Source organism: Thermobia domestica, chromosome 1, assembly GCF_964235325.1.
Source record: "Thermobia domestica chromosome 1, izTheDome1.hap1.1, whole genome shotgun sequence".
Taxonomy (NCBI): domain Eukaryota; kingdom Metazoa; phylum Arthropoda; class Insecta; order Zygentoma; family Lepismatidae; genus Thermobia; species Thermobia domestica.
In genome coordinates, this window is record NC_137454.1 from 319,984,628 (window position 1) to 320,128,806 (window position 144,179).

The 144,179-nt window shown below is 35.8% G+C and overlaps 1 long non-coding RNA gene across 1 annotated transcript; it reads left to right on the forward strand.

Annotated features, from left to right (window-relative positions):
- Positions 1 to 14,763: 14,763 nt before the first annotated feature.
- On the forward strand, positions 14,764 to 92,309 carry LOC145667924 (uncharacterized). The gene is made up of 4 exons (XR_014127927.1): positions 14,764 to 15,238; positions 44,921 to 44,993; positions 85,312 to 85,470; positions 89,133 to 92,309. It is a non-coding gene; the product is annotated as an uncharacterized LOC145667924 (long non-coding RNA).
- The last annotated feature ends 51,870 nt before the right edge of the window (positions 92,310 to 144,179 follow it).

Sequence of the window (144,179 nt, forward strand, 5' to 3'; positions counted from 1 at the left end):
TTGCTTAATGTATAAATGGAGGATGAAGGACTATTATTGGATCAAAAGATCCAATATATTTCAGACAATAAATTTCTTGTAGGCTTTATATTTGGAGAACAACATATAGTGTACCCAAACCTAAACTATGACTGAACTCAGTATGATGTGCTTAGTGCCTGAATAAAACGAAAGCTCGATTTAGGGGCCATTCAAAAATTCTGTTGCCCTTGATCCAAAAAATCTAATATATTTCATTCAATAAAAAAAAATCTTGTACGTCTTATATCTGAAGAACTACATATAGTGCAGCCAAACCAAAACTATCACTTAACTCAGCATGATGTGCTTATTCCGAAAGTAATACGAAACCTTGATTTAGGGACCGTCCAAACGTTTGTAGCCCCTGATCCAAAAAGTCCAATATATTTCATTCAATCAATAATTTTATTGTATGTCTTATATATGGAGAACTACATATAGTGTAACCCAACCCAAGATATCACTTAACTCAGTGTGATATGCTTATTGCGTAAAAAATATGAAAAGTCGATTTAGGGACCGTCCAAAAATTTTGTGGCCCGTTATAAAAAAAATCCAAAATATTTAATTAATCGAAATTTTTCTTGTACTCCTTATACCTGGAGAACTACATATCTGGAGAAAACTCGATTTAGAGACCGTTCGAATATTTTATGGTAACTGATCCAAAAATTAATATTAGCCAAGATCATAATACTTTGATCCATTTTTTAGATCATTCCTAAAATTCTTGTTTTTATCCAATCTTTCTTTTAAACAGTATCACTCTCTTTGTTCTCAATTTGAAATTTATCAAGCAATTATAAAGCATTGCTTATTATCCAATTTGTATTCGGTGTAGAGCTTCAATTTTCTCAAAGTTTCAAATAAGATAATAAAATATGATTTACTATCGGAATTCGTGTCAGGTATTATTATTACTTTTATTGGTGTTTTCCTTTCTTTCAATTGTTAAAACAAGAAACTTCCTTGCACTGTCATAAAATATGTGCTCTTTTCCAATAGCATAATAAGTGCTCATATAATTTTGAACTTAAAATTAAGGATTGAATCAGTACAAGAAGTACAATTTGGATAACAAATGACTTATAATTGATGTTTAGTGGCGTACTGAAGTAAAGGGATTAAGGACTTTGAAACCCCCCTTGAGCAAGGTATTATGCAAAATTAAGCACGTTTATCATATTAGCACGTTTATATATATAAACACTTGATATTATCTAAACTTGTGTTCCTAAAGCTCCTGAACCCCCTAAACATTTGCGTAGAGTACTGATTGTGTTTCTCTTATTATTTTAACCGTTTTATGCTTTGAACGAAATTTGAAGTGCAGGAACCCTGTGAAGGTGACCACCTTTACTATAAAAATTTCTTTAATGGTTCTTAATTTTTCTTCAAAACAATCAATAACGAACGAAAAATAAATGATTGAGTTTGATTTTAAATCGAAATTTGAAATACCACCAAAAAGTTGGCCCACCCAACCTTATTTTGTAAATGACTCTTAATAATTTTCAAAACAAACTATTTCCTCTTCAAACCAATCAATAAGAAAGGAAAACATGTTATTAGCTTGAGTATTGAATCAATATTTAAAAGCAGAAAAAACAGTATGAAGTTGACCACCAAATGTATCCTGGAAATAGATACATTTTACTGGTTGTTTTGAAACAAGTGATTTTTTCTTCAAAATAAGCAAACCGCCCCGAAACAAATCACCTTCATCAACATTATTTCTTAATTATATTCTTATGTTTTTCGAATCAAATTACTTTTCTTCCAAACAAGCAACAACAAATCCATATCAAACGATTGATTTTGGTCTTGAATCGAAATTTGTAAGTAAAGGAATCAGATTGAATTTGATCACATTCTAAATTTATTTTGTAAATCTCTTTCTCTATTTTTTCGAAACAAGCGATTTGCTCTTAAAAACAACCAATAAGAAACGCTTGGCTTCGGTTTTGATTCGAGACTTTAAAGTGGAGCCAATATGAAATTCCATCACCCATTTCTCTTGAAAAGACTCTTTATGTTTTTCGAAACAGACTATTCTTTTTCAAAATAATTAGTAGCATACGCATATCAAACAATTGATTTTGATTTTCAATCAAAATGTTAAGTGGAGGAACAAGGGTAAATTTGGCCATATACCAACTTTATTTTGTAAACATCTCTTTATGTTTTAAGAAAGATACGATTTTTAATATTTTTCTTCAAAAAAGTCAATAACAAACGAAAAACAAACGATTGGCTTCCGATTTCAATTCGAAATTTGAAAGGAGGCAATTTAACATAGGTGCATTGCTTCGCTTAAAAAAAAGAAAAATCCAAACGCAAATTCTAAGCCTACAGTTTTAAAATTGCAGTTACATGTACATACTTCAACTTAGTATACATAAAAAATTACAGCATTATAAAAATATCAGACAAATAATATTATTTATTCGGTATTGAAAACCTCGAATCAACTATTGGAGTTATTTAGCGTATTTTTTTTTAATATCACAAAATTAAAGGTGTATTTATTACGGCATGGATATATTACGCACAATATTTTTATACAATTTGTATATATATATATATATATATATATATATATATATATATATATATATATATATATATATATATAATTTTTTTAAAAAATAGACCATTTAGAATTATTTATCCTTACAATTTTTTATATCCACAAATTCAAGGTGAGGGATATGCGATATTGATATTTTCAGAAAGTGTTGACCACCCTACAGAATGTCGATCCTGTGCCGTGTCGATCCTGTGCCGTGTCGATCCTATGCCGTTTCGGTCCTGTGCCGTGTCGATCCTGTGCCGTGTCGATCCTGTGCCGTGTCGGCCCTGTGCCGTTTCGGTCCTATGCCGTGTCGATCCTACGCCGTTTCGTTCCTATGCCGTTTCGATCGTATGACGGTTCTCTCCTATATATCCTTGAGAAAATAATTGTTACTTAATATTGCGTAATTATAAAATAATGTATTTTTTATTATTTTGATCGTATGAAAGTTCTGCTGTCGATCCTATGCCGTGTCGATCCTGTGCCGTTTCGGTTCTGTGCCGTGTCGATCCTATGCCGTGTCGATCCTACGCCGTGTCGATCCTATGCCGTGTCGATCCTACGCCGTGTCGATCCTATGCCGTGTCGATCCTACGCCGTGTCGGTCCTGTGCATGTAACCCGAATAGGCAACATTAGGCACTAAAGCAATTATTTAGGCAGTAAAGGTCAAAATAGGCGAAACAGGCAAAATAAAATTTGCTTAAATCGAAACTATAACTCCCTATATAAACTTTAAAACGTTATTTTTGATCATGTCTTTAATATTAAAGAATAGGCATTTTGCCTAACATCCGGTCTCTACTTATAACCTAGTTAACTTCTTGGGTAATGTTCATTAAGGTGTAGTTATTATTGGTTTCGTTTCCAACATACCATTTTACTTTTGAAATCAGATCTTAATTCCTAAAATTAAGAAACTCTAACGTTAATAAACTGCAACTACAAGATGCATCAAGTTCATTTCTTCCAAATTTCCCATCAATCTATTTTTAAAACGATTTATACATTCTAACTTACTATAGTCTGATCACAGGTAATGAAATATATTCACATACTGTTACTCTTAATGATTATCCACACGTATATTCTCTTTATGTGTTTATCTGTCCCCTAGAACTACTTCAGATAATAATACCCGAGATGTGTGCGCGATTACTTTGTAAACTTAAAAGTACAATTTTCAGAAAAATTCAGAAAAATAGTTACTTGTACCATTCACATCCAATTTATCTCAGCACAAGTAGAAATGGAAAAAATATTTATATCGCAACAAGGTTTAAATTATGTTAGTATGCGGGTTATTTTGTTAAATTATGAGGGTTATTGTGAACTTCTTTTTTGTGATAATATGGATGAATTTATTTTAAAAGAAATAGCTCTAGTATATCATGACAAAGCTAGATATTTACATCACAATATCCTTAACTATCTGAGCTAATCATAAATACGAACAAATATTTAAACGATTACACGTATAGTATTGCCTTGCACAAGGATGACGTAAAGTATTAAAGTCTTAATGATATACTTAAAAATATTGTTCAAATACTATTACTGTTTATATCTACATTATTAATAGGAAGTGTTTTCTTCAAGAAATTGTTCAAAGAAATGTTACAAATTTTGAAGAAATATGTGTCTAAAGTACACTTGATTGGATTTCCACGTTTACAAGACTCCAAGTGCGCCCATGGCAAAAATATTTTTTTCCAATCCAGGTGCAATAATTTGATACGATATTTTGAAGATTTGAAAGTGTACGGACATGTGCTACATGTGAATGATAGTGATAATTACATACTTACTACAATTTTAAACGAAAATCTTAAAAAAGGAAAAATAATTTTTAAAAATATTCTTTATTTACAATTTTTAAACATGTTTTGTTTAAAAATTTAATCTTTGTATTTTATTTCACTTACTACAAACAACCAAAAGAAAAGTAATTACAACCTGCATAATGAATTAGTTAATGCTGTTGATCGTTAAAATTGCAAGAAATATTTCAATTATTATGCATTACGATATGGACAATCTGATTTTTTACAATATTAACATGAAAAGGACAATAAACGTTAAATTTATTTCCACATAATTCATTTAATAACAAACAATGTTTTCTTTCTAAATTAAACGTTTTAAACCCAACTTAGTATTGTTTCAGAATGCCGTGATTCTTTCTAAACTTACTGGTTCTGACCTCATTTAATATATTTTCAGGATTTTAGTGGTAGCAGATGGGCTGGTACCAGGTTCTTATTGTAAAAGACGAAATAAATCTATAACAAATAACTCACTAACAAAAATTGATAAAAATGTATTGTTCCCATTTGGGAACAGTGAGCTTAGATGGATTTAAAACATTATGTAATGTAAATATTGTCTTAATCCAAATGAATTTCTCTAAACAATTACAATAAAAGGTTGAATTCTTGATATACAAGGTTGTGTACGTCTGACACAGTATATCCTTTTTTATTGTTCCAAACTTATTTATATAAATTAAAAGTTAACCAATCAATTTGCTTTTGACAACGTATAGTCAATAAATTATATTTTATTGATGATTTTACCAAACGATATAAATTTACTTTATCATCACATGCAGTTATACAACATGCACAAATAATAAATTCATTACCAGATATGTTAAATCCTTGAATATCAATAATGCACTGATTGACACATGCTGAAATTTCACATCAATGGTGTATGATAAAGAGTACAATTTGACAAACATGTTCCGTATTTTTTAAAATTCAAAAGTCTTACGCATTAAAATTGTGAGTGAGGTTTCACTATGTTTTTGTTTAAATACTTCAAATAATTCAACAATAGTTTATCAATGTATAAATACTTCAGAACAAATGCTCCAATATAGGAAGACAAGAGCATTCATGAAAAATATTTAACTGTTAACTTGCACCTATCACAATGCACAGGATTATTAAGTAAGTACACATTTATAGTGTTAATACACCATTCACATTAATCTTTTCTTCAGTACATAAAACAGGAAACACTACCACCATCACTATTAGAATATTTTTAATGCCATGTTAGTTTTTCTTCTGTCTTTCCTCAGTAGAATTTCCACTAGGGCGGGAGATATTCCACATCATTTAGTAATTCCCAATGAGTTTCATAAAATTTTGTTCCTTGTTAATAGTCCAATAATATGTGTATTTGTAAACGCGTAAAACGTATCTTCTTCAATTCTAGGACTTGTAATTTTACTCCAAGTACGGAGTTCCAATGATTTAGGATCTACATACATAGGATCCTCAGCTCAATCATGATAAACACCAAGTCCTACAGCCGTAACATATTAATGGTTCATCAGAATCAGAGTTTTCTTTCCTCCCTTCACACAGTCCGGATCCACATAGTTTGAATCACAACTACAATTTATCCGACGAAGTATTTTTGGAGATTCTGATGATGACCGTGATATTGTATGTGATGCATTTCTGGGTACATATTATCAATTTTATCTCCTGAGGATGTATATATTTCTTTTTCGACTTATAATGTCGATTCTTCGTTAACAACAATCCAGTTAGCACTAGCTTTCAGTTCGTTCTCAAAAGGCTCTATGTCGTCTATATACCTAAAAATTTCCACGTGCGATGTTTTCATCCTAAACACGTTTTACCTCTGCAATTTTAAATACAACAACAATAAAGAGGTTGTTGTCCTATGCCAGTTCAAACAAATTTCACATCCGCAGGGTGACTGCATCAGCGTACAGGGTGCTTGCGAAAACTCAGTCAGCTCAGTGAGACTGTCGAAAGCGGACGTACTAGCACTTTGTTCCTAATCATTCACACGAAAAATTTTCAATATATATACGTCAGTAAAAAATAAGTCCCTTCTGAATAAATATTTTTCCACCACTTTTTACAACACAGTCATGTTGGTAGAGTAAATTAAATAAATTAAACTACCGGTAAAGTTGAAACGATGCCATATTGACAGAATATGTTAAATATGTTAAAAATAAATAAATTTCCCACCATAGAAAGGTTATTCATCCCTAGTATAAGTGTCAATAAAATTCCCGCCATGTACGTATGCATATATGTGTCATTCACCCTTACAGCACATCATCTAAGATACAAAAAAAAAAGATACCCACAGGGCAGAGAGAAGCATGCTAAAAGATCAATGACCTAAACCCCACGTCATTTTATGTTCTTGTCATTAGATACTTTTGATATCCCACATTATCCCTTTTCTATTTGAAAAAAATAACGGGGATTCAATATGGAGGGTTCCAAGATGACAGTAATGATCCGGAAGTCCTATAAAACAGTACTCCTAACCTAATTGATATAGTGGACGCCAGGCACGTAGCCAGGATTTCGTAATAGGGGGGGTCCGTGACGAAATATTGCGGTTATCACGCCAGGCGCTCGATCATTCTGAACTATTTTACTGTAAACATATATTGTTTCGTTTAGCCAGGATTTCGTAATGCTGGGGGGGAGGGATAACATGAAATACTCTGGTTACACACCAGGAGCTCGATCAATCGAAACTATTTTAGTGGCAACATGAATATAGGTTTATTAGGACAGTAAAATGAGGATATGCTAATAAGTATTTCAATAACGAACTATCTCTCGAGTAAAAGAAAAAGAATATTTAAAAAAAGTATTGAAAAAGATATAATATTCCGAGTTTCTTAAGTTCTTCTTAGAGTCTATCTGATCGAACCGGTTTCTCGATCATCATTTGTTGTCCATAGGATTAGCATGGAGCTAGATGGAATTTGGAATGTTTCGTTACAATAATATTCATTTTCAACTTACCCCCCACACACACACACACAGACAGTTTCCTCTACACAAAGCTCCTCATAAGAAAGAGTAACCATATGCTTGCTGTAGCTTCATATTTTTAAGGCTGATTCTTCTTTTTCTCGTTTCTTATTGTTTCATCCTTCCTTAATTTTTTACATTTCTGGTTGCGAAGGGGGGGGGGGGGTCCGGCCCCCCGGGCCCACCCCTTGGCTACGTGCCTGTGGACGCCAGAATTATAGTACTCGTCTTTGTTTCGGAGAAAATTGGGTCTTGTCACTATTGTATATCGCTTTCCCACATCTCTGATTCAACTTGCTTTTCCCTAATTTCTAGTGCTCACTAACATCTACAAGAATGTGTGCGACACACTGTGACAATGCCTGACCGATAAAAATACACAAAGTTCTGCTGGCAGCGTGAGATACCATTTCCCAAACAGACATTCAACTTACGATAGTACGATAAGTTACTTGCCCAAACAGCTGCTTGTATCTCCATTGGAACTGGTTACACATGCAATTAATATGAATACTGTATATTCTGAACATCCTCTGCAACATGTTCGAGGGGGTCAATGATGCCACTTTCTTGTGTATCAACTTTGCGCCAGGTCAATGAATTCCTACTTGGAGTTCTGAAATGCGATTCTGTTAGTGTATATTCTTAGCGACGTAACTCATAGGTGGATCAAGGTACAGTGAAACCTGTATATGTTGGCCACCATCGGCTGCATTAAGAAGTGGCCAACTTACAGAAAATAAGTACGATTGGTGTATTTTCAGAATAGGATTTCTAGTATTACTTGATTGTAAATTTTAAAAAGTAATGGCACGACAATTACTTTTAAATAATGTATATAGAGTAGAGATGCAAGAGCTCGGAAAAAATCGGCTTTTTTTTAAAAAAAAAACTCGGTTTTTTTGCTTTGCTTTTTTGATTGGGATATTTTGGGTTTTTTTTTTGAAAATTTTGCTTTAAACTGATAAAGCAGACTTTGTTTCGCTTCTCCACAACAACAACAACAAAAAAAAACTCATTTAATTAGTGGTTCATGCAGATAATAATATGAAACCTCGAAAATAAACCATGAATTTCAAAAAGATTTTTTTTTTAATTCTTAACATATTTACATTATGAATTCCAAAGGATTAACAAATATATGTGATAATATTTTAACCTCGTATATATAATAAGTACTTTAAAAAATGATACACAAATAATTAGCAAAATTGTATGTAGTATTTTTACTTCAAAATATAACACACCCTCTTTCTGAAGCAAAATAAAGAAAAACATGAGAGAAATCTGCACATCAAGAGTTTCGTTTCGGGTGGTTCTATACATTCTTGAATTTTTTCAGTTAAGTTTTAACTTTCATATACATTGTATGAATATTTCGAACAAATTTTTTACTGATTGATCACATACGTAATAATCTGTTACCACCTATCAGGTGCTTCGGATCTGCAAAATCGGTAAAGCTCCGAATTCTGTAATGCACTGACTGTTTCTTAAGCTTGTTCAGAATCGGGAAAGTATCGAATTTTCTGTTCATGGATCATATACGTAATAGACGGTTCATCTGAGCGTATGGTTTCCTAGGCTGCAGAATATATAACCACCATCACGGTTTACCCAGTACTGAAGGTTTCTGAATTTTTAACAAGAAAATTCAACATATCGTTACGATTTTTTTTTTAACAAAAAAGAAAAACTTTGGAATACATTTAAAAAGAGTGGAAGAATCAATCACTGTTCCAATTCACAAGAAAGAGGACAAAATTGATTGTAATATATATAGAGCATTGCTCTTAACATTCTATTAATAAGATTGACCCCATATGCAGATGAAATTATTGGAGATTATCAGTGTGGATTTAGTCGAAATCGACCAGATATTTACCATTCGACAAATACTCGAAAAGAAATTGGAATATATTACCCAGTACATCAACTGTTTATTGATTTTAGAAAGGCTTACAACTCGGTTAGTAGGGAAACATTGTACAACATTCTTACAGAATTTGGAATACCGAATAGATTTATTAAGTGTTTAAATGAATCCCAGAGTAAAGCCCGAGTATAAAAATGCGAGCTTCCACGTCGAGATTGGCCTGAAACAAGGATATTCGTTATCACCTTTATTATTCAGCTGTATTTCGGAGTACGCTATTAAAAAAATCAAAGATAGGAACCAGGGCCTAGAAAATGAAATGAAAGGAAATCTTTGAGTTTTACGTCCCACGGTTATGCCAGTTAGGCTAAAGGAGACGGTGATGATGAGTAATGAATGAAATGGTGGAATGAAGAAAGTGGGAGAAAACGGGAGAACCCCTTGGAAACCCACGCACACGAACCAGGACCTAGAGTTAAATGGTATTGACCAGGTTATGGTATATGCTGATGATGTAAATCTGATAGGAGAAAAATTGAAAGAAATGCAGAGGCCTTATTAAACGCTTGCAGGGACATGAGTAAATGCAGAGAAATCTAAATACAAGGAAGTTCACAAAGATCGTAATACGGCAAATTTTGAATGCGTTAAAATATCAATTAATACTCTCAACACAGTGAATACTTTCAAATATCTTGAAATAGTATTACCAAACCAAAATAATACCCACAAAGAAATATTATTATTCAGTTCAAAATATGTTTTCGTTGCAAATTGTCAAGGAATTTAAAGCTTAAAATATATAAAATGATATCCATACCTGTTATGCTTTATGGTTGTGAAACATGGTCGCTTACGCTGAGGGAAGAACGCAGACTGAAATTATTTGAGAATAAAATTCTGAGACGAATATTTGGACCCAAGTGGAACGGGAATGGGAAATGGTGGAAACTTATAAGGAGGAACTACATAATTTATACGGTTTACCAAACATCGTTAGAGTCATCAAGTCTAGGAGACTCAGGTGGGCAGGTCATGTAGCCAGAATGGAAGAAAGTAGAAACGCTTTCAAAGTTTTAACTGGAAATCCAATCGGGAAACGTCCATTAGGAAAACCTAGGCCCAGATGGGAGGACAATATTAAGATGGATCTAGCAGAAATAGGAATACAGAGTAGAAACTGGATTGAATTGGATAAGGACAGAAGTCAATGGAGAGCTTTTCTGGCCATAGAGAAAGAGAGAGAAGACATTTAAGTTAAGCACAACTGTCGTCAACAAACATGAGTGAGTGGTTAGCTTTCACGCTTCTATCGTGAAGTCCGGGATTCAACCCCGCGTTCGACCATTTTGACAAAAGTTTTTCTTAATTTCATCTGTGAATGTAGAGATAGGGCGTGTACTGTGAATCCTGGCTGACTTGCTTTCTAATCGTTTTTAAATTTTTGTTATTACTAATTACGAGCAGTGATGGATTTGCGAAGAGGGTTAGAGTGGGGGTATCTTTCGGATTGAAGCTTCTACCCCGAAATTACGGAATTTCTATAACAAACTAAATATTAGTTTTGCCTTTACTCATAAACTTCAAGCTGTCCTTAAATAAAACAAAAATTAGGAATTTTTAGAAAAACTAAGCATTAATAAGAAAAGCCCCTCCCAAAATACTTCTCTAAATCCGCCACTGGTTATCAGTATAAAATGGTCTTCAAGGTTGTATCTGGAAGATTATAGCTGAATATACAAACGAAACGAAATATTTGTTATGCCTGTACTCATAAACTTAAGCTGCTCTTAAATAAAAGTTAGGAATTTTTAGAAAAAACACACATTATTCAGAAAAACCCCTCCCAAATATTTTTCTAAATCCGATACTGATTATTTCTGTCAAATGGTATTCAAGGTTGTGTCCGGAAGATTATTGTTAAATCATTGCACAGCTACAGTATAACGGAAATGTGGAAGTACACTCTGATAGATATATTGAAAAACGTACGCTCTGATGGGTATATTGAAAAACATAAGTTTAATTATGTGCTAGAAGCTAGAGTACTAAGCTCTAAGAAGTGAAACACGGATGACTAAAAAAAAAAAAAAAAAAAAAAATGATCTAGAGAAGAAAAAATGTCGATGATTCAGAAGTTAAAATAAACTTAAATATCTTCTAAAATTGTCCTCAAATACTACTACTTTATGTTTACTTTAATTCATAAACCATGTGCTCCATCCATCATAATGGTGAATTGCAGAGCGAAGTATGGCATTTAGGCCATGGAATCTTATTTAACTTTAGAGTATACTATAAGAAAGCTATTTAAACAGAAAAATCATGAAAATGAAAAAAGCCAAAATTTCCAAAATTCTCGTTTTTTTTTCCAAAAAGCCGGCTTTTATGTGCAAAAAACCATCGATTCAAAAAAGCCGGATTTTTTGTATCTCTAATATAGAGTAATCATAATAATATACAATACTAGAAAAAAAATACTACAGTATGTTTAATACACGCACATACCTTTCTCTTCCTGAAACAAGTCTGGTATATTCAATTATTCGGATTGAAAACACAATAACACGAACAACCATAAAATAGAAACATGTATACGTAGTTTCTGAAACTGATATTATAGCACGCTGGGTTATTCAGATTGAAAACAAGAAAAGCGAAATTATAAATTGAACAATTTATGTGCGGTTTATATGACTTTTTAAAATTGTTACTGTTCTTTTCTATTGCAAAATAGTCCGTTATTTTTGTTTGCTCTCTTTTCATTTTTGAAAAAATCCATTGTGCTTCAATTCTGTTCTACAGAGGAAACACATAATTTGTAAACTAAGGTACATGGGTGGATGTGTACGCAAGAAGTCGTCAGGGGCAATAGTTGACAATTGAGATGGTTAGCTTTAACCTTGAGAATTTTCCTGAATTACTAAAGCTCCCCACTGAAGGAAGGAGCGGATATAGCTAATGGTTTTACCAAAACAGACAGAGTAAACAAATACGTACAACCATTTCCTGAATTCTTGTATGTGCTTTTTCTTATCCATATATTCTTCTTTCATCATCCCTTATCAGGGTAGTGTTCTGGTCATTGACCTCCAAGAACAAATCGTGGGAATACATGCTTCTCTGTCTCTAGTCACAAATACAGAACATCTGCTTCTCATACGGGAATATGAGAGTCAAGAAAATTAACAGAACGATATTTTGCATGACCAAGATAAGCAGGTGAATTTATCACTATCATCATAGGGTGAACATTGCTTCGAAGCGGACAACCTTCTGGGAAAATGTAGGTTGAAGACGAACCAGGCCAAGATGAGCAGGTGGTCAACTTAAAGAGGTGGTCAAATTGACATGTTTTATTGTATTAAAGACGACTGCATGAATCGAAAAATGCTGATTTCGAATTAAAAGAATTGTTTGTCACAAGCTTTTTTTAAATTTTGAGAAATAGAACGTTGCCGATATCATGATGAGCAAACAAAATGAATGTATGATGAACTCCTATACATACTCTTTTCTTTTGTGGAGCCGTTAAAATAATATGCGTATTCCTGTACCCTGTGTGATATTAAAATTAAATTATGATGTGGGTCTACTTTTCTGACAATGCTATTTGAAATGTTAATATACTCTACTAAAAAATCTGGAAAATTTTGCTGTCTATTTGTAATAAATGAGTCATGACATAAAGTGAGAAAACTGATAAATTGACTGTCAAGATAAATTTGAAGTAACTACGAAGAGAGAGAAGAAAACATTCAGGAGACAAAGAGATATCTTTCCGTAGGAGCATGTGAATTCGCAATAAGTGCTTCCAGAGCAAGAATAAACATCGACATTTACTGGGATATAATTTTTCTCCACAATGAAACCATAGCAGGGCGATTTCTTCCATTACTCTTTCTTCATGCTGACCTCTCCCTTGTGCCCAAAGAAATACTTCTTCCATTCGCAAAAACTGAATGACATGTAGCTGTATATGAAGATCGTACTCCTGGCTTATTTGATGTTTTGTCAGCTGAAGCGTAACTTTTCCCACGGATGTTAAGTTGGAAAGTATATCTGCCAGGGGCATAGTAACAGTGGAATTAATATTACAATAAAAGGTAGGAAAACCAACATTAATTTAGAATGGTACAATTGTAAAAGTTTCGTAGGATCACTGTTTATTTATTCTATTGTTATGTAATAAGAATAATATTGGAGATAACTAAGAAATATATTTATTGAAATATTATTATTATTATTATTATTATTGAGGGGCATGTTCGTTGACTCACTGGTACAGCGCTTACCTTGGTGTGTGGGGTCCCTGGTTCGATCTCCGCTCAAGTAAGTTTGTGGTGGACAACACCGTGTCCTTGGGTTTTCTCGGGGTACTCTGTCCATCAGCATTCACCTGCTTTAATCATCGTCTCCCGTAGCCTAAAAGCGGCATAACGTGTTACGTGAAACTGAAAGATTTCATTACATTATTATTATTGATGTCATGGACGGCATAATAAAAGGGTAAAGAAGATTACTTTTTGATCGACGGCACTGGAAACAACAATTCTTACTTTGAAACTTAAAAACTTCGATCTTCGAAACTTCGATGATCCATAGCCTGAGCATATTTTTCTACTTTTAATAGAACACTTACAGTATATAATGATCCAGAGATTGCATGCACTAAGCCCAGATTATACTGTAGCTTGTGTATCTGTGAGTATTGTCCTTGAAATGTGTACCCAGAATCAAACACATATCAACGACCTCCACTACGCCAACATGCATTTACTTTTTAATTAGTAACGAGCGATAGAAAACAATGAACAAGTACTCTGTCCCAAATCACTGTCATCGCCCACGTCAGTTCAACAGGTGTTCCGGCCCTTCCATTTCCCAATTTTTCTTCATAGCAGTGTTTGAACAAAGTACTGTATGTTCTTTTGTTTAAAGTACACATGTGTATTTTTTGTAATAACTTGAAACTGTGATTCTTTTTTCAAATATTGATGATGTTATCTTTTTTTGCTTGTAATTTCTGAAGTTGAGCACATATTATACGCTCCTTTCCCCTCTCTCTTGTGAAGACAAGTGCATCGGCCTTCTCTCACCTTTTCCAACAGGTATTGTCAGTTGTGTCATCTAAGTTAGAAGAACTGGTAATACCTTCTGCTGTCTGGTGGGGGACTATGCCCGAAGAGTTGGACATTGGTTACTCCAATTGCTGAAGTCTTTTGTGACGGCTTTGCTCGATGGATGCTGGGAAGAGTTAACTGGACGTCCAGAGCAAAGGGAGGGGGAAGAGAAACAGCTGTTGAACGTGTGCTGGAGAGAAGTGAAGGGCAGGAGGGGTAAGACATCTCCACAAGTACTCCAAGGCCGTCTTTTGGTTGTTGTAGTAGTTAGTTCTAATGTCCGTCTGTCTGTCGCCAAAGCTAGGACGATGAAACGGGACTCCTCACTTACAAGCTTGGCTAGTGGCTGCTGCTGGTGGTAAAAACCTTTTCTTCCAATCCTCTGAATTGATTTCGGGGGAGGGGTTGAATGGCGGGACCCACACCAACCCAAAGTTGCGGTTTGGTATGGCGGGCGCGAAAAGAGTTTTGCCTCACTGGAAGGTCAAACAGCACAACCCTTCACAAGAAGATACGAAAAAATAAAAGAAAAAAATTATCAGAAGTTCAGGTGAAGTGGAGAGGGAATCAGAAACAAGCAAACACGAAAAAAAAGAGAAGTGTCTGGTATTGCCAAGCATCAGGCAACATGCGGCCCGCGGCCATACAACCGGTTCTTTCCTTCTAGTCGCTTGTTAGACCCTGCAACAGGTTCGAGCAAACCTGTATGTGTTCGTAGTTGGAACAGTGTTCATCTCATAAAGCAGAGGAGACGTTTTTCTGCTTTGCCCCTTGTGAAACAGAGAAGCACAGTGGAAATATTTGGAAGCCTTTGTCAGGTAAGTTCAAAAAAGAACAAAATTCTAAAGAACAGTTATTTTGTATTATTTAATTTTGTTTCCTTTTTTTCTAATGGACAAGTATTACGTAATTTTTGTCAAAATATATTTTAGTTTGTGACTGTTTTAAAAATTCATTTCAGTTGTTATGCATGTCATATGGTGTAGGATGCGCTATTATATATATATATATATATATATATATATATATATATATATATATATATATATATATATATATATATATATATATATATTCATTATCAGTATGAATGTACTATGAATAATAACATAGATTAAGGAACTACTAAAGACAATAGTGAATAGAGCACAATATATGTACTCAGAAAACATAAATTACAAGGGTCGAAGTCATCATTTAAGGCACTATACCAGCATTTATTTTGTTATTGACACTCATCACAATGGTACTTTTCAGATCGTACTTCAACCAGATAGTTTATTCATAATTTTGCTATTGAGTAGGGTCATTAATCTTAATTATGGTGGAGGCAGTGGTGAAAGCTTTACCAGTTCTTCTAGAGTGTATATTCCCCGTGCGAAAGTGGGTTTTGCATTACTTAATCTATGAGACACTTCGGGGGAGTAGATCTGTGACGATAGTTTATGGTTCGATTTCAACTTGTCTCTCTTCAACAATTCTTATCAGATTCATGTTAAAATGATTTTTATTCCCACTCTTTATTTTTCCTAAGGATCTTGGAAGAGACTTTTTTTTTAGATCAAAAGATCCAATATATTTCAGTCAAAATTTTTTTTGTAGGCCTTATATCTGGAGAACTACATATAATGTAGCTAAACCCAAATTATCAGTTAACTCAGTATGACGTGCTTATTCCGTAGAAAACACGAAAACTCGATTTAGGTGTTGTAATTGTATGGCCCCTGATCCTATTGGATCAAAAGATCCAATATATTTCAATTAAAAGTTTTCTTGTAGGTCTTATATCTGGAGAATTACATATAGTGTAGTCAAACCTAAACTATCTCTTAAGTCAGTATGATTTACTTGTCCCGTAAAAAAAAAAAAAAAAAAAAAAAAAAAAAAAAAATACGAAAATTCGATTTAGGGGCCGTTCAAAAATTTTGTGGCTCCTGATCCAAATCTTTTGATCCATTTTTTGAATCATTCCTAAAATTCTTGTTTCCATTTCCTTCAAATTTCGTTAATGCAAAAGCTCGTTTTAAAATATGACTATAAGTAACAGAAAATGAAAACAAGAGGACGCTCTCCATATAACACCTATAATACAAGTAATACCTTTACAGTGGTGTACATAGAATTTCATCAAGAGGGGGAGGGGTTCCATCTTGTAAGTTCATATCATTGCAGGATTTATGTTTTAATATCTTAATATTGTTAATGCATATTTTTACGTAATATATTGTTGAAGGAAAATTAAAACCCGAAACCTTTTTGCGTATACAACTTCAGTGGCGTAACCAGGGGATCATGGGACTCGAAACCTCCAACGATGAAATATTATTCCTGAGTTCTGAATTTCTTGATGATTTCATGCTCTCTTCCTTTCATGGTGCAGACCTCGTCTCCAAAAATTTGGTTATATCGATAAAAAATGTTTATTAATTTCCCTTGTTTTTCTTCTTTTTTTTAAAAAAAAAAAGAAAAAAACAGTTCATAATCAGTCACCAATGTTTAGTGAGAACCTCAACTAATAATCACCAATGTTGTGTTACCTCAGAAAAGAAAAATAATTCTATACTTCACATATTCCATTAAATGCCACACATCATATCCATTCGTCGCACCCAAAGGTTAAAAAGAAAGTCGTATTTCTTTCTCTTTCTCTCTCTTTCTTTTCGTATTTGTATATTTTAAGAATTTGGTTATCATTATCCCAAGTAATTTTTGTGAATCAGTGGTGGTTATCGAAGGTCATATCGGTAAGAGGTAAATTTTTATGGCTTGAATCCAAGAGAAGAGAACTTATCTAATGTTCTTGTATACAAGATTAGTGAGTAAGGTAAGTTTTCTTCCTTTAGATTAGATTAGAATTAGGAATTATATTTCTGGGTTTTATGGCCATGTTAGCCCGTCTCGTATGGGGGATGACGTCCCTCAGCGATCACGCTCCCGAGGAAAGGGAAGGAAGGAAGCGGGCTGGGTCCTATAAATTTGGTACCATCCCGGTGTTTGCTTGGTATAAATAAGGAAAATCTAGTTAAACCTCACTCAGGATAGCTAGCCTGAAAAAGCCTCTACACTTTTTCGACCGAGTGTACCCAGTGGAATTCTTTTAGTTTGAAGCGACAAAAGTTTATTTTTTTTTACCGATATGATTTCCCTCAACAGCCGCCATTGGTATTATTGCTAACTCCTTAAATAAATTACATTTCAGAACTGAATTTTAATTAGAAACAAAAGAAGAAAAGCAGCAGTCCGAATTGACACATAATCTATAAAATCGCAAGAAAGATCATCACACAGATCGCAAACATATCACAGAATACTGATTAAATCTCATTGGATTTATCCACTTTTGCTCTTAACATTCTAATACGGTTACGAGCCTGCTTCTTTATCTCTTGTGAAATCCTAAGCATCAGTAATTCGTTTCTTATTAGAAGAAAATCGAAACTTTGGTTTTTTGTAGACGTCTAATTACAATTCTCTTGTCTTGTTTACATATCGCTGCAGGGACTACGATATAACAATTTTTATCACTGATTACTTCATTTCTTATTGTCTGAGCTGGTGGTGTGGTCCTGTTATTCACCCCACTTGGAGGAGAGTTAGTGCGGTGTGGAACGGCCTATGCTCTGAATATAGATCCTACATTATGATCTGTGCACCCACCTGATGACCAGATTTAAGCCCCGCTCGTAGTTTGGAGACCGCCTTAGACCCTACTCTTCATAACCTCGGCATTGTATACGTGACTCAAATTAACAGTAACAAGTTGTAAATACCTTTTAGAAAGCACTATTTAAGTGAATTGAAATAAATACGTTGAGATTGAAAAAAAAGTGAAATGAGTATTTCATGGTATAGGGCCTACAATATTGTAGAACACGAGTTCAAACACGAACTACATGTCGATTAGCTCAGCACGTAGAGTCAAAAGATAGAGTTTTGTTTGTCAGTCGTCCAGAATTTCCAACATTAGTGGTTTTCCATTAAACTGATATTTAGAGGTCTAAATTAGTCGCCAACTGCTTCACAGGATTCTGAGATTTTAAAGAAATATTATTGAGTAACATTGGACTAGCTGGGGACTTTGCCCCCAGACTCCCGCATTTGCTGGGTCTACTGGTCATATCCCTAACATATCTCTAATGTTAAGGGATTTCGAGATATGACTATCTTATTATAACAGTGGCAACCCCCGCCCTTTTCTCTTCTCACCTACCAGAGACCTCAAACATGCTTAAACATATTTTTAATTAGCATGTTCCTACTCTTAAGGGATTTGGAGATATGGTCATCTTATTTTAAGAATTACAATCGCACCCTTTTACTTCCGAGCTTCCTCCTCCCCTCTTCTAAAGGGAAACTCTAAAAACTCCGAAACACATCTTGAATTGTTTTAAATCAAAAACCTAAATACAAACTTTCAGGCCTCTAACCTTAAGGAATTTCGAGGTATGGTCATGTTATTGTAGCAATTGCAACCCCGAATATTGTTTCTCTTCCCGACTTTTTTTTACTCCATGTAGGGGAAATATTTAAAAATAAAACACTGAAACGTGTCTTTAATTATTTTGAATGTGAAGTTCATATACCAAATTTCCTGGCTCTAACCTTCAGAGATAACGAGATATGAACATCTTATTATAATAATTGTAATTTCCGCCCCTTTTCCCTTCTCATTTGTTTTTCTTCACTTCTAAGCGAAATACCAAAAAACGCTGAAACACGTGTCTAATTATTTTAAATGAGAAATCGATACACCCAATTTCATATATCTAATCTTCAGAGATTTCAAGATATGGGCACTTGAAGACAATGATTTCCATCCCCTCTTGTGCACTAACCCATTGAATTTTCAAAAAAATCCTTCCATAATGGGACCTTACATCACAATACCCTATCCAAATTTTAAGTTTCTAGCTTAAGCAGTTTGATCTGGGTGCTGATCAATCAAGTCAGTCATTTCTTCTTTTATATATATAGATTAGATTTAAATAATAACAATAGAAAAACTTTTAATCGAAGAAAGTAATGGTGGTTAATCAGAGAGAAATGACCGAACTGGTAACTTTATGGGCCCTTTATAGAAACAGACTTTCGGTCTTTTCAGTAGTCACCTCAACCTTGTAGAAATATTAGCATAGCGTAAAGTAGGCTATGTCCGTTTCGATCCTACAGATAACCCAATGTTTTGTCTTCATATCTAGAAGCTCTCTCTCCTTTTGACTACGTAGAAACAAAATGGTACAAAGAAAGACTGGAAAGCCTATGAAAAGGGATTTCTTCTCGTTCCAGCTGCGTCTTAATATCTCTAAATTTTGCGTCAAAAATGAAACAAAATTTTCTTTTTGCTACCTTATTTTCTTCTGTTGAAAATTAATTTGTGTTATTATTTCCATTAGATTGATATGTATACCTATTTCAGTTTATGTTTTGAAATCTCTAGATTTCCTTATAAGTTGCTAGTTACTAATTTAGACTGCTAAATGTCACTGTGAAACCAACAGATTTGGCGGGAAACCGCTAACGTTTGTAACATTGGCTCTCATAGGCCTACAAAACAAAACTTCATCTTTTGACACTGAATAAGTTTGCCCACAACACACAATATTCGTGACGAGATACCTTCGAGATAGAGCTACTACAATAGAAGAGATACACTTTCCGAGACCAGATATTCTCACAACTTTCTTTCGAGACGAGACAGTCTCCAATTTTTCCCCCCTAGACAACCGAACTCTGAGGTATTGTTTGTGAACCAATTAATACGTTTCAAACTCATATTCTACAATACCATAATTCTAATACCATGGAGGGGGACACGACAGTAGTCCTAAAAATATACTGAACCTCATATGCACTAGCTCTAAACTGCCGAAGTCCTAAAAAATAATGTAGTTGTATCCTGAACTGCATAAGTCCTGAAAATCTCTTACGGTACTACCATCGCATCTGTGCCAAGAGGGAGGACGGTGACTCAGTGATAGAGCGCTTACCTCTAGTGCTTGGGGTTCTTGGTTCGATACCCGGCCAAGTAAGTTTGTGGTGAACCATATCGTGTACGTGGTTATTCTCGGGATACTCCCGTTTCCTCCCACTTCCTCATTCCATAGTTTCTTCCATCATTATTCACTTGCCTTAATCATCCTTCTCCCTTAGCCTAAAGAGCATAACAGCGGAACGTTATACTGAAAATTTTCATTTTATCTATGCGAAGAATAAATACCTCTCTACTATAGGACCAGAGCAAACAGGTAGCTTATACTGCCAAATTTTACAGAATATAGAATATTTAAGTTTGTAGGAGGAGTAGGCATAGAAGTGAATGAGTTATATTCCACAGTGTGTCAATTAATGAGAAGCTTAAATTTAAGCAAGACCATATTCAGAGTTGAAGGAGGAGTATATTGAGGACAGACCGATTGGAGTACCTGTGTTTTTGGAAGTGTTTTTTTTTTTTTTTTTTTAAAAAAGTTTCTGTCGAGATTAGGAAACATTGGACCTGTTATTAATATGGCCTCCGACCCACGATCAGAGCTTGGATCCATAGATCCGATATATGGGCCATCATTAAAATCAAGTCAGATCTCCCCCCCCCCCCCGCATTATTTCACCTCCAAGAGAATTGATTATAGCAGCATGGCAGTGGCTCCAACAACAATAGCTGCTGTGTTCGAGGAACTTGTGAGGGGAATTTAGGATGTGCGACATGTACGGTACAACACCAAACTGAATGAATACCACTGGCTTGTAGCACAGCACAGTGGAGCAGAATCAAATTCTAGTGGAAAAAGAAACTTTTCTTTTAAGTTACGAAAGGTGTTTCATTAACTTCAATCCCAAATAATACTTACTAACAGAAGTAGTAAATTTTAAGTTATCAAGAAAACACGTACTGAAAAAAAACGACATATCTATATATATATCTATATATATCTATATATCTATATCTATCATATATATATATATATATATATATATATATATATATATATATATATATATATATATATATATATATATATATATATATATATTTATTTATTTATTTATTTATTTATTTATTTATTTTATTGAGGTAAATTCATTTGCTGCTTTCAAGTGATGTTGGACACTAACAATAGTTTCCATAGAAAAGCCTGAAAGAAAATAATATTGTTGAGATTATTGAGCTTTCATGAAAGCAGAAAACAAAATGTAATATTGTATTTAATCCTACGTTGTAACAAGAAGGCAATTCATCTTAAAATTTGCATTAAAAAAAAAAAAACTATTTTAGTATATGGTATTCTACTTTAAATGACTCTTTAATGTTTCGTATATTTTCAGAAATAATGTATTCCATTAATTCCGAAACGTTTCAAAAGAATCTTTAAGATAATTTTCATCTACACAGAGGCCTGACTTCACTCGGAACAAACAAGTTTTGCGTCATTTCCGACACGACTGAAATGGATTGCGTAGTTTAAACTCCCATTAATTTAAGTTATTATTATTATTCCATCAGGAGTTCAATATGTGTTTCTTTTTATTTATAGATATTTTTCAGTAGTACATTAGGATGAAATCTTCATAATAACCGGCTGAGGTATGCCCAAACTAAGTGAAGCTTTATAGGACTAGTCACAGTTAGTACTTTGCAAAAGTTTATAGAAATTGAGAGAAAATACAGATTTATATCCCAAGGTGAGAATGGTACTCACCTAAAAGATAGTTCCATGATATTCACTGATAACAGTTTTCTTAGTTTAACGTCCTATATTTATGCGCCAAAACTAACGGAGATGGTGATGTTGACAACGAATGAAATGTTGGAATGAAGTAAGTGGGAAGAAACGGAAGAACCCCGAGAAAAACTACGTTCGCGGCATTTGTCTACCACAACACCCAATTGGCACGAGCTAGGTTCGTATCGAGGACTCCATGCATCAGAGTTGATCGCTGTATCACTGCGGCTCCATAATATTTTTATGGCACAGTCCAAGTATAGGTAAAAAAATTTTCTTTTTCTAATAAAGTGTTGCGTATTTCTGATGGCAGAGTGGACTGACAAATAAATCTGACTTATGAAATTAAAAATGAAATATTTCAGTTTAACGTCCCACGATGTCCTTTAGGCTAAGGGGAAGACAGGATTAAGACAAGGGAATGATGTTGGAAGAATTGGTTGAATGAAATTGTGGGAGGACACGAGAGTATCCCGAGAAAACCCACAAACACGATGTTATCCACCAGAAACATACTTGGCCGGGGGATCGAACCAGGGAACCCACGCACTAGAGGGAAGCACTCTACCACTGAACTACTGTATCCCAAAATCTGACTTAACGAAAGATCTATACCCTCTTGATGAGACTTTAACTATCTCTTCACTAAAGATACTGACGAAATTTATATTTTAACATAAACTACAAGTAAAATAATTTCAATTCATTCTTACAATAAATAAATTATTTTAAATTATTCTTGTATAACTGCAGAATATGTAATATAAAATAGTTTTAGTATTACTCTGATAGAGTAGTTACCGTTGAAATTAATTGATTTGATTTGATTTAAAGTTTAGCATCCCTTCGTTCAGCATCGAGGCAATATGAGACATCGACCTACAGTTTACAGTGGGATCCGAACCACATGAGCTCCCGCCGGGAATCAAACCCGGGTCTCACATTCATTGGAATTGACTGCGTTGGTAACAGCACTGAGCGACGACTCCATCGTCGAAGTTTTGTGTGATGGTGGCGAATTTCAGAACGAAAGCAAGTGAATATAACATTCAAGTTCTAACAGAAGTTCTAAAAATCAATAAGGTACACAAGTTCCAAAATGCAGATATTCTTTTTTTTAAAAAAAAAATCTAGGTACAGAGGTTCTAAACTTCTTAAGTTCTAAATTTCATAAGCTCTAAACTGCATAAGTCCAAAAGTACAAAGACCTAAAATTTAGAACTATTCTTATATTTTAGGAGACTTACCCACTTTAGAATTTATGTTACCCTGATGTAATGCTCATTTTTTATTTCTTTTTTCAAGTCCAATGTACTTATTTGAGTGAACTTAATTAGTGTTTTCAAAAAAATGTTTACGTTTAATGTTTACAAACGTTTAACCGTTTCTTATTTGCGAAATTTAGGAAGTATGGAAATATTTTGAATACATATTTTGGCTAAACTTTAACTCGAATGTAGAGTTTGAATATTCGTTGAAAATATTTTTTTGAAAAATATATCTGGCTCATAACTCTTAGGGAGCCATGGCCTACCAGTTAGCTTATGACACTGCCTTTGAGACGACGGTATGTGGTCATCACATCAACTCTTTTTACCGTTAATACTGACTTTTAAGACCGGAATTCAATGCTTCTTTCTTTTTTTTTCTTTTTTTTTAAGTAACTCCCAAATTGTCCTCACAGCGTTGGAAGTTTATCTGACGTGTACTTACGATTGCCTATTTTTCCTCTGATTAATTTTGTCACAACTTGATTTCGCTGCTCCCACGAGAAGCGGCATCCATTTCAACTAGAACGTTGACATATTAAAAACATTTAGTTTATTAGTAATTTTAATAGACGTTTTCGAGATCAAATGTTTAATACGAGAAATGTTCTTGTATCTCAAATTAAACTCAAACGCTAATTATGTGGTCGCGGTAGCTCAGCGGTAGAGCGTTCAACTTTGGTACATGGTGTCCTTGGTTCGATTCCAGCTCGCGCCAATTGAGCTTTGTGTTTGTAGACACTCATTTTATGCGTGGATTTTCTAGGAGTTCTTCCGTTTCCTCCCACTTTTTTCATTCCACCCTTCCACTCATTTCTCATCATCACCATCTCCTTTAGCCTACCCAGTATTAGCGTGGGACGTAAAACTTGCAGATTTATTTTAATTTCATTTCATAGGCTAATTATTAATTCATCAGGAAGCCAATAGTAGCAGAAAAAAGTAAAGGTTTTAGATGTAAAAGCTGCTGAAGAATCTCATTCATAACGGGCAAATTTAGAATCCAAAGTCACAAAATTCGAAATGTGAGATACTAATCATTCACCTATACACATAAAACAGATATTTAAATAACTGTTTTATCTGAACATTCGAATATAAGTTACTCGAGTTCTAGATTATTGCTGGTTCGAATTTTAACATCGCTGGTTTGAATATTAAAGGAGAAGTTGGGAACGAAAAATAAGGCGTCTTCATGTTCTTCTTAATTAGAGAAAGCAAAATTTTGATGAATATCACGTGACCTTGCATGTTTCCCTTTTTAAATGTTGTGAAGGTCAACCAATAGAATTTAGCCTTTTGTTTGCTTCCACACACACACACACACACACGCATGGACACGCAAACACACGCACGTCATAATTGCATTTGGTGTATTTAGGAAAATTAACTGAGATGCATGCGGGCAATGAAAATGTCTACACTTGGGGAACTCAGATGAGAACCAGTCAAGATTATTATTTCTTTTTAACTATGTGCGATGTTTCGCTAATATACTATGCATGCTCCTTAATTAATTAATTAGAGGTAAACAAATTAGAATGAATTGAAATTACTTGAAATCATATTTAACTTAATTTCAATACATTGAACATAAGTAACCAAAGATACTTTTTAAAACTTGTCTGTTGTGCTATAAAGCAGGAACATGAACATTACAAATAGTAATGACGAAGAGAAAAGATAGAAGACGTTTGAATTATACGATGAATGAAAAATTAGCTCAGTGAATCGAAACCCAATGAGGAACTGTTAGAAAAATTTCAGAGAGACGAACTGAAGTTTAAGAAGTGAAGTGGAATAGATTAGAATATTATTTGACAAGAAAATTTTCTTATTAGGAATGTAGTAAAAGAAATGGTAGAAGGAGATCCTGGGAAGATTTAAAATTTTTAGTTATTAAGTACAAGATCGAAAATATGGTACTAGAAGAGAGTGGGAATGATGAAGAAACGTTCTGATTATTGTGAGGCCAAAATGTCTTGAGCCGTGGCAAGAAATGCGAACTAAAGCTCACACACCCACGCGTTGAGCCAATAAGGATTCAGCTGTTGCTAAGCGAGAGAAAGCGAGTGGAATTCCTTCAGCCAATAGCAGCGCTTGCAATGAAAGACTAGGGATCAAGTCATTGTGGTATATCTATAGGTGTGTGATAGAAAGTATAGTTGTAGGAGAAAGTATGAGGGACGAAGAAATTTCTTATCAGATATGTGATAGAAAATGGGAAGGATGAAGAAATTTTCTTGTTAGGAATGGAGTAGAAAATATAGAAGAATTAGAAAGTGGGAAGGATTAAGAATTTTTTGTTAGGAATGAAGTAGAAAGTATAGTAGAAGTAGAAAGTGGGAAGGACGAAGAAATTTTCTTGTTAGGAATGGAATAGAAAGTATGGTAGAAGTAGAAAGTGCGAAGGATAAAGACATTTTCTTGTTAGGAATGGAGTAGAAAATATGGAAGAAGTAGAAAGTGGGAAGGATGAAGAATTTTTTTTGTGTTAGGAATGAAGTAAAAAGTACAGTAGAAATAGAAAGTAGGAAGGATAAAGTAATTTTCTTGATAGAAGTGGAGTAGAAAATATGGTAGAAGTAGAAAGTGGCAAGAATGAAGAAATGTTCTTATTTAATTTGTGATAGTAAATATGATAGAAGAAGAAAGTGGGAAGGATGGAGAAATTTTCTTATTAGGAATGGAATAGAAAATGTTAGAAGTAGAAAGTGGGAAGGGTGAAGAAATGTTCTTGTTAGGAATGGAGTAGAAAATATGGTAGAAGTAGAAAATGGGAAGGATAAAGAAATCTTTTTGTTAGGAATGAAGTAGAAAGTGGGAAGGATAAAGTAATTTTATTGAAAGAAATGGAGTAGAAAATATGTTAGAAGTAGAAAGTAGGAAGGATGGAGAAATTTTCTTGTTAGGAATGGAGTAGAAAATATGGTAGAAGTAGAAAATGGGAAGGGTAAAGAAATCTTTTTGTTAGGAATGAAGTAGAAAGTGGGAAGGATAAAGTAATTTTATTGAAAGAAATGGAGTAGAAAATATGTTAGAAGTAGAAAGTAGGAAGGATTGAGAAATTTTCTTGTTAGGAATGGAGTAGAAAATATGGTAGAAGTAGAAAATGGGAAGGATAAAGAAATCTTTTTGTTAGGAATGAAGTAGAAAGTGGGAAGGATAAAGTAATTTTATTGAAAGAAATGGAGTAAAAAATATGTTAGAAGTAGAAAGTGGGAAGGATGGAGAAATTTTCTTGTTAAGAATGGAATAGAAAATATGGTAGAAGTAGAAAGTGGGAAGGATGAAGAAATTTTCTTGTTAGGAATGGCGTGAGAAAATAAAAGTCAATAGAACTATTATTTGGATGAAAGTAATGTAATAAAATCATGAAAAGCAGAACAAAGATATTACGGTAAATAATTGCAAAATTAGTCGAATATGCCTATCTACTATTTTCTTGTTCCGCATGTGTAAACGAAACTAGAAAAAAAAAAACTGATCTGACCTTAGCGACAGTTCTAAAAGCAAGGCGCTGTAATAATACAAATTCAATTTGATGCAAAGTTTTAATTACGCGCCAGACATGTATCTCCACTTGGCGACTGGGAATTTTTTTAGTCCTATGTATAAATAAACCAATAGACCATGTAAAAGGAAACTAAAAACGTACGTTATAATCCTCTATAAAAACTTCCTTCACGGAGATCCTCTAAACAGTAGATTCTTACGCTTATTGTCTATCAGTTGAAATATTTGTTTTCTCCTTGAGTGATGGTGTCATTGACAACACCCATAAAACTTCTTAGCATAAACCCACACTCGCTGAAGCACCTGCAACAAAAGATGCATAGTGAATGAGTTGCACAAGTGTAATGAATCACTTTAAATACATAATACTCTACTGATTCAATACTAAATTAAAACTTTAAAAAAGCCAAAGTTTCAAGCAAGTGCAGCAATTTCTAGCAACTCCTAAGGGAAATAAAAGTTATTTCGTTCACTTACTTTCTCTTATCAGTTATGGTGTATGTAATATCTATATCACCTTCATCTGAAGAACGACAAGTGCTTATTGATACATAGTATTTAGATTCCGAATTAGCACATTCAATTTGCTGGTTCGTTTTCAATGTCACTTTATGTCACTGGTTTCGTCAAGAATTTATTTGTGAGATTTCGTGTGTCTTGAACACGTAAAGTACTGTAGACACACAAATTTTAGATTCGCAGTCAGGATCCTCGACTACATCAGTCGTGTAGGTATATTTTTACTGTTTATAAAGTTAGGTACTTTCTAAGTTCTTACATATTTTAGGCGGTGCTTTTTTTTTTTACTTCTGTCCATTTTTGGACATCGTAGACCAGTTGTACCAGTCGTTAATCTACTTAAATGGGTCATCATAGTCTAGTAGTTGTAACGTTGGACTCACGTCCGCATGGTCCCGGGTTCGATTCCTGGCAGATGCTTCCAAAATTTTCGGCGTCTACCCAGCGTCGTGAGGCTAACTGGGGAATCACGTGAATAATAAAAAAAAACGTGCGCTCTGACCACGTATTTGTCGGTAGGCTGGACGTATTTCAGCCGGTCGCTAACAGATGGCGTTGGAGCGGCTCAGACCCAGAAAAAGAGCTGTTACCCCAAGTGATTTTTTCTGATCTACTTAAAAACTGCGTTTCAAATTTTCATTTTGATACAGTCATTCCAAACATGCGAATGAAAAACTCGTTCTGGAATATTGGGTGTATCATCGCTTATATAAACCCCGTTTTCGACCTATGATACAGTCGATAAATGTATAGACAGTGTCATAGCTCAAATATGGTCCTTAACGCTATCAATCTTCACCGATCGTTTTGGTTCTTCGATTGAATATTAGAAATACCCGAGTTCGACTCCCGGTTGGAACTCATGAAGTTAAGCTTAGGTCCATGTCTCATGTAGCTTCGGTACTGAAATGGATATTAAAATCCAGTCCAACCAACCTACTGGTTGTATATTAAAGAAGAAAAAAAGGTCTACGCAATACACAAGAAATGAGAATCTGATTTAACTTTTAATTTTGAACATGTTTGTGCCTGTGTGTGCACTTAATCTTGCACATGAGGGCTTTAATTACTCTATATAAGTTTTACTTAAGGAAAGATTATGAAGAAGATCAAACGTTAGTTCTTACATACGACAAAGGAAATACAAAAAAAGAACTCTTTAACATTTTAATATGGAAAACCTCCAACTCATACGTATCATCTAACAAAAGATTGTTTTCTAAATATGCTCACGGAAAGACTAACACTTGTTTCAAAGATTTACTTCTCAGACACAAAAAACGACAGAACATTATATAGTAATGCATTATGGTTGTTTGATCAGCAGACAAACGGAAAGTGAAGAAGATTTGTGTAAACACATCTTAAAGACTAGTATTTGTTCTTTTCCTCGAAAACTTCTTCACTTCTAAGAACAACACAAGGCTCACTTTAAACTCACGTTTATAAAGTACAACTTTTACAGTTAATTAACCAACAAAATGGGAGAAATTTGCAGAGAAATTTGAACATTCATCATTATCATCATCAGCAGCGGAGATCTTCGCGGATTCGGATATCCGCACCAATATAGCTCTCTGAGAATATATCTTTATTTTCTTTATGGATACCGAATAAGATTGTGAATGTTCGTGAAAACACAAGAAGTTCCGTAATCATTCTTCGAAGCGCTATTAATCATTGTTCCTTGCTTTTATTATTTAAATTTATAATCCCCATTCAGCACTGAGGCTATATGAGAAGTGGACCTGCAATTTAACCCCTTGCGTATCAGTGACTTCCATGTGGATGCCATGAAAACGTATCCCATATTTAAAGATCGTAGTAATCCTGGAGATGATGAAATTTGTTAGAGGATGTAAGACAAGACTTAGTTCTAATATTTCTCCTTAGGTGACAGCGCCTGACTGACAGAAAAGAAAAAATGTATTGTCTCAGTAGGTGGCAGGCCTAAGGGAACATTCAATTACAACACAAATGTGTTTGTTTTGACGATAAACATTAGCAACTTCGAGGTATATTTCGAGATCGGGAGAGGAAAAACCTTTTTCTTTGATCTCTGGTTAGGGTTGCCAACCTGAAACATCATAAAATCCCTTCAGAACATCAGAATTTCCCTTTTTCAGTCCAAATGTTCCACAATGCAAATATATATATATTTTTTTTATCAGTAATGTGAACGCTCTCCTCACACGCGCACATTAACTATGCACTATATAACGGTCTAGTTAGTCTTTTAACAGTAAATGAAACCATTATTACAGCACGCATATAGGAAAATGACACATGGAACGCAAGTAGTTAAGGTGAAGTCCGAACCACTGTAATGCGTCCAATGCTGTCCCACCAGAAAGCAAACCCAGTAGTATATGCAACAAAGGATGGCGAGCTAGCTAATACATTAGCGGAAAGAGACATTGATTATTCACTTATTGTTTTAAAGCGTGGTATTACCCTTTTGGAACATATAACTGTTAGCTAATGTGTTTCCTTTTATATGCATTTCTGTCAACTTTAATTATAAAACTCCTATAATAAGCATGAAGTGCTAGTTTGTGATTTATGCGAGTTTTTGGTAGTTTATTCCTTTTTTCGTCAAGGATTTTCATTCTAAAGAAAGACGATCCCTTCTAATGGGCAATGAGATTTAAAGTCATTCATGTGCTCTAATAACATAATTTCACAAATACTCTCGATCATCAACATAACGCTTCAGATCGCTAGACTACGTCATACTAGCCATACTCTAGTTCCATTCTATTGCACTTTTCATGACCATTAGGTTCGATTCGGGCATGAACACAGAACCATCGAGAACACTTTAAAACACCCATGGTTTTTAGAGGCCCTTGAACTCTCGTTGACTATTGCCATGGTACAATCCTTGTCAGAAATCAGCATTTCAGAGGACATGTTTTGTTCATCAATTTGTAATTTGTATCTGCTTGGACTCTTCTTAATCGGCTTACCTTCCTTTTCTCAGTAACGATGTTATTCGAAGCGTGGAGCTACAGTTTAAGGCGTGGATTCTTGCAATGTATTCACCCTACTGCCACTTGAATGCTTTTATTTTCTCGATAATATCCATCACTCATGTAACCTTCCTGATCAGTGTGATTCATTTCCTATATTTGCGGGTACTTCTTACCATACGTGTCTCTCTGCTTGGTTATGTAATTTGCAGAAGTTTTTTTTTTTTTTTTTTTAAGTTTCAATCTACGATCGATGTCTAAACAGACACAATGCATTCATTGAAGATTCACCTCTTTCTTCCAAATGCATTCCAGGCTAACTTAATAGCCTGCTAGTTCCGTCTTTAATGTTGTAATCCACGGACACTTTCTGATCCCGGTAGGTCCTAATCCTTAATACCGTATTTTCAACTTCAATAAGTCACTTTTTTTTTTTTTTTTCATTTTCAACTCGACTTCCTTGCTCTTCAAATAAAACTCTTCCATCATATTTTGCATATCATCAATGTCATCAGCGAAAACATAGATGGATCAGATGCTCTCTGGTTACATCTATGCCATTCCATTGCTCTGTCAATTGAAATCGAAACAGATTTAGGTAGATTTGCTAAAAGATTGGCAGAAATTGTATCAGCCTGCCTTACTCTTCTTTATTCTTTGAGTTTTTGTACATCCAAACAGTTGGATATTCGCGCTGATTTGTTTGTACCGCCTTTGTCTATCAGTTCCAGTGAGATTATTGAAATCAAGGAGTGCCACGCCCGATCACAACCATATTAGATTGATAGTCGTTGTGGAAAACCAAATAGAGTTAGCAATGTGGCGTTTACTCAGCCTCTTGAAGGTAATTGGGGAGCTGCCTGAAGGGAAAAGGTGTAGTGGGGCCCGCTAAAAAAAAAAAAAAAAAAAAAAAAAAAAGAGAGAGAGAAGCTACATTGGCAATGAAACTAGCAATGTGCAGACCACACACCATTGGTCGGTTGGCCTAAGACTTTCGAGTAACTGTGTCAAATGTGTTTAATTGTGTTGTTTAGTCTTGCGGCTTAGTTTGTAGTTAATACTCGGGCTGTACGAGAACTTTGTACGTGAAACTGTGACCTTGAAAACTAGTTAGAAAAGAGAATAAATCGAAAAAAAAAAAAAAAAGCTTCAAATCTAGAGATAATTGCCAAGTAACTAGGCAAAAAGCATTGTAATATAGCTCCTTCATCCGGTTACAGACCATGAAGGTGTTTCTCTTGATTTAGAAAACTATTCTGGCAAGGTCCCAACAATACCACAAGAACCATCTAGCATTAAATACAAGGCTATTATTGGATTGGTTTTAGCGATCTAGCAAATGACCATTCACAAACTTAATTTATGTTACACGACTAATATAATGATTTAAAATGTGGAATTTACTCGTTTTAACTCCATCCTAATAGGGTATAATAACACGTCCGGAACTGCAAGAACGTAAAAAGAACTGTGTCAGTAGTAGACTAATAGTGTCAATTACAATACCTTAATTTTAAACTATAAGTAACGACGGGGAATAACTTTTCAGTAGCCCGTCACAGATATGAGGAATGACGTTCCTCGGCGATCACATTGCCCGGGGAATTGGGGAAGAAGAAAGGAATGAGAAAGGAAAGAAGTGTCCTGGAACTATTACGTTAGGTACCATTCCGGCATTTGCCCCGTGGTGAATGAGGAAAATTCAGGAAAAATCTCACTCAAGATGCTTACTCTGAAAAAGCTGTTACTACACCTTTCGATCTCGAGTGTCCCCACTGGGAAAACATTCCGGAGGAGATAACACATTATGGGACGTGGAAGTATCTCGCTATTAACTTGTGAAGGGAATGTCAAAAGGAAAAGCAGGCCGATATTGAAATACGCTGATCAAATAATACAAGATGAAAAGAAGAGAAAATTCATGGAAGTCAGAAGTTTGGTTCAGGTAGAGAAGAATGGAAATCTGCGTCAAGCAACCAATGAAAACACTGTTGACCTGGGAAAATGAAAGAAGAATGGGTGAAGATCGTGTTAATTAGGTATACATACGCAATTATTGAAACGACTATTGTAGGATAAAACTTTGAAGGATAAAACATTTACAATTAATCAGTATTTGCCATCCTATTACGTATGTTCAATATCATATTTTGCAGATGTATTTTCTATGTTGTAGTAATTATAAACCTATTGTCACGTATCTTTCTATTTATTTATATCTATTTTGCCACAAAATTCTTTCTGCCTTAAATATCCCAACATATTTAACTCACATTTTACTCATAAATATTATTTCTGTCGCTTTGATGTCATCTTAGTCCTTATTTCTATCCTTTTGATGACATCTTAGTCCTTATTTCTATTCTATTGATGGCATCTTAATCCTTATTTCTATCCTTTTGATGCCATTTTAGTCCTTATTTCTATCTTTTTGTTGACATCTTAGTCCTCATTTCTATTCTTTTGATGGCATCTTAATCTTTATTTCTATCCTTTTGATGCCATCTTAGTCCTTATTTCTATCCTTTTGATGGCATCTTAATCCTTATTTCAATCCTTTTGATAGCATCTTAGTCCTTATTTCTATCTTTTTGATGGCATCTTAGTCCTTATTTCTATCCTTTTGATAGACTCTTAGTCCTTATTTTTATCCTTTCGATGACATCTTAATCCTTATTTCTATCCTTTTGATGGCATCTTAGTCCTGATTTTCATTCTATTGAGAGAGAGAGAGGAAAAGAGCCTACATATTGAAGACGGCATTTCAGTAGGAGGTGGAATAGTTAGGTGAATACGGTTGGCAGATGATATGGCGCTTGTTGCGGAATCTGAACAGAAAATCAATAAGATGTTAGAAAACTTGAGGAAGGGCTGTGAAGAAATGGGATGAAAATAAATGTGAGAAAGACAAAAGCCATGGTGATTGGAATGAAGCGGTCAGTGTCAAATATAAAAGTAGGAAGGCAGAAAAGAGAACAACTGCCTATTTTTCGTTACCTGGATAGTATTATTAGTGATGATGCGAAGTGTGAACGTGAAATAAAAGCAAGGATAGGAACACCGGAAAAGCCTTAGAAGGAAGAAAAGACTACTTTGTGGGACCTTGAATAAAGAGTTGAGAAAAAGACTTACAAAATGCTTCGTGTGGAGTATTGTACTGTATGGTTAAGAAATATGGACATTACTTAAAAGTAAAAGAAAAAAGATTGGAAGCTTTTGAAATGCGGATGTGGAGAAGAATGAAGAGAATTAGCTGAGTTGAGCGGAAAACGAATGAGAGGGTGTTAGAAATGGTGGGGGAGAAAACAACAATTTTAAATATTATTAAGAGGAGGACGAGAAACTGGTTGGGACTTGGCTAAGAAGGAACTGTATCATGAGGGAAGTCATGGAGGGCGGCAGGAGAGAGAAGGGCGAAGGAGACTACAATTAATGGACGATATCAAAACAAAAGAGTTATACATGAAGACGAAGAGGGTAGTGGAAGACCGTTAAGCATGGAAGCTCCTCAGTTGCGTAAGTGACCTGCCAATAATGGCAGAATACCTATGATGACGATGATGATGATGAGAGATCCCTCATGGTTATATGGGTTCCTTTTGTGTCTTTGGTGTAGGAGATTCGAGCTCGATTTCCAGTGGAACCAGTGTGATTCAAATCCTATATTAAGCTCTAGGTCCACGTCTCATATAGCCTTATCACAGAAAGGAACCCTAATCTCCAAATCAATCAATTATTCTAGCTTCGTTTTGATGGCATGTTAGTGCTTTTTTTGTATTCTTTTGTTAGTATCATTTCCCTTTAGATGGCATATTTACAATTCTTTGTATCCCTTTGATAGGATATTAGTCCTTATTTGTGTCCTTTTGATAGCATTTTAATTTAATTATATTCTTGTAATGGTAGGTCTATATTAGTTCTTGTTTTTAACCTTCGGCAAGGCTATTTTTCTGTTTATTAAAGACAAATTTTGCAACTTATATTTCATGCAGTTTCATATTAGTCAGATCTCTGAAACATAAACCCGATGAAAATATTTCCACATACATTCTTTAGCTTGTCGTTTTACAGTAAATTGATTAAAAATAACTTGTCGAACGCCTGCTGCTTATACCACCACAATGCTAGAAAAGTTCGGTTGGTTGCAGACGATTAGGCGTTATGTTATTACCAAATTTAATCGCTTTTTCTTTTTGTAATAAAAGGAAATGCTATTATTGTCTTCCACATCCAATTAAAAATATTGAATAAAGATTATGAAGTAAATAATAACAATAACAGTAAAAAAATAAAAACAACGTTTTTATACAATGCACTAAAAGAGATATTTTTTTCCATTTTTTGGTCGGAAATGAAGAAATGGGACTGAGAGCAAAAGCATTCATCGTGGATGAATCACCTCTGTAATATCCATAAAAGCTTCAATCCTCAGCTTTAGGAAAAGCGCCCAATGCTTCATTTCTTGATCTTGCCCCACAAAATAGTATATATATTTTTTTACGTTTGTTACAAATACAATAATACTTACTTACCCTACCAAAAAATCTACTTTTTAGTGGATTTTAAAGAAGCGTTGTTTTTATTTTTCATTTTATTTATGTTTGTCTGTTTATTATTCACTTTGGTATTCTTAACATACAATGTAAAGCAAGGATTGGAAGCTCAAATGATTCTTATTTAATTTATAGGCTTTATTATTGTAGTATATACTTAACTGTGTAGCCACGAGGAAGCTAAATCTGGCACTTAACTTTGTTGTGGGACGCCGTCAGTGCTGATCCTTAGATTATGACGTATCCATAAATACCTCGTTCATCAAATTACACTAAACCGTTTAAGTTCCTCGCGGAAATAAAGAAATTTATAAACTTATAAACATAGACGTGAAAACATTATCATCCATTGATCTTCATCTGTGTGTAGGGTAAATAGCCTATTGATGTTATAAAATCCATTAATTCCTTTCTTTTCTTTATTTAGATTGCGATTAGTTTCGTTCAATCTCCACTGGAATGAGCTAAAGGAAGTAAAGTTCTAAGTGTAAATTGAAAAATCAATGAAAAATGCTTTAAAATTATAAGAAACTAGCAGAACGCCCGTTCTTCTCACGGGGAGAATACGTTTTATTTTAGACATAAAGGGCATTAAAACTGCGAACATAGGGAGCCCGAAAACTATGAATTCGACACTAATATTGGTCATTTTCGATCATTTTTACCCTTCCGCTAAGTTCCACCTTCGAAGTGAAATGATAAGAAATTTCCCAGTTCCGAACCTTATCTATGTTGAAAATTTGATCGAGATCAGTGTCGTGGTTCAAGAGTTATTAAGTCACAAATATTGTCACTCTCATTTTTAAATATAAAGATACATAAAGAACATTAACAAATAAGGCGAAATATAACGAATTATAGATAGTGCACAGGAGAACAGCACAAAAAATGAAAGAATTTGAGAAGAATGGATGACCTAATAGTTTGACTCTTATATCATTGATGTAAGTTCTATGGAAATTAAAACCAATGCACATGGGTAGTGATCAGCCGAGAAATTGATTGCGTTGGAATGCAATGGACAGTTCGATACTCAATTATCTCAACTTATGGAAGGGGCACATTGACTCAGTGGTAGAGCCTTCACCTCTCGTTCATGCGGTCTCTAGTTCGATCCCACCTCGCACCAAGTGAGCTTTGTGGTGGACAAATACCGTGTTCGTGGGTTTTTCGGGGGTTCTCCCGTTTTCTCCCACTTTCTTCATTCCACCATTGCATTCATTTTTAACCATCACCGTGTCCTTTAGCCTGGTGACATAACAGTGGGACGTAACACTGAAAGATTTAATTTCATTTTTTCAACTGTTGGATAGTTAATTATCAAAATGAACGATAAAAGTTACAATCTGCCTTTGACTCAAGTGATAACTCTGTTCGAAAATTCGTTTCAAGTGACTCAACAGTTTTGTTGTGAAAAGTCGATGTAGAAGGTTTTGCTTTCATATTATATGGATTGGGTCCTTACAAAATTGATTTACTTTTGCTGACGATGTCATCGACTTTTCTCTCGGCATCAGTGTTCATTCAAAAATAATAATTTAAAAAAAAAACTATGTGTATAATACACATTCCAGAGAATCATTACAATTTGTCCCTCTTCATTCTTTCTTTCTTCGACAGGTGCAGTGTTTCCATAGACGAGAATTGTTGCCAAAGCGACGTAATGAAGTTCTTCATGAATTTTCCGCTTCGTTTGATTGTTAATTATCCATGACGGAGATACGTATCAACATAGCTGAGAGGGTGGAGCATTTTAATTTTTACCGCACTTTCACTCCCGCTGTATCAACATCTTAATAGGCCTTTTAGTCTATACAAAGAAGACGACGGTCTTTTCTGTATAATGGTTATTATTAAACGTCACATTTAATTAAAAACGGTGTTCTTAAACGTTAATATAAACATTGATAATTCGTAAAGGAAAAGATATTATTAAAAAATAAACGACTGTGAGTACCGATACACTTCTTAAATGTAACTTCCAATTAATTTGTGTTGAAAACTTCTATGCTATAATGTTTTTAGTAAAATTATGCAAAAAATGCCAAACGGGCTGTCATTTGATCGTTGTGACACTATGGCGATCCATAACATGTTCATACAAAGCAGGGACGTGGTAGTGCCCAGGTTAGCCATGAATTCCCTCAATATACCAATAATGCATCATTATAAGTAATGTAATAATGATTTAAGAAAGATGCCTTGAAGTTAGTAGCTTTTCCTAATGAGAAAACAACGAACAAAATAATAATCAACAATAGGTATGGTAGCTACAGTAGGTCAATAGTATAATGTCTGTTTAAACAAAACAAACAAAAATGGCAGAGCTCTCACTTGTAGTACGTAGGCTCCATGGTTCAATCCCAGCTTCTGCCAAATTAAATTTGTGATGGATAAACACTGTGTTTATAGGTATTCTCTTATTTCCTGATACTTTCTTCATTCTGCAATTTCATTCATTAACACCACCGGCTCCCTTAGCCTCATAGAATACACTCATATAAAAAACAAAATGATAATCAATCATTGTTTATTTTGACCTTTCACCACTCTTGCTTGTTTTGTAACGCAAGTACTCTTTCATTTAGTTTTCCCTACCCTACCCTAAGGTATTATGCGGTAATATACAGCATTGTATATAATATTTATTTTTGAGCTATACAGGTATACGTTTACATATCACTGGCACTATTTCATATATATATATATATATATATATATATATATATATATACAGTATATATAAAAGCCAAATATTCCAACTTTGAGGTCATTTTTCTCATGACTCTGTAAACGAAAGCGTTTAAGAAGATATGGTTAATCATCCTCAAATTAGTGTTAAAAAAGGAGAATTAGAAATTTATCTAAGCTTGGGCACTTTTTACTAGCGGTATGAGCGCTATTACTTTTGATGTACTTTAGAATTAAGCTTTCATGAACTATTGATATATCGTATGACATGATTGTGTTCTCTTCTTCACAATACGAGACCTGCCTTCTCTTCCTGCTAGGAGTGCATGCCAAGCCACGTTAAGCTGTAAGAATAAAACTTGCATGTACTGTACATATTAACCAACTGGGCTGGCCAGACTGTCTATATTTTCTTACAACCTTTCCTTATTGTCATTCACGTATACTGTAACAAGAAATTTATAGTAATGCTGTAATTAAATAGTTGAGAAGCACCTTAACTTACCCGAAGTAAGTCAAAACACTAGTACATATGCATTGAAAGCAAAATTATGTAATGTCTTACTTTATCGAAAAAAAAAATCCTAAGCTTAAGGCATTAGAAATTCTGAAAAGCTATTGAAGACCCAGTGCTAGATCCTAGACGACTCTCTCAATATGGCCGTGGCTAAGCGGTTAGCGTACGCGCCTTTGGCGTGGAAGACCCGGGTTCGGTTCCCGGCGGGAGCTCATGTGGTTCGGATTCCACGTTAATCAGTAGGTCCACGTCTCATATAGCCTTGCTGCTGAAAGGGACGCTGAACTAAAATCAACTCAGCTCTCTCAATATGGCAAAGTTCCAACCCTGGAGAGGAACTTATATTGCTCCGAGACTTTTTATCTCTAAACAAGTGTTTATGCTGCTTCAAGTTCTGACTTACTATGAGAAATAGCTTCCTGGCTCCATAAACTACGGAGGTTCAAAGAAAAATGAAATGAAATCTGTGAGTTTTACGTCCCACGGTTATGCCGGTTAGGCTAAAGGAGACGGTGATGATGAGTAATGAATGAAATGGTGGAATGAAGAAAGTGGGAGGAAACGGGAGAACCCCGAGAAAACCCACGCACACGGTGTTTGTCCACCACAAAGTTCACTTGGCGGGGGCTGGGATCGAACCCGAGACCCCAAGCACCAGAGGTGAACGCTCTACCATTCAGCCACCGCGGCCCGGGAGGTTCAAAGAGAGACAATTCCACCAGTGATACCACCCAATATTTTTGTCACCAGAAGCATGAGGAATTTTAAAAATTAAATTAAATCTGTCAGTTTAACGTCCCATGACTGTCTTTTAGGCTAAGGAAGACGGATAAGTAAGGCAAATGAATGATTGGTGGAATGCGATTGTGGGAGGAACCGGGAGTACCCCGGGAAAACACACGGACAGGATGTTATCCACTTCAAACTTACTTGGACAGAGATTGAATCAGTGACTCCATCCACTAGAGACAAGGACTCTATCACTGAGCCACTGTACCCCTGGGCAATTTTAAATATCAATAATATAAGAATCTACTAACTCAATTTAAACAAATACGTAATATACTGTATATAAAAATTCACTGGACATTCTTAACTTCAAGCTAACTTCGCTACTGGAAATCAAAATCAAATGTTAGCCTAAAAGGGATATTGTCTCCTAATCATGGCCGAGTATATGTTCTTTCCTATTTGGCTTCAGAGCACGTGTATGTTGTGATACAGACGTGATTGCAAATTAAGTTGGAGTGCGAAATGTAATAAGACTTGATTACCTTCACTGTACAATTACATACACTATTACCTCTATTGATTACCTTGGAGCTCAAAATTAATTACAGTAATTGATTAACGTAACTCATGAAAGTTCAGTTGTTCTTCTGAGATAATTTGTAATAAACTTTAGTTTGTAGAAAGTGTGAAGTGTTATAGTAAAGAAGAAACAAAGCAAGTAAGTAATTAAAAAGCTTGATTAAGAGATGGTTGTATAAAAACTTAGGAGATTTGGTAACAATAAATTTCTCAATTTCTCTCAAGAATTAGCTGGAATACCTGCTCATTCTTCTCACGGGAAGAATAAAGCTTATAGAAAATATTTGAAGGATGTATTTGAACCCCCTTCCACCTTTAGGATATACCAGGTGTATCAAAAATCCGGGGCCATAAGCTATCTGTGTTATGATTATAGACAGGGCTGGATTAACCCATCTACAGGTCCGGGGCTAGAAAATATATGTGACCCCTGCTGATTTCACCTAAAACATTTCTGTGAAAGTACAGTAGGATAGTTAAGGGAATATGTTTCAAATTGTTGGTCATATTTTATTTTATGATGATGATTGCATCTTCAAGGGTCATCTTAGCTAGCCAGTTAAGATTTTGATCAGAGTAGAAGCCCCTGTTCATCTGCAAGCCCAGGGCTCCCTAAGCCCTCTTTAGTCCGACCCTGACTAAAAATATGAGAAAATGGAAAGAGAGTACAAGTGTAAAATATAAAAAAATATTAAAAAAGAGTAAAATACAAAATAATTTATTTTATTCGAAGGGCGTATCAATCAGCGACAAAAGAATTAAAAGGAATAGCTAATTATTATGTACGAAGGTGAGAATATTACGAAATCGTTACGTCTTTCATACTAGTAAAGTTATTTTTTTCTCTCTTTACAAAAGAATACACACGCTGATAATTTCAAGGGGAGATTCCAGGACAGGCACTTTCCCCCCGGAGCTATGAAATCTTCCTGGACCATTTTTCCTCAAATTTCATTACCTACTTTTTTGCGGTACTATGTCCACCCCTCGTTCATTGAAATCGTTTAAAATCATCACTGAACACGTATCAGAAACAAATCTGAAAAACACACTGTTTATCCACTTACTTTAAAAATGAGTCCAAAGCTGTGCGAAACAACCTGAAGCCCTGAGCTACTCCAACGCCATCTGTCAGCGACTGGCTGAACTATGTTCAGCCTAGCGGCGAGCACTTGCCCTGTCTCAGGAGCTTTCTAGACCTCGTGGCCGTCATGTCTTTCATTCACGTGACTCCCCAGTTTCCCTCACAACGCTGGGTGGACGCCGAAAATTGCAAAGTACCGGCTGGGAATTCAACGTGAGTCCAACGCTCTAACTAATGGAACTACAGTGTCCCCCTTAATACATTATTTGCAAAATAAATAGAAGTAATCGAATAGTGAAAAGTAAACTACCTACATACTTTTCTTTTGCATGAAATTCCGTTATCATGACTCATCTCCATGCTTTTCGCTATAGACCCATTTATAAGGCCGGCATTTCTAAGCATACATGTAAATAACTACAAAACACACGTAAATGAGTTGTAATAACGGCATTTAATGCAAAGGGATATGGTTTGAGAGCCATACATTTAACTTTTTGATCATCTTAGTTTATTTTGTAAATAGTGTAACAAGAACCAAATAATTAGCTGTAGCTAACTTTAAAGGAAGTGAGGGCCCTTTACGTTCCATATGATTTAAGAATAGCAATTGGCGTGAATTATCACGATAATTTATCTTTCATACACTTCCGATATTGTGTTGAATTTATTGTTCATATACGTATAAGAACAAATGTTTCATTAAAAATAAAAAAGGAGAGAAAATCTGTCGTTTAAGCCACATGCTGTATTTTGGTCCTTCGACTCTTATTGTACCAATAATACAGCATTGTTGGGGAATGGATTCCTGGTTGCCTCATACAACGCTGTATGTTTCTCATGTCATTTTGAGAATTCTTACGTTCCGTTCGAAAAACCTACTGAACTGGCAACCTTGATTTTTCTTTTAACGTTTAGTTCATTACCACTATGGTGCCCAAATGACTGGTGCAATTAAAAAAAAAACTTCACTATTTAAGAATGAAAATCACCTATTTCCAACAACTATTCTCTTTTTCGATTTTATCGTATCTCCAGTCACAATGGAGAAATAGCCTATGGCCCGGTACTTTTGATACACCCGGTATGTTTCTATCTAAATAAAATGGTGAAATAGATCGTGTGCTTACTATGTTTTAAAAAAATATGTCAACTGGTTCAGTTGTTTCCTCTCTTTCAGCATTTTATAAATTCAAATTCTAAAATTAAAATGTAAAAAAAAAAAAAAAAAAAATCTCCCTTTCCCTCCTTTAAGAGCGGAATTTTTGTAAACGAGACTATTTATTTTTAATGAGAAGTTTATATGCTAAATTTCGTGTCCCTAACTTAAGCGGCTCGTGAAATACTCGAATAAAAATAAATAACCCTTTTGCCCTCCCTTAGGGTACGCATTTTAATGAAAATGACATGCAAAAAACGCAGCTCGAGTACAATGCTATTTCCAAAATTCTATTTCAAACGCTTCAACCACCGATTTAACTTTTATTTATATAGATTACTAGAGTCAATTATCCACTTTGCTTGATTAAAACAAGAAAAAATAGTAATATAATATGTTCTGTTAGGCAATCACTTTTCAAGCGCTTTCTGATATCGATCATTTTCGACTATATATATATATATACCCAGACAACACGTACGTGTACGACACATGTGCACTATCCATGCATAAGCCGTACATTTGCACATGTGCATTTGTGTGGATGATGAACACATACATAACCCGTGCATAAGCCGTACACGTGAATTTGCGTGGATGAAGCACACATACATAACACGTGTATGTGCACATGTGGATTTACGTGGGTTATGCACACGTACATAACCAGTGATTAAGTCGTGCATGTGCACATGTGCATTTGCATGGATAAAGTACACATTTACATAACCCGTGCCTAAGCCGTTACATACACATGTGCATTTGCGTGGATGAAGCACAAGTACAGAACCCGTGCTTAAAGCCGCTATGTGCACATGTGCATTTGCATGGATGAAGTATACATTTATATAACCCGTGCTGTAGCCGTTATATACACATGTGCATTTGTGTGGATGCAGCGCACGCACGTAACCCGTGCTTAAGCCGTTATGTACACATGTGCATTTGCGTAGATGCAGCGCACGTACGGAACCCGTACTTAAGCCGTTATGTGCACATGTGCATTTGCATGGATGAAGCACATATTTATATAACCCGTGCTTAAGTCGTTATGTACGCATGTGCATTTGCATGGATGCAGCGCACGTACGTAACTCGTGCCTAAGCCGTTATGTGCACATGTGCATTTGCATGGATGAAGCACACATTTATATAACCCGTACTGTAGCCGTTATGTACACATGTGCATTTGCGTGGATGCAGCACACGTACGGAACTCGTACTTAAGCCGTTATGTGCACATGTGCATTTGCATGGATAAAGCACATATTTATATAACCCGTGCCTAAGCCGTTATGTACGCATGTGCATTTGCATGGATGGAACGCACGTACGTAATCCGTGCTTAAGCCGTTATGTGCACATGTGCATTTGCATGGATGAAGCACACATTTATATAATCCGTGCTGTAGCCGTTATGTACACATGTGCTTTTGCGTGGATGCAGCGCATGTGCATAACCCATGCTTGAGCAGTGGATGTGCACATGTGCATTTGCGTGGATGAAGCACATTTAAATTACCGGTGCTTAAGCCGTTGTGTGCACATGGGTATTTGCACGGCTACTGCATGTGTGTATGAGACGTCCATAATACCGTGCAAGTGTATACTTTTACTTTCATTCTTTTACTCTCATTCTCATCAACAGAAAGTAACCTCCATTTTTGGTAGGTGTCGTTTTTCCTCCAGGCGGTGTTATTGAGACTTTTTGACGAATAAAAGCTGAATGATTGTAAAAACTCCATAACGTCCACTGAGCTAGGATACAATATCAACAGGTGGCAGCATTGTACTGATGTAACTACTGTCAGACAGTTCATAGGTTTACAAAATTATTTTCGTGACCGATTACAGTAGAATATGTTGCGTTATTTGTTATTTGGTGAACATGTCAAAGATACTATCTAAAGCTTTGCTCGTTGCAAATAATAAACTCCAAAACTAAAATTCTCACTAACAATTATTAGTTACTTGTTATATACTTTGAAGGTGATGTCTTTGCAGTTATAGATTGTGTTACTGCGTAACACACCAAATATATAAACTTTTTTTCGTTGCATCTCCAATTTGCTTTTACATCACCTCTGCACTACATGTAAGTCATCTGGGTACTGTTTCAAATCATCTCTATCGTACATGTAAATCATCTGGGTACTGCGTGTAAATCACCTGTGTGTTACGTGTAAATCATCTCTGTCCTACATGTAAATCACCTGGGTACTGCGGGTAAATCACCTATGTGCTACGTGTAAATCACCTCTGTCCTACATGTAAATCACCTGGGTACTGCGTATAAATCACCTGTGTGTTACGTGCAAATCATCTCTGTCCTACATGTAAATCACCTGGGAACTGCGTGTAAATCACCTGTGTGTTACGTGTAAATCATCTCTGTCCTACATGTAAATCACCTGGTTACTGCGTGTAAATCACCTGTGTGCTACGTGTAAATCACCGCTATCCTACATGTAAATCACCTGTGAACTACATGTAAATCGAATACGTGACACTTGTAAATCACCTGCGCGGTAGGTGTAAATCACTTGTGCAGGACGTGTACGTTGCACATGTTCTGTGCACGTGAAGATGTTGAATAGGTCCTGGCATGTATATGTGCATCATATGTACAGGCGTGCATTTATACAGATGATGCACATGTTGCATCCGTGCAATTGTACATGTACTATACGGATACTGTACGTGCATTGTGCTGTCTGGGTATATATATATATATATATATATATATATATATATATATATATATATATATATATATATATATATATATATATATATATATATAACATGTATCCCGCTCCCCCAAGTTGCAGGGCTGAATTTGGGTTCAAACGGCATCGGAAGTGTCACTGTTCATCTGAACGACCCCGAAAACTATAAATTCAACACTAATATTTGTCATTTTCAATCATTTTTATATATCTCACCTGTCCCTCCTCTAAGTTACACTGTCAAAGTTAAATGATTAAAACCCTCCCATGTCCGAAACCTCATCTACAAAGTATGTTGAAAATTTGATCGAAATCGGTCAAGCGATTCAAGAGTTATTAAGTTACAAACATAGTCACTTTCATTTTTATTTATATATAGTAGATAGACAGATAGATTTCAGCTTCTCTTATCTTTTTTCATTGCTGCTTCAGTCACGGATTCAATGCTGTCTTTTTGTTGCAGGGAGCCGTTTATGAGATGCTCGTCACATCACAATATGATCCATTGAAGTTGATGTCCTCTTAGATGAGTTATGGTAAGTAACAAATGTCAGTTCAAAATATATATTTATTTGAACTTTCTAATTTCTGTGGACTTCCTCGACAACAACGTAACTAAACAGGCTCGCTTTCCAGTCATGTGTTTGTAGGTTCAATCCTTGCTTAGGGTTCAACGGTTCAACCCATCCTATCTAAATACTTACGTACATTACTAGTCTTTAATACATAAATATGCGTCTGTCTCTACCTTGATTCTACATTCCGTTATTTATAATCTATTGTCACAATTTTGTTTCCTGCTATTAAAAAAAATAACATGAAAACGGAGGAAACTACCACATTGTTATTCTTAGCTAGCCTCAAAAAATTAAGAGATGAATATGTCTCTTGCAAGTCAAATATCTTTTTCAATTCAGATATCTAGGAGAGGAATATCTTCATAGATAGATCTTCAAGAATGATAAATTTTTCTTTTACTTACAAGTTTGTTTCATAGTGTATTGAAATAATTAGAAAATAAGAAAAAAGAATAATTACACAGCACTATGTTGACTTTGCTCATTCATACGTTCTCATTAGATCTGATCTTTTTTAACAAAGTAGCTGAACCTGCGCTGTCTACTCAGCGCATCGTTCTGTTATAACAATGAATCTCCTTCCCACTGTGCATGTCTCCTTGCTCACACAAATAAGGAAAAGGAGACTCACAAAGGAAGTGAAATGCTTTGTATAGATGTTGAAGTGAGTTTGTAGTAAATTTGTAGAAGAAACACGATATCAAGTGGAAATATTTTTTTCTAATAAATCCATGTCCGTCCGAGTACGCCTCTTTGCGTCTCTTGAGGCCTTTGAAGTTGCCAGCATGCAATAAGTTTTATTACCATTCAGATTTAAGCAAAGCTCCTGCAATGTCAGTAAGCCCGCCATACGTAACTTCTCCACTGGTTGCCTAACACCGTAGTTTCGACCTGCAACAAGTTAATCTTCTGGGCTCAAAACGGCTCCTAAAATGTTGAATAGAACAAAAACGGCACGGTTTTTGAAAATTTGAATGAGAACTGGATAATCTACACAAAATTTGGAATCGACCAGTGAAAACGGCATGTTTCTAGCATTTATTGTTTTCGAGAGCTCATTGTCGAAAGGATTGGGAACAAACATATAAACCTAGCATTTTAATATATACAGGGTGTTTCAAAACAACACCTCCAACGTTTGGGAGGTGATTCCTGACACCAAGATAAGATGAAAAGTATACTGTCGTCCTAAGCGAAAAGACCTTAACTTCACATTATTTTGAAAATCGAGATATTGGTGTGGGGTGGGAATGTTCTTTGTACAATTCTACATCTACCTAAAGTGAAATTGACGTGGTTTGACCAATAGGTAGGAACTAATGACGTCATGAGTGTTTACCTTATGTCCAAAACTATGACTAAAACTAAGCAAAAAGACCTTAAGTGGCAATTCATAAGCAAAAATATTTAACTGTATTACCACATAAATTTTAGATTGTGAAAATATATTTAATAAAGTTTTACTGAAATACAACAAATTTGAACGTACAGCCTAAGCCAAAACGCGTTTTTCATATTTTCTTGAAAGTGTGTGAAATGGAGATAAGGCCTTTTCGCTTAGCAGGGCAGTATAGACCAACGTGGGTCCACAAATTCTTCTTTTCGGAGTTATAGGCTGTCAAAAAAAAAAAAAAAAAAAAAAACGAAAAAGTTAACTAAAGGTCCATACCTCCAAAACTGAGACCTACCGTAGTCGGTTTAAGACTTTATTTAGGAACTAGTATGTGCCATATCCAAAAATTCGTGTTTCAGAATCCTGCTATACTTCAGCAACAGTTTTAATAGAGGTAATTGGTGAATAATTCAAATTATATGCCTGTAGCGAAACACCTTACATAAAGATTGTTGCGTAAATACCGCAGGATTCTGAAACATATATTTTTGGATAAGACACATATTAGTTCCTTAGTGAAGTCTTCACCCGACCACGGTAAGTACCATAGTTTTGGAGCTATGGATCTTTAAAGTTCATTTTTTTCATGTTTTCGGCAGCCTATAACTCCGAAAGGAAGCATTTGTGCACCCACGTTGGTCTATACTTTTTGTTGTATCTTGGTGTCAGGAATCACCTCCCAAACGTTGTCGGTGTTGTTTTGAAACACCCTGTGGATAGCCTTCTTTCAATATAAATAGCTAAACATATCTTTTGTTTTGACATATGGTAAGCCTTATTATTATTATTATTATTATTATTATTATTATTATTATTATTATTATTATTATTATTATTATTATTATTATTATGATTAATTATTATTATTATTATTGAAATGAAATTAAATGAAATCTTACAGTTTTACGCTCCACGATTATACCGGTTAGGCTAAAGGAAACAGTGATGATGAGAAATGAATGCAATGATGGAATGAATAAAGTGTTAGCCTAGAAAACAGACAAGTATGGTGTTTGTCCACTATAAAGACTACTAGTCACGAGCTGGGATCGAACCAGGGACCCTACGCACCATTGAGCCACCGTGCTATTATTATTATTATTATTATTATTATTATTATTATTATTATTATTATTATTATTATTAATAATAGTAGTAGTAGTAGTAGTAGTAGTAGTAGTAGTAGTAGTAGTTGTTGTTGTTGTTGTTGTTGTATACAATACTATACAATACAATATTGAGAATATAGAAACAATAAATTAAGTAATTATAGTTTTACGCAAATATTCGGTTCACACATCTGTAATAATTTTCCTCTTATATTACCCTAATTTTCTGTAGACAACAAGCTATAGTCTTGGCTCTTGGCAGTGAAAATTATAGGCTAAAGCTTGTTTATGTAGAATTAAGATACTATAGCCTTATCTAAATCTACATAATTATGAGCAATATTCAGCAAACAGAAATATTTCCTTCCGCGTATTCAGTATTACAATATCCATTGAAGGAAAGAAACCTGGGCTGCAAGGTAACTTTGTAAGTTCAAAATAATTGCTGGTTTAAAAGTCTTACGGGAGACTTTTCTTTCTATTATTAGATCTATTTGATGTATTGTTGCTATAACCCAAGGTCGCCTACATTAATACCCGTGCCAGACCAGGCTCAGACTTCAAGAGTGGAGTACATGCTTTCCATAAATTTTAAAGACACTGTTACTGTTACTGTTACTGGAACTGTTACTGTTTATAGCATTACAAATTGTTATATGTTCTACATGAATTTTATAAAGGGAAAACTGGATTTCTAGATTTTTCTAACACTTTGCCAAGAAGTAAGTCTTAGAAAGCAATAATTCAACTCAAATATAGTAGTTTGGGTAGCATGCCAATTTTAAAAACTTGTATGAGTTGCATTGTTTGTTATTGTTATTCCCTAATGTGTAGAGATGAAAGAATTTGCTAAAAGTCAGTAAAGTGTTGATACATAACGAAATATAACAAAAATCTATTAAGGAATTCATTTTGCTTTTAAGTTAAATTCAATCTAACGTAACCTAATCCAGAAAGAGTAGTTGATTGTTTGGTTGTTTGAATTTCCCCCCAGAAAGGCACGAAATTTTCCCCGAGGACTATATATCTTATCGTGGTTAAGGTACCTAGGTAGGTTCTCAGTATTTTCATAATGCTGCCTTCATGTCCAGTGTACTGAAATTCTTCCCCACCCTCTCTTCTGAGAATCTTCTGAAATCATCACTGTGTACATCCAAATTTCTTTTAAAGATTATCACTTACATTTTAAAAATATTTTATCATAACATTGTAGAGAGTTCAAATTTTATTAAACCTCATAAAATATAATAGCATTTGTTATGATTTTTTAACGAGATGCTAATAAAAGTATGCTGGTGCATAAGCCAATTCCCACCGTTCAGTCTCAGGTCGCCAAGACATAACTCATTAACACAAGTATGCGTTCCAAGGAATTCTCAGTGTTTCCATCTACTTCGTGAGATTTTTTTTTTAAATATCAAAACTGCAATGGATAATTGGCGAATTTCCTCGTATCATATTATCGATAAGTTATAATCAAGCGTAAAACAGGGTGATAAAAAAAAACCTACCTATCAACTTTAATTGTAAATAACTATTGAGTACAAAAAAAATGACTTGGAATTGCTATTTAGATTTTACTTACGATTATATCCTACCGTTTATATTACGCTACAAAATGTTCAATAGGTTTTGCCTCAACTTCAACAATTTTGCGCTCTACTTGCTGGTCCAGTGACTACCGCGTACATTTTTGGTGGACGTAAACTAGAGTTTGATCCCCGGTGGAAAAGCATAAAAAATTACTTCCACAATCATTTATTTTCATTAATTATTCGCCTCTTTTAGTCTCAAGGGTATAACCATGTAACATGAAACTTTTTTTTTTTTTAACTTTTTCAATAATTTTGCGATCTTATCCTTAAATTTAACGCTATCTTGTGAAGAACCTGTGTTGAAAGCGGGGAAAAAATATGCTTTCTCGCTAGTTTTTGCTCTTTCAAAGATTTTGAGTTAGCATGATAAAAAAAAAAAAACTTTATCTTTGATGTTGGCCCATAAAAGGAAATCTAGATGATTGAAGTCTAATGAGTATGGAGGCCAGTTGATTTCATTTAACGTTTCGCTGATTTATCTCTAATCTTTGAGACAATTTCCTAATAGATTTTGTCAGGATTTCTAGGAAGTATCCCGAATCTTCTCAATGTTCCGTTCTATCTTTGTTGTTATAAAAGTAACCAAAAAAGTCATGTCGCTTTTTGTGAAGATCTATGTTCCAATGGCCCTCACACCGTGAGTTGAATGCGGATGGAGATAAGGCGAAGGTCAGTTGTTGGTGTGGGTACTCCAACATACTACCTGATTGTAGCAGTTCAGTAGTTCAGTTACACCGTGAACTTGCGTAAGGATAGAGTGAACATGGGGAATCCACATAGCGTCATAAGGGAGTGTATGCTGTACGAGTTCAAACTGGGGTCAAACGCCGCTGCAGCGGAGTGGAAGGTATGCCAGGAATTTGGTGAGGGTGTCGCCACTACGCATATAGTACAGTGGTAGTTTAACAAGTTTAAGGACGGTGACGATACACTCGAAGACGTACCACGTGCCGCAAGAGCAACATATGTACAAAATGAAGATCTTCAGGCAGCACTTGAGGCGAATAGTGGGTAGACATGTGAAAAACCGGGACTAGAATTCAGTGTGAGTGGAGAAACCAGTCGGCAGCACCTCCATCAACTTGGGAAGCACTACAAGTTGGGTCGATGTGTCCCACATGATTTGACTCCGAGACAGAAGGCAACGCGAGCAGACACCTGTGTGTCTTTGCTGTCTCGTTTGAGGAAAGAGTCATATCTTGACAGGATGTTGACATGTGATGAGAAGTGTGTCTTGTACGAAGCTTCACGGCGCTGTCATCATTGGTTATCATCCCATAAACCGGTTCTAAAACAGCCGAAACCAGCGCTGCATCACAAGAAGGTCCTCCTGTATGTTTAGTTTACTGCTTGCGTCATCGTGCATGAGTAACTGCTACCAGCTGGTCAGAGCATCAATGCAAGTGTGCACTGTTAGCAATTGAGCCATGTTCAAGGAAAACCCAAAACTCTGGAGCCAGCACTTTTGAATCGCAAAGGGATCCTCCTGTTACAGAACAACGCTAAGCCCTACGTGGCTAGGATGAGCCGAGACAGCATTCTACGCTTTGGGTGGGAAACACTATTGCATCCACCATACTTCCTGGACATTGCATCGTCCGATTATCACCTATCCCATTCATTGGACAATCACCTTAGAGGACGCCAGTTCAAATTCCTAGTAGAGGTGCAAAATGCACTTGATACGTTCTTCGCTTCACAACCCACCAAATTCTACTGCAATGGAATTCATGGCCTTCCAGAACGTTAGCAGAAAGTCGTTTATGCTGATGGGGGCTATTTTTGATCTTCCAGGTACGCCTTAGGTGGCATATCGATGTTGGAAGGTGGTGGGTGAAAAAGCGACAGAACTGTCTTGGTTACCTTTATAGCTGTTGAGAACCTACTTCTTTCCGTGTGGCTGTCCAAGACAGGCTGTTTTTTGGATTTTTTTTTTTCCATGAGGAAAGCAGAATGTCATGGACAATACCGATACCTGTCTTAGACAGACAGTCTTGGCTTTTCAGATACACATTTGAGTTAACACCAAACTTTCCTTACCAGTTTTTCCTGTCCTTGAGTTTTCTGATTTAAAAAAAAAAAGAAAAATAAAGGAGAGAGAGAAAAGAAAATGAAAGAAAGAAAGAATTCTTAATGTCCCACGAATAATCGCTATAGACGCAAAGGAAAAAAATGCAAAATGAAAGTGTATGATTATGAAAGAATTAATGGAAAAAGAATATGTGGGGGGGGGATAGGAGAATCACAAGAAAATCCACTGGCCCGATATTGTCCATCACAAACTCTTATGGCCTAGGATCGAGATAACCGCTCTATTACTGATCTACCGTGCCCCGTAGATCTTTTCAAGCACTGTTAAATATGGAAATATGATTGCTTATCAACGTATCTAGGCGGAGGAACTAGATAAGATTTAGAGTAAACGCAGAACTTATCGGTTGTGATTTTTTTTATGGTAGGAGAGAGGGGATGATACATATTTTTATTTAATTTCATTTCTTAATACTCTTCGTTGGGTTGATTTTGAGTTTAACGTCCCTTTCAGCAGCAAGTCAATATGAGACGGGACCTACTGATTAACGTGGGATCCGAGCCACATGAGCTCCAGCCTGGAATCGAATCCGGGTCTCCCATGCCAAAGGCGCATACGCTAACCGCTTAGCTACGAAGGTGCTCTTTAATACTTTTCTTGTTTATAATCCTTGTTCTTGTCATGTTGCCATAAAAAGTTTCAAAGCAGCCTCTCTTCTCCTTCCTGAATAACCATATTGAACTTGGAAACTGAACTAGGTCTACAAAAAATCCAGACGCGTAGTAAAATTATTATTAACTATAACTGTATCTTTAATAATTGCATAGATTTAATGTGTTGCATCATACTAACATTAATAAACATTATTTAGTGCACCATTACTTGTATTAGTTTGGCTATTTCGCATTAAGTTCGGGCTCAGTAATCTCCTAGTAACTCGAGCTCCGTCGGGTCTTGGGTTTGTCACCCTCAATGGGGCTCTCCTTCACTCGACCTTGCCTTCAGTATTCTTAATGAGCCTCGCGCTCACTCGAACTTGGGCCCACTATACTCATTGGAGCTCGCTCAATTACTGAGCATCCGTCCGGTCGAGCACGAATGCGTCTCGGACTCAAGATCTCTGGACTTGTGAGTTTGGACATCTTCGATGTGCGCTACATCACCAAATAGGGCCAAAAATTATATACATTGAGATAAGACAAGAGATTAGATTTTTCTCGTAAATTTTGTAGAAGTCTTGTCTCGTCTCGAAAGCTTTCTGGCCCCATCTTGTAAATTTATGTATAAAATTTATACCCTGATCTTTTTTTTTCTTAATTTCATCTACAAGTTACCAGAATCCTTCCGCGTCACGAGACGTCACAACAACAACATATAAACAATATTTACTATTGGAGTATACGTGTACGTATTACGTAATAACATGCGTACTTTAAATGTTGATAAATACTCTTCATTATGTTCGTACAATTACTTCATTAATTTATAGTGTTTATACTGTGAATCATGTGATACTAAAACAATGCATGAGATCTAATACTTGGGTGAACTACCGGTAGAATTGCCCACAAGGCTCGTGAAATGTCTCGGCTCGGCTCGAAAACGAGACGAGAATTGTTATTTTTCACGCCTCGTCTCGCCTCGAATTTAAAAACTTTTTTTATCGTGTTGACTCTTGTTTCATATTCGAAACGTGAATAGAAATCTCTCGTTTCGAGCGCAGTAATTGTTTTACAAATTGTTTTACAGAAATATTCAGTTTACAATATTACATTACAATATATTGCAACACATATATATTGTAATATATTACAATATTATCAATAACTCAATGTATTATTAGTAAAAATAAACTGTAGACTATATGTAATTCTGTAAATTGTAAAATAACGTAAAGCTCCCTTTCGGGACAGACCAGATGTTCCAAGGGCTGTGCATTAACCCTTGATAGCATTATCATTAAAATATTTAGTTTGCTTTTATGGTTGAACCATGTCTTCCTGATCATAATTTCGTAATTTTTAAAGTATTTTTGTATTTTGGTTACAGAATACAGGATATTTATTTCAAAGAAAATTGCCATAAAATAGGTCTTATGTGTAGCTACTGAGCAGTATTGCCCTATTATGGTCAAATATCATAAGAATACTCTCGGTAAATAGCAGCAGTTTCGTTGAAATATTTTCCTACAGAGCAAGAAACAACAAATAAAAAATAAAAAAGAACTTTCGCAGAACGCAGGAGATAAAGCTTCTACAATACTAAATTTGACTGTCCCCTGTTGACGAAGATTACAAATATCTAAACAAGCATTCCGTAAATCATGTATATGAATATTGTATGAAAGCAATAATACCAATTAAATGATCACTGAACTTATAATTCGTGCGGATAACCCAATGGACTGCGATGTTGCTTGAGAGCAACAGTGCCAAATAAAGGGTTAAAGCAAAGCTTTCACACTCTCTTGACTTCGGCACTCATTGAGATGATGTAATAAAGACCACGCTTTGGCTATTCTGAAGAGGTTTTTCTCTGTTCCCATTCTGGAGAGCATGGGTGGACCACAGAGCCGCAGAAGATAGAGTAAACAAATATCAAGCCCCCACAAGTATCGAACCTGGGATGCCCAGATGGAATGTAGAAGCCTTACTAACTACGCTATCATGGTTCTCATGTATGTATACACTGATATATTTAATTGAACAGGAAGTGAAAACGCGTATGGTGATAGATATCCAGCATCTATTTAGTCTGTAAGATGATTATGACGGAGTTCTTTTTCTTTCTCTTAAATCTTTATTTGATTAATTTTAAGAGCTTTCTCAGAAGAATATTTTGGGGGTTATTGCCTTCCAAATAAGATTTCTTATCAGCGAAACTTAAAGTAAAATTTTAAGGCCACTGTGTCTCTGTGAAACTAGAAATTCATTAGGTGGGTTATCCTCAATATTCTCTTTTGGGTAAGATCTTGCTTCTATCATTTGAATTTTGAAAGCTTGTGAGCAACGATACTATCTGAGAAATGAGGTTATAACTCGACATGAAATCTAAACTTCATGTCCTAGTAGCGGCCCAACAGGTTAGCTAGCGGACCTTCTCTACAGCCAATATTGGACAGCATTTCCCGGTCAACTCAATTTCCCAACGTTAGCCTTACGTTGTAATTGGCCACATTGTAGAGCATTCTTCCAGGAAACTCAATTTCTCAAAGTTGACCCTACATTATAATTGGCCATTTAGCAAGGATTTCCCGATCAACTTAATTTCCCAAAGTTTGCCCTACGTTGTAATTGGCCACTTTGATAAGCATTTCCTTATCAATCGCACTGGCCGTTTAGGCTTCACACTGGTAAAGCTCTTTATGTTAATTGAAAAAGCAACGTTTCGCGTTTAGCAGCCTGCTCGAACGTAAGACGCGCAAGAAAGACACAGGGAACGTCCACTTTGTTGTGGAGGGAACCTAGAATAATTCGAATAAATTTCCCCAAAATACTGTATTGTTGATACGGAGAGGGCCCAAAGAAAAAGAAAAAAACAGCCTGCTTGATTGATAACGTTGCTTTTCCAACTGTCCTTTCTTTCTATTTTTACACAACCGATTTGGACTGTAGTTCACAGACTATTGATACTAATTGTAATTTGTTACCTTTTAAAAACATAATTATTTCTTGGAATCCTCTACTATTACATAAAGTGTATGTAAGATATCTGTTTCTACTATTTTAAGAGTCCTGACAATAAGTATAAAACTGTCTATTTGTAAGGTTTCATATCTTAGTGCACATTACAGTAATTATTATATAAACAAAGGAACTTTGACACATATAAGAAAGAAATCATACATAAACTTTTAAATATGAACTACCTAGCGTCCAAACTGAAAGCCAAGAAGCACATGGGTTAGAAACAGTGAGCGGTTGGACGACTTGGGCATAAACTGGGTGACCTCTACTTCAAGTGGTTGACCTTTACGTTTCATGGTCCTTTTTTCTCACGTTCTCACACCCCTTTCTATGCCGTTTTCATCTCTCATTATCTACGGCTTTTTTTTTTTTTTTTTTTTAAGTTGCTAATTATAGAAATCGTTCTGTGATACACGTTCTCCTGTAAATATATTCACACAAAGAAGTCTTACACGCTTAATGTTTTGTATGCATAGAGGAAGACAAGGTGTGAATACGGGCATTCCTGTAACCTTGATGGAGTTGGGAAAGTTGAAGAGAAGCCCTCAGTTTAAACATTGGTGATTGCTGGTGGGTCATTATTATTATTATAGCACCTTGGAATAACTGGAAGGACTATTATGAATGATGGTTCTTCCACGAAATCAATCACGCTACTACCGAAGGTTTAAACAACGCCCACAAATTCCAAAAAGTTTCCATTGGCTTTGTCTTTATTTCATAGCTAGTTTGTCCCTTTGTATTTCTCAAATTTCTAGTCATTGACAGCTTGATGATTACTTACCATTTGTTCTACAGAAAATGAATGCTATCAGAAATCAGCTTCTGGACACTGCAAGAAATTCGAATGCCTTCTATCGGAGGAATTTTCCCATAGCTCATGTCCACAGCAATGATGAAGCTATAGGGTGTCAAAGGGACGGGCCCCCACCCAGTGACATTATCTGCCCCTCGACTGCACCCTACGCATGTTGTGTTGTAATGTAAGTGAAGCAATACAAAACTATCTTTCGAAATAATAATTTTAAAAAATGTCTCCTGAAAATGTCTGCTCGGCGCCCCTCCCAAACTAAAGTTAGCGTCGTTACTGGTCCACGAGACAGGTCCTATATCTGTCCAGGGACATTCAGGCTCACAATACAAACTTTAGGAGAATGAAAATATCCGCGGAGACCCGTTGGACTTCAAGGATATTCTTGTCACGAGACAATATGATGTTCAAAAGTCATCCTGTGGTTCGTGTTGCTCACGAGACGATATGGGACAGAAGCAGGGGCGCACCTTCGTGGGGGATCTACCGGGTTCGGGGCCCCAAACTTGTACATTTTGTTAATAAAATTATACTTATTTAGCAGAAAAATGATTGATGTAACCTAAACATTTTGACTTTGTGCTTCATTTGTTCAGGAGCGTCATTTCAGATTTTGTTTGGGGGGGGGGCAAGACCCCTTGATATAAGTAAAATTTCGCATTTTTCTCTGATTTACTACTATTCTATTGACAAAATCTATATACATCCCCTCCCTGCTCACCCTAAATGACGCCCCTGCATTTGTTCTCTTTCTTTCCTTACAAAGCAATCTAGTTCTATCATCTTTGCTGAGAATATAGATAGTAATACTTATCCCAACTACTTACCGTTTTTTCGGATGTATAATAACACTAGTTCAATATTACGTAGACGTAGTGTCATGTAGTATTGGACCCCCCAAACTTTGACCCTCCCAATAGAAAAAAGATGTGGGTGCGTGCCTAGATAGAGGTCTTCCAAATTCTTTCTTGGTTAAGTAGCGTTTTCACGGCACCTTTCGAGACGAGACAGCCTGAAATCTTTTCTCATAGGCAACATGACCTATGATTGTACAGCAAAGAGCCCAGAAAGGTTCCACGGGAAGCCCGCATGAAGTCATTTTTGTAGAACATAAGCGAACGCCTGGGTTCCCACAGAATGTCTACGGTACGTCCATTGGTAAAAATTGGATTATCATAGAAATCTGATATACCAGAACTGACCTGCCTTTGAAGTCCAAGGGATATCTCTGTGTTACGTAGGTTAATTGTTGTCTGCAAACAGAATATCTATTAAAATGAAACAATTATTACTCTGTTTCTGTAAACGTGATGTCCCCAATCTGTCATATAGTCTTCTAAACTACTGTATTTGCCAATGTGTAAGACGCATCCCATTTTTGTATTTAATTTTTGAGGGAAAATATTTTTCTCTGCACACTAGAAAGTTAATATTTTTTAAATACAAAGCAATATTTTAGCAACAAACTACGAATTAATAACGATTAACTAAAATAATGTAGAATTATACAGGAAACGAGATATCTATAGTACATGTGAGTCTACAGGAAATATATTTATATATACAGGGTGGCCCAAAAGTAGGTATACACCTCTGCATTGATCAAGTATAACATTCTATCTTATAGGTTTATTTGCTTCGGCTGTTCCGAGCTTAATATATAACTAAAAATACATTAAGAACAAATAATAAAGAAACTAAGTCTATCTGATGGATAACAATAAGAAATTATATAAAAAGTAATGAGTTGATCAGTACGGAACTGTATACCTACTTTTGGGCCACCCTGTATATACAGTATGGCGCTAAATTCGTTGTACAAAAGCAGAGGAGTGATTCCTGAGAGTAAAATAAACAAAAATTTTCCAATAAACATAGGGCGAAAACCCCATCGTTTACGGTTACAGGCTGCTGAAAACATGAAAAAATGAATTCTAAAGGTTCATAGCTCCAAAACTATTGGATCTACTTCACTCGGGTCAAGACTTCACTTAGGAACTAGCATGTGCTCTCTGTGCTCTCGGGGTCCTACAAGTATGTGGAATCCAGGATCCTTTCATCTTCACGAAAGATATCTCGAAAGTTAATATATCCATGCGTCAATACGTTTTTCGAGTTGAACTACGGATATTAGGTAGAAGATAAAAAATATTTTCAAACCATAAATATAGTCCAAAATTAGTAATAATAATAATAATAATAATAATAATAATAATAATAATAATAATAATAATAATAATAATAATAATAATAATAATAATAATAATAATAATAATAATAAACTTAAATACAATTTTAGGAAACTTCCGCTGTCAGCCCAATTACTACAGATGCATGGTTCGTACGTTATTAGCGTTACTATTAATCAGGCTTCCGAATGGTAACATATACGCCTCACGAATACAAAATTTGGAGAAATCCGGTAGATCCATAACTGTTAGCTTTCAAACCTATATTTAAACACGCATTGTCCTGAAGATTATCTTTAATAAACATATAATCTCGAGTCCTGACCTTTGTTGTTTGGAATGATTCCCCCAAGTTACTAGTGATGTAACATCTTAATATAAGGTTAGAATTATTCGAACCTAAATGTACATTTGGACCCAGTGGCTTATCACTAAAGCACTTACTCCGGGCGTAAAAGGTCTCTGGTTAAATATCAGGCTTGTGACCTTCTGATGAAAAACATCGTGTCTTGGGTTTATTCGAGATTTTTCTGCTCCCTCCAATTTTCCCAATCCATTATTTTTCATTTGTATTGTTATTCGCGAAGGTATAATCTGGGGAGGTCCAACTAAAGATTTTGTTCTATTTTACACATTACATAAATTAATAATAGGTTTTGATTATTCAGTAAAGCCCGAAGTAGTGATGAGCGCAAGAGTCTTGGTCTTGCAGTTTTTGCAAGAGTCTTGCATGCAAGACCAAGAACAAGACCAGGAATCCCGATGCAAGACCAAGACCAAGACCAAGGGGTGCAAGACCAAGACCAAGACCAAGGGGTGCAAGACCAAGACCAAGACCAAGACCATACCTGCAAGACCAAGACCAAGACTCTTGGGCAAGAGTCTTGCACAAGTACCGGCACTCCTTGATTTTTGTTATATAATGTAAAAACGAAGGAGATGGATTTCTTGGTTTCAGTAAAAATGCTGCTGGAGTGAATGTGTTCCCAGTAGTTTATGCAATCCGTATAAGTCGATCTGCCCCTGTAGCATATAGTTACAGTATGTCATTTTCTGAATTGGTTGTTCGCGTTTTCTGTAGATACTGCTCATTTTTAAGCCACTCAGGTGTCGTCTTGCGCCATGTGAGCTTTTTTTGGTGGACAAACACTGTGTGCGAGGATTTTCCCGGTGTTTTTCTGTTTCCTCCTACTTTCTTCATTCCACCATTTCAGTTATTTATCATCATTACCGTCTCCCTTAGCCTTGATGCATATTCGAGGGACGTTAAACTAGATACTTCATTTCATTTCAAAGCATATTAGTGGTGTTCTAAACTAAAGAGACATGTAGTATTGAACATCGGTAATACCGTACACCATAGATGTCGGCTACATGGGTATGGCCTTGGCTCTGAGACTCAAGCATCCGTTGGAAATTTTTAACGTGTGCTCATAAAATTAATATCGAAATAACCTTTTCATGACATTGACAAAAACTTAGTACATGTGACCGCAAGTTTGATTTCATGGGCGGATGATCATACGTTTAATAATTGTTTATCAATATAACTTTTAGCCTCCATAGGTATACGACAGATCGAGGATTGAGCGATATAACATTATACTACAACAATAAATCTATATTTTAAAATTGAAAGTCACTATTTTTGTGACTCCTAATCTCTTGAACCACCCGACCGATCTCGATCAAATTTTCAACATGGATGCAGTTTGGGTCTCGGAGTGTTTTCATCATTTCACTTTGACGGAAAAACTTTGGGGAGGGGAAAGGGGGAGCTATAAAATAATAAATAAATCTTAATAACTTGAACCAAACGAGCAATCTCGATCAAATTTTTTAACATAGAAGAGGTTCATGTTATATGTCAGTTCACTTTGACGGAGCAACGTAGGGGAGGGGAAGGTGTACAAAAATCAATATGAATGAAAATAAAAGTGACTAAATTTGTGACTCAATAACTCTTGTACCGATCTGAATCAAATTTTTAACATGAATGAGGTTCGGTCCTGGAAAATTTTTTAGAGTTTGTTTCATTTTGATGGTAGAACGTAGGGGAGGAGGAGGTGAAGGATATATATATATATATATATATATATATATATATATATATATATATATATATATATATAATAAAACTTAATAACTTTTGAAACACCCGACCGATCTTGATTAAATGCTCAACATAGATGAAGTTCAGGCCTGGAGCGATTTTTATATTACTTTGAAGGTGCAACATAGGGGAGGGGGAGGAGGGAGATATATATATAAAGAATTAAAAATATAAGTGACTGTCATTGTGACTTCATCACTCTTGATCCAGCGATCGATCTCAATCAAATTTTCAACATAGATGAGGTTCGGACTTGTGGTGTTTTTTTTTTTTTTTTTCAAATCACTTTGACGGTAGAACTTAGGGGAGGGGAAGGGGATGGAAAATGTACAAAAATTAATAAAATTTAATAACTCTTGAACCACCCGACCGAACTCAATCTCATTTTCAACAAAGGATCGGACCTGAGATGGTTTCTGTCATATCACTTTGACGGTACAGTTTAGGGGGGGGGGGGGAAAGATATTTAAACATGATCGAAAATGACCGATATTAAAGTGGAATCTATAGGTTTGGGGTCGCTGAGCTAAACAGTGACACTTGCGATACTGTATAAATTCAAATTGAGCCCCGTAGCTTGGCGAAGGGAAGGGAAGAGATATAAAATGATCGAAAATGACGAATCCATAGTTTTCGAGGTTGCTGAGTTGAATACTGACCTTCCGATACCGTTTATGACCAAATTCAGCCTTGTAACTTGGGGGAGAGGGAGATACATAATAATGATAAAAAAATGACCAAATATTACTGTCGAATCCATAGTTTTCGGTGACGCTAAGGTGAACAGTGATACTTCCGATCCCGTTTAAATGCAAATTCAGCACCGCAACTTGGGAAGGAAGGAGATATATATAAAAATTATCGAAAATGACTATTATCAATGTCGAACTCATGGTTTTGGAGGTCATTGGATTGAGCAATGACGCTTCCGATGCCGTGCCTCGCAACATGGGGAAGGAGGAGATATATAAGTTTATTGAAAATGACCGATAATAGTGCCGAATCCATAGTTTTCGGGTCTCTGAGACGAACAGTGACACTTCTGATGCCGTTTAAATTCAATTCAGCCCCGCAACTTGGGGAGAAGGAGGGGAGAGAAATATAAAAATAATCGATATCAGAAAGGCTTTACTAGTAGTAAAAAGTGACTGACTAAGAATTACTTTTTTTTTGTTTTTTTTTAAGTTTAACCCAACGAAGTGGGTAATTGATGCTAGTAATCTATATTCACAAGTGAGACTTCAAATAACTTGGAGTTTGATGTCGTTATTTTGTATTTCTAATACAGGTCGAAAGTATTCATATAAATTGAGTTTATACAAGACATAGGCAGTCGAGTCATTTTCAGTTTTCACTCAAATTATTCTAAAATATTAAGAGGTTTGATTATAATAATTATTATTTTAATTTTCTCTCCCTTTTTTAGTCAATATTGCTAAACGTATCATCATCATCATCATAGCTATTCTCCCATTATTGGCAGGTTACTTGCTGCAACTGAGAAGGTTCGATGTGCGGTGGTCCTCAGCTAGTACCTCCGTCTTGACGTAGTAATTTTCTGTTTTAATACCTTCCTTCAACTACAGTCTCCTTCGCTCCCTCCCCCTCTTTCCTTTCACAATACCGTCTAGCACGTCCCTCATAATATAGTTCCTCCTCAGCCAACATCCTAACTAGTTCCTCTTCCTCCTCTTAAAAATATCTAAAATTCTTCTTTTTTTTCCCTACTACTAATATTTCTAACACCTCATTCGTTTTACGTTCAACACAGCTCTCCTTTTTTTCTAGGTTCCCACATTTCGAAATCCTGCAATTTTTTAAATCGCTTTTGCGTAATGTCAATGTTTCTGCCCTATAGAGTACATATTGGAATCAGTAAAACAAAATTTCAATATTTAATTGGAAGTTTGTTTAATACAAGGATTAGTTAATTGTGGTTGAAAAGAAAAATCTGAGGCCTTTAGAGTGTAAAAATAATTTTGCAATTCATGGTATTTCAATAATCTGTGCCGTCTTGATTTTCTTTCATACGTCTCAGGGGTAGCCTTCCCAGTTTGGGAACCAGTCGAGTGTTGGATCTGTTAAAAATTATAAACAGATTACGAAACGTTGTGATTTAGGCATAACTTATAAGTAATGAAGCGTGGGCACCCATTAAAAAAATAAAGGTCGTCACCTATGTTGTACACTATCATCATACTTACACGAAGTTAAACTATATTACATTTAGAAACATACATTGTATTTCCGTTACTATTGGCGCATTGTAGAGTTTATTATCCCTTATATCCATAGTAAAATTTACCTATAAAAAGCTTGAGATTTCTTAAATGCAAGACTTGCAAGACTCTTGCATCCAAGACAAAGACCAAGACCAAGACTGGGTGTGCAAGACCAAGACCAAGGATTCCACTGCAAGACCAAGACCAAGACCACCCCGGTCTTGGTCTTGGTCTTGCATTTGCTCATCACTAGCCCGAAGTTTATGTTAAAATGTCTTCAATGTCACATTCGTCCTATTTTCAAAATTTTTGTATAAGACAGATGGTAGCTTTGTCTTTGAAGTGATTACAATTTCTGTCTTTCTCATATTCCGTAGGAAGTTCATTATTTTAACTTTTTTTTTTAAAAAAATACCTTATTCATTACCTCTTGGTGATCATTGATGTAAACGCGTTGTTTACACCTGTTAAAATAGCCTTTTCAATCTGGCCAATATATGGCGTACGAGCAAACATTTACGATCCAAGGAAGGAATGAAACAGAACACACATAGCAAAGGAGGGGAAGATACAAGATAGGAGAATGAAGGAAAAAATCAAGTGTTAGCAACGTTCGTGTTGTTATGGATCCAAGATTAGTATGCCTACAAACCATCGACTACGCTATCTTGCCTGTCTCATAACTCATTTTATTTGCCTTCTCCTCCCCGTGCGATTTACTGAGAAAGAGAGTATCAAACTGTCATGTCACAGCATCCAGTTCAAATGACTATTAAAGCAACAAACTGATCATATATGTGTAGTAATGTTGTTTATACAAAAAATTTGGAAAGATGTGACAAATTCATAATAATGAAAGGGAAAAACGTAATAGAAAATGCACTAAATACTTTAGTTAATAATGAAAAATGATCGCCGTGTTAAACATATTTATTCCTTTCTGCAACCATACATTCAACTCGTGGCCTTTCTTACACTTCCTGTTAGCTTACTATGGCTACTGTCACTAGGGACGTACATAGGAATTTATTTCAGGATGTTCAAAGCCTTTCGGGGAGTCTAAATTCAATATGAAGATAATTTATATTAAAATTTGTAAAATTAACCCTGAAATTAGACTAAATTTACGTACAAGTCGGGATTTCGGGGGCACCTAACCCCTAGGATCCAACCCCTGCGTACGAACATGACTGTCACTAATCTTCAGCACTTAAGTTACCAATTGCTTTGAAGTTTCCTAGAGAATTATAAACCTCCCTCATATATGATTAAAAAAATATGAATGTTAGCTTTTAAGGCAATTAAGCAATGTCGGTGCACTTTTAAGGAACCAGTAAATAGGCCACGACAGTAGTCTTCATTTTACAGATTAAAATACTTTTGCAGATAAATAATTTCCCGAAAGATATGTGTAATTTAAACGTAAAAGAGTGTATCATTTTCTATTTGTAATTTCTCTATACAGCAATAAAGTACACAAGAAACAAATTTTCTTCAAACAAACGTCATTCGGAACACACTATGCAATGAAAGCGCGCTTTTGCCATTATAACAGTGCGGTTAAATGGGCAACGCATTTGCAGTGGTCATTTTATAACTCTATGGAATTTTCATAGGGTGTCCCGATCTAGAAATATGTAAGCCCTACAGTATGGCCATCTAGAAGACAGGAGTTTTAAGGATGTCTCGTCTTGAATGTCTCCTCTAGGAAAGTTTATCTGTTTCTATTGGGAAAGATGTCTCGTCTCGTTTCGCGGACAATCGTAACTTACAGAGCTTACTCAGCATTTAAATGATATGTATAACTGTAAATTAATCCCCACTCAATAATTATGCAGTAACTTGTGTAGTCTTTTATACGAGATACATGTTTACTCAATTGCTCACTCCATTACTTTCAAATTTTAAAACTATTTTTATTCTAGTCTGCATATTTTAAGTGAATCTAAAACTATACTTTTATTGTGGAGAACAGCGTTGATCCTGAAATTATTATCACTTTAATGTGGTATCGAAAACATCACATTTACTGAACACACAATGATATAAATAAATTTCAAAACTTTCCTTTTTTTTTTTTAATTAAAGTGAACGCATTTTGGTTGTGCTAGGTCTACGGTATGTCTCTGTTTGAGGATTCGGAATTAACACTGACCTTGCTTCAGGAGACAATAAAGTACAGAATACTAACCACGCCTAGCAACTGACCAAAGTTCGTTGCTTTTTCTTTGTTTTTCTTGGTATGTCCTTCATCCTCAGTTCCATGAGTCGTTACGAAACCTTATAAGAATTTTGACAAACAAATGTTATGTGACTGACCTTTCACATCTATACCACTTCTACCGATACTGGGCTAGTAATTGTAATCAAGTTGTTTCGATAATACAGAAGAGTATATAGTGTAGTCCGTTGACATATTTGGGCAAGTAGGTCCATTCTTCTTTCCTCTTTGAAATGAACATGATGTTAATAGTTTGATTTTAAAGCCCTCTTCTTAAGATCTATTTAGATGTTACTTACTTCATAAAAATTAAGTTCTTCGATACACAAATTTATTGTTTATGTAGTAAATTTAAATTGATTGAAAAACCGCCCCATCTTTTGTCTTTTTTTTTTTTTTTAACTTATTGATTTATATGGAAAATTGAAAATTGTTTCTCTCCTTTTCGTTGAAACGAACTAGAATCATAAATGTTTTAATTTTAGTCATTTCTTCTTCAAGCGTAGCTAAATGTTCCTTGCTTTTCCAAAATTAATTTATTTTGCTTATTACCAGGGTAGTAGTACTGATTTTGACTGGGGGCGCTGGTATTGTTATGTTAACCTCAGTTACTGGCCAGCACGATGGGATAGGGGAGCGGAGAGTATCACTGCTCCAGTATATTCAATGGTTTTTCGAAGTTCCAGTTGAGATGTTATAAGGAGCCTATTATATGATATGATTGTGCTTAATAAAAAAACGCCATAAGTTACACAGTATACTCGACCTAAGAATTTCTAGGCAGTGTTCGTAGGTTTCCTTAAGAAAATTTCCCTCAACTGACTCCCCTTTTCTTATCAAATTTTTCCTAGTTTGTTGAATGTCCAATTCTTATGACAGAAGTTGTGATAAGATTAATTATATTAAATGAAGTCCCAACCGCATTTGTTTTAGTCATTTACTTTCTGCTTTTTTTTTTTTTTTTTTTTTTTTTTTTACAAAAATACACACAAATACACTCAGCCAACAAAGGGCGCGAATTATGCTACTTTGAAGAGACATACACACAGAAAAATCACGCATTTATATTGGTCAATTAGTCAGCGCGAGAATTTTCCTACATTCTTACGTTTTATTGAAATAAATCCCTTTTTCCCTTTATGCTAAATTTCCCTATAAAATTTCCCTAGATTCGAGAAATTTCCCTCATAACTACGAACACTGTTTCTAGGCCTTGCTCGCTCACGGTCATATAAATATTGGCTCCCTACAGTGTTAAAGTACTTTAATTAAATTCAAAGTACATTATTTACAACAAGACAGTGTTGCCAGTTCTTTATTTACAAACCGGCAGTGGTACCAGTTCTTTATTTACAGCCTAACACAGTTGCCAGTAATTTAATTATAACCCGACAGAATTGCCAGTACTTTACCACAAATTCTAATCACGAAAAACGAAATTAAATATTTTAATTTAACGTCCCATGTCTATGACCTTTAGGCTAAGGGAGACGGATGATTAAGGTAAGTGAATCAGGATGGGAATTTTTTTGGAATGAGAATGTGGGAGGAAACCAGAGTACCCGAAAAAACCGGTGTATATTCTGGCGAATATTAGGTGATATATATAAGAAATACCATATCTGTTGCCAATTTCGAAAAAAATCCCTTTATCCCTATTGCAATAAATAATGTAAAAATAAATCACGCCTTTGGGGTGGGAGACCCGAGATCAATTCCCGACGAGAGCTCATGTGGTTCGGATTCCACGTTAATCAGTAGGCTCATCTCATATAGCCTTGCTGCTGAACGGGACGTAAAACTCAAAATTAATTCAACTCATCAACTCAAAATGTAATTTTCCCCACATGCTAGCATAACTCCAACCAATATACGTACTACTGTGCTCCTTGTCTAAAATTACGCTTCTTAGTGACGCAACTGCTGAATATGTTTAATGTAAACCCCAGGATTCTTTTATTTTCTTTTTAGTTTAACGTTTCACGTTTATACGCCAAAGCCAAGGGACGTGGAGATGATGAGGTGAATGATAACAGTGGAATGACGGAAGTGGAAGGGAACAGGGGAAGCACGAGAAAACCCAAGGACACGTATTTGTCACCACAAAACTAATTTGGCGAGATCTGGGATCGAATCAGAGACCCCACGCGCCACATATGAGCAGTCTACCACTGAGCCAACATGATTTTGAATATGATATTATGCCATATGTATATTATGTGATATCATATGATATTATGTGATATGTGTGAATATATTGTCATTTATTTACTTTTGCAAAGTATAAAATATATATTTACAATAGCATTCAGACCTAACAACTAGTAGTTATTACGCCCAAGTACTTTTCGAAAATCTGTAAAGTGCTTCCTTGAATTGGTAGTAGCTGGCATTGACCTTCTTCAGGAAACAAGCTATGAATCATTTTAAATTATCCGGCAATTAATCATGGCTATATCTAGCTGGAGGAGATCCTATAAAGGACCTGTTATTCATGGATTTGCATAGAAAGTAAAGAAAGATTAAAAGGAATTCAATACCCTTTTGTTAAGTAGCAGCGAAGACATTTCAAACTCCTTGATGGATGGACAAGATATTACCAGACTTTTCCCTGAAGGAAAATAAATTTCCTTATAGCTGATGCCCAAATTTGATATTTTCTTTATAACCACGCACATTTGAATTATTATTAACGAAAGTATACAACGAGGGAGGATCAAATGAAAACAGTAATTAATTTTTTTTCACTATTTTACTTCAGGGAGAATGTTTGCTTGTACGTTATTTACCTACATAGTACCTTCCCAGCTCAATGCACTTATGCCATCAGATTGGAAGTGGTTCGATACCGCGTAAGAAAAATTCTTTTAGTTGATGCTATAGCCACTCGTGCACCGTCGATTGGACGTCTTCATCAGAATTGAACTTTTGCCCTCCAAGGTGCTCCTTTAATAAACCAAAGATGTGGAAATGTGGCGCCAAATCCAGCAAGTATGACGAATGTGGGGATCACTTGAAGCGTAGGTCGTCGATGGTTTTCTTGGCCCGAGCAGAATGAGGAAGGGCGTTATCATGTTGAAGCAACATACCTGCACTCATCAATCTTCTTCGCTTTGTGCGTATTGCTGGTTTTAAATGGTTCTTGAAAAGCTTGGTATAGGTGGTACTAGTCACTGTGGTACGTAGGTTGTAGTGTTATAGAATGCGTACATTCTTGTCCCAGAACAACATCAGCATGATTTTCTATGCATGAGACTGGCTGTGAACTTCTTTGGTTTCGGCGAAAAAGAATTTCTCCATTCTTTATTTGCACGTTTTGTGTCCGGTTGAAAATGATGCACTTAACTTTCATCCTCGGTGACAACGTGAGCTAAAAACTCGTCACCTTCCTTTTCATAACGTCTCAACAGCTCTTGACATGTGTCAACCCGACGATCTTTCAGTTTCTGCGTCAGCTGTTGAGAAACTCATCTGGCGGACATTTTTCTGTAGCGGAGTTCGTCATGTACTATGTGATGTACTGAACCGAAACTGATATTCAGCCAAGGTGTCACGCCGGTTTCCTGCCGATCTGCTACGACTACGGACTCTTTTGTCACAATTTGATGAACCTGACCCAGACGGGAAGCATCAGTCAACAAAAACTTACCTTCTGTGAATTTCTTGCACCTTTCGTAAACTTGCCGCGTTGACAGACAGCGTTCCCTACTTCATCTTGATTCTCCAATGAATATCAACCGGTTTCACGCCTTCACTCCAAAAAACAGCGTTCTCCAGCTGATCCTCCTTGATGCACCCGCGTAGTTGTGCAACCATATTGAATCAGCTGTTACTCAGCTCCAACGCCATCTACCGGCGTTGCTTCGGACTACCAACTCGGAAGGACGTTAAGGTTTCTGTCTGCAAATTTCCAAATGTCTACCGGGGGGGGGGGAGAGAAAAACAGACTTTTAATGAAACTTTTGTGCTTTCTATTTGATTCTCCCTCGATTAAAGTAATAAACCTATCTTTTGCAGAAATTGCATAAGAAATGGTTTTGTCATCTTACTTTCATGTCGAGTTTGAATCCTGAGATGGGGACAGATGTAGTTCAAACCCCACTTTAAATTGTAGGTCTACATCTCTTGCAGCCTTGGTGCAGAGCTCCAAACAAACACATAAAAGATAAAGGTAGTAAGTAGTTGACTGGTTAGCGGTAGACTTTGAAAAAAAAAATATTGAAATATTCCAATAATTGTGCGATTATATAGACCTTATATATATATATATATATATATATATATATATATATATATATATATATATATATATATATATATATATATAACTATTATTATTATTATTATTATTATTATTATTATTATTATTATTATTATTATTGAAATATTCATTATTCGAATTTTGAAATATTATTTTTAGTTTTACGTTTTATGATTATCCCTGTAGGCTAAACGAGACGGATAATTCATGAAATTGAATGGTTATGAAAGAATTGAGGAGTTTGACGTAATAAGGACGTAAGCGAGGTTTCGCTCTTTTTGGATCAGACGCAAAAGTGGCTTTTAACATGTTTGTTTAGCCACCTATCAAAATTTCAACTCAATATCAGAATAAAATGCTGCATATTACATTGTTTTATGTAAAAAAAAAAAAAAAAAAAACTACTTAAATTTGCAACATCGCTTTTCTCCAAATTCGTATTTCAGACTTACGCCCTTATTGCATCAAACTCCTCAATTGGTGAAATAAAAATGAAGTTAAATATTTCAGTTTAACGTTTCACGTTATGTCGTTTAGGCTAAGGGATACGATGATTAAGGCAAGTGAATGATGGTGGAGGAATTGGTGGAATGATAATGTGGAAGGAAACGGGACTACCCAGAGAAAATACACGAACACGGTGTTGTCCACTACAAACTTTCTTGGTCGGGGTATGAGAGGGAAGGGGGAAGCCCAAGAAAATTCATATACACAATGTTATGCACAACAAATTTATAGGGCTTATGATCGAACCAGGTAATACTAGCCCTAGGGATGAGCACTCTATCATATCCCCAGATTTCCTTTCCAGTCTTGGTTTGACTGAGAATGCGGTGGCCTCTGTGGTGACAGGCGTCTCTGATTTCATTATAGGCTATGTTGAGTTTTGTTTGGTGGATTTGTGTGAAGTTTGATCTAGTTCTTCTTATTATTATTTTCTGTCACAAGGCGCATTCACATTTCCTCTTGCTCTTCATCCTAACTAACTAACTAACTGTGGCCTATGAAACCAGGAGGCTCAATGTCGTGTTCACAAAAAAGCTCTCCATTGACTTCTATCCTTAGCCAACTGGATGCAGTTTCTACTTTGTATTTCTATTTCTGCGAGATCCACCTTAATATTGTCCTCCCATCTTCGCCTAGGTCATCCTTATGGTCATTTTCCGATTAGATTTTCAGTTAAAACTTTGAAAGGATTCCTACACTCTTCCACCCTGGCTACGTAATCTGCCAACCTGACCCACCTAGACTTGATGAAAAAATAAAATGAAATCTTTAAGTTTTAAGTCCCACAGTTATGCCGGTTAGGCTAAAGGAGACGGTGACGATGAGAGATGAGTGAAATGGTGGAATGAAGAAAGTGGGAGGAAACGGGAGAACCCCGAGAAAACCCACGAGCACGGTGTTTGTCCACCACAAAGTTCACTTGGCGGAGCCTGGGATCGAACCCGGGACTCAAATCACCAGAGGTGAACGCTCTACCACTGACCCACCGCGCCCCCTAGACTTGATGAGCCTAACAATGTTTGGTAAACCGTATAAATTATGTGGTTCCTCGTTGTGAAGTTTCCATTATTCCCCGCGCTCTTCATCCTTCCATGTCTTTCTTAATAATCACTTCGGATGTATGATGGCTTAGTGGTAAAGCGCTCATTTGTAATGCGAAAATTCTCTGGTTCGATCACAGCTCGTATGAATCTGCTTTAGATAACACTGTGTCCATGGTTTTCTCCGGGTTTTCCTGTTTTCTGCTACATTTTTATTACACAAATTCATCTACGATCTTACACTATCGTTAGTCATCTCTTTGTGTTAGTCTACAGGACACAAGCATTGTATATAAAACTAAATATTTCGTTTCTTTTGATTTCCTGATAATTCAGTTCATTAGGAATGCGCACGAGACAAGATTTGTGGCTGTCTCGTCTCGAAAATGTGCTGTAAAAGTGATGTCTCGACTCGAAAATTTCTATTTCTCTATTGGAAGAGCCGTGTCTCGACACGAATTTTGTCAGGAAAATCCTATCTCGACTCGTCTCGTACGCATCCCTACAGTTAATTTATAATCAGTCTTATTAAGGACTAAACTATAGCGGATAGATAAACCAATGAACGTTAAAGAAATGTTTTCTTTCAATTATTCGTTCATTCAATAACTATTTCAAGAATTATTATCATATTTCAGTACTTGTTGGAAAACTTTTGACTATTTAGAATAATTGAGAAGCTTATTTTAAAAAGGAAACATTTCCAAAATTGGTGATTTTACACTATAAATAAAGTTTGACTTGAAAGCACTTCTAAAAATGTCTTTTTAAAAAGAAATCCCTGAACGCAAATACGACAACCGCTTTGTTACGTTCTTTTTTATTGTTCTTAATAGTTGTTTGTACCTGGGTCTCAACAGCTTCTAGAATTACACAGTTCGAACCCCGGTAAACACACTTTCTCATGATGTTAGGTTTCTTTGATTCGTTTTATTGGAGATTGCCGTTTCTTTTCAGCACCGAGGCTATGTTAGACGTAGACTCAACTTAAGGTGCAATTCGAATCATTGTAATGCATTCAGATTTGAAGTGGAATTCCGTGCAGCAAAGACCCGCGCGCTATTCAATAAACCAGTGGGGAGAGCTTTAGGTTCTGGCTTTGAGTCCTGTTGAATGTTCACAGATCTATCATCTAGTAGAGCATAGCTATGGAGGAATCTCTATTAAATAAATTTAAAGAAAGTTATAAAAACATTTCGCCTGTTAAAATCTGCATGTCTAGATGGATCGATATAACCTTTCTTTGTATTACTATATGTGTAGAGTATAGAGAAAGTGTAGAATAGGGATTTCCAAAAGACAGCCTGCGGTTGGCGAGAGGTTTGTTTGTGGTTCTTACGATTAGACGCTGTGTGATTCAGGTTCTTTGAACCAAGAACAGTATCCAGAACTTGACCTTGCTCAAGGTGTGGACACATTTTTAATCTCTTACCTCCTTCGAGAATTTATTTGATGCGTTCCATTTGGTTTAAATCTGTCTGAATAACTAAATAAAATACAGGGTGGCCCAAAAGTAAGTATACACCCCTGCATTGATCAAGTATAACATTATAGTTTATGGATTTATTTGCTTCGATTGTTCTGGGCTTAAGTCATAAGTAAAAAGACGTTAAGAACAAATATAAAGGAACTAGGTCTATCTGTTTGACAACAATACGAAATGATATAAAATACTTGGCGGTAGTGTATACCTACTTTTGGGCCACTTTGTACAGAATAAACTATAACAGTAATGAATATATTTGCTTATATATAACACTCTTCATATCTCATAACAAGTATTTAACACTGATTTAGTAAAATGAATTATTTCAATTTTACATCCCATGTTAGATCTGTATGCTGAAGTAGACGGATGATTGATTAGGGTAAATGATTATGAAGGGAATTAATGAAATAAGGATGTGAGAGGGAATGGGAGAACCTCGAGAAAATCCACGACCTAATGTTGCTTACTACAAATTCACATATCCTACCAAAGCAGAGCTCTCCACCTGAGCCATCTTCCCTCCAGCGTAGATTTAGTGTTGTATATAGTGATCGCAATTATTATTTTTATTTAACTCGTTTTCAATTTTCTATACTATTGTTTCTCAACCGATGTGCTGCGACACACTGGTGTGTCACGCAGTCCCTAAGGTGTGTCGTGAAATTTTAGAATTTAAAAGTCATGAAGAATTGAATAATACTTAGTTAAAATCGAGACAGACTGTACCAGTCAACACCTCCTGCGGTTGCTAATGCTCAGTGCTATTTAGAGTCGTAATAAAAACTAATTGGTTACATTAAATTCGAGGGTTTAGGGTTTTGAGGGTTTGGCCTCAATCCCTCTACTCGTTTCAAAATTAACATGACATTTTTAGACATTTTCTATGTTCTACCTTCGCACTTCGCTCTCATTTATCTCCCACCCTGTATACGATCTGCCACTAAACACTCTCTTTTTATCTGTTTCTTTTGGTGCTGAATCCAGTGCTAGCAATCATTTTCAGCAATTGAATTCATCAAATCAAAATGGTTCCTTGTCAGCTTCTACAGGTTTTCGAGTACGAAGTTGCCAACAAAATATTTAATCTGGTTGCTACTCCTGAGAGATGTCATATCAGTAAAAACTATACTTTTTATTCCTATAAACGAAGGAAAGAGAAGTTAACTAATCTCTTAATTAGTTCTTCTATACAACAATTAAGATATTAAATAGGCGTTCTTTCATCAGTTTGTAGCGATAAAAGTTTAATTTTTATCGATGTGGCCTCTCTCAAGAGTCGCTACTGATTTAATCTAATAACTTAGGCGAAGAGGCTGGTATACTGTATGTGTGAAAGTAACAACGACGATATATGTATATATAGAATTCCAATGTATGAACTCGTTTGGCAAATATATTCAGATACTGCTTGTTAAATCAGATTATGGGACGCTGTTTACATACGACATGTAAAATTCTAGTTGAGAAGCCTATATGAAGGTTGATTGATTGTTTTGTATCCTTCTACAACATCTAGGTTATAAAGGATGGGACCTATACGACAATGAGCTTCGAGCCACATTGGGATTTAGATCTTAGGATTGACCAGGCGCGCACTCAGAAATATTTTGTTCGGAAGAGGGTCCTATACTACAAGCCATTACGTCCACGTAATATTGAACGGATATTATTCTTCACTTAAAAAGACAATAAGGAATTGTCCTATATTTACAGAAAAAAAGATAGAACTAGATTTTTTTTATAAGTGAAAGAGTACAGAAGAAGTATAAGATCAATACTTTTTATGCTACATCAATCATTTCCGTGTTAAACACGTATAGTTTTATTGAAAAAGTGTACAAATGTATGTTGAATGAGGAAGTTTTTTGGGGAGGTAGACCCCTCCCACTGTGGGTGTACCCCTGAGATTTACCGAGAAGGGTATTGAGAGTAAAATATAGATCGGGCTGATGGAGTCGAAAATACCAACGCTGAATGAATGGAATTTACATAAAATAGGATAAAACAACAAAGTATTTTGTAATGATAAACGTTCTTGCTGTCTTAAGCTATATGTAATGGGGTGGGATATTTATGCTGACAACTAAATACCTTGACAACAAAAGAACTTGAAAATTTATGTTGTTTTTACGTAAAAGCTTTTTACCCATATCCGTAGATACCTTATTTCAATACACTATATAGACTTCTAGTTCTCCGTGCTAGTCTGGCGGCTAGCGCACACGTTCTTGTTGCACGCAGTCCCAGATGCGATTCCTTGTGGAAGACATTGAAATTTGAGTGTATTAGTATAGTTGGGAATCCAATTTAAACTATGGATACCACATCTCGTATAGCTTCGACGCTGAAAAAGAGTGCTAAATTCAAACCGCGGTGGCTCAGTAGTAGACCGTTCACCTCTCGTGCATGTCTTTGGTTCGATCCCAGCTCGCGCCAAGTGAGCTTTGTTGCGGACAAACACCGTGTGCGTGGCTTTTCTCGGAGTTCTCCCGTTTCCACCCACTATCTTCATTCCATCATTTCATTCATTTCTCATTACCGCCGTCTCCTTTAACGTAGCCGGCATAAGCGTGGGACGTAAAACTTAAAAATTTCATTTCATTTTCATTTTCATTTCAAACTAACCAATTTCTTTAGTTTCCAAAAAAGACACCAAAATTAAAAAAAAAAATGTGTTTATATTTCTGAAATGCTACTTGAAGAATTAATACATATACTTCTGAAATACAGCCATTCATTTTTCTATTAAATAAGACTGTACAATTGAAAAGTTTTCTTTTCAACATTTTTTCTTTAAAAAAAAATACAAGTTGAGTAAAGCAACTGTTAAAGACCCTCTGCACAGACACTTCCATGTCAACACTTTTCAATTTACCATAAAACTCTTCAGGTTTTTGTTGCCATAGGCAACCAGAGAGGCAAATCACCTTTTAGCTCGAACACTCGGTTTCTTATTAAATTCAGAGTGATCAAATTCCAGTTCTTTCCAAAAACTTCTTTATTTTTCGTTTCTTTCTTTTGTAATACTTGTGTGAAAGCTTCGGTTCACATAAAACATATAAATAGACTCTCTCTTTTTTTTTACTATGTGCTTTGCGAACATTGGCATGGTTTTATCTTCAGCTTCGATTTTGTATCTTTAATTGAAAATAGTTTTTCTTAATGTTTCCATTATGTCTGCAGTCATAATGGCTTATTGACAGAGCTTAGCATAATTCCAAATCTGTTTAAGAGTGGGTGCTAAGAGTCTCTCGACAAATCTAAGGCTGTGTGAGTTTACGCTGAACAACGTTGTGTCTGTTTCTTGTGATTCTCCTATTTCCTCCCACGATCTTCGTTCTTTTAAATTTCCCCATCGTTTATTGACGTGTTGATACTAATAGATGGATGTAAAATTAAAAATTTATTTCCATTTTTTTCATGTTTTTTTTTTTTTTTTTTTGTCTTCCTCTAAAAATTCTTTTCTTTTCTTTTAATGCTCATTACCACTTTCAGTGATAAAAATTTTATTGCAGTAACAACATATCATGAAATACTGAAGAAAACTTCAATATGAAAGAAAAAAATTCTAACAGAGACGCAAATTACAGTAATCGTCAAATAACAAATACGTCATTATGGGAGTACAGTAGCTCAGTGGTAGAGCGGTCACCTCTTGTGCGTCGTGTGCCTGTTTCGGTCCCAGGCAATGTGAATTTATGGTGGATAGAGTTGCACAGAGATAAGATGAGATAGAATTTTCGTAACAAAATTCCAGACGAGACAGAGCGCTTCGAATAGATTGACATATTAAGGTTTAATGGGTACTTTGAATAGATTGATTGATTGAGGTCTAATAGGGACTTCGAATAGAGAGATACCGTAGATTGATTAAAGTTTAATGGGGACTTCGAATTGATTGTTTGATTGATTGAGGCTTAATAGGACCATCAAATAGATATATAGATTGATTGATTAAGGTTTAATGGGGACTTCGAATTGATTGTTTGATTGATTGAGGCTTAATAGGACCATCGAATGGATACATAGGTTGATTCATTGAGGTTAATGGGGACTTCGAATGCAAACAGATACATTTTTTTGACAAGAGGCATCATTTTAACTACACCTTTCCAAGAGAAGACAGCCTCAGGTTTTGTCTTGTCTGCATCCTTACAGGTGAACAACATAATATCCATATATTTTTCAACGTTATCTAATTTTCTCCCACATTCTCATTCTACCAATTCTGTTTTATTTATTTTTTTTCATTTTCATTAATCATCCGTCTCATTTAGCCCTCAGTGCCCTGGAAACGAGAAATATTGTTTCATTTAAAATCTGTTTATCATTACCGTATTATTAAAATGTATACGAAGAAATGTATACGCTTACATATAATTATTTTAATAAAGCATCTGAGAGTAGATGGACTCGGTAGTTACTTACACACGTACTGCTGTGTAAGAATAACGTAAATAGAGATGTGGGTGTAGTTAAATATATATGGGTACAGTTGCAAAGTCTTTAAAGTTCCCATGCTGACTTTTACAAAAGTATCCCTTCCTACCTCCATTCCTTTTTTTGACTGCATTTGCGACTATCCACTATTTCTCTTCTTTCATCCCAATACTATGGCTAATATAAAACAGATGTCAGGCAATGTAAGAAGGAAGCTGGTCTTGGAAACAGGGAATGGAGCACTAACTTAATGGACAGCATTTGGAAATGTGGCAACTAAAACTCCATGTGGAGTTGACAAGGGACTGTCAATTGTTTGAAATGAGAATTCTGGTTGGTCATTTAGTTATTGGAAGTGTTTTCTGGAAGATCTCTCGGACGATGATTTATTTATGGCACCAGCTACCACAAGTAGAAGGAGGCATTCTTTATGTATGAACTGCACTCCGATTGAAGAAACAAACTATACCCTCACAGTAGACCTACAGAACATTCCCACTATACTATCTCGCCTTTAAGTGGATTGATTATATTACCACGATTTGTCTACTTAAAGACAAAAGTTCATACATTGCACTTTGTTACTCGTATTGATCAACACGTCTAAAGCATACAAAAAAAAAAAAAAAAAAATCAAACCAAAATGATCACAATACTATCTGACAATACACGATATGAAATGATTCAAGTGTCGCCCCTTATAAGCAGTGGCCGTACAGCAACGTGGTCTGGCAGCTGCCGAAATCGCTGTAGGCAGGACAGGAAAAGTCCTTCAACTGGTCGACGCCCTGGCAGCGTTGCCGTAATTGCAGAAGAGGTATCAATGCCACAAGAGCACCATTAAAGGAAGAAAGAAATAAGACAAAAAAAAAAAAGCGTCCAAGACGAGAGGTAAAAGGGAGGGGGTGAAGAGGGAGGATTACAATAATTTTGCCTCATCTCGTGAAGCAATTTTAAAAACTGGTTGTTTCTATATTGTTAGCTACAAAGACCGGTAGTTAGAAATAACCTGTTCTTTAGAGCCGTCTTCTTCTCTTCCTTTTCAACTAAACTTGTCACATCTCACGTCTTCAGAACGATAGATTAAATAAATAAATAAAAAAAAGAAGTGAAAGTATTTTTTTTCTTTCGTTTCTTAAAAGCTGAGTTAAAACTAGCTACAAAATTTTCTGGTTTGCAAACTGTTGTTTGATGCATGATTTCTTCAATGCCACTTGGTCACTATTCTTTTTTCCTTTCGTGTTTGCCATCTTATATTGAAAAATAAAGATGAAGAAGAAAGAAAAGCAGACAAGCAAATTGTTTTGAGAACAATGATACTACTTAGGATAGTAATGACCTGGCATTTCAAGTCATCATCATCTTCTTGTTCTATAGCAAGTTTTACTTTTGATTAAAAATGCTTGATACGTAAAAACGAAATATGCTTCTTTTTTCTATGTTATCAGCAGCAAACTCAACATGCACTACTAGTTTTATGTTATAACTTGCAATTTCCTTTCAAAAAATTTCGATTTCCTTCAAACACTTTTGGAACAGGTTCTAATTAGGAGACAGAACCGTAAAAGTTGATGCTGCAAGCGGTGCAACGAACCCGAGCTCCTGAAAGAAAGGCACCCTACATGCGCGTTTCAATCTCATATTACTGAGTGCTTCAATTATCCTGTTATTCATTTTGTGTATGTGATGTGTATACATTATAATATTTGAGATTGGGAGCATACTTGTTTTGATCTCTTCACCCCAGTGACGTAAATGATGTTCAAAGAATAAATGCCATTTAAACGTCACAATGATTAGAATAATTCACATCGTACAAACATCATATTTTGTCGTCAATGAAATATGAACAAAATTACCCCAGGCGTTTTTGTAAAACTCGTCCGGGAAAACTCACATTCAAGAATAATTCATTCCTTCTGGACTTTTCCTAGAGAAACGATGTATACCATATTATAGGGTTAGCAATGGAAGATTGATGAATAAAATATGAATAAAATCGTTGGAGTTATTTTCGAGAAAATTTCATTAAAAAAATTTTTTTTTTTTTGACCATTCAGTAAACTACCCTAATTTTTCAGAGTGGAATGAAATTTTTAAAAGATATCCGATAGAATCTTATAAAAACCTTAAGTTTTAACTTGGTCTCGTTACATTGAACACTATTGTCCCCAGGTTTGTTCGTCAGGACAAACAAACGGACAGACAACCAGAAATCCATTTTTTGGCATATAGTATCCATGAAACATAAATCCATTGAAATCTCGAATTCGGCTTTTTTTTTTCTTTCACAACCACCATACTTTTTCTCTTCTATTGTAGTTCGAAATTAAAAAAAAAAAAAAAACTATTCGGTTTAACCAAATTTTTGTTGAACCGAAGCACGATCGGTGCCATCAAATTCCGTTACATGGGAGTCGTGTATGTCTGTTCAAATTGAAAGATTAGTAGGCTGATTTGTTTTGTTTTAATGGTGTAATCCTTTCATAACCTCCAGAGGGAGAGAGGGTCAGCCATTGCTGCTGCAAGAGGTCCCGATAAGAGATCTCCCACAGAATCAACCGGGGAATCATGTATATAAATCAATTCATGGGTACCCGTTGTTATGTCCGGCAAGGAGATCAAACTTTAACTGTTACCTCTTCAAAATAATTCGATGATTAAGAAGGAGGTACAAATAGCCTCGTATATCTGGTGACAACTTGTTGAATGGGGATCCCCACAGTCTTCTGCAGGGGCCCCGTAGAGACTTGTTACGCCACTGGTTGATGTATTTCAGTGTTTAACAGAATACTTTGGTACTCTACTTCGTTTCCATTCCAGACACGTTTCTACCTAATGCAGGTAGCATTAAACAATATTTGTCACATAGTACTAATACGGTAACATTACGATTGCCATAATTTATATAATCCGAAACAGTGGCATTCTCCAGTATTCGAGCCTTTTTGGAGGCAAGACAGGGTAGTGGGAAACGGCCTATATTGTGAGAGTTGATCTTGCATAATGGTTTATACACCTGCCCAATTTTACTGGTTGTGGTTGGGCGCCTAAGTTAATAAGTAAGTCCTATTCTTCATAACCTTGGTGCTGCATAAAGGCGTAAAAATCATAATATACGAATTTCTGTGTTGTTTTTGCCATGTAAAGTTTCAATTTTTATGTACAACCTCTGATCTTCAATAGTTACGATACCCGAGCCAACTGCCACCACCATTTCCAATACTTGTCACAGCCACACTGTGTTCACTAGAGCACACACAGGCACATGTTCTTCTATTTCAACACCTCAGCTTCAACTGACAAAATGTTTTACCTCGTTTGCGTCATTCACTCCGCATTATTACCATAGTGTGCATTATTTATGAAATGACCCTCGTATACAGTATTACTTTAACCTTTAGATTTAATACGATGTACGTTTATAATAAAGTTGCTAACATGAATGCTTTCTTTGTGCGTAGTCCTGAGTTCGACCTCCAATGGGATTGTTTGTTACGAATAAAATACACGACTAGAATTTCGGATTCCAGTTGAAGCATTAGGTGTTATCTTACATAGTCTCAGTGTTAAAAAGGAACGTTGAACTCAATTAATCAATAGGTGTAATCACTAAAGCTCTTGATTCTTTATACAGGGTGCTCCATAAGTAACCTGCCAAAAATGAATTTGAAATGAATTATTTATCAACCACGAAACTTCGAAATTATTAAAGTTGTATTATAACATTAAGCCTACCTAGATCAAATGCTCAAAGCGCGCTCCCCATCATTTTCAATGCATAAATTACATCTTTTAAGCACAGAAGAACATATTACGTCACTAATGACGTTGCACGAGAGCTTTCTTTGTATTCATCGTAAACTTACTTAATTACAAATGTAACAAGGTTTGAACTCCTAACAAAAAAATTCTTAAAACGTGTTAATTTATTCATTAATCATGTATTGTCATGAACACCATCTTATCATATTGTTTACATGAATCAGCTACGGATACTCGATTCAATTGGGAAGTGAATACACTACAACCATGTTTAACCGAATCCCGATTAAACGAATTTCCAGGCAATGATGCCAACCTGAAACATTATAAAATCCCATCTGGAAAGGCAGAAGTTCCCATTTTGCTCTTGACTTTCCCATGGCCTACATTTTTTTTTTTTAATTCTAAAATATGTAAAGTGAAACTATTATTTGTCACTCATTTTCTTGAATATATGAGTAAATTAGGACCTTCCATGTAAATTAAAAAGTTTATGAATAAGTAATTAAGAGAGATAATTGAAAATGTTGAGAAAAACTATTACATTTTGTTGTTTGAAATTACTATTTGCATTACACACGTGTTATACTTTTCGATGGAACGTAACGAAACTAGAGAAGACAAGGTTCATTCTCCAGTAATTTCGTGTGAAACGTTTCGAAAGATGGCTGTTACTCGTTTGTTATTTTCTTTAAGTATAAGAACTGTAAATAAGTTGTATACTGATATTTTTTTTTTTTTTTGTCAGATTCTCAAATAACTGTATAAATCACCTCCATACTATCATGCATTTTGCAGTAACAAAATTTGATAATTAGCACTGATTTCACGTTTAATAAAGACCCACTAGTTTATTTCCCACTCAAAGAGAAGTTTGTTGTCGCCGATGAAGTGAATGTATGAAAAATCTCATATATCCTGCCAATTTCTATGAATATTTCCTTTATCTTTATTGGAGAAATTAATAGGGTCTATTTAAAAACCCCACAAAATGAAATTTTTCCAATGGATTGACATCACTGTTTCCAGGTTAAGGAAATCACGGAAAAAAAATTTTACTAAAGAAAAATCGAAAGAGAACATAATTTTTTTCACAAGACAAATTATTCTACTTGTGCGGCTCTAGTTTCGCAGTGTTCAGTTTTAAAGGCATCGCATGTTCCAAATAACGGCTTTTCGAGCTGAAAGTATATCAAATATAATACGAAATAAAATACGAGGGCAAGTCAAGAAAGACTTGGACTGATTTTTTTCCCGGCAGTTCTGTTAACGCTGGAGCTTCATAGTTTGGCATACAAGTAGGGTGGGTCCTGCTGTGCATATATATAAAATGTTGTTAAGGAATCATTGCATGTTTGGTAACCACGACTTTTTATTGCAGGTGATGTTCTGCGCCGCCTCTAGAAGTCGCCTGTAGAAGAAATGGAGTCATTACGAGATGAACAATTTGCAGCTATACGGTTCTGCTATCGCCTGGGGAAAAGTGCAACAGAAACTCTAGGAATGTTGAGAGCAGCCTACAAAGATGACGCTCTGCCACGAAGTACCGTGTTCTGGTGGTTCAAAGAGTTTAAAGAGGGCCGAATGACAATCACGAAAGCTGGTGGACCAGGTGTATCAGCGTCAGCTGTTACTGAGGTGAACATTAACACGGCAGCAGTCATTGTTAGAGAAGATCGCCGCATCAGTATCGACGATCTGGCAGCCGCACTACGCATATCTCATGGCAGTGCCTTCAAAATTTTGCATGACCACCTCCACATGAGCCGAGTGTATGCGCGATGGATTCCGCGACTCCTGACACCAGAGCAGAAGGCCGTTCGAGTGGAGACTTGCAGGGAGCTGTTGCAAAGGTTTGAGGATGGTGGAGACGCCTACCGCACCGTGCGACTTTTTTCTATTCCCTGTCCTAAAATCCAGACTGCGTGGACGCCGCTTCTCCGATAATTCCGAGGTTCTGAAGGCATCGGAGGCGGTTTTGAAGGACCTCTCAAAGAATGGCCTGCGACACGTGTTTGAGGACTGGAAGACTCGAATGAAAAAGTGCATTCAAATGGGCGGGGACTACTTTGAAAAGGATCATGTGCCTGTTGCTGAGTAATAATAAATAGCCTAGAAAAAAAATCAGTCCAAGTCTTTCTTGACTAGCCCTCGTATGAACTTCTCTTAGCAGGAAATCCACTCTTACTGCCTTAGCAACTTTACTAAGGGAGGAGTTGCATTAATGGGTGCAGATTGACCTTAAGAGGATTGAGTATAACTACAGTGTGTGCACATAAGCCATAAATACTTCAATGTATAAACCAAGAATTAACTTTAAAACACAAACCAAATAGTACTAGGTGGTCACTAAAAGCACGAATGCTATCTAACCGAGTTAGGGCAGAAGCGCAGCAGGAAGGCCCGAATAGTAGTGAGGGAGTGGGTCCGTAGAGAGCAGGCGCGTCAGTGATGGTGAGTATGCAATAAACGAGGATGGTGGAAAATCATTTTATATGGCATAGAACTCAAGCTTTGTGTGTGACAATTCTGCGACACTTCTACGAACACTTTGTACACTGTCTTCACATAGGACTTCACTTTAAAATGTCTTTCTTACGAAGTACACTTTCCATTTCTTATTTCTACGTTAAGAGACATGTAACAAGTAAAATCCCGTTATATTTTGATTACTTGTCCAATCCTATTGCAAAACCAAGTAACATAGTTCTTCAGTGGGTTTTGCGATATTATGTCCACAAAAATGGTATAGCTACTAAAATTTGGCCCCATTTGGTTCAGATACAACTCTCCTCTTATTAGTTTCGTTCTATATTTGTGTTTCCCTCTGTTACTGCATCGTACACGTCCTAGGTTAGGTTAGTTATTAACATAGTGTGTTTGAAACACTGCAGTATTCTCTATTGCCTGTTTACTTAATATTGCATCAATACGCGAGCTCATACAGACCAGAATTTAGCTTCGTTTCTCTCCCTAATTAATCACTCTACACGGATGATCTTCGTTACCTTTTCTGCTACTCCCATGTTGACATTTCGTCTGATTATGTTCATTCTTCCGTAAATTTTGTTTCGGGACTATCATCTGCAACAGTTAGCTCATGGTTAAGTAGAAAAAAAACAGTATCTGAGAAATATAAGGATTGTAAATTAGCATGTATTCCCTTGTGAACGAAGTGAAGTTTATGTGTTGTAGAAAGCATCGCGCGTTATAGAGAGTTGTTACGAAATGGTCGTGCAGACGAATCGGAATATAGTGAACTAGAAGTGTTATTAACTTACATTATACACCTTGGATGCTATTCATTTATTTTGTTGTTGCAACTGCTAAGAACTAGTTATAACTAGGGTTGTCATGATTTTTTGATCCAAAATACGGACAAACCTTAAAATAACGACCCATCAAAGAAACTCAGAATAAATATTTTAAAATTTCTTACCTAAAAATCACCTTATCACACAATTGCTTACTGTAATACTTAAAGGGGGTCGCGGTGGCTCAGTGGTAGAGCGTTCACCTCTGGTGCTTGGGGTCCCGGATTCGATCCCAACCCCGCGAAGTGAACTTTGTGGTGGACAAACACTGTGTGCGTGGGTTTCATCGGGGTTGTCCCGTTTCCTCCCACTTTCTTCATTCCACCATTTCATTCATTACTCATCATCACCGTCTCCTTTAGCCTAACCGGCATAATCGTGGGACGTAAAAGTCAGAGACTTCATTTCATTTCTTTTTGTAATATTTAAAATACTATTGGAAAGTAACATGTTTTATATTTTTTTCATTAACACAAATGTAAAATTGTGTATATTAAATTGTGTATATTTAAATTGCGTATATTAAATCTAACCAAAAGAACTCTGGAATGGTAAAATAAGACATTCATTAAAAACATAACCTACTTTTGTAAATTTTCAGTTATATGATTAAAACACAATTCTTTTCGCCCGAGATTGTAGTGATTCCCGACTCGGAAATTTTCGGGCAGCTCCAAAAGCTGTCAAATACGGACATTTTCCTGTTTCATGGACACGGACCCAAAAATAAAACAGTCCGTACAAAATACGGACATATGGCAACTCTACATGTAACTAATATTACAACAGTTAACCATCTTACAAAGTACAATTACCTCTTATTTTGAAAGGTATCATAGTCCTTGTGCATAAACTTTCTTCTAGGATTCAAAATGCACTAAATAAAGGATAAATATTTCAAAGTTCAGAAACTATTGCAGGATACATAGATGTGACGTTACAGACCCCCAAGGTTGATGACGCCCCACCTTAAATTGTTCTAACATCCATCTCACAAAAACAAATAATATCTTTAAACTTTCTCATTGATTTCCAGTACACTCCTTCCTCACACACTGCAGGAAACATCCTCGATTAAATAAAGCATATTGTTCTTACGTTGCTGTTGCTTATACAACTTTATTATTGACTCCTTATGATCTTTTATATAAAGTGCAGTTCAATTACGGTGGTAGTAGCCGTGATCGGATATTGACTGAATGATGAAATAACACAATCGATCAGTGTGGAAAGTTTGACAATCAGCAGTGGAAGAAAGTAAAATAGCTATATTTTTTTAAGGGGGACAGAATAAGTGGTTAAAAAAGAGACTTATCCGCAGGTACATTAAGTTAAACCTGCCAGATAGGTTTACCACCCGTCCCAAGAAAGGAAAGAAATGTGGGAAGCGAACTGGTTTAAAAGTTATTCTTCTGTAAGCCTCGGTCGATGGAGTGGTGCTGTAATCTAGCACCAGCTATCTTGGAGGCGATGTATTGTAGTGGGGAGCGGCCTATACTGTAGTAGGGAGGATTGATCTCGCATGATAGTCTGTACACTCAGCAGCTGCACCGAATTGAAACTCCAGTTGTGGTTTGGAGTAGTACTGGTAAAATCATTCCAATAATTATTCGAATATTTTTCTTCTTTTATTCGAATATCTGAATATTTTTTCAATATTCGAACAATCGTTCGTTATTTGAACAAGTGTTTGAATAATTGTTAGTTATTCGAATAACTATTAGTTATCCCAAATAAATGTTCGAATATCCACCTCAATGGATATTCTAGTAATGAATTTCGTTCAAATATTCGAATAACGAATATTCGAATATTTGAATAATGAATTATTCGAACTTTAACAGTACTTGTTCGAAGCTTCCGCCAATAGTAGACCTCATTCGTCATCATATTGGTTTTTCCATATGATCGCAAAACTTAAACTCAACTGTACTTCTTTAAAAGTTAATAAAAAGGACATGACATGTTCTTCCCTTTAGATTACTTCTATGTACTCTATTTTTAATAGCATATTTTATGAAAATTAGTATAATTATTATATGTAATCAACCATTCAATAATTAACACTTTTACTTTCATTTTCTTCCAGAGAAGCCTCCTAGTCTGTCATCGATTGAAGTGGGATGCAGTTTTATGATTTGAAAATTGAGACATCTGAACAAAGAAGTTGAAGATTTTCACTGAAGAGAAAGTATGTATGTCACTTAACTTGTGACTAATTTCTCCTTTGAAAACATACTTCTATAAAGTAAGTATTAAAAAGTGAAGGAAATGTTATATATATACAAGAAATTAGTCAAATTTTATTATTACATTAATTATAATGTAAATTTTACGATAAATTTTCATATGTAAGATTTTCCAATTAACAAATTAACTGTATGCTTTAAGAAACCTGAAGGTCATTGCCGCAAATATTGAAGTTTACCAGTGGAACTTACCCTTTGCTAAACCAATGTAACCAGGGTTGGTCGTACTTACCTACGTACGACATATTATCCTCTCACCTTCTTCCTGGCCTACCCAAAAGTCTTTTCTCATAAAATTCTATGCTATCCCTCCATATTTCTCATGTAACCGAAATGTTTTCTTTGTCTTACAACCAGTGTTCGTAGTTTGAGGGAAATTTTCCTAATCTAGGGAAATTTCGTAGGTAAACTTAACAAAAATAGGGGGAAAAGGATATTTTTCGATAAAATATAAAAATTCAGGGAAATTTTCGATCTGACTGATTGACCAATATAAATGCTTAAAATTTTCTTTGTTCTTCTGAAATAAACCAATACAATAGCACCAAACACCAAACGTATGCGGTCAAGAAGATCTACGAAATAGAGAATATGTAATATTTCAACTGTGAAATATGACATAATAACTTTATGACTTACGAAAATGGTCACATCTACGTCTAAAATTGGTAGCCACATTTAACGTAGTCACTAACGCTCTCGCCTTTGATACGAGCGGTCCCGGGTTCGATTCCCGGTAGGAACACTCGGTCGAAAAGGTGTAAGAAGCTTTCTCAGGTCAGCCATCCTTAGTGAGGTTTTGCTGGGTTTTCCTCATCCATACTATGCAAATGCCGGGATGGTGCCTCACATATAGATCTCAGGCTGCTTCCTTCCTTCCCCAATACTTTCTTCCTTTCCTTTCTTCGTATAGTGTGATCGCCGAAGGACGTTATCCTTCAAACGTAACGGGCTAACATAGCTATAGATTCCGAAAACCCAGAAATCTAATTCATAATCTTAGTCCTACGTCAAATATTTTACCTTAAACAGAACTCTATCGTGGGTATTGTGATAACATACACGGACGACAGTGTACGATGTCTCATGTCATTGTAAGCCCACGCTAAACTCTAGGTCCACATCTCAAACAGCCTTGGCTCTGAACGGAACGCTTAAGTCCAAATCAACCAACCAAGTATTTATTTAAATCATAAAGAATGGCTCGAATTTACTACAAATAACTGTTAACGCCTGTTTTTTTTTTTTTTTTTTTTTTTTTTTTTTTAAGATTCGGTTAGGATATAGTAGGCTAGATTAAAATAGATTAGTCTGAAGTCGAGTAACGTGCAAAATAAGTTATCTTCTCTCAAAAGTTTCATTTGCTAATTAATTAATTAATTAATTAATATCAAGCATTGTTAATAATACCTAAAGTCTTTCACTCTATAATTGGTAGGGGCCGCGGTGGCTCAGTGGTAGAGCGTTCACCTCTGGTGCTTGGGGTCCCGGGTTCGATCCCAGCCCCCGCTAAGTGAACTTTGTGGTGGACAAACACCGTGTGCGTGGGTTTTCTCGGGGTTCTCCCGTTTCCTCCCACTTTCTTCATTCCACCATTTCATTCATTACTCATCATCACCGTCTCCTTTAGCCTAACCGGCATAACCGTGGGACGTAAAACTCAAAGATTTCACTCTATAATTGGTACCTGAAGGTCACCGTAGCCCCTCAGACAGGGTTGCTAACTTCAACAAAATTATCACCTTTTTTTTTTTTTACTACATGCTGCTGGAGTCATTTGCAACCTGTCTATTGTATTCAAAATGACTATTTTATTATAGTCAATAAGAGGAACAAATTAATCGACCACATTTTTCAAGTTTTGATGTAGAACAAATTTAACTCTTACAAGTGTTGTATATTCTCTCTTTCTCTCTCTCTCTCTCTCTACGCGTATAGGCCTAATGAAATGTATTTAAATCTATCAATTTTGGCAATAATTGCCTTATAAATTGTATACACAGAAAAAAGCATTAAATAATATTATATTTTCTGTTTATGACAAATTATTTTATATGAAAAATAGTTTCGTTGCTTACTGTAACTTCTATGATCTATCCATTCATATACGAGTAGGACATAGCGCTTGTCGCAACAGTGTGTACATTTGGATATCTTTTCTTATATAAACGAATAAACATTATACAGAAATATAAAATACAGGGAAAACAATGTTAAGATTGGGTAGGCAATACTGAAGTACAACCAATGCTTCAATTCTCTATTTACGACGAGTGAATCAAGTAGGGAAAGCAGGTGGGGGATTAGTGATGATTAAAAGAACATTCAACGGTCGATTTGAAGTAAGAGTGTAAACAGGTAGTACTTTTTCTGAGTTGTTCGTTACCGGGTTAACTTACGCGCGAGCTTTGTAACGAAAGACTTTTCCTTCCGCTTTTTTAAAATAAGCTTAGTATAGCCTATGTTATGGAGTGAATACTTATTATTATTATTATTATTATTATTATTATTATTATTATTATTATTATTATTATTATTATTATTATTATTATTATTATTATTATTATTAATTATTATTTAAACTTGTATTAATTACACACACTCTTTTCCTCCTTACTTGGTTATATGTATTGCTCTTTTATCTGTATAGATGCTTTTATATGTATTTATATTCCATAGCCTTCTGTGTATTATGCTCCATTGTATTATGTGTGTTCATGACAGCGTTTTTATAAATTTGCTCTGGAAATTAATTGCATGAATAATTTAAAGTTAATTATGTGTACATATGCTTAACACTGATCTATTTCAAAGTAGATCGAATAGATGTGACTTATCGCCCGTATCCAGCTAGCTCGTTTACCCTATTAGTTAATAGCTGTATTTTATGAAAATTTAAGTAATCTATGAGAAGGTGTAATCTAGCAGTCAAGGATACAATATGATTCCGACTCTTGATCTTTCAACTGGAGCCTTTATCATCTACTACGTTTACTTATTCGATCGTTTGGCTGCAGACAAGGCGAAAGAAACCAAATGGAACTAAGGAAAACAGTTATTCATTGTGCGTCAACAGTAAAAGGAGAATATCAGAGAATGACACATAATTTAATTTTCTAGTGACGACCATCCCCCCCCCCCCCGAAAAAAAATGGACAGGCACTAGAGAAAGAATAACTTACATCACCGAAGATTATAACGATGGCCGTCTACTATTTTGTAGAGAACTGTGATGATCATCCAGGATTATCCAGGATGTGTTGCAGGAAGGACACTATTTACACAGAGAATGGCGACCTTAGTGCTTAGAGAGATCAAAGTGGTGTGATCCTGTTTTTATAGAATGGCTAAGAAGGAATGACGAATTACGAATAAAGACATACATCTCAAAAGTTCAAACCGGCTAAAAGTTTGAAGAGAAGTAGTATAATGAATCAAAACCGAAATGGACTCTGAGCCATGTCAACCATGAGGTTATGGACTCGAACAAATACTAAGTCAGCTATGACGATGTGATTATGCCAGCGAGTGAGGACTCTGAGTGTCTAGTTAACTCTATTATACGTTAAGTATAGAGGTTATGGAGGTAAGTTATGGAGGTGCCATTTTAAAAGACTACACTTCGCTGATGAATTATATTGACTTCTATTTTTTCTTTCAGATAACTCTTATTTTATGTTGATTGAAGAAGATGGTTGGCAGAAGAAGATAGAAGTCAACGTATGCTCATGTGAAGCATGGTAACTCCACCACCGTTGGCTGGATGTATTTGGAAACCGCCAACGGTAGAGGAGTTTCTGGGCGACACACTGAGCCCTCGTCGGAGAGTTTCCACTGAATTATCCCTTACTCAGGCACGAATAGTTAAGGAACTACAAGTGATTTCTCATTGGGTGACACCGAGGTTCATGAATTATATATGGTTGTATGATGAAGAACTGACTCTTCGATGGTTAATTTCTGGATTACACATTGAGTTCTATCAGGAAGTTTATATTGAAGAATTTGTTATTCAATCTTTTATAGACAAAGAGCAACTGACTCCATTAGGAATGGGATATAGCTCTCAGTTTATTCTGAGTTATATCTTACTACAACGTTTTAATACACATTTGAAGAGTTCACAGCGTTTGTAAAAAGAAATCTAGCTACGAGTGGCATACACAGAATTCCATCAAGTGAACTGTGGGAAGTTCAAGCATCAACATTCATGTAGCTTTAGGACAGAAGGTGTTTGTACTAATATCTTAATGTAGTAAATTCTTATTTTTCCTTTTAAAAGGAAGGGATTAAATCCCATTCGCAATGCGACTGTTACCTATTTCTATTTTTTTTTTTTTTTTTAAGTTTAACTAATGCACTTCCTTAAGTATGTTCATTTAATTATCCTAATTTCTATTCCAGAAACCCAAAAACGTGAAATTTATGGTGATGATAACGATACTATGTTTTCCTGTTGTTCAGAGTTCAGACCTAATACTAGCTGTCCTTGTGTAGTTGTAAGCAAAAGTGCATATCCTCTTTGCACTATAATAGTGTCTGGAGCTTTTTTTCAAGTATAGTCAGACTGTTCTACCGAGTGCCTATAGTATTGTCCTCTTCAAAAGCAGATTTGTATTTGTTTAATATTTGAGCATATTACCAATATATTTATACTTCTTAGAATACACGGTTTGTCCAGAAAGTAATGAGACTGGCCGCAGCCCGGCGCTCCAGTCGCCAGTAGCACGCTCCCCGGGGGGATTGTGGTGGGTGTCTAAGCTAAGCAATGCACTGGGTGGCAGTCCCGTTCGAGCTCTGACGCAGTGAGGATCACGCGTGGCACAATGCTGTTTATGAGTTTTGTCACGCAGAGAATGTGAGAAAGGAAGCATTCGCTGGAGCAGCTCTTCGCGATTAAATTTTGCTTTCACCTGGCCAAAACCGCTTCCGAGATGCTTGCCTCTGTCAAAGAGGCTTGCAAAGACGACGCCTTGTCAAGGTCCCAAGTTTTTCGGTGGTTTAGTGAGTTCAAGAACGGACGGGAGACCGTTGCAGACATGGAGCGAACGACGATCGGAGTTCAGGAGATTTGCCACTTTGGCCACGTTTTTGTCCAAACTACTCATCGAAGTGCGTTCAGAGCAAAATTTAATCACGTAGCGCTGCTCCAACGAATGCGCCCCATTTTGCTTGTTCCCTGCCGTCACCAAAACTCAAAAACAGCTTTTGATCCTCACTGTGCCAGAGCTCAGATGCGACTGCCACCCAGTTCGTTGCTTAGCTTGGACCCCTTACCACAATTCCCCTGGGGAGCGTGCTACTTGCGACTGGAGCACCGCGTGGTGGCCAATCTCATAACTTTCTGGACAAACTCTGTAGTATTAACTACAATTCTCATAATTTTGTACTGATATTAGAGAAAATACATATTATTATTTGTCTTTAAAAATTGAAAGCCATCATGAATGTTTTATAATAATACATCTACGAGGGTGATTCAAAAAGTAATGCCTCCAAGGTAATACCTTTATTTGTGTTTGACAGATAGTACCGATACAGGTATCAGTGGAAAGTTTGCAACGTCAGCTACAAATATTAGTATTATTTTTCAACATAATCTCCAATACGGGCAACACGCTTGGGTCAACGCGAAAGAAGGTTTTTCATGCCGTTGGTGAAGAATTGTGGTGACTGCTGGCAACACAATTATCGAACTGCTGCTTCCATCTCCGTGTCATAACTGTAGCATTGGTCCTTAAAGTGGACGTTAAGTTTGGAGAAGAGCCAAAAGTCGCAGTGCGCAAGATCCGGACTGTAGGCAGGATGAGGCAGAATGTCAACACTTTGCCAACAGATGGCACAACTTTGATTTTTTTTTTTCGGAGGAGAGGACATGTAGCGGTACTCCATCGACTGACGCTTCGTTTCTGGGTTGCAATGGTGTATCCACGACTCGTTGTCGGCGATGAATGTTCTTGGGCGCAGCCAGAAATTCAATGACAGCGCAATGTTTCTACCGGACGTCAGCACTGGATGCTATGGATTGCTCCATTACTCTGGAACAAGAAGAGATAGGAAAATGAATCAAGTGACATTCTATAGCTTAACATCAGTGCGTTAATGGTAAATAGTTCAGAATGTTTGCAGTATAATTAGCCAAGTAGTGGACTTGGAGGCATTACTAACTGAATCACTCTAGTATATAACCTATTAGAGCTTATCTATTAAATTCTATAATGTGTTATTTGTATAATTTGTTACCTGTTTGAGATTTCAACTATAGCGTGTAATGCGCAGTCGACTTGAACTTGGAAAATGAAATGAAATGAAATCTTTGAGTTTTACGTCCCACGGTTATGCCGGTTAGGCTAAAGGAGACGGTGAGGATGAGTAATGAATGAAATTGTGGAATGAAGAAAGTGGGAGGACACGGGAGAACCCCGAGAAAACCCACGCACACGGTGTTTGTCCACCACAAAGTTCACTTGGTGGGGGCTGGGATTGAACCCGGGACCCCAAGCTCCAGAGGTGAACGCTCTACCACTGAGCCACTGCGGCCCCACTTGAACTTGAACTTGAACTTGACTTGAACTTGGTACTCTGCCACATGGACTGGAATCAAAACAGCGACCCTTAATACCAGAGTAAGCATTCTACCACTAAGTCATCATGCCTCTTAACTATTCATGATTTATGATAAAAGTCTAATTTTCATGAATTCTGTTCTCTCTTTGTTTAACTTAAGTATAAATATGCAGATAAGTTTTATTAAGATTTATAGTATTTGTAAATTATGCTTATTTTAGACTGTGATATTTCGAAATAATATTTTTTGTTTTCCATTTAACATGAACTATTTCCGTTCTTCAATTTCAATTTCAATTGTTATATATATATATATATATATATATATATATATATATATATATATATATATATATATATATATATATATATATATATATATATATATATGTAAAGATATGATAAAATTTCAAATTTAATCACAAAAGAAAAGAAACGTTTATGATATACAAAGTAATAGAATAATGGTCTCAAAAACGTGAAGAAGAAGGATGCTATTGCAGAGGTTGTTTACGTTGTTAGAAGTGATTGAAGTGTTTACCTCATCCACGACTATGATTTATGATCTTCTCCACGTCGATCCGAGTATTTTCATCTCATTTGATGCACATTAAAGTGATTCGTACTTTTTAATTATGTTTCAAGCTTTTTTTTAAAAGGTGAATAAGAGATGTTTTACGTTAAGGTTATAAGGTATGTGTTTCCTATTGGAAATAAGGTTTGTGGTGCAATACAAAGCAGAAGCGTGGAAAACATGTTTTCATACAAGGGAGTTTAATGTATCTCCGGATTTATGTCAGGTTTCAACCCTCCAAACAATATACAACGGTACGTTGTATATTAGTATTGTAAATATGCTGATTTTTACTATCAGAAGAAGAAGAAGAAATGTTTAAAATAATATATTTGTCAAAATAATATAATTGTCAATGTATAAAGATTTTCAGATGTTTAAATAATGCGATTTTGGATAGTTGTTGTCAATAGCAACCAGATATATAGAATATAAATAAATGGAATCAAATAGGAATGAAGTTTGTGTTAATTTTAATGGCTCAAATTTATTTATAAAAGAACCAGAACAGCGGTATTTATCGTTGTAAATAGATTCGATCAGAAAATCTGGAGCAAAACAAACCCAGTTTTCTGGTAGTTTTTTTTTTCTTTGAATGAACTGCTCGAACAATTATTAGAAAAATATGTTGCTTGATTAATGGAATATAAGAATATTCCAAACTTCACAATAGTAATACTAGTATGTATATCTAGTATGGTTAACAATCTTATATCGATATAAAACTCAGCAAGTTTCTGGTATATTCTACAAATGTTCAATGTGTACGCTCTTGGTCACTCCGCACACATCCGTCCATACGTCCATCACAGAAGCAGAGACTCGTTCCTGCAGTTTTGCCAGCATTATTGGCATTGGGAGTACACAAACTTTGTCCTTAACTTAAGCCCACAGAAAGAAATCACATGGCGTGAGATCTGACGATCTAGAGTAGAGTCTTGATTGAAACCCGATGAATCATTCAAGCTAACCCTGTATATTGTATATCCTTGTAATATACCAGATTTTATCCTATCTTTGTATATAAAACAATTTACCGTAAAGAAAATATTATTTTTTATATTGGTCTAATTTAGATATTATATTCAATATATTATGGTATTCACTTGTATATTAGTTTAATTTTTAAGATTAGGGATGCGCACGAGACAAGATTTGAGGCTGTCTCGTCTCAAAAATGTGCTGTAAAAGTGATGTCTCGACTCGAAAAATGTATTCTTCTCTATTGGAAGAGTTGTGTCTCGACTTGAATTTTGTCAGGAAAATTCTGTCTCGACTCGTCTCGCGCGCATCCCTATAAGATTGTACAGTTTTTTTTTTTTTTAAAGCGGTTTTGTATGTCTGGGCTTCTTTGTTTAAAGGTGTTGGCCATCTTTGATTTTTAGCCAATTCATTTATGTGAAGAATGATTATTTTAATGAACCGGAGTTTTAGTCGTATAATTTTACGGATTTCTTCTTCAAATCTATTTAAGTATCCCTTACTGCCTCAAAATTAAATTTTGTAATATTTATACATAATTGTAATATTTAATAATTAAATTTAATTTATATAATATTGATATTTTATATAATACAAATTCATTTTGGAAAAGCTAGGGACTTGAAAGAAGAAACAGTGAAAATCACCTAATTAAAATTATAATTCATTAAAAAAAACTTACAAATTAATAATGGACTATTAACCCTGGAAGGACCAAGCCTCAGTGCAGTTTGAAATACCATTTTTTGAACTCCTATTATTTACAAAGAAAACAGAGGAGAAAGACTTGTCCCGTGAAAACAAATATTTTATAAACTTGTTACCACAAAATAAAAAAAAAATGAGTACGGAAGCACACATTGCGACCGTTGTATTCAAATGAATACGAGGGTGTATTTGCCCCAGCAGTAAGTAAAGGTATTTGCGCCGGTTGGTATAGACAAACACAATCGCAGAAATCATTAAGGCAAAAGAAACAGATATTTAGATAAGAGAAAGTTTATATGAAAAACTTTAAAAGTACAAAATACAATGAACTGAGGGCTCCGAGACAGTCTCTTTTGTTTCCACCCGCCTTGGTCATCCTTGGATTTACATAGTCCTCTGCCCTGACGCCGGTTTGCTGGAGATCTGCCTGATGTGAAGAACTGAAGCCGAAGAATAAGAGAGTTGCAAGAAGACCGCACTGGTCATCCGTGCTGCCGCCTGGTGGCTGCTTCTGTAACTGATCCAATCGACGTGCGAAGGGGCAGATTTCAGTCTGCCGTCAACAATTTATTCACGATTAAAATTCCTAAGCTAGAAAGTGTGGCACTTCGTAGCCCCCCTCCCGTAGTCCTGCGAGGGTTAATAGAAAATATGGTATAAATACTGAACACCGTTAGAGAAAATACCTTTGAATTTGTGAATAGTACATCAAAATTAGTTTTATAATTTAACAAATGAATGAAAATTTGCTCTCTTTGCCTTTCAATCATTATGTTATCAATGTACAGACATATCACGAATTTATTTTTAATAGATTCTTTATAGGTGATTTCGAGAGTGCTTTAAAAGTGAATTCGTTTAAACAAAACTCATACTGTCAATAAATTTCACTTTCTGGAATTTCCTGAGAAAAAAAAAATGATTATACAATGTCTCTGAGGTAGACGACAGGCGTACTCCTAGGGCGAAATTGTTAATCCTAGGGCGAAACTTACTTATTGAAAATGTGAAGACCACCGATTCCGAACAAAAAGCTGATAATAGGGCCTACCATTTTGTAGTCGGTTAGAGCAGAAGATACGAACAACTAAATACGAATAAAGAAAGAATAACGTCGTTGCCGTGATTTCACGGTTGTCAATACGAGAAAATTTAGCAATAGAACATATTGATATCTCTTGTCATAAGTACACATCGCGAATCGAAATTGGAATTGTCGCCCGCATATTTAGTAGGTCTTTTAAACAATTTGACGTTCCAACATGTAATGTGTCCCTCTTTTGCGTGATTCGGGACGCTGAAAAAAATTCTTGAAACTCGGGATATCCCTTCTAATTCGAGACAAGTCGCAACTCTAGTCCTAGATTACAAAAGAACTAGACTCGTTATGTGCAAATAAACTATCATCTTCATAATTATAGAATTGCTAATGAAACACAGTGATACTCCAATTATCCGGATGAACTCATTCGTGGATAAGAGGTTAGAGTACACGCCTTTGGTATGACACCAGGTTCGATTCCCGGTGGGAGTTCATATGGTTCGTATTCCACGTTAATCAGTGGGTCCACGTCTCATATAACTTCGCTGCTGAACAGGACGTTAAATGCAGAATAAATTCAACTCAACTGCAATTATTCGGATTAGCAAGTTCAGTATGTAATCCGAAAAACAGTGGATATCATATAAAAAACACGTAATGTTGTGGGATAAAATAAATTTTGTTTAATAAAAAGAAAAGTCTAATGCATGTTGAGAAAATCATAAAAAATTCATTTTTACTACAGAAAAGAAAACGATTACGTAAAATTCTAATATTAGTTTAAATAGAAAGTTCAAGGAAATTATATTTTCAGGAGAATACTGTTTTACATGTCAATTTATTACTTATTATATTTGCAAGGATAGGAATGACGAACGAAGCCTTTAGGAAGAGGAAAGTGAATCTGTTTTCTGTTTAAATAAAGAATTGGGAAAAAAGACACATAAAATTCTTCAATGTGCATTTTGTACTGTATGGGGCAGAAACATGGACATTCGCAAAAGTAATGAAAAAAGCTGGAAGCTTTCAAAATGTGGGTGTGGGGAAGAATAGAGAGAATTAACTGGATGGAGTGGAAAACGAATGAGGGAGTGTTAGAAATGGTGAGGGAGAAAACAACAATTTTAGATATTATTAAGAGGAAGAGAAGCTGGTTGGGACATTGCTAAGAAGGAACTGTGCCATAAGGGCATGCTAGAGGATATGGTATCAGGAAAGAGAGGAAGGAGGCGAAGAAGACTACAATTAATGGACGGTATTAATGAAAACGAAGAAATTAGCAGAAGACCGTGAAGCATAGATGCTTCTCAGTTGCAGAAAGTGAGCTGCCAATAATGGCAGAATCCTGCGACGATGATGATTTTTAATATCTCTTTTTTAATTTTTGATATCGATCCAGATTACTGGAGTTAGGATAATTGGAATTTTATTGTATTTAAGGGTGATAAGAGGTAATATGGAAAGGTATTATTGGGTTAGATGAGGAGACAGAAGTTCTTTAAATAAATGTTAAGAAAACAGGGTGTGAGAGTGTACAGAAAAGGAGTAGGAAGCTGTAAGAGTTAGTAAGAAGTAAAGGAGCAGATAGAAAGGAAAAGGAGGAAAAAGGTGTTATCTATTGTATAAAATGTCTAAATTGTGATATGAAATATATTGGAGAAATGGGCAAATTATTGAATGAAATAAGTAAACAACATAAGATTGATGTAAAATATAATAGAGAAAGTAATGCTATATTCTAACATGCCAAGGAAAAAGGACATAAAGTGGACTGGGAGAAAGTTATGGTGTTAGAATATGAAGAAAGTATGTTGCCTAGGAAATGGAAGGAGGAATGGTGGATAGAAAAAGGGGATAAGAACTTAATGAACTAGAGTATAGGTTTGAGTATTAATAAAGAATGGAAAACGCTTATTGACAAACACAAGGAATTATATGTTAATGTTGCTTCATGATGTTTTTCTTGTTATTTTGAAATGTTCTCTTATTGGTCGAGTCGTCATAAATTTGGGCGTCTATGATTGGCTTAGGCTGTCTTCAACGGGCGTCGTTGATTGCAGTGGCGGCTAATGTTAGTGTTGCAGCGTTGCGCAACGACCAAAGTATTTCAAGAAAAAAATATCATCAATAGTAGTAAAGAACAGAAAAAAATACTTTTTAATACTTGCATATATACACTTTAAACAACATATTTTTTACTTCTGTAACTGTCCGTTCCGTTAATCCGTTTTAAAAAGCGAAAAATAACCAGTCACAGAGTCTCTAATTTACATTGTGTTGCAGCGAGCATGCAACGACCAGATTCCTTCAGCGCGGCAATTGGAGCAAATGTTAAGTCTCCTTTTCCCTATCTCAGAAGTTAAAGGGACTGGTCGTTGCAGTGCTTCTGCAACACAGCACGGTCTCCAGTGAACGAGAAGGTTTTCACGCTAAATAAGATTTCTGAATTTTCTTTCACTAGCAATTAACAAATGGAATTTGTTTTTATGCATTCATATTTTTAAATTACGGGACCATACTGAAGCAAATCAATATACTGACAGTTAAAAAAAAGTGATTGCAAAATTACAAAATAAGAAAGAAAATATCTAGTAGAGAAGAAAACAAATGAAAGTAGACCCGCATTTACAAGTTAATTCTTAGCTTGTATGATAATGAAGGCTTCTTCTACAGTAATTTGTGAATCAAATATTAATAAGTCTGTATGTAGAATCGCTCCCCTTCCCCCTCTGTGGATAGTATTTTAGTATAAACATATTTCTTTTATAAAATAAGTATGTTTTATACTCTTGATAATTTCCACATAAAACTGTATGATGGGGAACGCCACATTGAATTTGGGACTAGTTAGCAATGCTCAGGGGCGTAGCCACGAGGGGGTCCACCGGCTCCGGACCTCCCTAAACGTTCGAAACTTGACTAACATTTGTAGACTTTCTTAATAAACTATACTTTTTTAACACAGAAACGATTGATGTATGCTAAATATTTTATTTTACGCCTCATCATGTACTCTTCTTTTCGTATAAAAATAATCCTTCTATCATTTTTTCTAAAAATATAGGTGACAGTAAGTAAGAATTACTTATCGTCTTTTCGGGTGCAGTATAAGACAGGTTCCATATTATGTAGACATATTGAACCTCCCTCAAATACTTTGAACCCCTCACAGTTAACATTTCTGGGTGTAGAACTGGCAGTGCTATTTGTTTTGATGTTCTTTGATTTTTTTTAGTTTCTGTTACATGCTGATCCTTCATCTGGCGGGTTTCCAGTTTTCCTTTCCAGAACATATCACATTGGTGAGCATTGTTTCGCCTCATGTGGAAGTATATTGTGTTCATCGTGCATTGCGTAACAAGCAAGACGGATGATTTGGAATGTAGTTTTTTTCTTTTACGCACATGTGTGTGTGTTGATGTATGAATATGTGACATTCGGAATTCATATACCAGTACCTGTTTTGTATCAGCTGGTTTGGTTTTTAATTATTAGGTTTAATTTTATTGTGTGTGCTTTAATTCTGTAAATAACCTACAAATTCTGAATGAATTGTATACCATAACTTCTGTAAATAACTTACAAAAAACATTGACCAGCTTTCAACTGAGGAAAAATTTGCAATTAAGGCTTAGACAAAACAATCAAAGGACAATTCAGGAGAGTGTTCGAAAAAAAATCCAGTTTAAATTTACAGGATATCTTATGCAGTAGTGTTGTTTGCACCAGATACATTTCCTCAATTTATTTTAAATTTTCCTGGATAAACTGTGAATAAAGTGTGTTCAATGTACATTTTTTTATAACACTAATCTCTGCTGCGAACTCTCTTCAGTCAACGCTGAAGAGGAATTCGAATCACTGTCAAGGACTGAGTTTGCTAGAATGAATCGTTCGCAATAATCTAGAAAAAATATTTAGTAAGCTTTGAAATTAATATTAACAGTACCTATGGCGTCAGCAAAGACGAAAAGTTTTATTCCACATGAGAAAGAATTGACACTTTCAAGGAATTGAATGTCCCAAGAAAGGTTATCACCACTGGTTATGCTTTCCATCGAAAAAGACCTGACAATAAGAATACCAGAGTTCAACTAGCATGTATTAGACAAATTTGCTCCAATCAAAGAGAGGAGAATGAACTTACTAATTAATTAAGGTGATTAATCGGATAAAATGTTCTGCATTTTTTATTTTTTAAAAACAGAATTTTATTTAATTTAACATGTCACATAGCATTTGCATCTAAAGTTATGCTGATTAGTCAATGAGTCAACGTTATATCTTCTGTCTCTTATCGTTCGTACTGCAACACCCGAAACCACAATCCACCGGCCGCCACTGGTTGATTGTTTGTTCCGACCAATGAGGGAGCAGGTAGGTTTGTGACTATTATATTAGTATGGTTGCTTTGTATACAGATTTAGTGTATGTCTGATGAGGATCTTGGTTAGAAGATCAAAACGTAACATGTAAAGTATTTAGTTTTTATGAATAGTACAGTCTTGTTCAGCAGTTCAGTGTTTTATTTTTGTATATATTTAATGTTGAATGTTTTCGAAAAAATCGCCCAAACAAAGTTCACTACGGCAGTAATTACATTCGCTGGATATTTTAATGGTATTTTTGCTTTATTTTATTTGTTTAAGAAGAGAAACGGCAGTCCTATCTTCCATGATAATTAATGACATGAGTGTGAAATTTAAATAAATTGTTGGAGTCGCTTTTGAGAAAATCCTTACTGTAGATTTTAAGGTAGTCATAATTTCCGGTATCCTTATTTTTGGGTTGAATTTTCCCAAAGGTTTGCTTGTTACTACAGTGTTTACGTAAATTAAATATAAAATTATTCGGAATTGCATTGTTTTAAAAATATAACTTCTTGAAACATTTTAATAACTTTTTTTTTACCATAATTAATACAATATGTTAATGTTTTTTTTTTTTTTTTTTATTTTACTCTTCGAGTAAAAGTAGTATAACTCCATATACATTTTGTATATTTGTAGTTCAATGCAGTATATTTTTAGAGATCCTGCTAGAAATTCGTGGTTTCACAGGATGAATCGAGTTACAGGATGAGGCATAGTGCGCCTGATAGAGGATATGAAAATATGTGTATGTGCAAAGTTAAAACGGCTGAGTGCAGTAAAAAAAGGAAGGGGTCAAAGAAGGACTAGGCGGAAGAAAGACTAGGGTATATGCTATGTTATAGAAATGCATCAAATAAACTGTTGAATCGTAAAAAGTTTCACATATTGGCAAAAGTAGAATGAGCAGAGTAGATCACGAACCTCTGCCGCCATCTTGAAATCCGACATTTTGAAATCTGTGATATTTTTTGAAATGGAAAGATAGTCATATGATATATCAGTTAGGGCCAACATGTTCTCAGAAAGTCAATTATGAACTTTAGTGATCGTTATCCGTACTGATTTGGAAGATTTAAGAACCACTTTATAGTTATTAACGAAAATCGTGGAGACTGATACCCGTACGTTGAAAGTTTGGATTATCACGAAAACACATGTAAGTTAAACATATCTACATGCCAAGAAAACTAACAGTGAAATTTGATATCCAAGTTGTATATTAGTATATTATTATTTATGACATTGCTTCCAATTTGCATCATGTAGTGCCGAAGAGAACTGTTCTTGTCTGGAAGGATCGCGTCCGCTTTTTCTCTCCTGCGCTTTGGGTAGAAAACAATGTCTAGTTTATATAGCTACTTTTTGCTAAATGACATACCAATATAGACTATAACCAGGGGTAAAAGTAGATCGGAAAAGGTCGGGGGATAGTAGGTAGTGGCATGACGCCACGCCGTTCCCCCTTTCTATCTTTGTCCATTGTATTTTTTTAGGAACTGGGGGGACACCCTATATATTTTTTCGAGGTTGGAGGACAGCTTTCCCCCCACTTTTACTCCTGACTATAACACAATAAAATCTGATAGATTGGAATACAATTATTACGAACTATACGTAGACCACTACTTTTCCACCGTTTGCTATAGTTTTCACTTAACTTTTTTGTAAACTTCGTAAGCAAAAGCAACTTGGGACGAGCGTAGCATGTGATATCTGGATGAAAAGTAGAGTACTGTAGTCGAACGTGTTTTCGTTACAATCCAAACTTTCAACATACGAGTATCAGTCTCCTAAATTTTCGTAAATAACTATAAAGTGATCCTAAATCTATCAAATGAGTACAGATAACGATCACTAAAGTTTATCATTGACTTTCTGAGAACGTGCTGACCCTAATTGACATATAAACTATTACCTTTCCATTGCAATAAAATATCACAGATTTCAAAATGGCGGATTTCAAGATGGCGTCTAAGATTCGTGAACTACTCTGCCCATTCTTCTTTTGCCAATATGTAAAACTACCACCGTTGCATTGTCTATATCTTTCACTATTTTCACGATTTAACAGTTTATTTGATATATTTCTATAAAATAGCATAGTCCTTCTCCCACCAACTTTGACCCCCTCCGTTTCCTAAGGCGCTCAGCCGCTATAACTTTGCGCACACACATATTTTCACATCCTCTATCAGGCGCACCATGTCTCATCCCGCAACTCGATTCATCCATTTGGACCCTTTTCTTGTCAGTTTTGAAGACAAGGAAGAGATATTACTCTTCCATCGAAACAGTTTTATGAGCCTTGATTTGCCTCTGTAAGCCCAACCAATTTCACTTCACGTAGTTCTTGGTGTTAGTCCGAAGTAGTTTATCACAGTTATTGTACATATTAGCTGAGAGAGCTTCGAACGAAACTTCTGGAGTCCCGCAATGAGAAACATAGATTCTAATGAGAACGTTAGTAAAGGTGCTCTGTTTTATATTAGGAGACTAACCTGTATTGATTAGAACAGGATGTAAAGATGTCTTTGCCTAGACTTGACTGGATGAAGTCATGTCTGCATTTCACCTAACAGCCGTTGTTCTACTCTGACAGGAAGTTAGGTTTGGACTTTAGTGTAGATCTTTTGTGCTATTAATATGAAAATGAAAAATAAAATAAAATAAAATAAATCTGTTGTCGAAAATTAACTTTTATTATTATTACAAATATATGGTTTTGACTTTTTAAATAAATTTTGTTAGTTTTTGTCAATAGTTGGACGAAATTAAAGGTAGGAGAAAAAAACAGTGAACTCTTTCATGTTTAGCTCAGGGAAATGCCAAGCTATTAGTCAGAGCTGTATTTCCTAAAGATTAATCCTTAAGCGCTGATACAATGACATTAGTGTGGGTGAGAACTGAAGATAGCTTAGTCAACGTTAGGATCAAAGTGAAAGATCTACACGAATAAGAATTTTAGGAATCATCCAAAAAATGGATCAAAAGATTGCGATCTTGGTCAATAATTAGTTTTTGGATCAGGGGCCACACAATTTTTGAACGGCCTCTAAATCTAGTTTTTTTTTTTTTTTTTTTTTTTTTTTTTGTTTGTTTGAATAAGCACATCATATACTGAGTTAAGTAATAGTTTGGGTTTGGCTACACTATATGTAGTTCTCCAGTTTTAAGGCCTACAAGAAAATTTTTATCTGAAATATATTGGATCCTTTGATCCAAAAACCAACATTTCAATTGGAGAGAAACATTTGTAAATAAAGAAATTATCTAGATTTCAACTCCTGACTTTGATTTCAGAATATAGTCCTGAATTTTTCCTGCAATCATAAACCTTATTATTATCATTATTATTATTATTATTATTATTATTATTATTATTATTATTACTATTATTATTATTATTATTATTATTATTATTATTATTATTATTATTATTATTATTATTATTATTATTATTATTTTGTTCGGCTTTGTGAAAGCGCAAGATCAACCCAAGTGAGAGTCAAGAAGGGCAGATAGGAAATCTGGATTTTTAAAACAAACAAATAGTGGTGACAAGACTTGTCATTCGGGATTCCAGTTGGAAGCAATTGTCCCCTCCCCCATGAGTTTGAAATCAATATATTCTTTAATCAATAGGATAATAACATATCAATGAAAAACGTGAAAATATACTTACATGGTGGTCTTGTATCCCTCCAAGCAAAATTTGAAGTGACGTTGCTGGCGACCAAAAGTGAGGCGAATGATTAATGAAAGAGCATGAATAAGAAGAAAATGGTGAAATGAGAATATGGAAAGAAACGGGAAACTTGAGAAAACTCATGGACACTACATTGTCCATCACCAGTTTACATGATCAGGGATCGAACTAGGGAGCTTTAGCACCAGAGGTGAGCATTCTATCACTAGGTCACCTCTTATACCACCTCCAAATCATATTTAACTGAATGTTATAAAGGATCCTATTTAGAGAGCACAAGTTCTAATACTGGGTATCTCAAAAAGAACGTCGGATTTGAAGTTACTATAAATCAAATTTATTTATTTGAAAAAAGCAAACAAAATACACCATTCTCTTCAGAAGATGTTGAGGTTCAATGTGAAACACAATATCGGACATATGACCTCCCCCCTACTAGCCTTACACGCGATCGCCCGATTCATAAAATTAACCCGCTCACACATTTCTCCTATCAACTTCGTCGAAGACACGTCGAATTTCTTGTTTGAGTTCCAACAGATTACGAGGTTTGTTCTTATAAACTCATGGCTTAACCAAAGATGGAGTGGGTCAGTGTGTCAGTGGGTCAAGTTTTCTGAGTGGGTCAGTGGGTCGTAGGTCAACAACATGTGACCCACCACCCACTGCGACCCATTACCCACCACGACCTACTGCGACCCACCGACTTAGTATGATCGACTCACCTACTCTGCTCTGCTCACTGCATTGTAGACAGTATCTTCTAAAGATTAGTAAATTTGTCTTAGTTTTACTTTCAAGACCTTCATTTCCCTTCCTTTTCCATTTGTTTCTGTCTACTTACCTGAGGTGAATATATCTAACCAAGTGAAAAAAAGAACTTCAGGCACTTTTGGATATTGATATTTTTAATTGTAATACTAGCAATAGGACTTATACTACTACTTGGCTTTCGAGACCTGTGAGTTTTTAGAGGAGCTAAATACGGGAAAAAATACATTTTCGAATCACTGTAATATATAAATTATTATAGAAAAAAATGAATGTAACTTTGTGTGCCTGATCATCACGGTCAAGTTGCAAAGTCAAATTAAATTACTTTTGGTAGGCTATATAGTTGGGCCTTAATCCAAACTGGGATGTTATATTGCTTTTATTATAATGCATAATATCCTAAGAAGGTAGTGAGGATCCGAATTTTTGCGAAAAAAAAATTAGTATCTCGCACGCCGTTAAACTTACGGAGCTGAAATTCAGTGTATTAACTCTTTATTGAAAATAAGCAGAATGTGTACTAGCATTTCTTGTAAAAATTGGTAGTGAGTTGGTTTGTAAAAATGATCGAAAACGATCGATGTTATTTAAAAATACAGTGCTTGGCTTCATATATCCATTGCTTTCTACTATAATAAGCTTATGTTTATTATATGGATCGCTTACAGCACGAGGCAATCGACCCATAAAGTTGTAAGAAAAATAGGCATAAAATTTGTGGTGTAAGCTTAATTACACGGAAATTTTAAATTTGGATTGTACACATAATTATATGGAAAATTTTACACATTTTTTCCCCTTAACGTTGGTCTACTTACCTTGATTTGAATTTTCAAATTTCATCCTTTTTTCCACTGAAAAGTATCGATAATTCAACAAGGAAACAATTACACTATGTTAATTTAATTAAAATTCATCGTAATTTGGCACATGGCAAACATCAGTGTGGTAATTAAAGGGGAAGAAGGAGGGAAATTCCCATTCATCTCTGAACACTTTCCAGGAACCTCGTTCTCTTTCGCTTTCTAGACGGGTGAGGGAACTTGGTAATGGCATCAAACCTTCATGTGTAATTACAAAAATTAAATTTATAAACAATTAAGAAATCATCAGTTTATCAGACTTTAATTGATAATTTATTCACAAGATTCCCTATCGAAGGCGTGGTAGATGAAGTTTCTGTTCTCCATGAGTCGACATTGCCAACTGACATGGTCGATATGGAAAAGATGTTGTATGGTGATATAGAGGTGATACTTCTTGCTGAGTATTTCAAAACTGACCAAGAAAAATCGTTATCAGACTTAAGTCTAACAAGCAGTTTGTCGATGAGGAGTTGCAGAAATCGGGTAGAAGTATTATCAATTTCCACGACAGAGTGCGAACGGGGATTTCCCCTTATGGATTTACAGATGACTGATCAAGAAATAGTCTAAATGCTGAAACATTGTCTAACTTGTTGTTCATCAATGTTAATGGCCCACCGCTAGACAAGCTCAAAGTAGACGAGCTAGTTATTTCTTGGCGGAAGGATGGACATCGTTCCACTGCGGATGATTTAACACGAAAAAGTTACCAACAGGAAATAAACCAGATTTCAGATTTGTTTTAAGGTGGAAAATTACGAGTTACGGAAAATGTATACTTGTATTACTAATGGCTTATTTGTGTTATTCAACTTTGTAGCTAATTTTTAGTAAGTCTCTTCTTTGCTTTAGGTAAACTACTTTGAATAAATATTCATAATAATTGCAATTATGCATATTTGTAACTTAAATTTAACGTGGTGTTTTAGTGATTACACAAATTACAATTATGAGCATACCTTATGGAGATGCTCTCACATAGGGTACCCGAGCACCTTTATACACTATGAAAAACTGATTGTTCAAGTCTTTTGTGAGAAAACTACTGTGAACTGAGAAACCATAACCTTTTCCATATTGTACAGGGGTATTTCCTGCGAATATAAGTTTCTTTTGACAATCTCACAAAATATGAGCGACAATTTCCTGCGAATATAAGTGACAATTTCACAGTCTAGTTTTATTACAAGTGTGAACTCTTTAGTCAATACAGAAGAGGCCGTGGATCGTGTTCAGAGTTGATGACGATGGAGTTTAGTGAGTCAGAGTAGGTCACAGTGGATGAAAGTGGTTAATGGTGGGTGGTGGGTCATGGTGGGTCGTGGGTCAGAGTGGGTCACGGTGGGTCGTGGGTCAAGTTTTCATTGACCCACGCCAACTCTGGGCTTAACGTACCCCTATAGTAAAAAGTCACAACGGGTCAGGTCACAAGATCAAGATGGGTAGGTTTGGTCTTTTCGTAACGAGATGAGTCTGTCGGGGAACTTCTCACGCAGCAGAGCGATTATGTCTCCTGAAGTGTGGCAAGTTGCGTCGTCTTGTTGGAACCATAAATTGTCGATGTTCATTTGATCCAAACGGGGCCAAAGGAAAGCAGTAAGCATCGCATGGTAACGAACTCCATTCACTGTGACAGCCCTTCTTTGTCCACCTTCAAAAAAGTATGGACTAAGTACTCACCACTCCAAATTCCACACCAAATCCCACACCAAACCGTAACTTGCTGAGGGTGCATGTCTTTTTCATGAATTACTCTTGGGTTCTCTGATTCCCATATTCGACAATTATGCTTGTTTTCAAAGCTGTTTAAATGCGAGTGAGCTTCATCTGAGAAAATGATGCGCTTTGTGAAACCATGGCTCTCTCGTTCCTTTTCCAGGATACATTGTACAAATTGCCGTCGTTTTCCATTATCCGCTGGTTTAAGTTCCTGTGTGAACTGAATAATGTACGGGTGCAAGTGATGAACTTCGTACGGTTTTGTTATGATTCTGTGCATGGTTGGTGGACACATGCGCATTTCTTGAGCACGATGGTGATATGATTTTTTCGGACTCACACATAGCAACAATCACGCATAGCAACAACATTTGCCTCATTCTGGCCACTTCGAGGGCGTCCAGGGCTTTTGATGTCTACTGTTGAACCGGTTTGTTCAAATTTCTTGATCAATCTACGAACAGTGTATTCGTTTGGTGTATTATTGTGTTCAAGAATCCTACGGACTTTCCGAGCATTTCCGCGAAGCTTTCACCATTCTTGTAGTAAGTTTTAACAATCAACACTCGCTGTTCTGCACTGTATCTTTCCATGACTATACTCCACAAACACTGACCTGGGAAACAAAAGCACATTATCGAAACTCAACTTCAATGATCAAGGATCTTGTAAAATAGAGGATCTGTACTTACAACAAAATCTTGAAGCCATACGTCACAGTTTCGCCACCCCTGCTCTGCCCACTCCGCCCAATAGGATCGCAATGTTTTGAGCCAAAGGAAAGTAGCCAATCAGACGATGGCAGAAACGAGAGTAGCCCATCAGATGTGCCGATGCTCGGTTGCCTTTTGGCTACACCGATTTAATAGGATGAAGATACATATGGGTAGATCCTCTATTTATAACATCCTTGTCAATGATCGCTGATAAAAGATGCATAAACAATGTTGCCAACAACAATAAATAAAAATAACGGGATTTTCAAATCCGGCGTCCTTTTTGAGACACCCTTTAATAATTATTCGATTTCGTTGGTTGAAATTTAATATCCCATTCCTGCAGCGAAGTAATGTGAGACATGGACCTACACTTTAAAGTGGGATCCAAACCACGGTAACGTGTTCTAATTTCAAAACTCTACCACATACTCCGTACACCAAAGTGTGGCGTGACCACCGTGGAGCGTAACCTTTATTCGATGCACAAGGAGACCATGCTATAAGTGTGCATAAAGAACAGATAGATATTTTCAGGTAAATGATCATTCGGAAGGAAATATATAGGGGAAGATGGGGCAAGATGATACAGTTGTTTTTTTTTTATCACGTGGTGAAAGTACTATTCATCGCAAGTCGCAGCTTTTTAAACTGACAGAAAGAATGGTATTGCTAGTAAAAACGAACGAAGTGATGTTGATGTTCCCTCAGTGGTTGCCGAGAAATATTTCTTTTTAATGACTAGGTTAAAAATATCATCTTACTCCACATACAGGGGCAAGATGATATTAATACTGGGGCAAATTGATACAATATTAAAGATTTCCTTACATATAAATTTATATATAGTTTTGTAATCTAAACTTACAAATAAACCTATATCGAACATTTTAAATTTATATTAGTGATAAACACAAATGTTACACTGAGAGATTCAACGATGCAGATTTTTTTAAAACTAGATCAATACGGCATTTGTAATATGAAAATAGGAACCTGAAAAGGATTAGTCTGCTCATAGTATATGTTCAGATTATTCTTCTAATCTTATAACTTTAAAACAGTACATTTATTACATATTATTCGTTCGCTAATAATAATTTTAATGAATAGAGAATCAACTAATTCCGAAGTAATATAGAATACAAATGATAATAAAACTAAAATAAAAATTAAATAGGAAGTGAGATGTGCCGATCCTATCAGTACTACAGATAAAAGGACTAACACCTTTTTAATTTGTACAGTTCTCATGAAACCCCTGTTTGCAGTCACAACACTCAATATAATCAATAGACGGCGATCGACATATTTTTCTGAACATATTGGGCAGTAATATTCACGTTCGGGTGCTGATGACTTCTTGATACTTTTCCCCAGAATGCATTTCCTCTTCGTATTCTTTGACGCAAGTTCTTTCTTTATAATTTTTACTTGCTATTAAATGAATCGCGTACAGGGTGACATGCCCTCATGGAGAAAAGCATAGGTTTCCGAATTTTAAATACGCTCTCCTGAATAATTCACAAAGTGTGATTTAACGTATTTCTTCCCTGTTCCTTTCATATAAATAATAATGGGGCAAGATGATACATGTACCATTTTGTCTCACGTCTTTCTGTGTCAACTTGCCCCGAAGTACACTTGCAAACATTTTTTGTTATTCTCCAACACTGCTTGCAGCTATGGCGCCATGAGGTCTCGTCGTAATGCTTAGAATTTTCGCACTCACACACTACATTTATGAAATACTTTAGTACTCATCAACTGGAATTTACAGTCACACTACTATTTTTCTTTTACATTAATTAAACATAACTGTTTTTAAAGCAAATTCACCGGCATTCGTGCAATACCTCCGCCCTGATATCTTCTTCTTGGTCAAGTTCTCGCGTGTTTGCAACCCCATTACCTCGTGGTTATGCAGGTTTATCTAATAGCAGAGGATAAATACTACAAATCGCAGTAATAATTTTTTTTTTCATCTCTTTTAATCTGTGTTCTGAATTAAGAGTCTGCAAAGTCGGATGTTTACATCAAATAAGCAATAAATAAACAATTTTGAGGTGTTTTTTGATGCCTCTCTGCCTCGTCTAAGAAATCGGGCTGGCTGCATGCTTTATATGGATCTATAACAAAATGTATTGTAACTTAAATTTTATAATTTCCAACATATTGTCACACTATAAAGATATTTAAAACAAATAGAAACTACTCTTCCGAACATGAAACAGTGCATGTTAACTGTAATAAGCAACGCAAAACCGAGCAGTACTGAAATATGAGTTACGTGAGATACTCAATATAGGTTACGTAAGGTATGATTACCAGATGAGAATTCAAATTGATCACAAACTAGAATAATAGCGGTCTTACACCTTTCAGTACATTTCCAGTATGATTCTGACTTGCTACAATAGCTTAACGTATTTATACTCGTATATTCTTCGTAATACAAGTAACCTTCGTCTTTGTTTCGGCGTAATGAAAGATACAGTCATCCTTTTACATTTATATGTATACACTTCCGAGCGACGAACTCTGATTGATTAGGAACTTATCTTCGATCAGACCCAGTATAAAACAAAAACAATATACTTCTTTTATAAATGAAATAGGTAAGCAGAAACCTCCACTCTGGTTACCTATAACAGCCAACAATGTTACAGAAAATAAAGTTAAACAAAAACCCTTAAATTCATTTCCTCTGGTCTATCTTTGCTAATAACGTACACTAGCATAAACATTAATTCTTAAGTCTTTTCAATAATTTATCGAGTTATTCTTAGTCTTGAATTCACAGTAATTACAATGTTACCTTATTTTTCAGTTAATTTTGCCTCTTTTCACTTTATAACTATCCTGTAGAAAATTATCTTTGTTTTTGCTCAAGTAGAGTTACCAATATACGATAATTGTTATAAGGCGAAACAGGAATCCCTGTTTTGCCTTACGATAATAAGTTGTTAAGTATTAATTACTGATTGACGTTTCCTAACGAGAAACGGAAATAGGCGAACAGTGCATATTTTGCTCATCTGTCACAAACACGGTTCATCTACTCTAAAAGTCATTCATAATGATCGCTCAATTTTACAAAATTTATAATGAATGGTAATTAACAGAGAAAAACTTTACTTTTTATAATAACACCAGGCTTCCATTCCAAATTTTCCCTCCTATGTTAAAATACTTTTCAATTTTGTCATTGTTAATTAGTGTAGTGGGGACCGCGGTGGTTCAGTGGTGGAGCGTTCACCTCTGGAGCATGGTGTCCCGGGTTCGATCCCAGCCTCCACCGTGAGCTTTGTGATAGACAAACACCGTGTGCGTGGGTTTTCTCGGGATTCTCCGTTTCCTCCATCATTCTTCCATCATTTCTCATCACCATCTCCTTTAGCCTCGCCGGCATAATCCTGGGACGTAAAACCTGAATATATACGTATAGTGATATTTTATTTTTCTCTATTTTCATACATATGATCCTTACGGTAGCTCTTTACTTAATAGATACAATTAAGATAAGCGAAAAATTCAAGAATATTCAATCGTGCTATATTTATCCTCATTATTCTCTTATTATCTCACATTAATCATTCTTCGCTTAATCTTCACTATCGTTCATTATTATCAATTATTCCGAATTATATCCTAAACGAACACATTCACTTTTACCTTAAAATAATCAATTAACTCTATCAACAACACAAGATGGGTTTTACGAAATCATTAGCTGAAATACCTGTTGCTCACACGGGGAAAAGAGGTGTATGAAAAATACTTTAGTCCCCTTGTCCCTTAGGATACGTATTTGAATGAAAGTGTAAGGATAAAAATCCATAATATACTCTGCTTTTGACATAAATTTCAACACCCTAACTCCCGTAGAATACGAACTATAATCAAAGTGGTATGATTTAAAAAAAAAAAAAAACTATCTTGATGGAGATACTAACAATGTTCCAAAAGCTATTCCAAACAGGTCAGCCGTTTTCCCGATCACAAAAACTATGGATTCGACTCTAATACAAGTAATTTTCGATCATTTTTCTAAGTAACCCCGTTCCACTTCCCTTAGATGTTCTGGCAGGTCTTCCTTCCACTTGGAGCTGAACATGGAATTAAAGGATAACGGGTATGTCACTAATCAACTTAGGAACCCAGAACTATAGATTCAATACTAATATTGGTTGTTGTCATTTATTTTTATGTGTAATAATTTTTTCCCAGGGGCGATAATAGCGACTGAACTTGACTGACATGGCATCTGGAGTGTCAGTATTAATCTTAGCGACACCAAAACTATGGATTCGATACTAATATTAATAATTTCGACCATTTTATAGGTCTCAACTTCATAATTCCCATAGGTGTGGTAGTGGATCTTACCCCCTCGTATATATATATATATATATATATATATATATATATATATATATATATATATATATATATATATGTGTGTGTGTGTGTGTGTGTGTGCGTGTGTACAGGGTGAACACAAAAACAGTCCCTGATTTGAAAAGGGCATAACTTTAATATCAAAAGTATTATTTTGCTCAAACTTTCGCAATGGTTATATAAACTTTAAAAAAAAAAAATGGTGGTGTTATGTGCGATGTGCACGCCATTTGTTATGGAGAAACCATCGTGACGAGAATCCAGCTTTAGTCAAGTCTTGTGAAGCGTAACGGGTGTAAAGGGGTTTTTAGCTGCATTAATGCGTTCCTGAAAGTCACTCAAGATTCTGCGTAGTGCAGGTGCATAGACCAGGTCTATCATATGTTCAAGACCGCATTACTGTAGCTATAAACTCAATTGAATCGGTTACGTTTTACAAGATTTGGCTAGAACTGGATTATCATCTCAATGATTGCTGCGTAACAAATGTCGATCAGATCGAGTGTTTGTAATACCAACAACTTTTTGAGATCAAGTAACTACTGCTAAAGTTTGAGGAGAATAGTACTTTTGGTATTAAAGTTATACCCTTTTCAAGTCATGAACTGTTTTTGTGCTCGCCCTGTATATACAAACTCTCAGCACATTAAACAAAGCTTCATCTTTCTCTATCTCAGAAGTGGCTGCCTTGTGCCACTCTATAGTTAATACAAAGCTATTTCTTATTTTCTGTAAAATATAGAGAAACACTTCTTGTGTTATGATGTAATTTATGCTAACCCTTTCTTTTGGGACATTATTAAGGTTTTCCTTATAAGTTATAATAGGGGAATATTGATTGAATATTATGTGAAAAGGACTATTTCTTATAAGGCAGCCCAAATAATTTTCCTGAAGTCCTCACGCAGTCACGATTCGCATTTCATGCTAGACGCCTTTCTCTCCCTACTTGGGGGAGTTAACTGATGATGAAAAAGAATTGCTCCTCTTATGTTTAATATACTGTTTGATTTCCTGGATGAAACTTGGATTTAGTAGCTTCCATTTCAGAATACGGAATTCAATACAAGATTAATATCCACCCCGAATTTTCAATAATTTGTGAAACTCTGCACGCATTTGAAGAATCGAAGAACTCTAACAAAGGTGACACTTAAAGTGATTAATTATGTGGTTCGCAAATTTTATTACATATGCGATCAAAGTACTGTTTGTAACAAATGTGGGGAATGACCAGACTTCATAAGTAGAACACTAAATTTATGATGTAAAAGTGTTCCATTTCATTTGCATTTCAATCTTTTGCTTAATCTTATAGTCTATTAATTCGCAGCATCCATACTTTTCAAATTCTCCACTGTTATAAGCACAATGTATATTGTATTTGTCTCTCTCTGATCATTCGTTAAACAACGATATTTAAGCCTCGGTTACGTTCAAGGACATTGGTGGTGTGGAATACGCCTGGGCGTTGTCCCTTGGCGAAAAGATTAAGGAGCTAAGACTGCACATCGGTTTTTTAAGGGTGAAGGGAGCGAACACTGCAATTCAATGAGTCCGGTTCTTACACTTGGCCTTGAAAAAGTGAATTTCTTCTTTTCTTTTTCTGTAACAGACAGTTGAAGGTGAAGCAGTTGACTCCATGTTTATACTCAGAACACACTTCTGTACAACGTGTCGCATATCTTAAACTTTTATACCAGGTATGATTATGCACGATTTTTACCAGCGAGTTGATTTTTTTGTCTTTTGGGAGCAAATTCTAAACTGGTGTGTTCGCCGTATAATGAAAGAGATGAACAAGACCATTATGTCCTTGCCAAGTAACCAAGTCATGACTCGAGTAACTCAATAATCAATTTTAATGATAATGAAATGTGTCTGGCATGTTATGCAGTAGATATTCTTTGATTTACTTTCTACATTGCAAACAGCTTATAAGCTATAATTACCATTAGTCTTTCTTTCTTCTTTTCTTAAAGAAAGCTGTAGGCCTATTATAAGACAGAGAAATTACTTTTTTTACATTCGTAATGCTATCAAAGTCAGCTTTAATGACTGCATTTCCGTTTTAACTTTTAGAATAAAGTAACTTTCATCAAAGGAAAGATAAATTTTTGAGTTTCTTGCAGACTTTATTCTGCAAGTACTATTTCAATTTGTTTATATACTGCTCACGTAGAGTACTAAAAGAGTTTAATAAGTAGATTTTCTCCTACAAGCTTGGTCATAAATCTTTCGCGATAGAAGTTACTGTATTTTCAAAGAAGTATTTTTGATTTTTCATAGATCAGAAAACTTTTTTCTTTTTAATTATTCTTTTGAATAGTTCATCTAAACAAATGGTTTCTAAATGTCAGTCTCTTTGAATATTTCCAGCAGCACAAGATGTAATCTTACTTATAAAGCTGAATAATTGATTGTTCATTGATTTCTATGTTTTTTCCAATATATAAATCCATACAATTCGGTTGGCATACTTCTAGGTAACTGAGAGTAAAATACAGACTGTTTAGAATTATTTATACGGTTTACCCAACATTGTTAGGGTCGTCAAGTCTAGGAGGCTTAGGTGGGCAGGTCATGTAGCTAGAATGGAAGAAAGTAGAAACGCTTTTAAAGTCTTGACTGGTAGACCCAAAGGAAAACGACCATTAGGAAGACCTAGGCGCAGATGGGAGGATAATATTAAGATGGATCTCGCAGAGATAGGAATACAAAGTAGAAACTGGATCCAATTAGCTAAGAATAGAAGTCAGTGGAGAGCTTTTGTGAACGCGGCACTGAACCTCCGGGTTCCATAGGCCATAGAGTTATATATATATATATATATATATATATATATATATATATATATATATATATATATATATATATATATAAAACAAGAATTTTACGAATGATCCAAAACGATGGATCAAAAGATTGCGATCTTGGCCAAGAATTAGTTTTTGGATCAGGGGCCACAAAATGTTTGAACGGCTCCTAATTGATTTTTCGTTTGTTTTTTTTTTCGCGTAATAAGCACATCATATTGAGTTAAGTGATAGTTCGAGTTTGGCTATATGCAGTTCTCCAGATATGAGACGTACAAGAAAATATTTAATTGAAATATATTGGATCTTTTGATCCAGAATTAAATACTGTATAATAGTCGTAAACAGTGAAACAAGTTGCCTGTGAGATAGAGAACCCACACAGCCTTACTGAGCTCCAGATTGCCTTCTTTTCAGGAAATTGGAAGAACGGCTACTTCTGCTAGCAGTTGTTCGAAAGGGTGTCCTGAAAGTAGTACAGGATATTAATTTACAAAACGTACCTTTATTTATTCACGAATTAAGAAAGTTGTGACATACTTTGAAAGAGCAAACACTCCGATTAAATAAGGAAAATAATATCTGACAAATGTCCTTCATGTCTCATATGATACTCGAGCAATCTTTTGACAAAATTTGCAATCTTATTTTCGCCTACTTTAGGTTCAATGACAGTGATGCATTTGCTGAAAACCTTGGACTCTACAAATCTCCACATATAAATATCACACAGCCTTAGACGTATACAGTATCGTCCAAAAGTTTGGAAGCAGTCACATTTTTACATGTATACACCGCACTTAGCAAAACCGAAATGGATAAGCGACTTTGCGTATTTCTTGGAAACTTTTAATATTTTTAAATGTACTAATTCTTGTGTTCATAGCTCTCTAAGGTTTATTTAGTTAATAATTCGTCCCGAGCGATAGTCATGATCACAAGCATATTATGTTAATTTTTCGGCTAATATTGAAATCTTCCACTTTGTGTTATTACACACACACACTTTAGGGTATACAAAAGAAAACCTACTTCAGTATTATGAACACCACTAAAATTATCAGTTAAACATGGCTTACTTAAAAAAAAAATCTACGTATTAGCTTATCATATGAGAAATGGATAGTTGCTGGTCCCGATTTCTGGCATTAAGGTCAAATCGAAGGTCAACTATTTAAAAACTCTTAATTCAAATTTAGAGCTTGCGCTTCTACTTCCCGCTAATGTTGCGCTCTCCTTATTTTTTTTTTTAAATATCGATTCCGTGACGGAGCTCAGGAAATCAAGTCAACACTTACGATTACTTTACTATTAAGTTACAGCTGAGTTGATTCACTTTGTGCTACGTTATTAAATGAAGCATAAACATTACATTGAAGTTTTCCAGACAGTATTATTGGCCTGAACAGGAAACTATACAGCGAAAAGAACGATGGAAAAGTGAAGGGTTGACTTTAAAAAGCCCGCTCCAGTTGAAGTGCTTATACAGACACCGACAATGACACAGAGAACCAGTCGTATTAGCCAATGTTGAAACAAATCTTCAATTATGCGCTTAATCACCTTCACTAACATGCCTACTCACTACGGACGCATCCCAAGCCTGCACGTTAACATATAGCCACAAGAGAATATATAATTCATATTTTGAGTAGTTTCAAAAGTTCATTTCCGTAAACTGTAAAAGGCAGTGATGTCCAGCCAATAATAGTCTACTCATATTCTGTTAAGTTCACTTGTTCTATTTGTTTGATGTTATATAAACTGCTAGGAGCCCTTCATAAGGGCTAGTTAATCATAGCCCTTCTTTACCTGACGAACTTAAGAAAAGAAAGAAAGAAAGAAAGAAAGAAAAATTGCTATTCACTGAATTTTTTAAACAAAGAAATATCACTCCGAATTGCCTGAACCAGATGATTGTGATATACGGGCACATTCCATATCTGTGTCCGTAAATTTTGTGTATCGCAACGCAACGTAAAAATTACGGATAACCATTATAGTTACTATACCAATTACTATAAATTAATTGCAACTTTTGAGCTGCATAGACGCAAACCACTAGAAAATGAGGTCCATGCGCTGACAAAGAATACACCGGAAAATGAAATATAACAAAAAATAAAGCAAGGATTAAGCGCATCGACACAAAGGTAGAGGACTAATATGACATGTCCGACATTCGTCAAGTATTTGTGGAAGAAGCTATTTGTTTACTTCTTCTTGGCCAACCGCTAACAGCATTTATAAAACCATATGTGACCTTGTTATGCGCAATTAGTACATTCAAATACACGAACGACAAAGAACTGAAGGGTACGAGGATACGGTTGCAAGTAACAACTGTAGTCATAATACTATAGTTCAACTAAACAACGGTGAAAATAGTGGGAAAGTTAGAAATGACCAAACTGTATAGTTTACATCGCTTATTTCGAAATACAGCTAGCAGATTAAACTTACAATAAATTACAAAAATTAGTGAAATTTGGCGTTATACCAAGCATAGTTTTTGGGAGAAAGCGAGCATCCCCGGTGGGGAAACTTCAGTTGATTTTTGGGAGGGGGAACAAAATGTGATTGAGGGTGAAAATCCCCCTCATTCCCCTGGTAATTCGCACCCTGCGTATATTTCTGGGTTACAAATAAAAAGAAATATTTTTTCTCGTAAAATTGATACTTATGAGCGTGCAGATTGTGTCGGTTACAGAAGCAGTATGACCAATAATTTTGAAGATTTAAATCAACTAAGTGATAATAAGTAACTAGAAGAAACTCTAATATCTATTACAGAAACCATTCAAAGAAAGATTGAAAGACACTTACTTCCTCCAATACACTACACTGATTACTATTAACCATTGCTATATGCAGTATATCTATTCATTTTCCACGCTAGCTCGGAATAGTTAGAAGGAATATCGTCGCATTTCTAACGATGGTATTCTTTTATTTCTGCATGGTTCAAAATGAAATACGGTCATATATAAACTAGTATATTGTGAATTGTTGAAGCCAGCGATCCTCCCTCTCACCAATTCCAACCTCAACTATAAAAATCTGACAGAGGAAAGTATGTGATATATAATTGGGGAGAGCGCAGTGCCTCATTATTGGTCCATTTTAACTGCATATAATTCAGAAAACTGGAAATTCACAGAAATAAAATAGGTCATATTTGACTGTTTTTTTTTTAACGAAAACTATCATTCTTAAATTTAGATCTTCGAGAAGGGGTAGGGTAAAGTGAGTTCTCATATTTGATTCACTTCAACTGTAAGAGTAGGTATTATGCGAAAACCTCAATAATAATAATAATAATAATAATAATAATAATAATAATAATAATAATAATAATAATAATAATAATAATAATAATAATAATAATAATAATAATAAAAATACATCATATTGTGTTAAAATCGAATAATGTTTGCGAAATTTATCATAGGACAAATATATCTTCTAAAACCTCTGAGGAAGGAGGTTCGTTTTCTCGTTTTTGATTGATTTCAAATAAAAGTAATGGGAATGATTGTGCAGCCTCAGAAACGATACGCCATACAGGGTGGCCCAAAAGTATAACCTCTGCATTGATTAAGTATAACATTCTAGCTTATAGGTTTATTTGCTTCAACTGATCCGAGCTTAAGATAAAAGTAAAAAGACACTAAGAACAAATAATAAAGAAACTAAGCACCTGATGAATAACAATAAGAAATTATGTAAAAAGCAATGAGTTGATCAGTATGGGACTGTATACGTACTTTCGGACCACCCTGTATTTCATGAAAATCTAACCTTTTTACGAAAGATTTCTTGGATCATACTTTCTTTTAAGCTGACGAGGGGTTAATCCCTACCACAATATTGGTCTAAATTCTCCGTCATTCTAGACTGACTTTAATCCAATCACTGTGGATTATGGAAAAGAGTCAAAGAAAATCATACGTCACATTGTATCAAAAGCGAGTGATTTTTAGAAAATTTACAAAGCTCTAAAATACAGCTCTAAAATAAATCGAAGGAGGAGGTGATGATGATAAATCGTGATGATAAATTCACAACGTTATACTCCTTGCAAAAGGGGATTATTGGGAAGCCTTAAAGAAAATGTAGAACGTATTATCCCAAAATCTAATATTTTTAAAAGAGAATTATCGTGGAATAGATTTATGAAATTGAGGGGGCGTTAGTGAATAAACACTTTCATTCTTGTCAAGTTTTAACCTTAATCTCTAGAGATACTCCCAATACTATAAAGAAAATATACATTCAGTATTATTATAATAAAAAAAATACGTGGTTTATTTGAAAATTATGTTGTTCGTACGAGGGGCATACTGAAAGTCGTGAGCAACAGACCGTAATTTTTATTTGTAAGTGAAGCCAAATATATCATCTCAATCTATATATAGTTTTCTTTTTCTTTTCTACTTAGTCTCCGGTTTTTTGCACACATTTTCCCTATTGTTCTGCAAATTTGAAAATATCCCTGCGATAGAATTCCGTTCCAGCTTCCCGTAGACACTGATGCACTGCTTGCCGAATAGCCTCCAGTGTCTCCTAGCGATGGCCTCGCATCTGTTCCTTCAGAAAATCGGAAAGGTGGTAGTCGGAGGGTCCCATATCGGTGCTGTAGGGAGGATGTGGAAGTGTTTCCCACCCAAATCTTCTGATCTGCTCTATAGTGGCATGTGCAGTATGCGAACGCGCGTTGTCCTGTTGAAGGATGATCTTCTTTCCAGGACGTTTAACACGCAAGGCACGAGCTTCAAAAGTGTCTGGATGTAGCGGACAGAATTTATGGTTTGTTCAGGCTCAAGAAAGTACACCAGAATGCAACCTTGTGCATCCCAAAAGACGCTACCGATAGCACTGTCTTCGGTTTCTTCTTCGGTGGCGAATTCAAGTGGTGCTATTCCATACTTCGTCGTTTTGTTTCAGGATCATAATGATGGAACCAGCTTTCATCTCTAGCCACAATACTCGTTAAAACTTCATGTCGAAATCTCTCAAGAAGGATTTGGGCAATGGTTAGTCTCTGACGTTTGTGGACTTCGGTTAATAAACGTGGGAACCAAAGGGTACAAAAATTCTGATAACCTGAGCTGTGAATTATTTCTTACACCGCATTATGTTCAATAACTTGAAATTAAACCACGACTCTGTTATTTTACTCACTCAAATAGTTTCCTTTTTCCCTCAGAAATATCCTATCCAGTCCATTAGTTGGGCAAAATGGCTGTCTTGACAAAAAAATTCTTCTGCCTAGTATTCACTTATCATTTTCAATGAATTCGTCCGTATCCACCAGCAGCCTACTTTCCTTAACAACAGTCATTAGGATGATAAGAAGATAAATATATTACACCATGTATTTAGAAATCAGAGATCATATACTGGTTTAAGATTCTTGGGCTTCACTCCTATGGAAGTAGAGAAAGAGAAGGAACCCACTGTACTGTGTCTTCTTATTCCTGAACTTTACGGCTGTGGTCGTTCTATTTTTCTGTCCCTCGATACGGCTCGATTTAATTAATAGAAGTTAAACGTTCTATGTTATGCCTTTCAAATCTATAATTTGTAGTTAATAAGTACACATCTCTAATTCTTTTTCTCATCATTGTTACATGTCCATGTGGGTCAATATGTTATTATATACAGGGCGGTTATAGTTAAACTTTCATTTCTTAAGACTGATTTACACTGGATGTTGTGTCCATATCGTGCCCCTGTCATGCTCCATCCGTACAGCGTCCGTGACTATTTACACATACAATGCCGTGCCGTGCCATTGCTTACTGCTTTTTACACCATTTTCCAAGACGGATCGCAATGCTTACTCAGAGTCAGGTGCAATTGAGAACATTCGATTTCTGGTAAACTTCGTGTCGCTTCGTGTGTTCCGAAAGAAGCCGAAGGACCGCGGCCGACGAGTCACGGCCGCGCTGGTTTCTCTGCAAGGCGGCTTGTCGGAGCAGGGCATGGGAAAAGCACATGTGGGATTTGAAAAAAAAAAAAAAAAGAATGGATTGTCAAGTCTGAGAAAAAGTACTTCGTGGACCACTGCAGGGACAGGGCACATCAGAATGACACACTATGTCTGAATTAACCTTTAACCTTCTTTAGACATAAAACTGTTAACAGTAGGCAGAGAAAATTACGTAGAAATAAATTCAAAGTATGTGTTACAAATTTTATTTGATGACTTCTGCGATGCAGTACCGCAACTTTCCATCAGACGTTAATAACCACAAAGACCAGTACACATTACAGTCGACTTGAGACATGGCTTCGACAAGTGGTGGGCGAACTACGGCTCGCTGGCTAGATGCATCCCCCTAAAAAATTCTGTCTGGGCCACGACATGATTCCTAATCTGAAGAATGAAAAGAAGAATTGAGGAAAATAAATTAATGTGGATTATTTTCTTCTTTCCTGTTTTTTATTATTATTATTTTCATATTAGTGACCATGGATTATCTATTTAGTTATACACGATATTGGAACGTTGTTAACATTTAAGAGTTAGACACTGCTGTATAGTGCGTTTAATAAATTACATTGACCTGCCTAAACTTTTTCTTTTTACCCTCTTCTAAGAAAAATGACTGTCATGTCTTAGACAAGGAAATCAGGTCCTGATTGCTAAAGCTGATTCATCCAAATAAAACTAACACTGCATCTGCAACCTGTGAACTTGCTGAAGTGTAAAACCAACGCACAGGTGGATTTTCGCTTATCAGATGAAATGTTATTCTGCAACAACTTTGGTCAGAATCCAAATGCTTGGTCTGTTTGGTTATTTTACTTGAACCTTGTGATTTCTTGTTGAGACCACAGAAATATACTCACTTGTCAATCTGAAAATGAGCATATCCCGGGTGGTACCAAGTCTATTCGTACACATGGAGAAGCTTTTTACGAGCAGTGGGGCAAGATGTTCTGTATTTCCAAACTGTTCTTGATACATATGGGTGATATATTTCAAGCATATATGTTCTATAATGGACGGTACGATAACAAAATTCTATCACAATGAGAATTATATATATTTGACAAATATTACGAGGGTAATTCAGAAAATAATGTCTCCAAGCCCGCAACTTGGCCAATAATACTGCCAATAATTCTGAACTGTTTATCATTAACGCACTGATATTTAAGCTAGAGAATGTCACTTCTTTAATCTTGCAATCTCTTCTCGTTCCAGAGTAATGGAGCAATCCATGGTATCCATTTTCAGGTTGAAACAGAGGGCTATCATTGAATTTCTGACTGCGGAAAGTTGTGCGTCCGGGAACATTCATCGCCATCGACGACTCGTAGATACACCATTACAACAAGGAAACGAAGTGCCAGTCGATGGAGTACTGCCACACGTCCTCTTCGTCAAAAATATTCAAAGTTGTCCCATATACTGGCAAAGTATTGCTGACATTCTGCCTCATCCTACCTACAGTCCGGATCTTGCGCACTGCGACTTTTGGCTCTTCCCAAAACTTAAGGATCACCTTAAGGACCAACGCCACAGTTGTGACGCAGCAGTTCGGTAATGGTCGTGAGCAGCTCCCATAATTCTTAGCCGACGGCATGAAAAACTTTGTTTCGCGTTGGCATAAGTGCGTTGCCCGTAATGGGGACTATATTGAAGAATGATGCGATCATTTGTAGCTGACATTGCAAGCTTTCCACTGATATCTGTATAGGTGCTATGTGTCAAACACAAATAAAAGCACCTTGGGGGCATTACTTTCTGAATCATCCGCGTAAAAAGATGTTTTACTGTAATACCCTGTTGCTTATTTATTTATTTTTCTCCATGATCGTATCTATATTTACAAAGGTTTTGGTTGCTAGTTTCCTTTTAGAATTGATTGAGTAGAAATTGTTTTGAAGATGTGATCATCTTCTAGATATTGACTTGTAAACAATACACTTTGATCTTCGGATTGGCTCTCCCCGCTCGTCTATTGGGTATATCCTTTGGAGGTTCAAGTCCTCTGAAGAGTATGGTCAAATAGTCAACTATCCTCAATATTTCTGTGTTCGTGTTCCTCTCGTGTTGGATTACGTAGTATTGAGGAAGGATTATCATGGAGTAAGGTGACCCAGGCGCTCCATTTTTAACGGAATTGGTTTTTTTTTTTTTTTTTTTTTTTTTTTTTTTTTTTTTTTTTTTAATATAGATGGAAGTATTCTACAATTACTTATCATCTTTTCGGGTGCAGAATATTAGCCATTCAATACTACATAAACGTAGTAGCTTGTAGTATTGGACTCCCCCTGGAAAGCTTGTAACCCCCCTTCAACAAAAATTTGTGGGTGGGCATTTGCACACTGGCATGAACAATGATATAATAATGATATGATATTTAGATATGATACATAAATCTGAGCGGATTGTCAAATTATGCCAGTTTGTCGAACGTTCCTTTTTCTTTATTTTCTAAATTCGGTAACCCTACCGTAGAGACAAGCGATTTTTAAAAAAATAGCACGTATACCTTTGGTGGATGTGGTTTTGGGTTCAATTCCTGGTCCGGATTGGTAACTTTCTCCTAAATGAAATAAAAAGTATGGAATGATTGTAAATGTGCAAGGGGGGGGGGGGGAATGTATTGTACTTTTCAAGTCGCACATTTTTTCTCATTAGGTTAAAGAAAACTCTGAGATAACAAAGATGATAATAATCAGGTGAACGTTAAAACATAGCATAGAACGCCTGTGTCCTAAGTGGAATTTAAACTGGTGACGGATATACCTTGCGATTGTCAGTCTAATGCCACAGACCGATTTTTTTAAAATTTGCCCCAACATGGACACTCGTCTCTATGCTCCTGTAATTAATCTTAATATTCTACTTGACACTACGACAGAGCCAAGAACTCATGAACTTCAAGGACAGTTAAAAATGCTCATGGTTTTCAGTGGTGTTCAAACCCACGATACACTGCCCCTCATAATCCGAAATCGAGCATCTGAGACCACCGGCATCGATCACGCTCAGTAAAAAACTGAAATGCTTCTCTTTCTACAGTCTCTTTCTTTTCTGCTAACAAAAACGTATCTATAGTATAGGACATGGATAAAGAGCTTTTCTTCAGCCCCCGTTAGACTTCGAGACACGTGGTAAAGATTTATGACCCCTCGTTGCTGAAAACGAATGTTATCACAATTTCTTTTCTTCTAACCTTCTTCTTTTTCCTTTTATTTTTCAAAAATACGAAGTTAGGGTCAGTTTTCGTCAGAAAGCACAGTACCTTATTGAATAGAAGAATGACAACACTGAAAAGGATGATAACTTACATGCTCCCTAGGACTAGTCGAGGATTGTGGCGGTAAATATAAGTAGTTGGAGAAGTAAGCCTTTAACTTTGTCCAACAGTATACATAAGCTACTTCCCATTTCCCATGTTTGCTCTTCTCAACATTCGGTTCCTCACCCATCACCCACTCCACCAATGGTTCTGGTGCCATTTCTGCCTTGTTAGTTGGGAGATGAATGCTTATAACTTCAAACTGAATTTAACTCGGGTAAACATCAATTTACTTACATTTTTTAAAGAAAAAATGACCTGCCGTTCGTGGAATTTGATCGTATATCACTGTCTAAAATGAAAAACTCGCGTTCCGCTATGATAAGTTGATTCAAATCAAGAATCCGTGCTCCATAAAGCCTTCTGCAACGCTACAGTAGCACCAATGATGCATGGTCGGTAGGCAGTGTTTCTTAACATTAGTCACGGCGTTTACTATTGAAACGCAACGAGAAAGACATTATCTCACGTTTTGGGAAAACCCCTCGTATTTATTCATTCGTGTTTCTTTTGCAGATAGATGATACTGACCACTAGCGAAAGAAAGGAAAACGAAGAAACGAAAACAGTTAGCTTAATATACCTTAGACGGAGCGTTAACAAAAGGGGAAAACCCTGAGGAGTAAATAAGAAACATCAGATTTGGTAACAAATACTTTCTTACTGTAGGAGTGCACACAATACATACCGGGCAATCCAATAACAATAAACCCATCACAATAGAAAAGTATTATATCAACATACTATAGGATTAGGCAATGGAAGTTTTATTTAGCTATGTGTCTTGTCTTGATTATATTTTCGATATTGGTTTCAGGAACCTACATACTATGATATTTATGTTTTATGCTTTAATTTTCAATTTTAGATTATTCTTTTCAATATAACAAAAAAAGTTTGTTTCAGTTTTATAAAACATCAACATTTATATTACATATGGCACGTAGAGTGCATAAGGAAATCAACTCCATTTTCAATTTTGGTCATATTTAATCTTTAAGATCACTCTGAAGCTTCTGTGCCTGAAAAAATTATGTCCAGATATGTGTAAATAACTCCTATGATGTAAACCATAGTGCCAACTTTTCCATGTATTAAGCGTAACTTTCCATGCAAACGTTATGTCTCCTTTTCTAGGGATGCGCACGAGTCGAGTCGAGTCGAGATTTAAGCCTGTCTCGACTCGTCTCGAGAAAATGTTGTCTCGACTCGTGTCTCGACTCGAAAATATGTTGCTGTCTCGACTCGTGTCTCGACTCGACAGTCTCTGTCTCGACTCGACTCGAATTCGAGTCGAGACAAAATATACGAGTTAAAATATACAAACACATCAGCCAGACCATTATGATTACCTACATAATTGTTAGTATGTCCATCTTTTGGCACGAGTAACAATGGAAACGCGTCTTGGCATGGTCGCAATGTTCCTCGGTGGGTCGCTGGAGAGAGTTGGTACCACATATGCACACACAGGTCATCGAATTTCCGTAAATTCCGGGGAGCGGGTGATGCGCCCTCACGTCACGTTCAATCACATCCCAGATGTGATCGATTGGGTTTAGATCCGAAGAGTTTGAGGGCCAGAACATCACTTGGAACTCGCTCCTGTGTTCTTCGAATCACTCCATCACATTCCTGGCCTTGTGACATGGTGCATTATCTTGTTGAAAAATGCCACTACCGATGGGAAACATGGCCGTCATGAAGAGGTGTACGTAGTCTGTCAGCAGCGTGCGACGCCTCGGCCGTCATGGTGCCTTGCTCGAGCTCTACTAGACACATGGATGCTCACCAGATAATAATTAAGCCGCAGCCAGTTTTTCTCCGTCCCGCAGTACAGACGCCAGGGAGCTGTTCCCTTGGAACAGGACAGATTCGCACCCTCACATCGTCATGTTGAAGAAGATATCGCGAATCATCAGACAATGCAACGTTCTGCCATTGTGCCAAGGTCTAGTGGCGATGGTCACGTGTTCATTTCAGTTGTAGTTGCCGATGCGTGGTGTTAACATTCGCCATCGTTAGGAGTGATCAGTGCATTGTGTGTTCAGAATAGTGTTTTGAAGGTCTGTGAAAAAAAAACGGAAATTTTGGATAAAAAACAGTTTTTTTTACGGTTTTCCCGAGCTGGGGAAAAAACGGAAAATTTGGGTATTATCAGAATCATCATTTTAGTTAATATGTTAAATTAATATGTTAGTTAATAATGTTATGTTAACATAAACTTCATAGAGATATCTTCCTTGCTCTATGTAAAATTCCGGAAATTTTGAAACCATTAGAAAAAATAATTTGTTCGGAAATATTGGCAAAAACAGGAAAATATAGTTTTAAAACTATTTATTGGCCTGATGCTAGTAATCTTACTTGCTGTTACATATCTGCAACATATACAGTGGGAAGTCGAAAATCCGAACTAATTGGGACCACAGGTAGTTCGGACTTTCGAAAATGACCAAGAAAATGCCATTTAGGCTTACATATACTGTACGGTATGTTCTTCTATTGATACAGTGGTTATTCAGTACATACAGAAATTACAATACCGTACGTAAGGCTACTTACACTTAATGTTTCTGAAGAACCTGCTTGTACTCTAAATAACACTGTTCTTGTAAGTCACACTTAAAACTTATAGGCCTAAGAAAAAATAAAAATACATGACAAACAATTACATGTAAATGAACTTTTGTAAAAACACTGACTTCACATAACGTCGACGGACACGCTATGTTTGTTTATCGCTAGCGTTAAAACAAAATGTAAAAAGCTTCTAGGGACCGCGTTCGGATTTTTGACGTTAGGATTATCGACGTCCTACTGTATATACAATGTATTTCGCTAATGGAAAAATGCTTAAAGCAACAGGTTTTAATTCTACTTTACACACATATACCGCACAGATGAGTAAATTTGAGCAGCGAGAAATATATTAAGTGAAACTTCCGTTAGTTATTATTATAGACTAGCAGAATACCCGTTCTTCGCACGGGGAGAATACGTTTCATTTTGGACACAAAGGGCACCAAAACTGTCACCAATGAACTTGTGGAGCCCCAAAACTATGAATTTGACATTAATATCTATAATTTTCAATTATCTTTACATGTCACCATCCCCCTTAGAGTACTAATGGGGCTGAATTTGTGGATTTAAACGGTATCTTCTGTTCATCTCAGCGAGTATGGATTCGAGGCCATGTATATATCTATATCTATCTATCTATCTACCTATATATATATATATATATATATATATATATATATATATATATATATATATACAGAGGCGGATCCAAGGGGGCTATAGGCCCCCCTTTCACACTCAAGTATACACTGCATAAAATGGGCTTCAATCCTGCTTTACACTGGATAACACTGCAAACTACGGTTTAGCCCTCCCTTGATCATATCCTGGATCCACCACTATATATATATATATATTGCTCAAAAAATAGGGGTTCAGCTGAAATATCACACAAGACCTTAAGATAGTGTATGAATAAGCTTGTGTTTGACTCATATATATCATACAAGAACGAATGCTTTAAGATATACTAGAAAAATGGGGCACATGCTGGTGTTGGGGCACGGAAAACCTTGTTTACATGGCTCATGACACAAGACGGTTATGTGTGCACCACTCGAACTGCTCACAAACAGGCAAGGCAACAACACTGATTGTTCCTTAATATGTCAATGATCCCCCTGAGACCCCGCTAACTCCTGGCCCGCATACAATTGTTGCTGAATTTGCAAGTCATCGCAAATGGAAGTGTCACCATCGATATTAGCGACCGCGAAAACTATGGATTTGACACTAATATCGGTCATTTTGGATTACTTTTATTTGTCTCGGTGTCCGACCCCCACTGGTGACCCCTGGCCTGAATATGGTGAATTTGGAAGTTAATGTGATCAGAGTTTCACCATTGATTTCAGCGATAGCGAAAACTGCGAAAACTATGAATTCGACAGTCATATCGGCCATTTTCTACCACTTTTACATGTCCCTCCTTGTAAGCGCCCCCTGAGACCCCCTGGTTCGAATTTTGAAAAAAAGAAATTCGTCTTGATCTGGGGCCTGGGGCAAGGTACCCCTGACCAAAATTTGGTAACTCTCGATCCACTCGTCTAGTCCCCAGGCCACATACAAACAGACAAACACACAAACAAACTATTTATTTTATTTATATTAGACTATATAGATTCTTGCAAATTATGCCAGATTTTCATATTATCTTTCCCAACTAATTTTAAAGACCCGCTCCTACTTATCTTTATATATACAGTATATCTATATTTATATCTATCTATATCTATATATGTATATAACAAACGCAGGAATTACCCCCTAAATAACGCTCCTGGAGGACCCCTTTCTCAAAAAATTTGCTGGGGAAACACTTGTAGAGACTACCGTGGTTACCCTAGCAGACATCTGCTACCTTAAATACAAAATGTTAACAGGGTTGCCAGCAACATACGAAATTTCATACCATACGGTGCTCAGTTTCATACCATACATACATAATAATCTACATCGATCCAACTATAATTTATACCCACCTAGAATCTAGGGACGGTACTACAAAATACCGAAAATACGAGGTATTTTAAAAAATAATTTTTAACTTTCAAGTCTAGCTCCCATACCAATTAAGACACAAAAAGCGGAAGTGACCTTATAAAAATCGAAATCCACGTTATGCAGTAATGATCTACATCGATCCAACTATAATTTATACCCACCTAGAATCAAGGGACGGTACAACAAAAGACCGAAAATACGAGGTGTTCTAAAAATTAGTACATTTAGGTCCAGCTCCCATACCAATTAAGACACAAAAAGCGGAAGTGACCTTTAGTCCTTGAGCCAGACCCCGAAAAATGGGGTGTCTGGTTTCATTTAGAGGGAGTAAATGCCACCTGCATTTCTGAGTAGCTAATATTCTGAACTTTCAGATTTGGCATGATACTTTTCTGAAAGCGGTAGCTTTCCGGGGGTAAACCCCCCCAATTTAGAATCTTACAGACATTTTTTACTTAGCTCAGTGGTCTTTTGAAATACCTATATATCTGTCCACTTTAGTCATAGAACAATGAGTTATACCTCTTTCGATTCGGAATTAAATAGGCTTTAAAGTGATGTAACACACTTGTCTATAGTACTGACGAAAGGGAAGTAATGAGGGAAAAATTAAGAAAAATTCCCTAAAAATTCCCTTTTTACCATTTTCTTCTCTTATTACGTGGCAACACTGCATGAAGAATAAAGGACACCTATATTTCAGAGTAACGAATACTATAAGCTTTCATATATGGTATAATACTTCACTGTGGGTGGTAGCTTTCAGTTGCTAAAACCCCCTTTTTAGATTTCTAATGAAAATGGTAACGAAATCCCGTGGTCTTTCGAAATTCCTCTAACTATGTTCGTTATGATCACAGAAGTAAAAATTACGTCTCTTTAGTTTTAGAATTATATAGGCTTTTAGATGATTAATACAGTTTTCAATAGTACTGACGAAAGGGAAGTAATAAGGGAAAATGTAAGAAAAATTCCCTAAAAATTCCCTTTTTACAATTTTCTTCTCTTATTACGTGGCAACACTGCATGAGGAGTGAAAAACTCCTATATTTCAGAGTAGCCAATACTGTAAGCTTTCAGATATGGTATGATACTTCACTCTGGGTGGTAGCTTTCAGTTGCTAAAACTCCCTTTTTAGATTCTTAAAGTAAATGGTAACGAAGTTCCGTGGGCTTTCGAAAGAGAAAGATGATCGTGTAGCCCTACCTGGAAATATTGTGCCTGGTAAATTTACTCAACTTGCTTGCGATAACATTGATAGGTTGGAGGAGACCCTGTCTGGAGCGGGAACCACTCATCGTGTGAATGGAATAGCAATACAGTTAGTATCAAAGTCAGAAATTAGTAATCTGGTTACAACAAAAATAGCATTAAAGACAAGACAACTAACTTTTGTTGGTGCCACGAAAGAGCTAACGCCTTACATCCCTGGGAAAAGAGTTGGTCCAGTTATAATTGGGTATGATGATCCTATTTGTGAAGAGTTCGTTGCAGCGTCAAGGTCTAAGAATTTATTTTGGATTATCTTGCGGTGTATAGATCCCCAGAATCAGCTAATTCCAAGTTGGACTGGATTCAACATCAATCTACTGAGGGATCGTGAAATTCAACCAACAAGCATTAGCTACCTACCAACAATAAATTCGCCAGCAAGCAGTATGACTACAATACATGAGATACTAAATCGTTCACTCATCATAAAGAAGCAACTACAACTTCAGTCTTTAGTTCTAACTGCAGATCAAGCTATTTACTCAAAAGCAAATAAAATTGTATGCAAGAATACTGAAAAGTACCGGACAATAGTTTTAAATCTTGGAGGATTGCATACTATTTGTAACTTCATGGGCATAATCGGTAGACCATTTCAAGATTCTGGCTTGCCGGAGCTCTTATCCGAATCAGGAACTGTTGCTGAGAGGGATCCATATTTCGAAGTTTACAAGGGAAGCACTATAACCGTGCTATTCGTATGCACAAGCTAGCATTTGAGTCACTGATGAGAATAATCCTCAATGAATTCCGGTTATTGTTACAGTCCGAGTACATAGATATCTTTCCTGTGCTGAGTCTAACATATCTCAATTGTTCGAGGAAATAGGAGACGCCACTACTGAGCAGTTATCTCAAATTTTGTCAGAATAGTCTTTTGTAACAATTTGGAAAATGTTTGAAGCATATCTGGACCATCTAAGGCACGAAAAGGGTGACCTATCTTCCTTTTGGATATCCTACGTCGATATGGTAGATGTTCTTTTAATGACAGTTCGCGCAACAAGAGAAGGTAACTGGCCGCTTTATCTGGTAAGTATTCGAAAGATGATCCCGTGGGTTTTGCATATGACCATCTAAATTATGCACGCCATCTTTCGGTATATTACAATGAAATGTTAGGTCTTGAGAAAAATCATCCAACTGTGTATGAAGCATTTCAGAGAGGCGAGTTCTCCGTCCAAATGGGGACAGTCAATCCATTTGGGAAAATTCCTGCAGACCAAGTAATTGAAGAGACTGTCAACAAAGATACTGTCCCCATTTGGAATAATCAAATTTAGCACCAGGCAAGCTGCTGTTGAAAGGTACTATTTAGTTTCAGATGTAAGGGCAGAATTTCTACGTATCCTTAGAGAAGCCACAAATTCTTCGCTAAAAAGTAAAATCACTCATCATGACCTTTCACCATCGAGAATCAAGAAGGATGAAAAAAATGTTTCGTCGATGGTTGAGATATTGACGAAGAAATGGACAAATCCTTTCAAGGAATCTAATCTGCTAAATATATCTTCTGGTATGGTAGCTTCTGTAGACACCACAAACAACTTACTTAATGCTTATGAGAAAGGTGAGAAAGCATATAAGAACTTTAAAGAGCAACGCCTCCAGAAAGGTGTGCAGCCAGGGGCATTCCACGCTCCAATGCGTAAGCAAGGATTAAAGACGTTTGCCCATTCAAAGAAAAGTAAAACTATTAAAGTTAAAGGGAGAGACGTTATTCTGAAATCAGGCAGGGGTATTTTTGCCCAGATGGCTATAATAGCTCAAAAAAGGAATCTGAACATGAGGGAAGTGCTTGTTTATCCTCTTGGACCATTACCTTGGTCTCTGGCAACGCCACAGGGAACCATTAGGAAAACCGTCAAGTCAAAGTTGATGCATATGTTAAGTAGAAACTGCGAGTCAGAAACAATACCGGAAGAGACTTCAGCATACATTGTTGACGCAATGAGCCAGGTGCACAAATTAATGGAAGTAACTAAAACATTTGGCCTCCTAGCAGAAAAGTTACTTTCAAAAATATTACTTGATTCTGGTCGTTGTCCTCGTGTTGATATCATATTTGATACCTATGAAAGTAGGTCTATAAAAAATGCAGAAAGAATGCGGAGGGTCTCTGAGGACAGTATGTATATTCAAAACATCATGGCTGGACATCCAGTCAGAAACTGGAGAAAATTCTTGAGCAACACTAATAACAGATGTGAGCTCATTCACTTTCTGTGGAAAGAATGGCAGCTTTCAAAGTATACTCAAAAACTGGGTAACAAAATTGTGTTTTTAACATGCGAGAAGGAGTGCTGTCAACTGTCTTCAACATTACCAGTGACAAACATTCCAGAATTATGGTCTTCACAGGAGGAAGCAGACACAAGACTTGTGTGCTTCATGCGTTTCATGCTCTTAGATCAGGCTGCTCTACCATTATAATCAACAGTGAAGATACAGTGTTGCAGTCAAAGTACTGAGCACCTTTGACGAACTAACAAAGCATGGAGGACATATTTTCCTGAAGAGTGGAACATCTAACCGTCTTTGTTACCACGATATGAACAAGATATATCACGCAAATGGGGAAGACATTTGTGCAGCCTTAGCAGGATTTCATACTATCACAGGCTGTGATACAGTGAGTGCTTTTGCTGGTAAGGGAAAGTGTAAAGCATTTACACTTTTTAAAAAGGGAGAGTTTGTACAGGCACTGAAGGAACTGTCAGAAAGTTTTGAACCCAAGAAAGAGACGATGGATATAGTAGAAAAGTTCGTTTGTAGGTTGTATGGTCACAATGTGAACTCTGTAAATGAATTAAGGTACTCGCTGTTCTGTGCAAAGAAAGGTTTAGTTGAATTCCATCTGCTACCACCATGCAAGAAGGCTCTTGAGAAACATACCCAGAGAGCTAACTACCAAGCAACCATTTGGAAGAAAGCACTGGAAGCGAATCCTGACATACCAAGTCCCAATCTTCATGGCTGGAGGACAAACGCATCGGGTGAGCTTGATATCGATTGGATGGATTGTCGGCCTGCACCAGAAGAAGTGATGGAGCTGTTGTCGTGTACGTGTGCTAAGAACTGTGTGCCATCCGATTGTGAGTGCATGAAACATGAATTAAAGTGTACTGACATGTGAAAAATCCAAACATGTGCCAATTATCAAGATGAAGAAATATCTGAATTGTTAGACGAAGTTGTAGACTTAGATGAAGATAAATGAATCAAAATAAAGGATATAAGTATTCAACAAATACTGTGAATATGCAATTGGCTACAAACTATATCATAAGACACGCCTATTTTTCCATGTTATTATTATTTTCATGGCATATTTGAATGATGATCAACATAACTAATGTAATGTAAATAGAATGTTATTTAGATCTTGATATGTGAAGAATATTTCTAATTATGCTGTAAACATTACCATACTGAGTTACGAACTTCTCTTTAACTTACATACCGCCATGATATTTTACAATCAAAATATTTTCAAAGTTAAAATATTATGTTTTCGAAATGTTTATAAATCATATAGATCTATTCTCTTCCACCATTCAGTTCACTTCAAACATCAAGCAATTTACGAACGGTCTGTGAAAAAAAAAAAACTGAAACTGAAAAACATAACCCCCCTTCCTGCCTCCGCTTTTCTTTCCCTACAGAAACTTTAGAATTTTCTGATCTTTCATGGTCAGTTATTCAATTATATAAAACCAGGATCAGAACACTTATTACAGTTTTTTTTTTTTTACATCAACTTTTCTCGAAATCATTACTAAATTTTCTGCCTCTCAAAGACTAAAGAATCTGAAAAGGGAGTTTTATTCCTTGAAAGCTACCGCCCACAGTCAAGTATCATACCATATCTGAAAGCTTGTAGTATTGGCTACTCTGAAATATAGGAGTTTTTCACTCCTCATGCAGTGTTGCCACGTAATAAAAGAAGAAAATTGTAAAAAGGGAATTTTTAGGGAATTTTTCTTACATTTTCCCTTATTATTTCCCTTTCGTCAGTACTATTGAAAACTGTATTAATCATCTAAAAGCCTATATAATTCTAAAACTAAAGAGACGTAATTTTTACTTCTGTGATCATAACGAACATAGTTAGAGGAATTTCGAAAGACCACGGGATTTCGTTACCATTTTCATTAGAAATCTAAAAATTGGGTTTAAGCAACTGAAAGCTACCACCCACAGTGAAGTATCATACCATATATGAAAGCTTATAGTATTCGCTACTCTGAAATATAGGTGTCCTTTATTCTTCATGCAGTGTTGCCACGTAATAAGAGAAGAAAATGGTAAAAAGGGAATTTTTAGGGAATTTTTCTTAATTTTTCCCTCATTACTTCCCTTTCGTCAGTACTATAGGTAAGTATGTTACATCACTTTAAAGCCTATTTGATTCCAAATCAAACGAGGTATAACTCATTGTTCTATGACTAAAGTGGACAGATATATAGGTATTTCAAAAGACCACTGAGCTAAGTAAAAAATGTCTGTAAGATTCTAAATTGGGGGGGTTTACCCCCTGAAAGCTACCGCTTTCAGAAAAGTATCATGCCAAATCTGAAAGTTCAGAATATTAGCTACTCAGAAATGCAGGTGGCATTTACTCCCTCGAGATGAAACCAGACACCCCCTCTGGCTCAAGGACTACTTAGAGAAATCGAAATCCAAGTTATGCAATAATAATCTACATTGACTCAACTAAAATTTATACCCACCTAGAATCTAGGGACGGTACTACAAATAACCGAAAATACAAGGTATTTTAAAAAATAATTTTTAACTTTCACAAAAACCGGAAGTGACCTTATAAAATTCGAAATCCAAGTTATGCAATAATAATCTACATCGATCCAACTATAATTTATACCCACCTAGAATCAAGGGACGGTACAAAAAAAGACCGAAAATACGAGGTGTTCTAAAAATTAGTACATTTAGGTCCAGCTCCCATACCAATTAAGACACAAAAAGCGGAAGTGACCTTAGAGAAATCGAAATCCAAGTTATGCAATAATAATCTACATTCACTCAACTATAATTTATACCCACCTAGAATCTAGGGACGGTACTACAAATAACCGAAAATACAAGGTATTTAGAAAAATAATTTTTAACTTTCAAGTCCAGCTCCCATACCAATTAAGACACAAAAACCGGAAGTGACCTTAGAAAAATCGAAATGCAAGTTAGCCAATAATAATCTACATCGATCCAACTATAATTTATACCCACCTAGAATCTAGGGACGGTACTACAACAGACCGAAAATACGAGGTGTTTTAAAGAATAATTTTTCAATTTCCAGTCCAGCTCCCATACCAATGAAGATAAAAAAAACCGGAAGTGACCTTAAAAAAATCGAAATGCAGGTTATGCAATAATAATCTACATCGATCCAACTATAATTTATACCTACCTAAAATCTAGGGACGGTACTACAACAGACCGAAAATACGAGGTGTTTTAAGAAATAATTTTTAACTTTCAAGTCCAGCTCCCATACCAATTAAAACACGAAAACCGGAAGTGACCTTAGAAAAATCGAAATGCAAGTTATGCAATAATAATTAACATCGATCCAACTATAATTTATACCCACCTAGAATCTAGGGACGGTACTACAACAGACCGAAAATACGAGGTGTTTTAAAGAATAATTTTTCAATTTCCAGTCCAGCTCCCATACCAATTAAAACACAAAAACCGGAAGTGACCTTAAAAAAATCGAAATGCAAGTTATGCAATAATAATCTACATCGATCCAACTATAATTTATACCTACCTAGAATCTAGGGACGATACTACAAGAGACCGAAAATACGAGGTGTTCTAAAAATTAATTTAGTACATTTAGGTCCAGCTCCCATACCAATTAAGACACAAAAACCGGAAGTGACCTTAGAGAAATCGAAATCCAAGTTATGCAATAATAATCTACATTGACTCAACTATAATTTATACCCATCTAGAATCTAGGGACGGTAATACAAATAACCGAAAATACAAGGTATTTAAAAAAAATTAATTTTCAAGTCCAGCTCCCATACCAATTAAGACACAAAAACCGGAAGTGACCTTAGAAAAATCGAAATGCAAGTTATGCAATAATAATCTACATTGATCCAACTATAATTTATACCCACCTAGAATCTAGGGACGGTACTACAACAGACCGAAAATACGAGGTGTTTTAAAGAATAATTTTTCAATTTCCAGTCCAGCTCCCATACCAATGAAGATAAAAAAACCCGGAAGTGACCTTAAAAAATCGAAATGCAGGTTATGCAATAATAATCTACATCGATCCAACTATAATTTATACCTACCTAAAATCTAGGGACGGTACTACAACAGACCGAAAATACGAGGTGTTTTAAGAAATAATTTTTAACTTTCAAGTCCAGCTCCCATACCAATTAAAACACGAAAACCGGAAGTGACCTTAGAAAAATCGAAATGCAAGTTATGCAATAATAATCTACATCGATCCAACTATAATTTATACCCACCTAGAATCTAGGAACGGTACTACAACAGACCGAAAATACGAGGTGTTTTAAAGAATAATTTTTCAATTTCAAGTCCAGCTTCCATACCAATTAAAACACAAAAACCGGAAGTGACCTTATAAAAATCGAAATCGAAGTTATGCAATAATAATCTACCTAGACCCAGCTATAATTTGTACCCATCTAGAATCTAGGGACGCTACTACAACAGACCGAAAATACGAGGTGTTTTAAAGAATAATTTTTCAATTTCAAGTCCAGCTCCCATACCAATTAAAACACAAAAACCGGAAGTGACCTTATAAAAATCGAAATCCAAGTTTTGCAATAATAATCTACCTAGATCCAGCTATAATTTATACCCACCTAGAATCTAGGGACGGTACTACAACAGACCGAAAATACGAGGTATTTAAAAAAATAATTTTTAACTTTCAAGTCTAGCTCCCATACCAATTAAGACACAAAAAGCGGAAGTGACCTTATAAAAATCGAAATCCACGTTATGCAGTAATGATCTACATCGATCCAACTATAATTTATACCCACCTAGAATCAAGGGACGGTACAACAAAAGACCGAAAATACGAGGTGTTCTAAAAATTAGTACATTTAGGTCCAGCTCCCATACCAATTAAGACACAAAAAGCGGAAATGACCTTAGAGAAATCGAAATCCAAGTTATGCAATAATAATCTACATTGACTCAACTATAATTTATACCCACCTAGAATCTAGGGACGGTACTACAAATAACCGAAAATACAAGGTATTTTAAAAAATAATTTTTAACTTTCACAAAAACCGGAAGTGACCTTATAAAATTCGAAATCCAAGTTATGCAATAATAATCTACATCGATCCAACTATAATTTATACCCACCTAGAATCAAGGGACGGTACAACAAAAGACCGAAAATACGAGGTGTTCTAAAAATTAGTACATTTAGGTCCAGCTCCCATACCAATTAAGACACAAAAAGCGGAAGTGACCTTAGAGAAATCGAAATCCAAGTTATGCAATAATAATCTACATTGACTCAACTATAATTTATACCCACCTAGAATCTAGGGACGGTACTACAAATAACTGAAAATACAAGGTATTTAGAAAAATAATTTTTAACTTTCAAGTCCAGCTCCCATACCAATTAAGACACAAAAACCGGAAGTGACCTTAGAAAAATCGAAATGCAAGTTAGCCAATAATAATCTACATCGATCCAACTATAATTTATACCCACCTAGAATCTAGGGACGGTACTACAACAGACCGAAAATACGAGGTGTTTTAAAGAATAATTTTTCAATTTCCAGTCCAGCTCCCATACCAATGAAGATAAAAAAAACCGGAAGTGACCCTAAAAAAATCGAAATGCAGGTTATGCAATAATAATCTACATCGATCCAACTATAATTTATACCTACCTAAAATCTAGGGACGGTACTACAACAGACCGAAAATACGAGGTGTTTTAAGAAATAATTTTTAACTTTCAAGTCCAGCTCCCATACCAATTAAAACACGAAAACCGGAAGTGACCTTAGAAAAATCGAAATGCAAGTTATGCAATAATAATCAACATCGATCCAACTATAATTTATACCCACCTAGAATCTAGGGACGGTACTACAACAGACCGAAAATACGAGGTGTTTTAAAGAATAATTTTTCAATTTCCAGTCCAGCTCCCATACCAATTAAAACACAAAAACCGGAAGTGACCTTAAAAAAATCGAAATGCAAGTTATGCAATAATAATCTACATCGATCCAACTATAATTTATACCTACCTAGAATCTAGGGACGATACTACAAGAGACCGAAAATACGAGGTGTTCTAAAAATTAATTTAGTACATTTAGGTCCAGCTCCCATACCAATTAAGACACAAAAACCGGAAGTGACCTTAGAGAAATCGAAATCCAAGTTATGCAATAATAATCTACATTGACTCAACTATAATTTATACCCATCTAGAATCTAGGGACGGTAATACAAATAACCGAAAATACAAGGTATTTAAAAAAATTAATTTTCAAGTCCAGCTCCCATACCAATTAAGACACAAAAACCGGAAGTGACCTTAGAAAAATCGAAATGCAAGTTATGCAATAATAATCTACATTGATCCAACTATAATTTATACCCACCTAGAATCTAGGGACGGTACTACAACAGACCGAAAATACGAGGTGTTTTAAAGAATAATTTTTCAATTTCCAGTCCAGCTCCCATACCAATGAAGATAAAAAAAACCCGGAAGTGACCTTAAAAAAATCGAAATGCAGGTTATGCAATAATAATCTACATCGATCCAACTATAATTTGTACCTACCTAAAATCTAGGGACGGTACTACAACAGACCGAAAATACGAGGTGTTTTAAGAAATAATTTTTAACTTTCAAGTCCAGCTCCCATACCAATTAAAACACGAAAACCGGAAGTGACCTTAGAAAAATCGAAATGCAAGTTATGCAATAATAATCTACATCGATCCAACTATAATTTATACCCACCTAGAATCTAGGAACGGTACTACAACAGACCGAAAATACGAGGTGTTTTAAAGAATAATTTTTCAATTTCAAGTCCAGCTTCCATACCAATTAAAACACAAAAACCGGAAGTGACCTTATAAAAATCGAAATCGAAGTTATGCAATAATAATCTACCTAGACCCAGCTATAATTTGTACCCATCTAGAATCTAGGGACGCTACTACAACAGACCGAAAATACGAGGTGTTTTAAAGAATAATTTTTCAATTTCAAGTCCAGCTCCCATACCAATTAAAACACAAAAACCGGAAGTGACCTTATAAAAATCGAAATCCAAGTTTTGCAATAATAATCTACCTAGATCCAGCTATAATTTGTACCCATCTAGAATCTAGGGACGGTACTACAACAGACCGAAAATACGAGGTGTTTTAAAGAATAATTTTTCAATTTCAAGTCCAGCTCCCATACCAATGAAGATATAAAAAACCAGAAGTGACCTTAAAAAAATCTTTATCCAAGTTATGCAATAATAATCTACATCGATCCAACTATAATTTATACCCATCTAGAATCTAGGGACGATCAATGTTGCTCACGAGAGGGGACATTGTTCGCGTCTCGTCTCGTTTCGATAACGAGACAATAGATTTTTATAACGGACAGTCTCAAATGTTGTGAGCACCAATAAAGTATGTATACTGTGTAGATCTTACTATCAAGGCTGAGACTTGTATGGTCGAATTTTTGAGCCCAAGCAGAAGCCCAACCCAGACAGTGATGTCAATAGGTTCAGCTCGGTTCAACTGAGAGAACAACTCAATCCAGGCTCGGTTGGGATGATCCATCGGTACGGCTCAATTGAACCGATAGCTTAAGCCGGTTTGGTTGGGATGAGCCATCGACTCGGCTCAATTAAACGAAGGCTCGAGCCGACTTGGTTGGGATGAGCCGATGGCTCGAGCCGGCTCGGTTGGGATGAGCCATCAGCTCGGTTTGGTTCGGCTCTGGTGAGAGATCAGCTCGAGCCGGATCGCTTGAGGTGAGACATCGGCTCAGTAGAAATGACATGCAAACGATTTTTTTGAGATCGGCTCTGTGGTGAACGAGTCGTGAGCCGACCCATTTAAACCAATTGCACTATTAGAGTCGGCACAGATGATTCAACATGATCAAATGGATCGAGTTTGTTCACTAGAAGTCAGATGTCGCTTTTATTGAATTGACTGTATATCTGGATCAATGGATCTTGTATCTGGGCCCTAGTTTAAAGAAATTCTTGGTTCGGATATGAGAAAGACTATTACAAACTAAGTTCTTGTACAATCAGGTGTAAATTTCCAACTCGATAAATTTCTTGTTAGCTACACTAAGAAAAAAATGTAGGTAGCGTACTTAAAAAGGTAGGTTACATGCGTAATTCCTGTAGTTTTTGAACTTAACTTACACCAGACTTATAACTGAAAACGGTCCATCTATACGTACTTTTCGTATGAAACAATATAGGCGGCCAGGATCTCACATACAAATGGACGTATATAACATACGTTAGATCTAAAAATAAATAGGTAGATCTGGCAACCTGTCAGTAAGTACGCCAGCAATTTTTACTTGGGGGTGGTGTTCAAAATAAAAGGGGGGTGTGCTCTCAGAATAGTGATATAATTTTTAAACAAACTCAAACAAGAAAACAGTATATTTTGTTACGCAACTATTGCAATACTACTACTATACTACTACTAGTAATAATAATAATAATAATAATAATAATAATAATAATAATAATAATAATAATAATAATAATAATAATAATAATAATAATAATAATAATATCAGCTCTTCGCAGTGGTAGGTTCAATAAAGTAAGTTCACACATTTGGGCATTTATTATTATTATTAAACTAAGTAATACAGTGTAACCTCTCAAAACGGACATCAGTGGAACCGATTATTTGTCCGTATATGAGAGGTGTCCCTAAAAGGAAGAGTTGTCTCTCATAACACCACACCACACATATTTATGGCATGGAAGAATAAGAAAGTTTGTCCTCTTATGAAGATATACACTACTGAAAGATGCCCGTTAAGAGAGGTTTCACTGTAGGAATTATCCTGCACTATTTTACCCAGTAATTACATGTGAATTGATTACATACGAATTATTGTAATTATTTTGCAAAGTTCTGCTATTAATTCAATTTATTCACTCTCAGCAAGTTTTAGTGGGTGATTTATTCCAAAATATTAATTGGGAAAAAATTCCCTCGTCCCATGCTGAAATCACATTTGTGTAGTAATTAATACTGTACATAGTTCCAATTTCATTATTTTAATATTCTAACCCTGTTGTTAACGTTAATTGTTGTAATATTATTTGACCTCTTAATCTCCGTTCCTGCCCCTTCCTGGCTACGTTTTTCGCTCTGAATATCTTTCATAAGAAAATTATTAGTCTGGAGGAAATCCATCGAAACTAAAAATTTCAGTATGTCTAATGTTTCTCGGTGGCTTTTACCTAATTTGAGGGTGCTGAATCTGAATCTGCCGGGTGTACAAATGTACACCTTGAGCGTTTCGAGTAATTGAAGATGGCGACCAAGATGACGGCTGTAAAATTGATAGGAATATTTTTGTATATTTTATCAAGATGGGTATCAAATTATATGTTTTTTGGGTTGCAGATTCCAATAATAATGTCAAAAATGTTATGAAATTGATACAAATCGAGATATTCAATATGGCACCCAATATGGCGGCCGTAAAATTGACAAGAATATTTTTGGAGTATTGTATCGACATGGGTATCGAATTATATGTTTTTTGGGTTGCAGATTTCAATAGTTACTTCAAAAACCTTATGAAATTGATAGAAATCAATATATTCAATATGGAATATTCAGATTCGCGATCCTCGAGCTAGGTACATACTTAGAACAATATCTGATACACTAAAATTTTGGATTGGGTGTTGATGCTTTCTCCGTCACCGCAACTCACCTTGTTTGCGCTGCAGAACATTTTTTTTTTTTTTTTACATTTTGGGCTTCTCTATATTTATTTACAAAACCATTCCTTTCTGTGTGCACAAGAAAACAAACAACACAAGCTTAGATTTGAAGATTTTCTTATATTTTTTCTTGGACGTTTTCTTAATCAAGAATTATGTTGCTGGCCACATTAATGCGAAATATGTACATTTACAATACAAAATGCCGATGTTTCTATGTTACTCCGCAACAAAATAATAAATATCACAGATCAGTCACTGTCAGTCTTCGTCAGAAGAAGTATCCATGTTTTCGTCTTCTAGATTCCTAGTATTTTGACGTGTGAAGATATTCTGACATCGTTTAGAGGCTTCACAATTGCAGAAGTCAGTGCAGCTATTATGATTTTCCACACAGCCACAACGTCCTTTACACATGTTTTCAGAAGAACAGCCGCAACTCACCATCTTGAAGGTGTCTTTCGGTGCCATCACAGTTCATGGTGGTACAAGTAACTGGTTCCAATGTTTTGTTCAACTCATCATGATACCACCCAAAATGTGTCGGATCCATGTCTGGTGGGTCTGATTTATCTGCTTGTTTCCAAATACAAGCCTGGAAATGAGCTCTTTTTACATTTTCAGAGAATGCCTCCGTAGTTGGTGGCAAGCTCTTCAATTTCGGGATATGTACGGCACACTTCTTTGACAATTTCTTCAGCCAGACATCTCTTCTGATATCAGACATTGTAGGGCCAGTTATCCTACTACCATAGCAAGAAGCTATAAACTCAGTTGCCTCCTGAATCACATCTTCAAGTAGTGATGTCTTATTTCCAAGCTTTTGAAGCTCCTTCCCACTTTGTAGTACTTTCATTGCCTTCTGCTTTCCAATACCATAAAGAGTAGGAACTGTATCGCAGCCAGAAAGAGAATGAAGTGCTAGTAAGTTTGAAACAATATCAGGGTGTTTGGATACAGACAATCCAATGTCAATAACTCCTCTATGACTTTGAGTTGCCTCCATAAAAATGTTACAAGTAAGTTTTTGTGTGTGGTAGTGGTGCATCAGGAGGAGAAGAACATCCGTGTCATCACTAATTACATTTATTGTACAATTTCTGTCCAGATTGGCTACCATCACTACTTGTGTGATAATTATGACATCAGCCTCTTCGTGAGGTGTTTTTCATATCTGGACGTTCCTTGATACAATCAGCAGTTATTTCTGTTGTAATATCTTCTGGTCCAGTGATAAATAGGCTTTTGGTGGAATCTGATGGCAACCCTTTTGTCATTAGATACTTGCAGATCAGCTGTTCTAGTTGTACCTTATTCTTTGTAACATTCAGCACAACTTGTTGGGAGGGCAAGGACGTGTTGAAAGACAATTTATGATACCTGCTACATGTTGATCCTGTTCTGACGCTTCTTATTCCTCCTTTGGTGCTGTACTCCTTAGTCAAATATCAGGTACACGTTGCATTTGTTCAATTTTTCAAGCACATATGACCGATACAATTTTATAAAGTCAAGAACAGTTCCGTTAGATGGCCAGTTGATCACCCACAAAACAGCACAACCATCAAGTATGATAGCATCTTCGTGCTTGTACGATCTCATAGACTTCTCTACCTGTAATATTTGTTTCAGTTTTGACTTACTTTTGCAGAGCCTGGGAGTCCCATATCCATCAAACAAAGATGTGAGAACAGCGGCAAGCTCATATGAAATTACTCCTTTAGCACCAATATCTCTTGTAGATGTGAGACACATTGCACGCGTGTACAAGAGTTCTGTGTCAATGACACCAATACTAGCTGTTCTTTTGACGTCATCGCAGGAAACATTACGAACTGTTGTTTAGATTGGATCGTGAAAACCAGTTGGTAGTTTTTCTTCGTAAGAACACAACGCCTTCTCACCTATCTCAACAGCATTATCAACATTCACTTTCTGGAAACAAATTTTCCCTGTCACAATATTCACAATAGTTTTTGGGTGATCATCGGTCTTCAGAGAATCTATACAATGAGACAGCTTTTCCTTTAACTTAATTCGGTCTGCAGCATCTCCTTTTACTCGAGATGGCATTCCTTCCTTATGTTTAGTTCTTTCCATATCTCGTCCAGCATCTCTCATGACATAAATGTCATTTACTAAACGACTGCAGGTGTGAAGGCTGAAAGCCCATCGCTTCACTGCGATGGATTTAGTGTAAGTCCGATTATTCCTTCTGGTCCATGGCCATAACGCATAAAT